This window comes from Staurois parvus, unplaced genomic scaffold (assembly GCF_062004578.1).
Source record: "Staurois parvus isolate SC_StPar_1 unplaced genomic scaffold, SC_StPar_1.0 ptg000090l, whole genome shotgun sequence".
Classification (NCBI taxonomy): domain Eukaryota; kingdom Metazoa; phylum Chordata; class Amphibia; order Anura; family Ranidae; genus Staurois; species Staurois parvus.
In genome coordinates this window covers 3,377,118-3,521,296 of record NW_028317886.1, presented here as the reverse complement: position 1 = coordinate 3,521,296, position 144,179 = coordinate 3,377,118, and the positions used below count along the sequence as shown (strand labels likewise).

Here is a 144,179-nt window from a genome sequence, read left to right as displayed (position 1 = left end):
TTTTTTCCAAACAAATTTTACATAGTAAAACATTGCTGTTTCAACCCATTTCACATACATTTTGTCCCTAGTGCTTTGTCCTGTGCCCTGCCTGCATTTTCTCTGTTCTTTCTGCCTGGAAACTGAGAAAAGTCCATGGCGTCCAAAAAGTGTCCCTTTAGGTCAAAAGCAGAACAGCGATAGTAAATGAGAACCATTTGCAGAATTGAGTGATGATTTGTGGGGAAATTCGTCATCAGACGCTGAAAACGATTTTGCAACTTCGCTCAGCAATGTGCGAACTTGGAGCTCTATTTCAAATTTCAGTGCAAAATCACGTGTATATATATGCCATTTGCGGCCGCGGGTGTCAATCACCAGGTCCCAGCCGGTGATTACCCACTGGCGCTTGGTGATTACCAGCAATCACCGACATGGTTTGATTATATTATTGAATTAAATTTTTTATTATTATTATTATTATATTATTATTTTTTTATGATTATTTATTAAATTATAATTTATGATTTTGTGTTTCAAATTTTATCATACCCGGGATGTTTAATAGACTCTTGTTCGGACAGATTTCAGTGAGTTATTCCTAAAAATTACAGCCTACAATAAAAAAACTACCTATTTCCATGCAAAATAATGTACCGCTTTAAGCACCAAAAATCTGAAATAATCATACCGCCAGGGAGGTTAATTGGTTTACATGAAAGTTCTAGTGTTTACAAATGGCGGAATATATACTGGGATTTTTTTTTTTTTTACTAGTATTATAGCGGGACTTTTTCTTCCCAAGATGTTTGGCCGCCTTTTGTTATAATGCAAAAAATTCTATTTGGGTACAGTGTTGCATGACCAAGCAATTGCCAGTTAAAATAGTTTAATGCTGAATGGTAAAAAATGCTCTGGTCATAAAGGCAATAAAACCTTCCAGTGCTCAAGATGTTAATGAATATTTTTTTTATATTTAAATTAAAGGGATTTACTTATTTTTGGTGCCATGGTCACCTTATCTTTTTGCTACATCTGTTGCAAACAGGTAGTTTGTAAACATGATCCTTATATTAAAGTGGATGTAAAGGCTCAGTGTTTTTTACCTTCATGTATTCTATGTATGAAGGTAAAAAACCTTCTGTGTGCAGCAGTGCCCCCAGCCCCCTCAATCCTTACCTGAGCCCCATCGAGATCCAGCAATGTGCACAACAGCCTTGGCTATCCCAGGTTTCTGCCTCCTCATTGGCTGAGACATTAGGTGGGAGCCATTGGCTGCCACTTACAGCCAGTCAGCCAATCACAGCCAGTCAGCCAATGAGAAGACTGAGGGGGCAGGGCCAAGCCACAGCTTTATGTGTGAATGGACATATAGAGCAGTGGCTTGTTAACACGCCTGCTCAGGTGCCCCCATAGCAAGCTGCTTGCTATGGGGGCACCCGACAAAAAGGTGGAGCCAGGAGCGCTGACGGGAGGATCCAGGCTGATCTGTGCAAAATCACTACACACAGCAGATGAGTATAACATGTTTGTTATTTTCAAAAAAAAAAAAAACGAACCTTTAGTATCGCTTTAAGCAGTGAGTGCATAGTGGGCCCCTGAGTCTTGGGACCCATGTGCAATGCACACACTCTACACAAAAAATTAAATCTAATGAAGCTACCACATCAACATACTGATTATCTGCAATATATTTTTGTTCCCGAGTTCAGTCACACTTTAACACACAGTGCTACAAAGAAGCTACAAGTCCTATTTATTTAATGTACTAACCTACAGTGAATAGCTGTAGGCTGGCCACACAAGATGCCTACAGCAGCTCCCCCCCCCCCGAAAAAAAACTATTGTAAAAGAGAGTGCTAGTTAAAACAAAACATGTGCCTCCAGGTGATGTTCAATTCTGCATTTGAAATGCGGGCTGTGTTTGGAGAAAGGAGTAAAGTTGGGAATGCCTTATGGATATCTCAGTGCAGTGTCTGAGTCCCTTCATGTAGGGTGGGGGGCAGCATCTATATATTACCAAGTTTATTTAATAAGGGACAGAACAATGCAGCATGCTGTGACCTGTGGCAACCAATCAGAAAATGTTTTCCCTAATAGGACAGTAAACTAAAATTTGATTACATTAACACACTTTACAGGTAATCAGGGCTTTATTACAGCATTATGTCTGATCCATTTATTTTAATTAACCGCTTAAGGACAGCCCTATAGTAGATTTACTGCAACAGGGTGGCCCCTCTGTGCAAAATCACGTGTATACATATGCCATTCGCGGCTGCGGGTGTCAATCACCGGGTCCCGGCCGGTGATTACCCACCGGTGCTTGGTGATTACCAGCAATCACCGACAGGGAGGAGGGCTGCTTTGTTTACCAACAGTCCTCCTCCCTATCAGTTTGGGCATACTGCTCTGGATGGCTGAGCACAGTCACCCAGAGCAGGGTGCTTACAGTGAAGAACACCCCCCCCCCTAGTAAAACACTCCCATCACACAGTTAACCCTTTGATTGCCCCTCATGTTAACCCATTACTGCCCAGTGCCATTAGTACAGTGTCAGTAATTTTTTTTTAGCATTGATCACTATATTGGTGTCACCGGGGATGTCAGTGACACCAAGTCAGTTTCCCCCCCAGTGTCCAAATGCCCGCAGCAGTCCTGCAGTCCCGCTATAAGTTGCTGATTGCTGCCATAAGTCGCTGATTGCCGCTGATCACCGACATTATTAGTATAAAAAAGAAATTCCAGTATCTATACCATCATTTGTAAGTGCTATAACTTTCACATAAACCAATTAATTTACACGTATTGGGATTTTTTTTAGGAAAGACATGTCGCAGAATATATTTTGGCCTAAATTTATGATGAAATTTGTTTTTTTAATTTTTTTTACTGGACATGTTTAATAGGAAAAAGTTCAAAATATTGTTTTTTTCCCTCAAAATTGTCGGGTTTTTTTTAATGCAAAAATAAAAACGCACAGGTGATCAAATACCACTGAAAGAAAGCTCAAATCAATGGAAAAAAAGGACGTAAATTTAATTTGGGTGCAGTGTTGCATGACCGCAGAATTTTTAGTTAAAGTAACGCAGCGCCGTAATGCAAACTGCTTCTTTAACCGCTTCCTGACCGCCCTATAGCAGAAATACTGCTACAGGGCAGCACGGGTGCGCAAAATCACGTATATACGTTATTCGCACTCCTGTGGTTTTCGTGCCCCTCCCAGAAATCGTTAGCTTGCCCGTCAGTACACCAGTAATCACATTTAACCCCTTGATTGCCAGGAGCACGCTCATACACAATAAACCTCCATTGCTAGTATAGTGTCTGAGCGGATTAATATCTTTGATCAGATATATACCACTATACCAGCGTTCACATTAGTATAGCGTCCCCAAAAATGCAATGTTAGCGGGATCAGCCCCAGCACCTGCGTTTTGCCCCTTTGCTTACCCCCCCCTTCTCCCCCAGCAAGTGCAGTGTCAGTAGTTCACTGTCACTTGATACATTGCACACAAAACCGGTGTTCATAGAAGCAGGCCTGATCTCAGTTAGCACTTGCCAGTAAATTTTGATACCTCTTATATGCAGCAGAGTGCCAGTACTAGTGCCATGCCCCCCCCGCGCACACGCGAGCGTTGACCCTGTGCCGGTATGTAAACAGTGGTTGTATCATGCATGTGAGGTATCGCCGCGAAGATCAGATCAAGGGCAGTAATTCTAGCACTAGACCTCCTCTGTAAATCTAATCTTGTAGCTTGTAAAGGCTTTTAAAGCATTTCCTATGGATATTAAAAATGTATGCAGTTTGTTGCCATTGAACAGGGTATGCGCAGATTTAAAGCATGTCATGTTTGGTATCTATTTACTCGGAATACTATCCTCTTTTATATTGTACCAAATAATTGGCCGATATATTGTGTTTTTGTGTATTTTTTTTTTAAATGTGCATTTGAAAATTATAAAATATATAATGTTTGGGGGTTCAAAGTAATTTCCTTGCAAAAAATACAGATTTTTTTCATGTGAACAAAAAGTGTCAGAAAAGGCTTGATCTTCAGGTGGTTAGAAGAGTGAATGATGTGTGGCATAAACTTCTAATGCTGGGCATAAAATGCCTCCACCCCCCAAAATGACCCCTTTTTGGAAAGTAGACACCCCAAACTATTTGCTGAGAGGCATGTTGAGTAAATGGAAGAATTTATTTTTATACCACAAGTTTTCGGGAAATTACGAAAAACTTTTTATACATAAAATTGTCACTTAAATGATTTATTGCTCACACATGCCATGGGTATATGTTGAATTACTCCCCAAAATACATTCTGCTACTTCTCCTGCGTATGGGGGTACCACATGTGAGACGTTTTGGCAGTCTAGCCACATACAGGACCCCAAAATCAAATAAGCACCTTCAGGCTTTTAAAGGGCTTTATTTTCTCATTACACTTCCTGACTACCTATCACAGTTTCGGAGGCCCTGAAATACCAGGATAGCCCCAACCCCACCCAAATGACCACTTTTTGGAAAGTATACGCCCCAAGGAATTTGATAAGAAGCATGGTGAGTATTTTGCAGATCTCGTTTGTTGTCACAGGTTTTTGGAAAATGAAGAAAACAAAAACATATTTTTTCCTTTTTTTTTATATTTGAAAACCTTGTGAGAAAAAACGAAATCTGCAAAATACTCACCATGCCTCTTTTTAAATTCCTTGGGGTGTCTACTTTCCAAAAAGGGGTCATTTGGGGGGGTCGTTGCTATCCTGGCATTTCAGGGCCTGCGAAACTCTGATAGGTATTGAGGAAATGTAATGAGGAAGTTACACTCCTTCAGGCTTTCAAAGTGGTCATTGGATTTCAGGCTCCTGTATGTGGCTAGGCTCCCATAAAATCTCACACATGTGGTATCCCCATCCCCAGTAGAAGTAGCAGAAGGTATTTTGGGGTGTAATTCCACATATACCCATGGCTACCACCTAAAGAAAGGTCTATTTGTAGGAAAAAAGGACATAAATTTTGTTTGGGTACAGCATTGCATGACTGCGCAATTATCAGTTGAAATAGTGCAGTGCTGAATAGCAAAAAGAGGCCTGGTCATTAAGGGGTAAATCCTCAGGAGAGAAGTGGTTAAAGATCAGAATAAGTGGACCAAAGATTTTTCAAGGAGACCAATCAACAACCTAGCACTCATATTCCCCAATACTTTTCTCTTCTAACAAATAACTTCATGATTTTTAATAATTACCATGCAGTCTGTGACAGAACTTGAATGTAACCAGGAAAATGTAGGATAAAATCCCCACAAAATGCTGGACATTACCAGCACATCATGAGACATAGAATTAAATAAGCATTCACACTTTTATTTAAAACACATCACATAAAAAACATTAAAGTGTGCATCCATAAAATGGCCAACAAAACAATGTCTCAAATATATCTCAATAGGATCAGGACAGAATAACCCAGGGCTTTTTTCTCAGAGAATAGATGCAGGTACTCCCCTCTTCCGAGTCAGCCCTTGTCTCTGTCCCCTACCCACCTTCGAGCACTGTCCCTTAGTTTCACCCCCTGCCCACCTCCCAGGACTGCCCCTTTGAGTGTATACAGAGCCAAGTATCATTTTGCTGTGCTAAGTAATTTGTATGGATCTTAATGATAACAAAATAGCAATGATAAGAAAATAGCAGTCAGCAAAAATCAACTCTGCACAATAAAGTACCTGCTCAGGAACAATAGATCCCCCCAGCAACAAGAGATCTCCAAGCAGCCAGCAACAAAAGGCAAACCTCAACAGTATATCCCTCCCAGTAACAATTGACCCCCCAGCAACAACAGATCCCCCACCAGCAACAACAGACCTCCCCAGCAACCACAAACCCCAACACAACAATAGATCCCCTCAGTGACAATAGATCCAGCAGTCAGCATTATTAAACCCCCCCAGCACACCCCACTACCCGTTGTCATTACATGCATTCAGTGCTACAGGTGCCAGAACTGCCTTCCCCGGCATTCCTGCTGTAAAAAAGCCCTGGAATAACATATAGATATATAATAATCCCAACCCAGGTAAATTAAGTATATACAGTAGTTCTAAATCCACACGTCAAAGCATTTTGCATAAAGTGTAGCTTCTTCAGAACCATATACTATGGAATATAATTAAAGAAAAATAAGACACATGACTAAATAATATTATACAAAAACATACATAGTATTTCAACATTTATGATGGATACACCAAGGGTATGCTTACAATAAAAATGGCTGTTCAGCATTATGTACAACAAGTCTAGGGGTCGGGGCCTACATTTTCTGTTTGTGTATTACTGGATGTGGCACTGTGGAAGACTTAAAATTTAATTAAAACTTCAATGTAATATTTTGAATCATGAGACTGACTCTATAATTGGCTTGATTCTAAAAAATTATAGGCTAATCAACGATCCATTCTGGGGCGAAATGATCACGCAGTGCACAGCTGCGCAGCAGTAAAGATTCAGAGCTTAGTGAAATTGTTGCCTCGAAAAATGTGTCCCAGTCATCCATATGGCCAAAATATAATTTCCTTCTTGAAGAACAGAATTTTTTGTTAAAGTTGGGTGCGAAATTTCAGCTTAGAAAACTGACACTGTTATTGGCTCAGTGAATCTGCCACTCATTCCAGGATAGGCTGGACCCAATGCTCATTCAGGCTCACAATGCTTGGGGATTAGACTTAACAGCCCATGGATATTCTTTCAACGAATGCTACTTTGCAGCAAGTTCAGTAAAAGATAAACCAACGGAGCAGCAAGTCCCTTCACAAAGCATATGAAGATTTTAAATATGTGCTTCAGGATTCATTCAAAGTAAGGACAAAAGAGGGACTTCCTGTCATTTCCATTGCTTTGCTGTATATGAGTTCAATATGGGAGATGCAAAGTCAAACAGTTGCAAATGTAAGAGCATCATGCCTTAGTTTGCATAGGTCTCCCAAGATAAGTATTTAAAGGGAAGAACCTTTTTTTTTGTTTTCTTATTCTTTATCCACCAGAAACCAGCTACTGTTTACCTTGTTTGTGGAACTACAATTTATCCAGGGAAACTAGGCAAGGACAGAGAAAGCAGGGACGACCCATACTCTGGGTGAGAGGGAAAGGCACAAAGTGGGAGGCTCTATACCTTGTCTCCTGTGATCATTAACCTTGCAGGGATATGCAGCAATCACTTCACTCTGAGTAGACTTAGTTGTAAGAAGCTTTGAAGGAGTTGATACATCAGGTCCAAATCTCACTGGGATATCCGCTTCAGAAGGAAAATGAATTTTCAGAAATTAATTTACATTTTATTGATCGCCCTGATTACTTTATTTCTTGCAAATGGACAGAGACAAGGTAAGATTGTAGTATCAGTTTGTAATCAATATTGATTCTTCTGAATATATAATCTTTTTAAAACTGTTTTAGTTTCATTTGTGCAAGATAGTATGTAATGTTTTGCTTTTAGATTTACATTTTTTTTTAATATTTAACTACAAATTTGAGCAAATTAAGGTGTTATATTTTTTTAATATGCTGACTACATTACACAAGTATTACTAAATGTGTTTTTACTATTTATTGTAAATTGGCAGAAATCTGAAGCAGGAACCTTTAATCTTACCTATATAGACAATCTTTAACCTTACAATTGTGCTTATAATTTCTTGTAACTGACTGTTAGTTTGCATCACATTACTTTTAATGAGAGCTGCTACACATGTAATTTGCAGTCACCCAGATGAGCGCTCAACCACTTATGATCAGCACTAGATAATCTTCTATCCTATTCTTCTAGACTTCAGTGGGAGTAGGAAAATAATCCTTTATCAATTTATCAGTTACGATTTGTGGCAATTTTAAATATACACTTTTTGTCTATATGATATAAGGGCTCATGTACACTGCAGCTCCTAAACTGACGTTCAGGAGCTGTTCAGCGTTTTTTTCAGCAGCCCCTGAACTCTCCCTAATGTTTTATGTGTCCATGTACACATTTACAGGCAGTTGAGTTTCCAGTCTTTTTTTAACGCACTTGCGTTCAGGAGTAGATTTTACCGGCATTTCAAATGCCACATGCTTGTAAATGCATGTAAACTCTTGTAAACGCGGTTAACCGCATTTATAAGAGTTTGCGTTTAGAAGCGTTTTTTTTAACTGTTCCATGTCCAGATGCTGTCCAGAGCCTTTTTTTCATCAGAAATGCATGCAAAGTATTTTCCATGTATTCAAATGGACCTAGTACACCAGCGCAGTCAGTTCCAGGTTTTGTGTGAAGGAAAAAATGGTAGAACGTGCTGCATTATGCTCATGATGGGATCCATGGTGAATACATCCATAAAAGACAGGTCATCTCAACACATACTGCTCTCTCTGCTTCTGCTCTGTCTATTCCTCTCAAAATGTCTGAAATAGTTAATTTTTTACTATTTTTCAGTGCATTATGGGCATTTGGGAAGGTCTTCTGAGGTTATCTTTTAAAACCGCTTCTGAACGCAAATGCATATAAAAGCGCATAAACGCAGTATGCAAACGCAGCTAAACTGACTTTTTTTAACCTTTGTTTTCCAGCAATCAGTTTCCATCTTTCAGAAGAGTTTTCCAAACACCCCTTGTACATGAGCCCTTATTTACAGTGTTTGTTATTTAAAAAAAACACATGAATTTGAAGTATTGATTTGAAGAAATTTGTGACTCTTAGTAGATCCTTTGTCTGCAAAAATGTAAAAATCTCTGCAACTGATCAGCATCATCAGCAAGCATTGATCTGTCTTCTGAGATGGAATTTTTTTTTTCATTCAGAGGGATCAAACTTTTGTATAACTCCTGTGTGACCAAGGAGAATCTGGCAAAACACATCTAACATCTATGGGCATCTATACATGATCTATTAGATAGTAATAGCAGAGTGTAGTACTATTAAAAAATCTGGGTACTGCAAGGATTGGTTAATTGTTTGCATTAATGCATTGGGTTGTATATATGATACAAAACTGCATTAATACTAGAATGATGTCTTAATTATTTTGGAAAAATGGAGCAAGTTGCTAGTGTTCAGCATATCATAACACCTCAGCTCATCCTGTACATGACTCAAGTCTGAGTAATTTCTTACTTATCTTTCAGTGTCATCTTGGTGTTTTCAATAGTTTTTTTGCATCTGGAAACAGTTTAGTGAATAATTGGTTAAGCTCAAGTGGAAGTAGTCAAAATAAATGGGTTACGATAAGCCACTTGTACTTAGCTTTTACTCCACCAGACTAAATGAAAAAAAAAATACAATTTTCAGAACTACAATGTTAATTAACTGACTGTGTTAATGAAACTCTCTGAACATCTCTGGAACTGCTATACTAAATTATTAGGGCATATAAGTGTATACAGTTTAAAGATTTGCACTTTTAAAACTGAAAAAATGTATGACTTACTAACTTGGATGCCTGCCAGATATTTAACTGGTAGCAAAGAGAGATTCAACAATCACGTTTCCTCAAGAAGTTAAAGTTACTTTTGGTACAGTTAACTACAATTCATGGTCAGTAAAAGTATTGTTTACTTGAAGTAGTTATAATTAATGTTTTTAATGAGTAATTTAATTTTAATTTAAGGTAATTAATGAGTAAAGTCTCCAGCTCTGCAACTAGACCTAATGTAGGCCATACATGGTTCAAATTCCAAACGATTTTGCGTCCAAAAATCGAAACGTCGTTTGTTCTGTAATCCAATGATGCCACCAATGATTTCGAAAATCGGTCATTTTTCACAAATTTTCCAGCATGCCCGATAAACTAAATGAGGAGGAACCACAAAAATCGGCCGATGCCATTGCCCCACTAACAGAGTGAAAATCGGCCGATTATTCTTAGGTCCAATTTTTGTACAAAAATTGTTCGGAATTTGAACCGTGTATGGCCTGCATTAGGCTGGTCATAGAAGGAGCATGTATTGTTGAAATTGAGAGGTGTGGAGACCTCTATCTAGCTTCACCCAAGCCCTACCTCTGTACTAGTACAATTTATCTGACAGATTGACATAGCATGCTTGTGGTTTATGAAAATCTTCTTCTCCTCAAAGAAAAGGGGAAAAGTCATCTGGGTTTCTCAGAAATGGAAAATCCATAGTGGGGAAAAACTATTTTTTACAATATCACATGCAAATATTTTTTACCCACAAACCAAATATTGGGGGTTGGATTAGGCCATCTATAGAAATCCTAACTTTGGTCTGCAGTTCATAACAATTATCATCACTTGTTAGTTATCCAAACATTACCATAATTTCACAAATAGCACCTAACTCTTGTTGTTCATTATATGAATGAAAATCTATAACATATATATTGTCTATATATAATATATAAATTGATTTTTACAGATTGTGTTACAAAAGCAATTGAGAATCAGGAAATTATTTTCTGTGTTCTCATCTAGTACTACTTAAACATTTATGAACATTTTTCCATCAGAAACACAAGATATAGCTTACAATGCTGTAAAGTGGTCATCAGTTTAATACAGTTGTTTACACAATCATCTGAGGTATTTTATAGAAACAAATTTCCATCACAATCTATTGCATATGTTGTATTAGTTAATGCTTGTACACAGGGACCATGTAAATGCAACACCAGTTTTATAGGTTTATTGTGTTCATAGGGGCTAACACCTGTGCTACAGGCACTGTGTTGTCAGTGATATTGCCCACAATGAATGGGTTAACACAAGGGATGCACTTTTGCATAACAAAATAGTGAGTGGGGAGGAAGAAGTTTAAAGAACAGGACTTCAACAATGTGTCCTAAGATGGGTGGAATACTGACTCCTGCCTAACAAAAGTTCAGTAGAACACTAAATGCATATCAAATGGAGATGGAAGACCAATACAATAGCAAGACATCAACATAGATTGAAATCAGTAGCTCAAAGGGGAGCTTGCATGTACAATGCTATCCACCTGGCCATTTAGGGTAGATTGCACCTTTATGCATGTGAAAAAAACTTAGGAGAGGCTTTTATGAATGTTTATAACCTATCTGAATGGTTGATGGCAACGGGACAAAAACACCAGCTATATCAGCCAGCTGTCTGTTGAGGTGGCTTCCATAAAATATATGCCTTGCACCTAGAGTTAGTATCATAGTATATCATACAGAATTCCTTCAGATAAAATATGCATTGACCATAGACGAGTCAAAAATCAAATGAAAATTCTTGGTTGTTCGTTTTTCGCATCACTAGTGTGCCAGCTGTGACACGTGATTTTCGTGTCACAATCAAAAGTGCCTAATCCAACATGCTGGATTTTGTTTAGGAAAATTAAACAAATAATGGAACAATCGTATGCACCATTTTCATTTTTTGATGTACAGAACATTTGTTTTTCTACTTGTCTATGGCTGGCCTTAACCTTTTTTTTTATAAAACATGAATATATAATAATAATTGTATCATATAAGGGTATTGTTAAGTGAAAATTAACTTTGAAAAGAAAAAAGAAAAACTTTGCTTCTTTAGTAAATCAACCACTAAAGAGTATTATATAACTTATCAGGGGACCATTTTTTTGGTTTGTAACCTTTGGAACATTAACTTGCACTTAAGGCCAAAGGCTATAAAAAGTATAGACTTGGTTTGCACACCAGCCACTCTTACACAGACTCATTGCTAGGAAAGAGTGTCAGCTGAAGGTACAAGCAACATCCAAGCTGCTTTTGGTTTATTATTCATGTTAATCACTCAAGGGTTAACCCACACTTCTATCAGAAAGTCTATTGAAGAGAACCTTTGTTAAGAGAACCAATCACTTTTGGGTTAATGCAAGAATGTGAACATTCTATGTTAATTTTAATTCTATAAAGACATATCTAGCTAAGTAATAACGTATGCTAGTAGGTGGGTAAGAAACTCTTATGGAAAACCTCTAGATACCAGAACTGGCAGATATGCGGGTACAAGAAAACTTAATTCTGTAAGATCTTCCATAAGTATACATTCCCTAAATGATGGAGCATACATGGGTGTGGAATGAAAGAAGGCATGTGGGAGTTGTAAGACATCCCTGCTTCCATCTTTTTCTCTTGGAAAACCAGTAACTAGCAAAAATGCATTGTCAGTTATTATTTCCCCTGAGATGTTTGGGGAGGTCTTTTGGTGCTCATAGACATGGGGACTATTAGTAGGCTAGATCGGTTGACAGTCATCTCTCACATATATCTTAGTTACTCAGAGACAGAAATCAGTTAAATCCCAAATCCAGCCAAAATAGTTTATTTCATTTTCGATAGAACAGAGAAGGTGTAGATCATCTATCAGATTTGTAGTGCTGTATGCCTCCTTTTTAGTGACATTTCTCTTAAGCTCTTGTTTGAACAGGAAGTGGTGGGAATCTGCCTTGTGGAGACCCAACACTGAAGACATTTTAGTTAGTCATAGATGGCCACATGTCTCCCTGCAAACAATGTGTGGGGAGACATCTGCCCATCACTTGAAGCAATGGAATGGAAACAGGGGTTTCTTGCTTGTCTAAAATGTTAAACTGGTAAGGTGCATGTACAGTTTACTCTGTGATAGACACTTATTATAGGTACCTCTAAGTAGTTTGATCTTTGTCTTGACTGTTGTATAAGGCCATGAATCTGAAGAAGATTGGGCGATACATAGCCAGCCTTCTAATGGCCTGGCATACTTATTTTGGAGAAACAGTATGCTATTGGCCTAAAATATCCTACATAGCCAATAGATTTTTCCTCAAAAGAGGTCTGTGGAGGGTGTCTGCTAAATCCTGTAATGTCATACACACATTCTCATCAGTGGATTTTGAAATTCAAAATAAAAGAAAATATTAACAAACATTTTTATCATAGTGAGGCAGAATTACAAATGCTGAAAATGTTTTTTAGTTGTGTGAAGCCTGCCTGTTCCAGTGACTTCACCTCCCAATTTATGTACAAAAAGTCATATGGACAAAAAGTATTCCGAATGTGATCACAAAAAGAAGTAAACACCCAAGAGATTTTTTAAAGTCTTCTCCAATCCGAAAAAACATTGACTGGTGTTAGACTTAAAGGGAGGGATTTACTAAAACTGGTGTACTCAGAATCTAGTGCAGCTGTGTATGATAGCCAATCAGCTTCTAACTTCAGCTTGTTCAATTAAGCTTTGCAATTAAAATATAGAAGTTGATTGGTTTCTATGCAGAGCTGCACCAGATTTTGCACTCTCCAATTTTAGTAAATTACCCCCAAAGTATCCATAATACATTCAACACTATTTATCAAGGTTTCAAGATGTACCTCACTTACTTACTTTTTGAATGGTTCATATGGAAGGCCAATTTCTATTTCATTTGTATATGAGGGTGGTGTAAATAGCTGTGAAAACAAACAAAAATGTTTACAGCAATCTTTATTTAAAAAGCCCTGACCATTAGTAATGTTTAGAGATAGAACAAATTGTAATGCATGAGATCTTCAATGGTGTTCCTCAGCATAGGTAAACATTGTAGCTCAGTTGCAATCAATGCAGGCACATGTGTCCATTTTCTTCTTCCCTGTACTACCTACTCCACAAAATGCACAGTGTTGGTGGCAATTGTAAAAGAAAAAGAACTTTTGTTTCTATGCAATCCCTCAACAATGTGTTAAACAACAGAATGCAAATGAGGGAAGCATTTGAAAGAGTTGCCACTGGATTATTTAACCCTTAAAGCTTGACTGCCAGCATGTAATAGACTTTATTGTGTTTTTTAATTTATACTATCTAATTGTACAGTCAGTAGTCTTAAACTGGTCATAGGCATGAAATGGCAGTTAATCAGATGCTCATCCTTAAACCCATTCAAATCTTAATTTTAGCTTGGATTGCTATAAACATTGCACTTATATCACTAATGCAAAAAAAAAAGTGAAGGATGGCACCTATCACTCCAACAAGATATTGTATACATTTCTATACACAGTGTACTTGCAACAGGCCTAAATGCTTGTTATTGCTTCCTTTAGTAATGAAGTGACCATACCACAGTCTATGGTTTGTTCCATAGAGCAACTAAACTTAAAGAAAACTTTTAACTTCTGAGATATATTGGCCAGGAGTCTCTGCTCAGTCTCGAAGGTGCCCATAAATATTGTATTCTATTATCTATCAATAAATGATCATGTTAAATCTAATTGGCACACACACACATTACAATTTTATTATAGTGCCCTGAAGATTTATCAACAACTATCTAGGACAAAAGTCCATCAGGTACAAATTGAATAGGTTGCATAGGTGGGACTTTGGACTACACAGCTGTTGGAAAATCTAAAGGAGATTGTGCAGAAATTGCACAATGAAATTGTAATGTGTGTTTGACCAGTTTAATGGTACCCTTGAATGTATCTAATAAAAACAAAAGGGGAAGGAAATAGCATTCTGTATATAATAATAGTAATGAAGAAAGGAGATTGAAGTTAGTGGCCTTAACTACCAACTAGGTGATTGCTTTTTCCTATCCTGCCCTACATTAGTAAAGAGGCAGGTGAAATCTAAATGTTTAGTACGGTAATATTTCTATTTTTCAAACCAAAAACTTTTAAACATGAGGCCCATTTTTTCAGTTTTCTACCTTTATAGTGAGAGCATTGTAATCTCAGTTTGTGAGTGTTCTTTTCATTGTAGAAGAAAAAAAGCCTAAGTCAAAGTACTTAGAATTCTAATTTTGTTTTTCATTTATAGCAGCAAACAACGGTCAACGTAGAAGGACACACAGACACAACTGTTTTCTGAAAAGATGCATGCCTCTTCATTCAAGGGTACCCTTTCCTTGAGGTACAGTTTCACTTATACTACTTACGAAGTCTCTCCATCTCCAAGTACATCAATGAAGATTTTTTTTCTAAAAGACGAATACTGTATATATGGCTGGGTTAAGGAGGAGACAGCAGTCTTAGGAATTTCAGCAGGGAAGGGCACAAAAAGGTTAGGACCTGCTAATGGGGAGGAGGGTGGTTTGTAGAGATGGCTATTTTGAGTATTTCAGCTGATGGAGGCATATTGGTTATCCTGCCTTGGGAGCTAAAGGAACTTGTCCCTGCAGTGACTGTATGCACATGTCATTATAGATCTGTGTATGCTAAATTGTATCTTTAAATACTCTCAGACTATTAGCGGAGTCATTTTCCTTCTGTATCTGTACTGCCTTTATTATTTCTTTGTGAATAAGTCACTGATAAATCCTGAAAGCAACCAAATGACTTGTTAAAGCCATCTAATCCCTGAGTGATTGGCTGCAATACTTTTCTTGTCATTGACCTTGAACAAGTATGCACATCAGTAAAGTCAGAGAAAAGTCCTTATCTGCATAGTGGTTTAGAGTCAGTGATTAATAGTATTGAAGCAAGCAAGTCAGCATGTGAGACAACTAGCATTTTCTGAAGGAGAGATCAGCAATGGTAACCTCTATATTTATCTTATGACTGTTTCCTTTATATCCTGTGACTCCTGTTTTTTATCCATTTATTTTTTTTTATCCATTTGTGTATGGCCATCATTTAAACAATAAAATAAAAGCAGAGCAAAGTGCAGCAATGATGGACAAAATCCACTGTTCCATTGCAACCAATCAGATTTCCCCTGACAGTTTACAGTACACAACAAATGATGATTGCTTTCTATTGTAAATTCTGATGAAACCTAAATGCTTTATAGCATTTTTTATCCCTGTGGTAACCCACATGACTAACTTGAAAACATTCCCAGCATAAAAGTCAATTGGTCTCAGGACGACAGAAAGCAAACTAGAGCTGCTTTGCTCTGATGCACAGAAATATTTCAAGTTAACATTATTTGTCAGCTTGAATAAAAAAGGCCAAAACCTTCATTTATTCAGGTTGTTTGATTAATTAGAGCTTTATTTAATGAGAGGCATATGGATTTTCTATGGCAGCCAGCAATGAATGTTAAGCTTCCTTTAGAACTAATACACTACAGTGACATACATTGTAGCTTTCTGCATGAGAATGTCAACTTGCTAACCCTCCTTTTTTCTGGAGACCTAACACCTTTAAGAAAATTGTAATTGCATAATTCATTTTATGTATAGGCTGTCATAAAGTAAGTGCCATGAACAACAAATTACATTGTTATGAATGGGGCATTCTTAAACTAAAAAAACATTATGGCAAGAAGCCGGCCCATCCTATATAAACTGAAAGCTGGACATTCAGTTACAGACACGACAGGTGCAGGGGTGGACGAACAACTCATGGGGCCCCCGGGCAATAGGGGATCATGAGGCCCCTGTGTCCTTGCCCAAACTCAAAAAAGCCCATGAAAAAGGTACCAGGGGCATCTCATGGGGCCCCCTACTGACCCCGGGCCCTAGGGCAGTGCCCAAGTTTCCAAATGGTCAGTCCGCCCCTGGACAGGTGGCATTCTATGAATTATACAGGATGTTGCTATTCTAAAGTGTATTTCCATGGAACAGATAACAGCAATGTTCTATGTTTTCGCGTTTCATATGGTCACAAAATCCATTGCTGACTTCTGATTTATTCATAAATATTATAATGTGTATAGTAGGAGAGTTTGCAATGCACCTGCCAAAAAATGTTACCTACAGGTACCAACATAGACATTTGCATTTAGCTAAAAGCAGTGTAAAAATGTATCTGAATGTCTTCATCCTAGCCACTGCCGAATAGTATTGAGCCCAAAAATTACGGCTGATCAGCATCCCATGATCCTCTATTGGTGTCTTCAGTAACCTGTTTGTAACTAATAGCCGACATTTGGTCATAAAGGTAGACATTTCCTTCCACAAGGTATGGTAAATAGGATTGCCAGAAAATAAGCTATATATCACCCATGACTTCAATCAACCACCAATATTTAATAAAAAGGATAATCATTTCCTGCCTATGAACACCTTTACACATGACATTATGCAGATTTAAAAAGGTTGCTCTTCTGTGAATGACAATTACAGCAAATCTTTTTAAACTTTGGTCTTTCACTTCTACACAATATTATTTTGAAGGTTTATCCCCATGGGATTGCTGAAATGTCCACTAAACCAGTTTAATAGCCAAAATTATTTGTGTATTATTTAGATGTTTCTAGCAACATGTGTGATTGCATTCTTCATACCCAGAGGTTAGAAATTTTGCAAATGATAGAAGCTTTTAAGTCTTAATAACATCTGCCAGGCAGACTTCAAACAAATGCATGGCCCTATCCCAGGAGGCAGAAAAACTCTGCATTGTTTGACTTTCCCCTACCAAAATCACTGCTATAGGAAAACATCTTACCTTTCTTTAAAGTACAAAGACATTACCATTTGAAAACAATTCTTTAAAAATGCAGTGGTTTTCTAACAGAATAGTTCTCTTACTACAGTTCTTTATGTGCATACTGCAGCATTGTTTTTTTTCTAATTGTGTTTACAATAAAATTCCTTGGCAATAATTTACTACATGCAGCACTATTACCTCTAAGAAAAATAAGCTACTGACATTAGATGGTAATGTGTTTTGCCTTCTTAAATTAATTACCATGGTGTAGTCCATTAAAACTTTCATTAAACTAAATCAGGATAGAATGTTTGATTGTCTAACTGACCAACAGTTTGGATTAACCAAAAAAAAAAATCTTCATTAGGTCCAGCACTGATAAAGCGCTGAAGATAACATTTAAAGAATGGTTGTTTGATTAAATAATAGATATGTAATTATTTAGGCCACTAGTTAACAAGATAATCAGAGCTTGGAGCAAAGTACAAGCTGCTGAGATTACAACATCACTGTATTAGTTTGTTAAACTTATAAAAAGTAAGAGTAAACATAATTTAAGAAAGAGAGAGCAAACATAAACACACACATGTAGCGAGTTATATCTATAAAGCACCAAGTCATCATTTTGTGATGATTCATTGGATTCTTTCTCTAGTATAATTGATGGCATTTACAAAACATATTACTTTATGCCCAAATTTGTCCACTTATTTGCTTGATCATGCAACAATCTTCAACATTCACCAGAATCTGGGTCTTTCCATTCTTCATCCAGTTTGTCGTAACATTCAACGTATTTATGACACAGTCAATATTATATTCCTCATCAGTGACTGTTAGCAAGTTCAAATAGGCATATAAATGTGACTGGATTCTACCATATTTTATAACTGATTGCCAGAATGCCAAAAGGATTTCACTTTGTTGTAATCTCTTAGAAAATACAAAAGGTGAACAGAACTTGTATGCTTGTGCTCACCCTATATGTGTTCATTGCTAAAATAATTTTATTTAAAAAGTTTTAACTTTTTAATTTTTTTTACCTGCCAAATCTTTGCCTAGGCAAAGATGATGTCATGGGCTCCCTACATTTGTGCACAACCACCACAAATTATTGCAGAGACTTTGCAGCCTGTGGTTGCATTTGTGAGTTCTAGCAAACTAGCAAGGGAGAATGTCACCAGCACACCGAGGATCACCAATATGGGTCCAAAAGATTTAATGAACGATCACATAGTTACAGGAAGGTAACGTTTCGGAGTCTCGAAGGACCCCTTCATCAGACATGTGACGTCACATGCCTGATGAAGGGGTCCTGCGAGACTCCGAAACATTGCCCTGCTGTATCTATGTGATTGTTCATTAAAACCTTTGGACCCATATTGGTGATCCTCGGTGTGCTGGTGAAATTCTCCCTTGCCGATTCTGTTCGGTTCCAGCCAACGGTCGCTGCATCATCCACATATACACACAGCCATTTTTAATATAGGAACATGTGCGTTGGGATTGTACACTTGCAGCTCTAGCAAACTGACTCCCGGGTTGTGTAACAGACATTTCAGGATACAGTTTGCTAGATCTCTCACATGTGCACACAGTCTGTTTGGCCTCTGCCAGACAACTGGAAAAGGCCCACAGTGGGTGTGTACATGTGTGGGGAATCTGGCACGTGTAAAAACAAGTTGTAGGGATTTCTGCCAGGTCCCCTAGACAAGGGCAGACACTCGCGGCTTGTCTGTGCATGCACTAGATGTCCATTAAAGATGTCAGCGCTAGAGAAGAGCAGCTAAGACAGAACTTCTGCTTCAAGTAACACAATGCTGGATTCCAGTATTTTTTATTTTATTTTAACACAGTGACAAGTTTTAGGGCCTTTTATTTTTGGGGAGATTAGGTAGGGTGAAGTTCTCATTAAAATGCAGTGTTAACCTAGAGGCAAAAGCAATGGCAGCTATCAGATAGAAAAAAAAGGGGCAGTTCAGAGAGACAAATGAGTTATTTTAACAGCATGTGGTATTTTATCTTAAAATGATTTACTCTTCAAAGTGATCGATTCAAAAACAAACCATTTGAGGAAAAATGGCTGTTTAACCACCCAAAGCCTTAATGTCTCATTATTCAATATTTTATCACCTCAAATGGCTTCTTTTCCTACTCATTAAAGCATACAGTTATCACCAGCCTGAAGTGAACAGTATTTTGTGGAGCGATAACTGGTGCTATAATACTTGTTAATTGACTTTTGCACAGGAATTAATGAAACAAATCAGTGAAATAATATAATTTTGAGGAACTCAGGTGATCTGTGCAATAAGGAAAATTGAAAACAAAAATTGCAGTGAACAAAAAATCTGTAAAAGGCATACTAACAAAAATACCCATTATGCCCTCATGGCAAAAAAACATTCTTACATCTTAAAATGGTTGTAAGGGCTGAAGTCTTTTAACCTTAATGCATTTTCTGCATTAAAGTAGGAGTAAATTCCCACTGGACACTTGTACCTACATCTATGTTTATAATAAAGCTTACCTGTTGGTACAAAGAATATATCTCCTAAACGTGCCCTGATGTCATTGGGGCATGAGCTCTGAAGGGACAGCATGCCCGTGTCATTCCTTTAGAGCTCTGTGCCACGGCCGAGCCTCCCGCATGCGTGGGAGTGACGTCATCGTGGCTCAGCCAATCAAGTAGCCAGAGCCAGCAAACCTGGAAGGAAAACTGGGTAAAGATGGAAGCCCTGTCAGCAGTTACAGCGCACCGCTGGAGGGCTGTGTTCTAAGGCAAGTCTTTGTATAAGTATAAATTGTTTTTATTAAAATATATATATATATATATATATATATATATATATATATATATATACTGTATATATTTTATGGTTTACAATCACTTTAAATGGCTTTCATCTAGATTTCTTTCCATTTTTATTGCCCCTTTATGAGCTAACACAGCATAAAAATTAGGTGAGGCATTATGAGAATAGACATGCAATGCTCAATTATCTGTGGCCTAAACAGTGTAAGAAATTACCTAATTTAAACCTGTATAGTTGGAGTGCAAGAATTCATAGCCACAAGTATTAACCACCCAAAGTCTTAATTTCTCATTCACTATATTACCACCACCTCAAATGGATTCCTCTCTTGCTCATTAAAACATATAGTTATCACCAGCTTGAAGCTAGCAGTATTTTAACTTTGTGCACAGGAATTTAGAAAAATCAGTAAAATAATATTATTGTGCTAAGTTCAGGTGATCTGTGCAATAAGAAAATTGCACTGATTAAAAAAATTGTAAAAAGCATGGTAACAAAAAGGCCTAATATGCTTTAGTAAATTGACCCTAATGGCAAAAAGCAATCTGAGGTCTTTAATGGTTTTCATTTGAATGTTTACATTTTTCATTGTCCCTATATGGGATAATACAGCATAACATAATGGTTTAAGGCATTATAAGAATAGACATGTAATGCTAAAAAGTGTCTGTGGGAAATTACCTAATTTAAATCTATAAAACCTGAATTCAATAATGCATAGCTACATGTATTAATTTGCCAAATATGTTTTCCAGCCAAATGTGCTATAGTACCATATGATGCATTACTGATTTACTTTCAATTCTAGCTATATCAACTGAAATGATCAACTCTAAGTATGACTTTAATTATGTTCATCCATTACTGGAATATTCAATAATACAATTACAGTAACTAATACTCATCATTCTTTTTCTTATATTGCTGTAATAGACCATTCCCTGATAATTATACAAGTCCATTGCTCTCACAGAATCATGGCCATCCAGATTCAATTCAGTATGCTTGCCCCATTGAAATGTATGTGGTGGCCTCATTGTAAATCCCTAATGGGAACGTGTTCACATGACAAAAGAACCACATGATTAAGTAAAATTGGACCCCTGGGAAGTGTAAGTTGAGGAAAAGGCTCAGAATGATGAATGTGGGCAGGTTGTGAACACAAATACAAGCACCTTGTCATAGGGTTTGTTAAGCTGTGGTATTGTCCAGGACATCTAATCCTGCAAGAGTTTTACACAGGCTTACAAACTGAGCATCATCTGCATATTTACCAGTTAAATGCACACACATAAATAGAGATGATTGAATCTCCTAAAATATGACTATAAAAATAAAATATTGCATATAAATCAACACCATGTAATTTATCTTTTTTTAAGGATTTTGAATTGTTTTAAATTGGATGCCATTGGGCATTAAGTAGTTCAATGGTGCAAAAATGAGCAGTTATATCATCCATCATATTTAATTTAGTGTAGTCAATGTGCATTTTGCAAATACTCTTTGCACTAGTTTACAAAATTGCAAGAAAATGTGCAAACATTCATTGTAAGCTCCAAGGAGCAGAGTCCTCAATTCCCTCTTGTATTGAACTGTTTTGTTACTGTATTGTCTCCCACTACAATGTAAAGTGCTGAGCAAACTTTTGGCGCTATATAAATCCTGTATAATAATAATATCAAGTTTAGACACCTAGAGGTACCTACACATACCTAGAGCAGGCTAAGATCATTTGTTTTTGTGGCCAAATCCTGGGCCCTTCTGACAAACAAATAATCAATAGTGGGTGTACTCTCATCTGTGCCACATTCCCAAGATATGACTATCCAACAACAATTTCCCCAATGGGACTTTCAAGGCACTATTACCATAAATATTTCTGACAGACAAAGCATTGACACTTCCAGGTAAGCTTGTGGCTACAGCCTATCCCCACACATCCCTATTGGTCCATCATTATGATCGCCTGCCTCACTGGTCAATAGGAATTTGCAGAAGACAGAAAGTACTGAGCAAGATTCAGCACCTTCAGAAAGTTTCAAAACTTTCTTAGAATTGCCTGGAAGTCAACTACAAAGGTAAAGCATATACATACTCATAGATGAGTCATTTTGTTTTTCCCCTATCCACACACTTGATGTGGATGGGGCAATCTTTGCATTCTGACAGCAGGAAGACTTTCCCGCTATCAGAATACACGGATAAACACTGCTGGCTATAGCCTGCTGTACAGATCAAGTGTGGAAAACCCGACAGGGGAGTTATACAGAAGTCGACTGGTAGTTTGACTTATGACTTATGTCTGGTCCTGCTAAACTGGCTGAATTTCAATCCATTTATAGCTGGCTAAAAGCATTACATTGTCTCTAAGTGCCTTCAATTATTACCACCAGCAATTTATATTTTGTGATTTTCATGACATACCCTCTTCATCATACAGTTTAGCCAGCTTTGGTCAGACTGATTGTTTAGGGGCAGCAAAGTTGATCAGTAAGGCTGCATTTTCCTATCTGTTTACTAACCTTTGGCTGGGAACTTTTTTTTCAGTCAGAGAGGTCCTGTCTGGTAGACTTGCTGCGATATGCAGGTGGGATTTACTGTGGGGACCTGGAGAGGTACTCATGCCCTTGCAGGCTACCAGAGGTACAGTGCATCCAGAAAGTATTCAGAACACTTCATTTTTACCACATTATGTTATGTTACATCCTTATTCCAAAATGGATTACATTCATTTTTTTCCTCAACATTCTACAAACAATATCACATAATGACAATGTGAAAGAAGTTTGTTTTGAAATCATTGAAATTTATTAAAAATAAAAAAAAACACATGTACATAAGTATTCACAGCCTTTGCCATGACACTCACAATTGATCTCTGGTGCATCCTGTTCCCACTGATCATCCTTGAGATGTTTCCACAACCTGACTGGAGTCCACCTGTGGGAAATTCAGTTGATTGGACATGATTAGGAATGTAATCCATTTTGGAATAAGGCTATAACATAACACCATGTGGCAAAAATTAAGTGCTGTGAATACTTTCTGGATGCACTGAACATGCCTAAACATGGGGTATGGTGTTAAGGCGGCACCCTCCATTAAGCAGAGATACTTATCCTTTGAACACCGTAGTGTGGCTCACTTCTTTCCTCACCTGAACATCTCAGATAGCACTTCATGAATACACTTCTCCCCTCAGTGCCACATAGCGTGCACCAGACTCCATCAACTACGCAACTTGTCACCTCATCCCAATGACACTGATGTGCATTTTAACTCTTCTTCTCTATTCTTAGATCATCATCATCCCAGGCAGATCTACACTGTTCTCTGTCTGGGTTTTAGTACCCTGAGATCTCACTCCATCTTCCAGGCTGGGTCATTAGGATGCCCGGTACAGCAATCCGACCGAGACTGGGTTACAGATTGCTAGGGAAGGAACCAAGCACACAGGCTCCTTTGCTACCAGGGACCTCCGTCCCCTATGCCAAGTCACCTCAGCTTACCAACTGGCTGGCTGCTATAAAGCACATAGACGCTTTTACTGTAGTCTCTAACAATGACAACACAACCCCTTAACTGCTTGTTAGGACACTGGTACTGCATCTTCCCTTTACACTGTCTTGGCCCTTGATATGCCCATGTTTTGTGATACACCATGCATGCAGCCCTTTTCCTAAGTATTGAAATAACTTCAGACCAGGCGTTTGTCAATGAAAATGGAACTTCTATTTACTTCCTAGCATTACAACTCACCATATTACACCACATACAGCATGGTTTACAGTCTTTTTCAAACTCAATAACTTCTCTAAACTTCTGATGCCTCCTGGTAGTCCTTGCCCCCCTAATTGCTCATACCTCAATAATGCAGAAAAAGTCCTTAAGTCCATAGGGTTCATGTCCTGGGAAACTCAACTGGGTTTCCGCCAAGATGAGAATGATTAGGCGAAGTTCAGTCGCATAGCGATATCACCCTCTATCTGGGTTCCATACACGGAACGACTCTCTCAGAACTCTGGAACTTGCCAAAATTTGCTCTTCACTTGTATTTATTTACCACCACTAGGGGGAGCACCATGAACACCCAGGAAACTGGGCAGCACACTTAACCACTTTGTGGAGGCACCAGTTAAGACACATACATTGTACAATGTAACAGTGCAGGAAACATAAGACATTGCAGTGCAACATAGACAAAAATTCATTTTAGGCTCCTGCCTTCAAGCAAGTCAAGCTGAGTACACATTATTTGTGAATTTTTTTAGGAACCAACTGAAATTCGCTATATGGGTAGCCCTGTCAGCCACCTCCAAAATCCTTGAAAAATTAAAGGAATCGGGAAGAAAATGATCAGCCAAACAGTGGCTGCATACAATCAGGTGCAGCCGTTGTTTAGGTGTTCTGCAAAGTTCCAGCTGAGACTGTTATAATACAATAGCCACAGCAGGAGGTTCCTCCATCAGCGCTGCATATTGTGAATGGAGAAATCTGTTATATTATTTTCATTCAGGTTGAACAAAAATAATTTATTCATGTGTACCCAGATTTACAATCACTGTTAAACACTATTAAACAGGAAGCACATCAGATATGGCTGTTCTCAAATATATAATTACAAACAATATATATATATATATATATATATATATATATATATATATATATATATACTAGGTTTGTAAAACATTAAAACACACCTACAAACGTATTTACATTACAGTAAACCTGGGTCAATTCTGATATTCACATTAAATAGGTGGCACCTCTGTCTGTCCCCTGCTCCAGGGCCCTGAACTAAGGTCACATTCAAATGCTTGCAGCAACCAGCTTCTTGGTCACTGGCTCTGGTCTGCTACTTTTTGCCTCCCATACATAACATTTGGCCCCTCACTAACAAAATATTAAGGCATGGAAACTTTACTACCTTAATTGCAAGATTTTTTATAAGGAAAACATTTTTTTCCTAAATATTGTTTCTGCAACCCCTCTCTGGTGATTTAAACACATAATAACGAAGTTTTTTTTTCTTTCTTTTAACCAAATAATGTCTGTTGCCTCGACCCCAACCAGATGTGAGAGTTTGTCTCCTGCAACCCCATTATTCATGTGGACTATGCTATATGGCCTGCAAGAAATGGAAAAATAATGTTGTGATATAAATCAGATGTTTATCGACAAATTATCCAAGATGAATGGTCACACTTAATTTTACTAGCTTGTACTCAGCTGTAAAAAAAGCAATTATACCACATTTGTTCCTTGCTAAAGCTTTAGGGCACATCAATCACAAGACTTGTTGAAAAGGAGGGGTAAGTATACTAGGACAGTGTTGTTTGAGTAAAAGGAGACAGAGTATAGGAAGTTACTGAGAAATGATCGGAGTGAATTAGAATGCAGTCCCAAGCTGGTCATCAGAGTACAGGCATCAGAAGACAATTGGAGGTGCATGGACTGTCTGACTGTCAGAAGATGTCTTTGGGACCAGCTTCAGTCATAAATTCTTTGGTCATGTTCACACTTTGGGCACTGTCTTACTTGAAAGTTTTACAAGCTACTAATAGGCATTAGATTTAAAAAATCTGGTTTAGGCAGCAATCGTATGTCTATTGGGAGCAACGGACCTTGTTCAGCTAGTTACTATCACATGGTTGTCAGGTAAGGTTACACCAGCTGGGTCTGCCAGCCTCACTTATTTCCCCTGCTGTACCCTCCCTATGAACATAGGCAAAGATAATCTGCTAAGAAAGACTTTGCAGTTTATGGAGGTATTGGCCTATTTTTGTATCTCTACACAACTTTACTATGCAAGCACATCTGGCCACCTTAAGGTCATTAAGCAGTTAAACGATGGCCAAAAATTTCTACTTCTATTTAATAGTCAGACACAACATTTGGACAAAGATTGGGCCATTTAGAAAGCTGGTGAAAGCATTCTGCAACTTCTGTTGAATGGTCTGTTGGTCTGGTTTGGAGAATCACAACACTAGCACCAGCAGATCTCATTACTACAGACAGTGGGCGATGTCTCTACCTTCACACTGGCCTATGTATAGCTTTATCTGTCCAGTTTTGAGATTAAATCTAAACTTTTGTTACAGCATGTCAGATGTCATATTGCAATAAAAGTTTAGAATCGACCAAAGATGGATGCTGGCATTTTTTGACTTCTAGTATTTGCACTTGGAAGGAAGTTGTTGCTCTGCGCCACTTGCTGGTTACTGATTTTATTTGTAAAGAAGATCAAAACCCAGTCGCTGACATGTCATAAAACTTTACCATGTTAGTTTGATTTTAAAACTTTTTTCAATTTTTTTAAATATGCAGCTTTTATTAAAATATGTGGCATTCCTGCCATGAAAATCTGTTCAGGCACTTCCTGGTACGAGGTGACAATTGTCACCCTGCCACGTAAGTGACCCTAGTGGTGACTACAAATGCCTATTCTGACACGCAATGTGCACCAGTGTCCCTATCAGGAAGTTGATCTTGAGCGATGACATTCAGCGGACAAGGCAGTGGTGCATGTAGACAGGAACTGGCAAAAAGAGGGTGGAGAATATCAGAAGAACTGAGATGCAAAAAAGGGTAAAAACAGTAATTAACGGTGAAAAAAAATAGCAAATATTCATGATGAATAGTGCTTTAGCAGAATAAATGTCACTTGCTTAGGGCATAGATCTATTTTAAAGCAACACTGTCAGTAAGTCCAATGATCATAAAGTAAAGCCAGCCTATACCAGAAGACGATGTATACTTTCCCACAATTTGTGTCTTAAAACTTTACTGTGATTCTTCCCACAGGCTCCTAAGTCATTATAGGATGTAAGGGCAGGCAAGAGGAACTACAGCACACAAAAAATCCCAAAACCCAAAAAGCTCTACACATGCATGTTCATTACAAGGTGCTCCTGCCAGATTTTCACAAGCAATAGCTTGTAAAATTCTTAAGTGCCTATGAGGTTCCTTGAACTATAAACTCTGGGTGGAAAAGCACAGATACCTGTTGCCAAAACATTACCCACTTCATTGATAGCATTAGGTCACACATTAAAATTAGCATCTTGAGTTTATCTTCTGCGTACACCACTCTAGGCACCAGATCAAATGATACATTATTGCAGTGGATTGGGAAGATAGGACTGTGTTTGTTAAATATCAGCACCACTAATTGACTGATACTGTGCCTATTAAAACATTACTATCTCAAGGGCTTCCGCAGTCCTATTGAAGCTCTCAAGCGGATGATGAATGACTAACCTGATAATTTAGCTGATTTCAACAGAACATATTTACTATAGGCCCTCATTGTAGTCAAGAGGGGGCAACATAGTATCAGTTGCATATAAGGGTATTCGACTTGGACTGTTAACGTCCCACCCCTCTAGGTCAAATTAAATAGCCTGCAGAAAGAAATCATTGTCTGATCTCAGCCTATTGTCTGCATTATCAGAGTACAATCCCTTAAAAGTATTTTAAGGAATGTGACAAAGAAAGACAAGTAAAAAAAAAAGAAGCCTCTGCATCTATATATAGTAATGTTTCTATTAATTTAAAAAAATATCAAAATTATCTAAAGTTTATCATGTAAAAATGGCCAGTAAAGTTACAAGAGGAATAATATAAAAGTACAGTTTTTAAATTTAACTTTGTGAACTTTAGTAGAATCTCTAGAGTTAAAAGATCAAAGATTTTTTAAATGGGAAACGGAATATACAAGACTAAGAAATGTATGATTTCCTCTCAAGAATAAAAGTTACTATTAATGGTTGAATTTACTTTAAACATATAACTTACTACTCTCACATTTTAAAAGCAAATCTGTCACTAGCAGATTGCTAAGTAATCAGAGATAGAAAATCAGCTTTTATGGGTCTTCTGCTAAGGGGTCATACAGATTTGCACCTTTGGATCCAGCTGTGATATTACCATATTTGAACCCCATTCTACCCATGCTTTTAACAGTTCTCCTCTGCCGGGAGCAGCAATGTAATTAATGTCTAAATATAGCTTGAACATTGCATGTACGGATTTGACTTGCAAAAGCCATGGACAGCATATTGTGAGCATGTCTATGTATTTGTATAGCACCACACACCCTCTGAGACCCAGTGTTGGGGAAGATGGGGACACGTTTGTGACTGTCTGCATGAGCTCTTAACATAGATGTCCACACTTTTTGTTTTAAAAGGATGGGTGAGCATTGTGGAAATTTTAACTCACTTCCTTTCCCCAGTGCCACCATTAACAGAAAGTTGGGGGAAATCAAGGCCGATGTTCTAACCCTTCTCTTCATCCATTCAAAATGGAAAAAAAAAATGTTGACTTCTACGTTAATCTCTGGTTATAGCAGAACAATGCAGATCAGGTAATTGCGAATACTCAAGAATGTTATTTTAAATAGATATACCAGTAGTAAATTAGTATTACAGTTACTTTAATTATTAAGCTATTACATGTCCAATTGCTTTTGAGGCAGAGTTAAAGGAAACCTGTAAAGAGAAAAGCATGGAAGTTCGCATTGTTGATCTTTTCTTCTGGAATACTAGTTTCCTGAATATCAAATTAATCCTTTAGCTTTAACAATTTGCATTACTGACATGGAAGGAGTATGGATATAACAACTTTTTACTTGTTCTAACTTTCCTTTTAAGCATACCGCTTGTGAGTCACTAACTCAGGATGTGTTAAAGCTACTGAATTGGCACAATATCCAGGAAACAAACATTTTCAGGAAAAGGTCAGCAGTGATAGCCACCATATTTCTCTCATGACAGGTTTCTTTTAATTTAGTAACACTCAGGCAGACTACTCAAGCACAGTAATAGGAGGTAATGACATATCTCTTTTTATTTTCTGACCTGCACTGAAACAATGGCAATGGGGATCTTATTGGCTGCTCTCAAAAATACTGTTTGCCTGTTTAAAAATCTCATTTGAAAAAAATAAAACATTTAAATAAGTAAGCTGTACAAGACTTGTAATGTCTAATGTAGAGAGCCTGATTATGTTTACTTTGTGTATCATTATAAAGATTCTAGATAGTTTACCTGCCATCAAGATGTTCAGCACTTGTGTCCTCGCATGACCTACATCTAAATTGTTTTTTTTTTTTTTTCTAGGTCATCTATAACAACCGAGGAAGATGGAAATGGAAAAATATTATTTATTAAAGGATGCTCTGCGCATATCGGATACACATCTCTGTGGACCTGGATCACTTGTCACTTGCCTTCAGGAAGATGAGCAGAGACCAAATTTAAGGGATTAAATCATTGGCTTGCAATAAAACTTGAAATACCACAATGACAGCCAGGTGCTGTGCATCCAGCTGTGTCCCAACAGACTAAAGAGAGCAAGCAATCCAATTTATAATGTGTATAAAAGACTGTGAAAAGCAACGTACCTGCTCCCCAGGAGTCTGTTCTTGAAGACAAGGCTGCTATGCATCCCACACTGCAAAGCTAAAGTCTCTATAGTTGTATGTATCAAACTACTTCACCAGAGCCACTACTGATCTCTTCATCTCACAACCCGTGTTATTTTATCTTATATAGAAGATTGGATTTCATACTCCAGCTAACTGGACTTTACATATATACATATATAGTTATACCTATTATTGACATGACTGCCACCAAGCTATGCAAATGAGTTGCAGAAAATAAGAGTTCTTACACAACCCCTAAGACTTGTGGTCACATACAAGGGCATCACTGTTATGAGTATAAGGACACATACTTTTCAGATCATCACCATGTTGCACAGTTAAAGCCTAAGTTTTGAATTTTTATTTTTTTAAATCAGCACAAGGGATGGTACTTACATTGAATGCAAAGTGTCCCTTGCGGTGGTGGCTACTGTCCTAGTTTAACTCTTCCATCAACTACCTTCCCACCCCATACCCCTGCAGTGGTAATATTCCAGCACTGCAGAGGTTAACATAAGATGCTGGACTGGTCATGGGCCATTGTAAAGAGAGCCTACAAGTTCCACCCCACCTTCATTCACAGAAGCTGTACTTTAGCTTCTGGCAATGAAAAGAGCCTTACGAATGAAAGATCTGCCTCCTCCATTCATAGAGCACTTTGGCTGTAAGCTATATCGTTCCTTGATCCAATTTAAAAAAAATATTTAACTTAGGCTATAAATGAATTATCTTGGAAATACTATGTGACATTTTTATTTTTTAGCTTATCAGATTTAATGTAAGAATGTAGTGATGCAAATATGGGTGCAGCGATTGCTGACTATTAGCTACTAGCCACCTGGCTGTCATGCGTATCTTATGGTTTTACTGTGTAATTAATCAATGACCCAAAATAAGCACAGAGCCAATGAAATTAGAAGTTCCACCAGTATGTTAGTTCTTGGCCAGTGAATCAAATAGTAATGATGGCACAGGAATAAGTATGAGAGACAGTGAAATAACTTCATAAAAGCTTGGCATCAGCAGCTCCCATATTCTTATCATTGCAGGTCTTCATTGCTGCTACCCAATGTTATCACAGAAAGGGCTTACTAAAATTACATTGGACTGACCCTGAAGTACCAGTTAAAGAAAGAGTTATTCATACTTAAAGTTGAACTATAGGTAAAATTTAATTTTGGATAGATAAGGGAGGGCTATAATCCCTGTTTGTTTATTTTTTGCCATCTGTGTACCATTGGGGAGATTTCCTTTCACTTCCTGTCCCATAGCCAAAACAGGAAGTGAGAAAACATCTGCAAATGAACAGAATTTCTTGGGGACCCCCAGGTCACCAGAACTAGTGCCCCCATTGGGAATTTCCTATTACTTTTCTGGAGACAACCCAAAATTTGGGGTTTCTTTTACTTTAACTTTCAATGATAATGGTATACAGGACAAACAAAGAGGGTGAATCTCCCTAATGGTGGCACAGACAGCAAAAAAAACGGACAGGTATTCTAATCCATCTCCACTCCAAAACTAAAAAAAAAACATTTAGCCTTTAGTTATACTTTAAACGTATTCTAACATTTAATATTATGTATATTGTTGTGGATATTGAATCAGTGTTTCAGGTGCTAAGTACAGTATGTATTTTGGCTTTATTTAAATAGGGTTTACATTTTTGTTATAAAAACTAAACTATATCTAAGTTTTTTTCCTCTCTCATTAAAGTCTATATTGTAAATATAGAAACACTGTACTTATTCCCCATCTAACTTCTGTGCGCCACCCTAGGTATAAAGCATCACTGCCACAGTGTCAGCTTAGATACTGTATATTAACTCATCTAAATTGGACATAGGTAAGGCCAGGCTGGGGGACATGTTCCTATATAGTAGGCCTGGTAAAATCTTTCCAAAACCTAGTATGACTTAAATCCTAACTTTACTTGCCCCTGTCTGTATACTCTATGTACTAATGCAGAGGTTTGGTAGGGTCCGTCTAGATGGTGACTGCTATTGCTCCACTACTGGAAGTGAAATAGATCAGATCATGTGTAGTACAGGTTGTAATGCTCCACTGCATGATTTAATCTCCAGTGGGTCCCCCTCAACTGTATAGCAAAAAGAGTTAGAGGGTGCTTGAGAGAAGCATGGGTGTCTATAGTCTCTTCACTCCTTGGACTCAATATTCCACACTGACCTAAGCCACCTCCAAACCAATGATAACCACATTTCTACAGATAGGTTGTAACTGAGTGTTGCAAGTGAAATTCCCCGGAAAAGGTCCTCCAGCACATAAGGAGACGATGCCAAAACATTCACATTATTTTTTACAGTAATACAGTATATGAGAACTTGTGCAATGCTTAAATTACAGCCGTGAATATATGAAAAAAAGGTTGCAAGGTAAATCATACCTCTGCACTCAGATGATCTCCAGATAAGAAACCCGTGCTCCCAATGTTGCCTCTATTTGGCCTAGCTGTAGCACTCCATTCCTGAATGTCAACACTGGAGCTGGAAGTTATGTCTAGGATGGATTAAATTTCCATGAATTAGGGTTAAAGGTGGACGGGAGTGGTTGCATGTTCTTGAAGCAAGATTTAGGGATGCAGAATACGCACAAGTCTTTATTTCAAAATTTTGGTCCCTTGTTTCAGTGTCCATGACCTCTTCATGAGCCAGACCTGGGCAGGACACTGTAAAGATCAGTGAACTATTTTTCACCATGGTAGCCAGGATTTCTCCAGCCCTGATCTGTTTTGATGTCAGATGGCTAAAACAACATTTTAACAGGTGCAATGCAAAAATGGTCAACAGCATATTGGTGTGGTGCACCATAAAGCAAGTTACGCTATGTATTTTTTGCGTATGGAAAATTTTATTGAGTGCTCCTATTTATCAATGGTGTTTTTAAAGAAGGCAGGAAACCCATTCAAATCTTGGTGTCCTGGTGGAATAATATGCATTTGTTTTGTACACACTAGCGTGCAGTGCGTGAAGGCAGTTTTTTCAAAATAATTGGTTGGCAATGCCGCAAAGAGGTCCAAACGTATAGTTTTTGACAATGCAGTGCGCCACAATGCATGGCAGTGTGGGACCATGCGTTGTGATCCCCTGCACGCATGGGCATTGAGTTACATTGCCTTAGCTTGTTGAAGTGCCATTCAAAATGAATGGCACTGCAATTCGTTAACACATGTAACGTACATCAGTGTGCATATCAGTAGCGAGAGCTTTAACACTCACATTACCTCAATATACCACAGTGAAAAGTCTGTTCCTTTATTTGCTCTTCTTTGGTCTGTAAAATACACAATTGAAAGCATTTTGTTATACTAGTTCAATATGTACAAAAAAATACCGATTGATCCTGCTAGAAACCCACTGAGCTGAACTTCCAATACGTTCTGTAATTCTTGCAACACAAAAAGCGGTCAAAAATTTTTTTTTTTTTACTACATATGCCAGACAGTAAAATATGTATATATCAATCTGTATAGTTTTTTTTGCATGCCAGTCTTCTAGTTGTGTATTTCAATTTATGATGTGTATAGTGAAAGTATGCAAGTATTCTAAAAATGTCTTTTGTAATAAACTATGTATTTTTTATGGCCGCTCAGCATTTGTCAGCTTTGTTTTAAATCTAAAATTGATATGACAGTAAACAATTAAAGTGGTTGCAAACCCTTACATATACCCAGTGAAGTGATTGGTCTCAGGTGATACACAGAGAAGAAACAAATCCTACACACTATAAAGTTTTACCTGTTTAGCTGCAGTCTTCTCTTCTCTACATCCATTCAAAGTCCAGAATTTATAAAGCATGTTTGAAATGTCAGGGGAAAAAAAAGGGCAGAGAGCTGAAATTACACACTACAGAGCTCAGTAAGGAGAGCTCTGAGAGCTGATTGGAGGGAAGAGACGCATCCCCTTCATACAGCACACAGGGACAGAGCTAATGCTGTCACCTTTTTTCTTTTGGGTGCAGGAAGACTTATCAAAAGTGACTCATACAGATAGCAGAAGAACTTGGCAGCAGACAGAAATCACACTTAGTGCTCTGGATTGAGACAAGTACACACTATAGAGGGATATGTTTTGTTCATATTTCATGTGTGATATTTACAACCACTTTAAAAGAAAAAACACTTTATGTGGACTTAAAAATGGAACACTTGTTAAACTAGTTTAGTTTTAAAACTAGTTCAGTTTGTGGAAAAATTAATATAACAAATAAATATTTCCTTTGTCCAGCAATCAGACGTTTGTAAGATATTTATTTAAAAGTTATATTTATTATCTATTTCTAAACCTGAACTCCAGGCAAAATTGCTAAGTACACAGTTGAAATAAATGTTCTACTTGCTAAATTATTTGTATTTTTGTTAAACCAGTCCTGCAATTTACACAACACTGCCAGCAAGCAGAGCCAGGCTAGTGACCTGACTTTTCTATACTGTAGTTAATTAATACAGCAAGGTTATCTTCTTGTCCAAAGCCTGTGATTGGACAGCAAAGGAGTAGCAGCTCAAAGATAAGATCATCACTTACTTTGCTTTCTCCTTCTGTCAACATGTTCATGCAGAGTACCCAATTGCAGGGCCAAAATGAGGGGGGTGGGCATGTGCCCCAGATGCTGTATTGAGAGGGATGCCAGCATCCAGGAGAAGGTCAGAAGGCAGAGAGAGAGATGGGACATTGCAGCCACATCTACAGTAGGGCCTGGGGGCCCGGCGACCAGTCGGAACCTTGAGAGAAGGGATGGCCAGGGCCTATTTTCCTCCTGCAACAGCTGAAAGCCCTCTTCTCCTACTTTCCATTGCGCTAGCTTTCAGCTGGTGCAGGAGGAAAATACAGATGATCAGTTTCACTAAATGCCGCCCCCACCGTCCCTCCTCTCCAGGTTCCCTTTCCTTTTGCTACCTAGCCCCCCTGTGTTGCCAGCACCCCTCCTTTCCTCTCCAGTCCCTTCCTTTTGTGAATGCACACTATAGTAATCAGTACCAATCACGCACTGTGTTCATTCACAACTGAAGCATAGTAAGCGGTGTTTTATATGCTTCAATTTGTGAAGGAACAGGTAGCCGCTCAAAACAGAGCACTTCCTATTCATTCACTGTCCAGGGCAGCTGAGCCTGAAGAGAAAGGGACTGTGGAATCTCTGTCCTCAGTCCCTTTCTCTGTCTCAAAAGTGAGACACAAGGGGGTTTATTTACTAAAGCTGGAGAGTCCAAAATCAGACTCCCTTCTGCATAGAAACCAATCATCTTCTAACCTCAGCTTGTTCAATGAAGCTTTGGCAATGAAACCTGGAAGCTGATTGGTTTCTATGCAGAAGGGAGTCTGATTTTGGACTCTGCAGCTTTAGTAAATAAACCCCAAGGGGTCTATATTGAACCAAAGCCCCCCAACATGGCTCCTAAAAAAATTTAAAAAAAAATTTATATTGTAGAAAGAAAAAAAAAACTACATTTAAATATTGTAAAAAAAAAAAAAAAATTATAAAATTGTCTAAAAGTTTTTGCCTGGTGAAAGATAGTCCAGCTTTGCCACTGCCCGGATGGACCCTACTGCTGCCTTCCTTCTTCCAGTATGAGTTATTCTGTTCAGAAAATAAGAGGCTCATTTCAAATAAAATTTGGATACTTACACAAATTACATCTTAAAATAAATTTAAGGATTTTTACTGAATACACTACTGTATATATTTTTTTTTAATTTCTGCCTGGAGCTAAATTTTTAAGTGCAGTCCTGGATACCTTCTAAAAAAATGTTAGTACTAAGATGTACAATACACAAGAAAGATGCCAATCTTTGTATACAAATATTGAGTAGTGGATGCTGGCATTCATATTAATGAAGTACAAAGAGAGAGCAATCCAATGTTAAATGAAATGTATAGTGTTCTATGTTACATGGTAAACAAGGTGAACTTATCCATTAAAAGCCCACCTCTGGGCAAATACAAACTGTACCTTTCAGTGGGGCTGTGCCTGCATGACAAGGGTTATTAGCTCTTTTTGTCTAGGGGAGAAGAGAAACACTTACCGGATCCTCTGCTCCCTCATGATCCAACACTTGACTGTCCCTCAGTGTTCTCATGACCACAGCAGGACTATGGACTCTGCTCTGATCTTGATAATTATAGGACCCTAGACTGGCAGGGGGGGTACAAAAACTGCAGGGACTGGTCTCGCTGCACAGAGGAGCAAACAATTGGTAAGAACACCTCCTTTTATTGTTCCCCTAGACATAAACAAGCAGTGCAGGTACAGCCCCACTACCAGGGATAATTTGTTATTCATCCAGAGTTAGGCCTTAAAGAAAATCTGTCACTTTTAGAGATGAGCGAATCGAAGTATCCGAAGTGGAATTCGAGTCGAATATCGGAAAAATTTCGATTCGTGCCGAATCCGAAAAACAGCCTAATTCGGACGCGCGAATCGAAATTTTTCCGAAAATGGCGGCTGACATGTGCGGCGACGGAGCGGGGATGTCGGGGAAGGCGCGCAGACAAGGCGCGCTGCCCCATAATGCATTCCTCAACGACATGTGATCGCATCAGCCAATCAGCAGCCAGCCAGCCAGCACTGTGTAATGGTCGAGGTATATATAGCGGCCATTTTGGAAATCTTCATTTGCCTGCAGTCATTGAACAGAGGCAGACCGCTCTGTACTAGGGACAGGGACAGAGTTAGGGCCACAGAAACGAGAATTGGGGACAGAGAGAAGTTACTTAGGGACAGAGAACCATTACTCAGGGACACAGACTTGTTAATGAGGGCCACAGAATCGTTATTTAGGGACAAAGAAACGCTAGTTAGGGCCACAGAATTCATACTCAGGGACAGACAGAATTTTCACTCAGTGCCAGAGAATTGTTACTTAGGGCCACAGAAACGTTATTAGGGCCACATAATTTTTACTCAGGGACAGACAGAATTGTTACTGAGTGCCAGAGAATTGTTACTCAGGGACAGACAGAATTGTTACTGAGTGCCAGAGAATTCTTACTCAGGGCCACAGAATTCATTCTCAGGGACAGACAGAATTGTTACTCAGGGACAGACAGAATTGTTACTGAGTGCCAGAGAATTGTTACTCAGGGACAGACAGAATTGTTACTGAGTGCCAGAGAATTGTTACTCAGGGACAGACAGAATTGTTACTGAGTGCCAGAGAATTCTTACTCAGGGCCACAGAATTCATTCTCAGGGACAGACAGAATTGTTACTCAGGGACAGACAGAATTGTTACTGAGTGCCAGAGAATTGTTACTCAGGGACAGACAGAATTGTTACTGAGTGCCAGAGAATTGTTACTCAGGGACAGACAGAATTGTTACTGAGTGCCAGAGAATTGTTACTCAGGGACAGACAGAATTGTTACTGAGTGCCAGAGAATTGTTACTCAGGGACAGACAGAATTGTTACTGAGTGCCAGAGAATTGTTACTCGCACAGACACAAAATTGTTACTTGCACAGACACAGAATTGTTACTCGCACAGACACAGAATTGTTACTCAGGGCCACAGAATTCATACTCAGGGACAGACAGAATTGTTACTGAGTGCCAGAGAATTGTTACTCAGGGACAGACAGAATTGTTACTGAGTGCCAGAGAATTGTTACTCAGGGACAGACAGAATTGTTACTGAGTGCCAGAGAATTGTTACTTGCACAGACACAAAATTGTTACTTGCACAGACACAGAATTGTTACTCGCACAGACACAGAATTGTTACTCAGGGCCACAGAATTCATACTCAGGGACAGACAGAATTGTTACTGAGTGCCAGAGAATTGTTACTCAGGGACAGACAGAATTGTTACTGAGTGCCAGAGAATTGTTACTCAGGGACAGACAGAATTGTTACTGAGTGCCAGAGAATTGTTACTCAGGGACAGACAGAATTGTTACTGAGTGCCAGAGAATTGTTACTCGCACAGACACAAAATTGTTACTTGCACAGACACAGAATTGTTACTCGCACAGACACAGAATTGTTACTCAGGGCCACAGAATTCATACTCAGGGACAGACAGAATTGTTACTGAGTGCCAGAGAATTGTTACTCAGGGACAGACAGAATTGTTACTGAGTGCCAGAGAATTGTTACTCAGGGACAGACAGAATTGTTACTGAGTGCCAGAGAATTGTTACTCAGGGACAGACAGAATTGTTACTGAGTGCCAGAGAATTGTTACTCGCACAGACACAAAATTGTTACTTGCACAGACACAGAATTGTTACTCGCACAGACACAGAATTGTTACTCAGGGCCACAGAATTCATACTCAGGGACAGACAGAATTGTTACTGAGTGCCAGAGAATTGTTACTCAGGGACAGACAGAATTGTTACTGAGTGCCAGAGAATTGTTACTCGCACAGACACAAAATTGTTACTTGCACAGACACAGAATTGTTACTCGCACAGACACAGAATTGTTACTCAGGGCCACAGAATTCATACTCAGGGACAGACAGAATTGTTACTGAGTGCCAGAGAATTGTTACTCAGGGACAGACAGAATTGTTACTGAGTGCCAGAGAATTGTTACTCAGGGACAGACAGAATTGTTACTGAGTGCCAGAGAATTGTTACTCAGGGACAGACAGAATTGTTACTGAGTGCCAGAGAATTGTTACTCAGGGACAGACAGAATTGTTACTGAGTGCCAGAGAATTGTTACTCGCACAGACACAAAATTGTTACTTGCACAGACACAGAATTGTTACTCGCACAGACACAGAATTGTTACTCAGGGCCACAGAATTCATACTCAGGGACAGACAGAATTGTTACTGAGTGCCAGAGAATTGTTACTCAGGGACAGACAGAATTGTTACTGAGTGCCAGAGAATTGTTACTCAGGGACAGACAGAATTGTTACTGAGTGCCAGAGAATTGTTACTCGCACAGACACAAAATTGTTACTTGCACAGACACAGAATTGTTACTCGCACAGACACAGAATTGTTACTCAGGGCCACAGAATTCATACTCAGGGACAGACAGAATTGTTACTGAGTGCCAGAGAATTGTTACTCAGGGACAGACAGAATTGTTACTGAGTGCCAGAGAATTGTTACTCAGGGACAGACAGAATTGTTACTGAGTGCCAGAGAATTGTTACTCGCACAGACACAAAATTGTTACTTGCACAGACACAGAATTGTTACTCGCACAGACACAGAATTGTTACTCAGGGCCACAGAATTCATACTCAGGGACAGACAGAATTGTTACTGAGTGCCAGAGAATTGTTACTTAGGGACAGACAGAATTGTTACTGAGTGCCAGAGAATTGTTACTCAGGGACAGACAGAATTGTTACTGAGTGCCAGAGAATTGTTACTCGCACAGACACAAAATTGTTACTTGCACAGACACAGAATTGTTACTCGCACAGACACAGAATTGTTACTCAGGGCCACAGAATTCATACTCAGGGACAGACAGAATTGTTACTGAGTGCCAGAGAATTGTTACTCAGGGACAGACAGAATTGTTACTGAGTGCCAGAGAATTGTTACTCAGGGACAGACAGAATTGTTACTGAGTGCCAGAGAATTGTTACTCAGGGACAGACAGAATTGTTACTGAGTGCCAGAGAATTGTTACTCGCACAGACACAAAATTGTTACTTGCACAGACACAGAATTGTTACTCGCACAGACACAGAATTGTTACTGAGTGCCAGAGAATTGTTACTCAGGGACAGACAGAATTGTTACTGAGTGCCAGAGAATTGTTACTCAGGGACAGACAGAATTGTTACTGAGTGCCAGAGAATTGTTACTCAGGGACAGACAGAATTGTTACTGAGTGCCAGAGAATTGTTACTCGCACAGACACAAAATTGTTACTTGCACAGACACAGAATTGTTACTCGCACAGACACAGAATTGTTACTCAGGGCCACAGAATTCATACTCAGGGACAGACAGAATTGTTACTGAGTGCCAGAGAATTGTTACTCAGGGACAGACAGAATTGTTACTGAGTGCCAGAGAATTGTTACTCGCACAGACACAAAATTGTTACTTGCACAGACACAGAATTGTTACTCGCACAGACACAGAATTGTTACTCAGGGCCACAGAATTCATACTCAGGGACAGACAGAATTGTTACTGAGTGCCAGAGAATTGTTACTCAGGGACAGACAGAATTGTTACTGAGTGCCAGAGAATTGTTACTCAGGGACAGACAGAATTGTTACTGAGTGCCAGAGAATTGTTACTCGCACAGACACAAAATTGTTACTTGCACAGACACAGAATTGTTACTCGCACAGACACAGAATTGTTACTCGCACAGACACAGAATTGTTACTCAGGGCCACAGAATTCATACTCAGGGACAGACAGAATTGTTACTGAGTGCCAGAGAATTGTTACTCAGGGACACCTAATCGTTGAATTAAATAGTATGTCAGACAACATGCAGAGGAGTGGCAGAGGAGGCAATGTTTTAGGAGCGAGCAGACGTGGCAGCAGAGGAAGGGGTCGAGGCAGCAGTATTCGCAGCCAGAGGCCAGTGCTCCCGGTGTCATCCAGCGGTCGTGTCTCCACCGACAACCCTGCCGTCATTGATTGGTTGGCTCGGTCGTCTTCCTCTTCCCAGGTCACCTCTGACACCTACAGCCAACGGTCGGTGGGTACGTCAGACACAACCGTTAGTTGGCATGGCCCGGGACCAAGCCCACTGAAATCACGTGTCCTCTACCTGCCCCTGTCCTTTGCTGTTCCCTCACCAAGCGAAGTATCGCATGCTGTGGGCTCAGCCCCACTGTACAGTGAGGAAGAGCTAACAGAGGGCGGTCAGGAACGGGGGGAGACATCGGCCTTTTCAGCAGCCAAGCGAACAAGTACTGGCGAGGAGAGTGGCTCGGTAGCCGGTCTAGAGACAGGTCTGTCTCCTGACCCAGACGCAGCCGAGGGGGCTAGTAGTGAGGCGGAGACCCTACTTGATGATGAGGAGGTTGATAGCACTTGGCAGCCTCGTCGTCATCAGGCAATTTCTTCCGCATCATCAGGAGAAGAGGGTGGCAGCTTGGCAGCGAGCAAAACAGTCGGTGGGTTGCCCAGGAGACAGCAGCAGGGTCGCATCAGTGTCAGTGGAGCCAAACGTCCACGGAGTAGAGCACCAGCTCCACTGCAGCCTACCACCACGGCCAGTAGTGGTGCCGGTGCGCACGGAGGAAGTAGCAGTCAGCCAGTGAAGAGTAGCGGGGGCAAAGTTTCCTACTCGGTGGTGTGGCAATTTTTCCTCAAGCCGCCCGAGGAAGTAAACGTAGCCGTATGTCGACTATGTGGCCAGAAATGCAAGCGTGGCCAGGGGGCCCATGTTGGGACTACAGCGTTGCGTCAGCATATGCAGCGTCACCATTCGGTGGCCTGGGAAAACCGTGATAAACATACGGCGGTTCTGCCTGCCCCAGCCCCCGCTCCATCACCCGCTCCGTTACTTGCTCCGTCACCCGACGTCGTCAATCGCCCTCTATCAGCCAGTCAAGGCTCCAACACCTCTGCTGAGGGGAGTTGTCGCTCATTGGCATCTTCCGCTCGTTCAGATGCTCCTTCTCCTGCTACTCCTCTTCTCGGATTCCGTCAACAGTCTTTCTTGGAATCCGTATCCAAGAGACAACAGTTTGCGAGCACGCACCCGACGGTGCAAAAGCTGAACGTCCTCCTGTCCAAGTTGCTGGTGCTGCAGTCCCTCCCTTTCCAACTGGTGGACTCAGCACCTTTCCGAGAAATGATGGCTTGTGCCGCGCCGCGGTGGAGAGTGCCAAGCCGTCATTTCTTTGCCCAAAAGGCAGTGCCAGCCCTGCATTCACATGTAGAAGAGATGGTGGGCCAGTCTTTGAGCATGTCGGTCTCTGCCAAAGTGCACGGCAGCGCCGACGTGTGGAGCTGTAACTATGGTCAGGGACAGTACATGTCATTTACGGCCCACTGGGTGAACGTGGTGCCGGCACAGCCGCACCAGCAACTTGGACAGGTCACGACGCTTTTGCCTCCACGTTTGCACGTCCTTGGTCCAGCAAGCATGTCCGCCTCTACCACCTCTTTTTCCGCCGTGTCCTCAGCCGCCACCCCCGTGCCAAGTCCCATTACCCGACCGGCATATCACATGTGCAGGGCGCAACGGTGTCACGCTGTGCTGCACCTGGTATGCCTTGGCGAACGTAGTCACACAGGGGAGGAACTGCTGAGTGTAATGAACAGAGAAATCGACAGATGGCTGTCTCCGCGCAAACTAAAAATCGGAACCATGTTGACTGACAACGGAAAGAACATGGTGTCTGCTCTGCGTCAAGGAAGGTTGTGCCATGCGCCATGCATGGCTCACGTGTTCAATCTGGTTGTCAAGCGGTTCCTAAAATCCACCATCCCACTGCAAGACATCCTTAAAATGTCACGTAAACTGTGCATGCATTTCAGCCATTCCTACACCGCAAAGAACACCCTCATTGAGCTGCAGCGGCAGAACGGAATTCCACAGCATCGCCTGATCTGCGACGTTGCAACAAGGTGGAATTCAACCCTACACATGTTAGACCGCCTTTACGAGCAGCGAAAGGCCATCACCGATTTCCTGATGTTACAAGCGGATAAAGGTACTCCCCTGTGTAACTTAGATGTCAGCCATTGGCAGCTCATGCGTGACACCTGCCGCTTGCTCAGGCCCTTTGAGGAGGCCACGCTATTCGTGAGTCGGCAGGACTATGGGATGAACGACGTCATTCCTCTGTTGCACGTCCTGGAACAAATGCTGTTAACAATGGCTGGTCAGGGTGCGGTAGACGTGGCGCACAGATCTCAACGCCACATGACCCCTGTGGGGGCAGGACAGGAAGAAGAGGAGGAGGTAGAGGAGGACATTTGTGCTCAGGAATTATTGAGTGAAATGGGTGGTTTTTCCACTCAGCGGACAGGAGTGGAGGAGCAGGAGCATCTGGTAGAGGAGGAGGAGGAGGAGACAGAGGACCCAGACGCACCGTGGCAGTATGCTGTGGAGATGGAGGCAGGGAGTCCCTCGCATTCCTTGGCACAAATGGCCCATAGCATGCTCGGTTTCTTGCGTAGCGACAGCCGAATAATAACCATCAGACAGAGGGATGACTTTTGGCTGTCCACCTTGTTGGACCCTCGCTACCGGTCCAAAATGGTGGCCTTTTTCACACCTGCTGAGAGGGAGGCCAAAATTACGTACTATAAAAACCACCTATGTAGTCAGTTGGTCTCTGCCTTTGTGCGCCAACGTCCATCCTCAGACACTGTGGGCCCTGTGCGCTCGCGTTCCGCTGGCATGGCAGCAGGGGAGGGGTGGGGTGGTAGGAGCAGTGGCAGCTCCACCAGCAGTGGCTGCCTCAGTCTGCAGTCGATGATGAGTAGCTTTCTTCACCAGCGCAGTGAGGAAACTACTAACCAGCCGCAGCAGCAGCAGCAGCATCAGGTGGACCTGGAGCAGGAGCTCAAACAACAGGCTTGGGCCTACTTGGACAGCACCCTGCCAACCGAGGTAGACAATCCCCTTGACTACTGGGCAACGAAACTTGACCTTTGGCCCCAACTAGCTGAATTTGCCCTTGAAAGGCTGTCATGCCCGGCCAGTAGCGTGGCATCGGAGCGCGTGTTTAGTGCGGCAGGAGGTATTGTAACTCCGCGGAGGACACGACTGTCCACCCAAAGTGTGGAGAGACTCACGTTTGTGAAAATGAATCAGGCGTGGATTAGTCTGGATTTCAAACCACCAGTTCCTGACACAACTGACTAAATCCGCCATGAATCATGCCTCAAACATGTGCCACTTTCAGGTCTCCTCACACTGCTGGTGTGTTAAATTTTTTGACATAGGGTGCAGGCAGATTACGGGCCTCACATAGCTGCTGCCAGGCCCCTAATCTGCCATGGGCCCCTATATACCGCCTCCTCATGCTGCTGCCAAGTCCAGAGTCTCTCATGGGTCCCTGTACGGCCTCCCATTGCTGCTGTCTCCATCGCCACACTCTGCTGCCATGTGCCACTTTCAGGTCTCTTCACACTGCTGGTGTGTTAAATTTTTTGACATAGGGTGCAGGCAGATTACGGGCCTCACATAGCTGCTGCCAGGCCCCTAATCTGCCATGGGCCCCTATATACCGCCTCCTCATGCTGCTGCCAAGTCCAGAGTCTCTCATGGGTCCCTGTACGGCCTCCCATTGCTGCTGTCTCCATCGCCACACTCTGCTGCCATGTGCCACTTTCAGGTCTCTTCACACTGCTGGTGTGTTAAATTTTTTGACATAGGGTGCAGGCAGATTACGGGCCTCACATAGCTGCTGCCAGGCCCCTAATCTGCCATGGGCCCCTATATACCGCCTCCTCATGCTGCTGCCAAGTCTAGAGTCTCTCATGGGTCCCTGTACGGCCTCCCATTGCTGCTGTCTCCATCGCCACACTCTGCTGCCATGTGCCACTTTCAGGTCTCTTCACACTGCTGGTGTGTTAAATTTTTTGACATAGGGTGCAGGCAGATTACGGGCCTCACATAGCTGCTGCCAGGCCCCTAATCTGCCATGGGCCCCTATATACCGCCTCCTCATGCTGCTGCCAAGTCTAGAGTCTGTCATGGGTCCCTGTACGGCCTCCCATTGCTGCTGTCTCCATCGCCACACTCTGCCATGTGCCACTTTCAGGTCTCTTCACACTGCTGGTGTGTTTAATTTTTTGACATAGGGTGCAGGCAGATTACGGGCCTCACATAGCTGCTGCCAGGCCCCTAATCTGCCATGGGCCCCTATATACCGCCTCCTCATGCTGCTGCCAAGTCTAGAGTCTGTCATGGGTCCCTGTACGGCCTCCCATTGCTGCTGTCTCCATCGCCACACTCTGCTGCCATGTGCCACTTTCAGGTCTCTTCACACTGCTGGTGTGTTAAATTTTTTGACATAGGGTGCAGGCAGATTACGGGCCTCACATAGCTGCTGCCAGGCCCCTAATCTGCCATGGGCCCCTATATACCGCCTCCTCATGCTGCTGCCAAGTCTAGAGTCTCTCATGGGTCCCTGTACGGCCTCCCATTGCTGCTGTCTCCATCGCCACACTCTGCTGCCATGTGCCACTTTCAGGTCTCTTCACACTGCTGGTGTGTTAAATTTTTTGACATAGGGTGCAGGCAGATTACGGGCCTCACATAGCTGCTGCCAGGCCCCTAATCTGCCATGGGCCCCTATATACCGCCTCCTCATGCTGCTGCCAAGTCTAGAGTCTCTCATGGGTCCCTGTACGGCCTCCCATTGCTGCTGTCTCCATCGCCACACTCTGCTGCCATGTGCCACTTTCAGGTCTCTTCACACTGCTGGTGTGTTAAATTTTTTGACATAGGGTGCAGGCAGATTACGGGCCTCACATAGCTGCTGCCAGGCCCCTAATCTGCCATGGGCCCCTATATACCGCCTCCTCATGCTGCTGCCAAGTCTAGAGTCTGTCATGGGTCCCTGTACGGCCTCCCATTGCTGCTGTCTCCATCGCCACACTCTGCCATGTGCCACTTTCAGGTCTCTTCACACTGCTGGTGTGTTTAATTTTTTGACATAGGGTGCAGGCAGATTACGGGCCTCACATAGCTGCTGCCAGGCCCCTAATCTGCCATGGGCCCCTATATACCGCCTCCTCATGCTGCTGCCAAGTCTAGAGTCTGTCATGGGTCCCTGTACGGCCTCCCATTGCTGCTGTCTCCATCGCCACACTCTGCTGCCATGTGCCACTTTCAGGTCTCTTCACACTGCTGGTGTGTTAAATTTTTTGACATAGGGTGCAGGCAGATTACGGGCCTCACATAGCTGCTGCCAGGCCCCTAATCTGCCATGGGCCCCTATATACCGCCTCCTCATGCTGCTGCCAAGTCTAGAGTCTCTCATGGGTCCCTGTACGGCCTCCCATTGCTGCTGTCTCCATCGCCACACTCTGCTGCCATGTGCCACTTTCAGGTCTCTTCACACTGCTGGTGTGTTAAATTTTTTGACATAGGGTGCAGGCAGATTACGGGCCTCACATAGCTGCTGCCAGGCCCCTAATCTGCCATGGGCCCCTATATACCGCCTCCTCATGCTGCTGCCAAGTCTAGAGTCTCTCATGGGTCCCTGTACGGCCTCCCATTGCTGCTGTCTCCATCGCCACACTCTGCTGCCATGTGCCACTTTCAGGTCTCTTCACACTGCTGGTGTGTTAAATTTTTTGACATAGGGTGCAGGCAGATTACGGGCCTCACATAGCTGCTGCCAGGCCCCTAATCTGCCATGGGCCCCTATATACCGCCTCCTCATGCTGCTGCCAAGTCTAGAGTCTCTCATGGGTCCCTGTACGGCCTCCCATTGCTGCTGTCTCCATCGCCACACTCTGCTGCCATGTGCCACTTTCAGGTCTCTTCACACTGCTGGTGTGTTAAATTTTTTGACATAGGGTGCAGGCAGATTACGGGCCTCACATAGCTGCTGCCAGGCCCCTAATCTGCCATGGGCCCCTATATACCGCCTCCTCATGCTGCTGCCAAGTCCAGAGTCTCTCATGGGTCCCTGTACGGCCTCCCATTGCTGCTGTCTCCATCGCCACACTCTGCTGCCATGTGCCACTTTCAGGTCTCTTCACACTGCTGGTGTGTTAAATTTTTTGACATAGGGTGCAGGCAGATTACAGGCCTCACATAGCTGCTGCCAGGCCCCTAATCTGCCATGGGCCCCTATATACCGCCTCCTCATGCTGCTGCCAAGTCTAGAGTCTCTCATGGGTCCCTGTACGGCCTCCCATTGCTGCTGTCTCCATCGCCACACTCTGCTGCCATGTGCCACTTTCAGGTCTCTTCACACTGCTGGTGTGTTAAATTTTTTGACATAGGGTGCAGGCAGATTACGGGCCTCACATAGCTGCTGCCAGGCCCCTAATCTGCCATGGGCCCCTATATACCGCCTCCTCATGCTGCTGCCAAGTCTAGAGTCTGTCATGGGTCCCTGTACGGCCTCCCATTGCTGCTGTCTCCATCGCCACACTCTGCCATGTGCCACTTTCAGGTCTCTTCACACTGCTGGTGTGTTTAATTTTTTGACATAGGGTGCAGGCAGATTACGGGCCTCACATAGCTGCTGCCAGGCCCCTAATCTGCCATGGGCCCCTATATACCGCCTCCTCATGCTGCTGCCAAGTCTAGAGTCTGTCATGGGTCCCTGTACGGCCTCCCATTGCTGCTGTCTCCATCGCCACACTCTGCCATGTGCCACTTTCAGGTCTCTTCACACTGCTGGTGTGTTTAATTTTTTGACATAGGGTGCAGGCAGATTACGGGCCTCACATAGCTGCTGCCAGGCCCCTAATCTGCCATGGGCCCCTATATACCGCCTCCTCATGCTGCTGCCAAGTCTAGAGTCTCTCATGGGTCCCTGTACGGCCTCCCATTGCTGCTGTCTCCATCGCCACACTCTGCTGCCATGTGCCACTTTCAGGTCTCTTCACACTGCTGGTGTGTTAAATTTTTTGACATAGGGTGCAGGCAGATTACGGGCCTCACATAGCTGCTGCCAGGCCCCTAATCTGCCATGGGCCCCTATATACCGCCTCCTCATGCTGCTGCCAAGTCTAGAGTCTCTCATGGGTCCCTGTACGGCCTCCCATTGCTGCTGTCTCCATCGCCACACTCTGCTGCCATGTGCCACTTTCAGGTCTCTTCACACTGCTGGTGTGTTAAATTTTTTGACATAGGGTGCAGGCAGATTACGGGCCTCACATAGCTGCTGCCAGGCCCCTAATCTGCCATGGGCCCCTATATACCGCCTCCTCATGCTGCTGCCAAGTCCAGAGTCTCTCATGGGTCCCTGTACGGCCTCCCATTGCTGCTGTCTCCATCGCCACACTCTGCTGCCATGTGCCACTTTCAGGTCTCTTCACACTGCTGGTGTGTTAAATTTTTTGACATAGGGTGCAGGCAGATTACAGGCCTCACATAGCTGCTGCCAGGCCCCTAATCTGCCATGGGCCCCTATATACCGCCTCCTCATGCTGCTGCCAAGTCTAGAGTCTCTCATGGGTCCCTGTACGGCCTCCCATTGCTGCTGTCTCCATCGCCACACTCTGCTGCCATGTGCCACTTTCAGGTCTCTTCACACTGCTGGTGTGTTAAATTTTTTGACATAGGGTGCAGGCAGATTACGGGCCTCACATAGCTGCTGCCAGGCCCCTAATCTGCCATGGGCCCCTATATACCGCCTCCTCATGCTGCTGCCAAGTCTAGAGTCTGTCATGGGTCCCTGTACGGCCTCCCATTGCTGCTGTCTCCATCGCCACACTCTGCCATGTGCCACTTTCAGGTCTCTTCACACTGCTGGTGTGTTTAATTTTTTGACATAGGGTGCAGGCAGATTACGGGCCTCACATAGCTGCTGCCAGGCCCCTAATCTGCCATGGGCCCCTATATACCGCCTCCTCATGCTGCTGCCAAGTCTAGAGTCTGTCATGGGTCCCTGTACGGCCTCCCATTGCTGCTGTCTCCATCGCCACACTCTGCCATGTGCCACTTTCAGGTCTCTTCACACTGCTGGTGTGTTTAATTTTTTGACATAGGGTGCAGGCAGATTACGGGCCTCACATAGCTGCTGCCAGGCCCCTAATCTGCCATGGGCCCCTATATACCGCCTCCTCATGCTGCTGCCAAGTCCAGAGTCTCTCATGGGTCCCTGTACGGCCTCCCATTGCTGCTGTCTCCATCGCCACACTCTGCTGCCATGTGCCACTTTCAGGTCTCTTCACACTGCTGGTGTGTTAAATTTTTTGACATAGGGTGCAGGCAGATTACGGGCCTCACATAGCTGCTGCCAGGCCCCTAATCTGCCATGGGCCCCTATATACCGCCTCCTCATGCTGCTGCCAAGTCTAGAGTCTGTCATGGGTCCCTGTACGGCCTCCCATTGCTGCTGTCTCCATCGCCACACTCTGCCATGTGCCACTTTCAGGTCTCTTCACACTGCTGGTGTGTTTAATTTTTTGACATAGGGTGCAGGCAGATTACGGGCCTCACATAGCTGCTGCCAGGCCCCTAATCTGCCATGGGCCCCTATATACCGCCTCCTCATGCTGCTGCCAAGTCTAGAGTCTGTCATGGGTCCCTGTACGGCCTCCCATTGCTGCTGTCTCCATCGCCACACTCTGCTGCCATGTGCCACTTTCAGGTCTCTTCACACTGCTGGTGTGTTTAATTTTTTGACATAGGGTGCAGGCAGATTACGGGCCTCACATAGCTGCTGCCAGGCCCCTAATCTGCCATGGGCCCCTATATACCGCCTCCTCATGCTGCTGCCAAGTCTAGAGTCTCTCATGGGTCCCTGTACGGCCTCCCATTGCTGCTGTCTCCATCGCCACACTCTGCTGCCATGTGCCACTTTCAGGTCTCTTCACACTGCTGGTGTGTTAAATTTTTTGACATAGGGTGCAGGCAGATTACGGGCCTCACATAGCTGCTGCCAGGCCCCTAATCTGCCATGGGCCCCTATATACCGCCTCCTCATGCTGCTGCCAAGTCTAGAGTCTGTCATGGGTCCCTGTACGGCCTCCCATTGCTGCTGTCTCCATCGCCACACTCTGCCATGTGCCACTTTCAGGTCTCTTCACACTGCTGGTGTGTTTAATTTTTTGACATAGGGTGCAGGCAGATTACGGGCCTCACATAGCTGCTGCCAGGCCCCTAATCTGCCATGGGCCCCTATATACCGCCTCCTCATGCTGCTGCCAAGTCTAGAGTCTGTCATGGGTCCCTGTACGGCCTCCCATTGCTGCTGTCTCCATCGCCACACTCTGCCATGTGCCACTTTCAGGTCTCTTCACACTGCTGGTGTGTTTAATTTTTTGACATAGGGTGCAGGCAGATTACGGGCCTCACATAGCTGCTGCCAGGCCCCTAATCTGCCATGGGCCCCTATATACCGCCTCCTCATGCTGCTGCCAAGTCCAGAGTCTCTCATGGGTCCCTGTACGGCCTCCCATTGCTGCTGTCTCCATCGCCACACTCTGCTGCCATGTGCCACTTTCAGGTCTCTTCACACTGCTGGTGTGTTAAATTTTTTGACATAGGGTGCAGGCAGATTACGGGCCTCACATAGCTGCTGCCAGGCCCCTAATCTGCCATGGGCCCCTATATACCGCCTCCTCATGCTGCTGCCAAGTCCAGAGTCTCTCATGGGTCCCTGTACGGCCTCCCATTGCTGCTGTCTCCATCGCCACACTCTGCTGCCATGTGCCACTTTCAGGTCTCTTCACACTGCTGGTGTGTTAAATTTTTTGACATAGGGTGCTGGCAGATTACGGGCCTCCCATTGCTGCTGCCAGACATGTAATCTGCCATGGGCCCCCGTACCGACTCCTCATGCTGTGACGTTGCAACAAGGTGTAATTCAACCCTACATATGTTAGACCGCCTTTACGAACAGCTAAAGTCCATCACAGATTTCCTGATGTTAAAAGCGGATAAAGGTACTCCCTGTGTAACTTAGATGTCAGCCATTGTCAGCTCATGTGTGACACCTGCGCTTGCTCAGGCCCTTTGAGGAGGCCACGCTATTCGTGAGTCGGCAGGACTATGGGATGAATGAGGTCAAATCGGCCATGGGCCCCCGTACCGCCTGTTCACGCTGATGCTGGTCCCACAGTGTGACCTGGGTCCCTGTACGGCCTCCCATTGCTTCCACTCTGCCATGTGCCACTTTGAAATCTCCTCACACTCCTGCGGTTGTCCATTTTGTCATAGGTTGCTGGCAGATTACAGGCCTTCCATAGGTGCCACCAAGCCCCATATCGGCCATGGGCCCCCGTACCGCCTGGTCACGCTGCTGCTGGGCCCACAGTGTGACCTGGGTCCCTGTACCGCCTCCCATTGCTCCCACTCTGCCATGTGCCACTTTCAGGTCTCCTCACGCTCCTGCTGGTTTCCATTTTGTCATAGGTTGCTGTATGGCCTCCCATTGCTGCTGCCTCCACCGCCACACTGTGGCTCCAAACACTGGTTTTGGCCCCGTGACTGGCCAAAGGAGTGAAGTGTGCAGTGATTCTAAGATCGACGGCACTCATCTGCATGTCATACTGACAGACAGTATTATTTCTCTTCCCCAGCAGACTCCAAGGGCATTTAAATTAAAGGTACAGTGTTCTGCACTAATATTAAGTCTCTCTGAAGCCTAGAAACACCCTTTTTTAAGTTAAATTCACAGCGAATTTATTCGACTCGAATCGAATATTGTCCACGAATTCGCCGAATCAGTCGAATCGAATTTTTCATTTCTTCGCTCATCTCTAGTCACTTTATTATGAATTTAAAGCAAAACTCACAGGCAAGAATACAAACATAAAAAAAAAACACATTAAAGATATAAATGAGACCAGCTTTTCAATAGGGAAATCTTCAATCCAGAGATTTCCCAACAGCATTTTTTTTCCATTAACGGTATGAAGTCTGATGGCCAGTATATTTCAGCCCACTTGCGCTGAGACCAGGTTGTCCTGGACCCACCCCATCCTAATATTGGACAGTGAAATGGGGGGGAGCAAAATCTCTCTGTCACTCTGCTCTCTTCCGGTCAGCATGCTTCTGGTTCGCACATGAACTGGTTAGCTCCATATGCCGATTCTTCCTCACACACAAGAGCAATGCAAATGCACAATGACCCTCCTCAATGAGTGATGACACTTGATGACATGTCTTTTTAAAGAGGCGTATCACCCAAAAATGGAAGCTCCGCTTATCTGCCCCCTCCACAGCCACATTTGGGGGGGGGGGGGAAACCAGGTACCTGGCTGTGACAGGTACCCACTCCCGGCTCAGTTCAGCCCCCCCACAGCCCTCTGGGACACTTCACAGGTCCTAGAGGACTGCTGCCCATTCAAAAAGTGCAGCACGCTTAGGGCCAGTTCACAGTACATGCGTTTCAGTTGCTTTTTTTCTGTATCCAAAATGCAAAGAAAGTAGGTTATATGGTTGTCAATGTCATAGTTCACATCAGTGCTTTCTGTTCCAGTGCATTTCAGTTGCAGGAAAAAAAAACAAAACACAAAAAAACAAAGTAGATCATGCTGCATTTTTTTCTGCACAGAACTCTACTGGAACATAGTAAAACGCATCAAAACACACTGGAATGCACATCTCCCTATTTAAATTGGAGAAAGATGGGAAAAAAACGAATGCATAAAAAAAAAAAAAAAACTTACTGAAACGCATCAAAAATGCATTGGAACGCACCAAAAAGAACATACATGCAAAAACACATCCAGTGTGAACTGGCCCTCAGGCTAGGTTCACACCTATGCAGTTTGAGTTTGACCAGTTTCTGCATTGCATTTTTGCACCTGCGTTTTTTACGCATTTTTGACACATTTTTGTTGCTTTTTTTTTTTTATTTTTCTTGTTGCTAGGCAGATTTAAAATGCAAAATGCATCAAAAACGCACTACATGCTTTTCTGCAGCATTTCCATGGAAGTCTATAGAACCAAAAATGCTGCGTTAAAAAAAGTCCCTGACCCTTTCCAAATGACGCACCATGTGAATACGCAAAGATGTGAACATGTCCCATAGGAAATCATGTTAAATGGACTGTGGAAACCGCTTAGGTGTGAATCTAAGGTCAGTTAAGATGGCGGCACCAGCACCCACTAGCCACTTGAAGAAGAGGCCAGAGCTGGATCCCTGGACAGGTAAGTGCATTAATATTAAAAGTCAGCATCTACAGTATTTGTTTTTTTTGGTGAGGAGGGCGGGGGACTCCGCTGTAAGTATTTTCATTGACTTAAGGGGGAAACACATATAGGCCTCTAATACCTTTGCCCACATGCCAATCTTTTCTCTATTGAAGAGCTAAGAAACCTGCAGCAAATGACTTACTAAATGATGTGTCAGATTACAACCCCCCCAGCCGTGTTTAGTTCTTTTCGCTACCCCCCTGTTCTAAAGTGATATAGGGCTGATGGAACCATTATAAGATTTGTAATTCACTCCTACATAGGATCAAAAGGGTGATGCCACACCTCAAAAAACCCAGCTCAGTGTGTCCCCCACCCTGCTCATTTGCCTATAGCAGGGGTACTGAATTAAAATTCACGGAGGACCGGTTGGTAACATTTTCTTTCTGCAGAGGTCCCAAACTAATTTTTCTTCTATTACTCAGGTCTTTCACATTACAGCCCCTTTGCAATAATGTCCTCAGTCCCCACTTTCCCATCACAGCCTCCCGTATATCACAACTCCCTTTCACATTAGAGCCCCCCAACATTGTAGCCCCGGTTCCTTCACAGCCTCCCCCTTTACATCAGTCTTTCCTTGACATCACAGTCCCCCTTGCAATCACAATCCCCACATCCTCCCCCTCTCCTGACATCACAGACCCTTCATATCACAGCTCCCTCCTCTCCCCTTTCCCGCACCCTTGTTGACCTGCAGTGTTTTCCGCCCTCGACTTCCGCGGGACTGTGGCGGGCATTCTGACACTGGGGGAAACTGACTTGGTGTCACTGATATCCCCAGTACTAATAAAAAGCACTGACACTGTATTAATGGCACTGGGCAGGAAGGGGTTAACATCTAGCCAATTAAAAGGTTAACTGGGTGCTGTGTTTTATTGTGAGGCTGTGTCTGCTTTCCACTGTAAGAACACTGCTTTGTAGGGCTCTGCTATGCAGGGGAGAGAACAGTATTGTTTACATACAGTTCTCTCCCCCATCAGTATTACTTGGTTATCACTGGGTGCCGGTGAGTAATCACCGGCTGGGGCTCAGTGATTGACAGCCAAGGCCACAAATGGTGGCACGGGTAGGGCACATACCCCCTACCTGCAAATGCAAAATCACCTGTACACACACACACACACACGTGATTTTGGGCACCCCTGCCATCCTGTAGTGTTTCTGCTATAGGGTAGCGGGAAAGCGGTTAAAGAAATCCTGTACAGAGGAAGCATGAGGACTACTTTAAAACACAGGACATTGAGACCAATTTTCACATGTTAATGCATGATCTTTGGTATGTTGCATAAAAAGAGTCTCCCTAGGACTGTTGCACCCCCCCCCCCAGCACATTATGGAAGCCACACTGTAGTGTACATTCTATGTGGTGCGGGTTGCTGTGTAAGTAAACAACTTGATTTTATGGCCATGCGTCAGCATCCCATTCATAATGAATGAGCTTCTTTAACAGAATAAATGTTAATTCACCACAGCAGACTAGAGAAATGTGAAGGGGCCAGAATCAAATAACTGGTAACAATGAAAATAAGATACCACTAATTTATTTTAGCCCTTATAAAATAACCTGCAGTAGACATTTATAACATGCCAGATGAATTAGGTTCATAGGCGCTTTTCAGATTATATTAAACTGCAGCGTGCATATGACGATCTCTCAAATGTTGTATACACCTGGCTAGAAAATATGATTAATGCTAAACCCCAGAATAAACATTTATATATTGCTACTTACCAGTCCTTAGATTACTTAGAACCCTTTCACACTGGTGGACTCCACCAAGCAGATCTGCCTGCTCAGTGGGGGGATCTGTCTGGCTTGCTGTTCTCTATTTGTCTCTATGGACCGCTTGACCATTTACATCCGACTGTCATCCAATCTGCTAAATGCACTGGGAACAGATCCCTATCCACCTGTTTTTAGCAGATAGGCTCAGATCAAATGTCAGCGGTCGTAAAACGGACACATGTCCGTTTACATCTGCCTCCCCAGAGAGAACAATGAGTGTTCCGATCGAGTCCACCTGAAAAACGGATAGGCAGACCCGAACAGTCCACCCATGTGAAAGGTCCTTTAGATGACTCAGTTATTTTTTACTTTTCAGACTAAGAACATTTTCAGCGACTATAGAAAATATTGGTTAATCATACCAGAAATTGGGTGTCCTTATCTCCTCAAATTATAAAAATAAATAAATAAATAAAAAAAGGACAACAAAAACAATACTATTTTTATTTTGTAAACTATATCCCCTCAACTACCATGTATGTGAGATGGAAAAAAAAGACAGATACAGGTATGTTTGAAATCTAGCCTGTGTGATAACCATGCCTGTCTCCATATGTACAGTGGAGAAGGAAGTAGAGCCATGAAAATACAGAACTTAACTGCTTATCTTTGAATTTAAAGTAGAACTGCAAGCCCCCCCCCCCCCCCATTTTTGGATAGCACAAGGGATAATTATAAACCTGATATTTTTTTTTGTACCATCTCTGTACCATTGTGGAGATTTCCCTTTACTTCACTTCCTATCCCAAAGCCAAAAAAGGAAGCGAGAGGAAATCTGAGGCTGAAGTAAGAGGCTTTACCTTTAGTTATACTTTTAATATACAGTGGGGATCGAAAGTTTGGGCACCCCAGATAAAAATTTGTATTAATGTGCATAAAGAAGCCAAGGAAAGATGGAAAAATCTCCAAAAGGCATCAAATTACAGATTAGACATTCTTATAATATGTCAACAAAAGTTAGATTTTATTTCCATCATTTACACTTTCAAAATAACAGAAAACAAAACAATGGCGTCTGCAAAAGTTTGGGCACCCTGAAGAATTTATAGCATGCACTGCCCCCTTTGCCAAGCTGAGACCTGACAGTGTCATGGATTGTTCTCAATCATCGTCTGGGAAGACCAGGTGATGTCAAGCTCAAAGGTTTTAAATGCCCAGACTCATCTGACGTTCCCCCAACAATCAGCACCATGGGTTCTTCTAAACAGTGGTCTAGAAAACTGAACATAGTTGACGCTCACAAAGCTGGAGAAGGCCATAAGAAGATAGCAAAGCGTTTTCAGATGTCAATATCCTCTGTTCGGAATGTAATTAAGAAATGGCAGTCATCAGGAACAGTGGAAGTTAAAGCAAGATCTGGAAGACCAAGAAAAATATCAGACAGAACAGCTCGCAGGATTGTGAGAAAAACAATTCAAAACCCACGTTTGACTGCATGATCCCTCCAGAAAGATCTGGCAGACACTGGAGTTGTGGTACGCTATTCCACTATAAAGAGATACTTGTACAAATATGGTCTTCATGGAAGAGTCATCAGAAGAAAACCTCTTCTACGTCCTCACCACAAAAATCATCGTTTGAACTTTGCAAATGAATATATAGACAAGCCTGATGCATTTTGGAAGTTCTGTGGACCGATGAGGTTAAAATTGAACTTTTTGGCCGGAATGAGCAAAGGTACGTTTGGAGAAGAAGGGGCACAGAATTTAATGAAAAGAACCTCTGTCCAACTGTTAAGCATGGGGTTGGATCAATCATGCTTTGGGGTTGTGTTGCAGCCAGTGGCACAGGGAACATCTCACGAGTAGAAGGAAAAATGGATTCAATAAAATTTCAGCAAATTTTGGATGGTAACTTGATGCCATCTGTGAAAAAGCTGAAGTTAAAGAGAGGATGGCTTCTACAAATGGATAATGATCCTAAACACACCTCAAAATCCACGGGGGATTACATCAAGAGGCGTAAACTGAAGGTTTTGCCATGGCCTTCACAATCTCCATACCTCAACATAATTGAAAATCTATGGATAGACCTTAAAAGAGCAGTGCGTGACAGACAGCCCAGAAATCTCAAAGAACTGGAAGACTTTTGTAAGGAAGAATGGGCAAAGATACCTCAAACAAGAACTGAAAGACTCTTGGCTGGCTACAAAAAGCGTTTACAAGCTGTGATACTTGCCAAAGGGGGCAGTACAAGATATTAACTCTGCAGGGTGCCCAAACTTTTGCAGACGCCATTGTTTTGTTTTCTGTTATTTTGAAAGTGTAAATGATGGAAATAAAATCTAACTTTTGTTGACATATTATAATAATGTCTAATCTGTAATTTGATGCCTTTTGGAGATTTTTCCATCTTTCCTTGGCTTCTTTATGCACATTAATACAAATTTTTATCTGGGGTGCCCAAACTTTCGATCCCCACTGTACCTTAAAGGGGGAATTGCGCTACCATGCAAAACTGAAAGCCCTTTAGCTACATACTTTACCAGATCAGTACCTCAGTAGTATTGAAAAACACAACATCCAGACACCTGGGTTTTTCAGCAGAATATATGAAAATCTTGTAACATTTACATAGCAATAACAGCATATACTGTACGTTGTATAACAAAATCTTTTCAATTGTATATTTAGCAGACCAAAAGGGAAAATACGAGAACTTCATTGTTAGGGATTACATACACTTTAAGGCCCCTGTGCAGTAACAGTAAAATTCACACTCAGGGACATTTTTAATCAATTTATTTATGTTTGTACATTTACATACTCTATAAAGGATAAACCAGATGTACAAAATGTGCAACTAATGCATTTTATTAATCATCTTATTTCAACAATTTACTCTGGAATAGAACTGTAGAAGACTATAGGTTTGCTCATCCATAGTAGTAAAAACAAACACTTCACATCAAACCAGCAGCAATAACGTTGCTTATTTAGGAATCGGCTTTATTATTATTTTTTAGTTTTTTTTTTTTTTGTTTTGTTTTTTTTTTTAAGAAGAGCAGACTGCTAGTGCCGTGTCTCCCTGACATCAGGTTTAAACATGCAGTGTGATTAGCTGTTCACACTCTGTTTATAGCCAAAGATGACAACTAGATAGATACAAGGAGGTTATCAGCAGGCACAGGCATTTGGACAGGATAGCCAAAATTTTGGAAGGCTAAAAAATCAAAATCCATGATTCTATACCCTTTTACAATTCTCATTTGAAACCTAAATGTCTTTGCAAGAATGTTCAAAAGATACCCTTAAAACATTACTGGCATATATATATATATATAGACACTTGAAATACTACTGGTGTGGGTGGCATCTTGTGTGTAAATAAAATGGAATATTGAAGTGAAGTTGTTGCCAGGGGAAACAGGTTTGTGTTGAATTTTTCAGCAAAGATAAGAAAGTTAAAATCCAAACTAACTCTAAACCTACTCTCATTCACATTCTAAGCAAAGAAGAAAAAAGGGGAAAAAAAATCTTTATACTTGTCCTGTAGTCCAGTCCCACACTGAGCTGTCAGCGACAGCTTCAGCATGTAGAAGTGTGCAAGAGAGGCAGCTGACAACAGAAGCTCCATATGAGTGATGTCACTTCCCAGCTGTTGTCAGCTGTTTCAGCGCACAAGACTGTGCCACTGGAGATCGGACCAGAGTAGCTGTAGAACAGGCAAGTATAGCGATTTTTTTTCTTTACAGGGCTAGATAGAATAGGCTTAAGCCTTGTACACACAATGAGAATGTGACAGAATTCAACTTTGGAAGTAATGTAATGTATTGTGTTGTATTGTAATGTATTATTTCGTTTCCGAGCATGCACGGTCTTAGTCACACAATTTTTTTTGGACGAATACTGTACTGATCAAATAAAAATTATTCGTTCTGGTGTTGTATGCGAAAAACCTTTTTGCTTGTCCCTTAGGATAATTTAGCATGAACTGTGTACCAACAATCAGGGGTGTATTTACCACAAGGCAAACAAGGCATTTGCCTAGGGCAGCACTTTTCAGGGGGGCAGCACTGTTCCCTGGAAGAAAAGACAGAAGGGACACACGCAGCATGGGGACTGGGTGGGATCCAAGAGAGGCTGGCTCCTTGACGGTGAATGCAGATCCTGACTCTTATTCCAGGGGATGTCTGGAGCTGTGAAGGTGAATGTCTTTCTCTCCCTCGCTGGGGGATGGGGGTTGGGTTGGCTGGTGTAGGGATGGTGGTGATAGTGGGAGGCTCTCTTGGGTGGGGGGGTGTTGGGTGGTGTCAGGCTCTCTCTCTCTGTGGGGGGGGGGGGGGCGTCCAATTTTTGTGTTGCCTAGGCTAGCACGAAACCTAAATACACCACTGCCAACAATCAGATTATTGGACAATCGGTCCGAATGCTGTATTTTTCGGCCAATTTTCTCATTGTGTGTACTAGGCTTTAGAAAGTGGCTGAGAGTAGGTTTAGCGTTAGTTAGGATTTGTCTTTACTTCCACTTTAAGGCTGCAATATGAAGACTGGTATAGGCAAGGGACATTATCAAAACAAATTCAGACTGTGCCTTTAGTTTTGCAATAGAAGATTAGAAGTCAACACTTGAATGGTTAGCATGTCAGAACAGCCCAACCATTCTATCTCAGTCACTATACAAAGATTTTCTGCAGCTGATAAAGTCCCTGGCAATACTGATATGTAGACATTTCTATAGCTATAGATTTCTAATCTGAGGTATCTGGATTTGGACTCAAGATTTGTCAAACAGATGTAAAGTCTTTTTATTTTTGAAAGACTGCCCAACCTGGCTGCTGTCACCACTCTTGATAGAGGGCATGTTGTCTACAATGATTGGTATGTTTGCTGTAGTATAGTCACAAGTGAATTTCCAATATCCTGGAAATGCTCTTGTTTTGTTCCTATTGCATGTCATTCACTCATTAGTAACAAGTGCACTACTCATGAACTTTGTGACCAGCCTTAGCATTCTTAATTCACTCAATGTGGCACATGCTCAGTATAGCAGGAATAGATCAGTTACAGTGATAGAAAAAAAAATAAAAATATAAACAAGAACGCCTGTATTCATTTATTGAGGATGATTACGAACCTCAAATAGTCTAAGCACACAAAGAACACATATAACTCTAAAAACATAATAAACAAAAAATTAAGGAAAGAATATGTTCACAGTTTTGGAAATGCAAGTATAGAACTATAAAAATGGTTACATTAAACACAATAAAAGAACTACTTTAGAACATAAAACGGTCCGTGTCTTGGCACAGTTCTATTACAATTCACACCTGATATAGCCTGGACTAATTAGAACATTCACAAAAAAACTCTTTCAAAAGGTTTAAAGTGCATGTATAGCCCAACATGTTTTTTTTTTGTGATAGCGCAGGAAATGGTTAAACACCAGTTGGTATACTTTTTGTTGTTCCTTTGGGGAGATTTCCCACTTACTTCCTGTAATGAAGACTTAGATTTTGCCTAGTTATAATGGTACAACTTGGACCATTAAAAAGTATGCATATTCCATGCATTCCCATGAAAGCAAAGAATCACTTTAGTAGCTGCTGTTATTACTACTACTACTACTACTACTACTACTACTACTACTACTACGATCTTCGCTGTCTTCTTGGTCCAGTGCCAAGTGGCTGTCCTGCTGAAGAGTAACCAGCCTGCTTGGCATGGCTGCCATTCACAGAACACCTTACATTTTTCTCAATGAATTAAGGCATTCTCTTATTGGAAAAAGTGGAGATCATGACCTCAGGTCCCACTTCTCCACCTCATCCAATCAGAGAACCCTTTGCATGCATTGAGAAAAATGAAAAGCTCTCTCTGAATGATCGCTGTTCCAAGTGACCAATCCCCTGTGGTTATGCAGCAGGCAGCTGAAGCCAAAATTCAACAAGGATCACTGTAGAAGCAGCTATAGCGATTCTCTGCTTCCTCAGGACAGGTATGACATTTGCATACTTAATGGATCCAAGCTGAACCAATATAACTATGCAAAAAAACCTTGAAATCAGCTTTAACAGGAAATGAATGGGAAACCTCTTCTTAGATATCAGTCTCAAGTGTCTTTATATGATTTACCCAGATTTCCAAATCCAGTAATAGTTTCAACATTTTGTATTTGATCACTAAACCAAAAAGGGTGACTCTACCCAGTGAAGAAAAAGACAGCAATAAAAACCTTTCAAGGTTTCCAACCCATCTCTACTGTATACAAAACGTTTGGCTTACATACAATTTAAGGGCCCATTCACATTATCTGGTGGAGCAGCATTGCCTAGTGCAGTCCCAGTGCAAGAACAAGGCAATTTAATTTATTTCATGGTATTCGGTCACATCAACGGGCTGAAAAGAAAAAATGGGACATGTTGCACTTTTGCACAGCAAAGCGCATTCGAACATGCTGGAACCTATAACAACACACTGCAACTCATAGCAATAACATTGGAAGTGAAAAAAATGCATTATGAAATAACTCGGTTGCTAAAATAAATTGTTCTCTGCAAAGAAGATGATTTATAGTTACCTCTCCTTCAGCCAATTACTGCTGGATGAAAAAAACTACCGCCTAAAGTCGGAAATCAACCAACATTTCTGAGAGTGCTGGTCCACCAGTATGCTTAAAGCTTCCACTCACCTGTATTATCTAGTGATGTAGGAGTCAGTGGCAGGAACCACTGGGCTCAGTGAGAACCAGGCATCTGCCAAATATTCTCTCATTGTTTGTTTCTTAGCAGTCTTCAGGCAACTTTTTTTTTCCAATTGACAGTGTGAGTGGTAGGAGAGGTTAGTAAAAATTCACCTTTGCTGGAAAACATTTTTTGGGACATTCTGTTTTGGGGAGAGAGGTTATAAGCTGTCCATACCTTTGTAGATAAAGCAGCCCCTTAGTACCTATTTCCAGCTGAGGACATCATGTTTGGCCATGCATTGATATGAGCAAATCTGAGCACTATGGACAAACCACACACACAAATATAGTCATATCCAACTTCCCCAGCCATTCAACACTGCAGCAAGTTAGTGCTGGTACTGAAATCAGTGAAGAAAATCCAAGTTTCCTTATTTCCCCAGTCACATTTTTGTACTTAGCTTTTTTTACCTATACAGTAAGTGTGTCTCCATATTCACAGTGTACAGAGCAGTATTGGATGCTCTAGAAGTAGAAAATACTGATTAGTTCGGTAATGACTAAAAATACTGTAAACTATTTTTGACACCCACCAGTAAAAATTAATTTCAGTAAGTTTACAGGATTACATGCCATGCACATAAGCATGTGATATGTTCACCAGCAAGAAAGTCACTAAGCTGTAAAGCCCAGAGCAGAAGAAAATAATTCCATCATTTGCGATCTTGAATATCAACGTCATGAGACTCAGTAGTACACTGAACTGTAAAAATGAAAAAAATCCTCAGTCTGACTCATTGCTCTGATGCCCGTATCTGTTCATTACGTAGCTGTGCCTTTGCCGCGAGTAGCAGTTTACAAACATCTTCATTATGGCGTTTGAGAGCCTCTATTGTGAGACCCTGTTTTTCAACTACTTCTTCTAAATCTGATTGGCACCTAAAATAAAAAATATATAAAATAAAAATTCTGCTGTGTTAGGGGTTTTAGGACATATACATGAATACACGATGTGTAAATAAATTTTATTACACACACACACACACACACACACACACACATGCATATACATACACACACACACACACACAAATACATACATATACACACACAAATATATATATTACACACATACAGAATATATTTACACACTCATATTGTATACACACAAACGTGCATCTCAATAAATTAGATCAAAAAGTAAACTCATATTACATAGATTAATTACACGAAATATTTAAAGCATTTATTTCATTTATTTCTTTTAATTTTGATTATTATGGCTTACAGCTCGTAAAAACCCAAAATTCAGTTTCTCAGAAAATTACAATACTAAGACCAAGAAAAAAAACAAAAGAATTTTTATTACAGAAATGTTGGCTTACTGAAAAGATGTCCATGTACAGTATAGTATGCACTCAGTACTTGGTCAGGGTTCCTTTTGCATGAATTACTGCATCAATGCAGAGTGGCATTGAGGCGATCGACCTGTGACACTGCTGAGGTGTTATGGAAGCCCAGGTTGCTTTTATAGCGGCCTTCAGCTCAGCTGCATTGTTGGATCTGGTGTCTCATCTTTCTCTTGACAATACCCCACAGATTCTCTATGGGGTTTAGGTCAGGCGAGTTTGCTGGCCAATCAAGCTCAGCGATACCATGATCATTAAATCAAGTATTAGTACTTTTGGCAGTGTGGTCAGGTACCAAGTCCTGCTGGAAAATGAAATAAGCATCTCCATAAAGCTGGTCCACAGAGGGAAGCATGAAGTGCTCTAGAATTTCCTGGTAGAGGTCTGTGCTGACTTTGGACATGATAAAACAGAGTGGACCAACACAGCAGATGACATTGCTCCCCAAATCATCACGGAGTGGAAACGTCACACTGGACATCATGCAACTTGGATTATGTGCCTCTCCACTCTTTCTCCAGACTCTGGGACCTTGATTTTACTTTCATACAAAAAGAGGACTTTGGACCACTGAGCAACTGTCCAGTCCTTTTGCTTCTTAGCCCAGGTAAAACGCGCCTGATGTTGTCTCTGGCTCAGGAGTGGCTTGACACAAGGAATGCGACAGTTGTAGACCATTCTCTGGATATAGGTCTGTGTGTGGTGGCTCTTGAAGTCCTTCCACTCAACTTTCCATTAATATGCTTGGATACAGCACTCTGACCAGCCAACTGTTTAGCACTGACCTTTTGTGACTTACCTTCCTCCTTGTGGAGGGTGTCGATGACTGTGTTCTGGACAACTGTCAAGTCACCAGTCTTCCCCATGATTGTGTAACCTACTGAACCAAACTAAGAGGCCATTGAAAGGTTTAGGAAACCTTTACAGGTGTTTTGTGTTAATTAGTTGATTAGAGTGTGACACTGAGTTTACAATATTGAACTTTCACAATATTCTAATCTTCTGAGATACTGAATTTTGGGTTTTTCACTAGCTGTAAGCTATAATTATCAAAATTAAAGAAAGAAATGCTTGAATAGATCACTCTGTGTGTAATGAAGGATCACACAAGTTAGAACCAAATAGCAGAATAATACAAAACAGATCATGAAAGCCGAACTAACATGGACTCTTCACAGCAATGCCTCTATAGCTCAGTCAGGGTAATATGTGGCTGCATATGTGAGTCCTCCCCACAGTAGATATATCTTCTGGAGCAGCTGGGTACTATTAGGCTGCGGCCTCACTGCCCACATGCTCGTTCTGAGAGTAGATGGCCTCTCACCTGGGTGCAGATGACTTGTGCAGACCTCTCTGAGCTGAGGGAACCTATCTTCCTGAGCATGTTCAGGAACCAGAGAGTTGTGGGAAAGGGCAGTACTTCATGGACTCTGCGCTACAATGCTTTCAAGTTCCTTTCACTTTCTCACCCAGAGATACAACAGAAAGCAAAAAGGAATCTCCCAAAGTGAGGCGTAATCTACTCTTCGACAGTTGTCACCAGAACAGGTGCCCCCATTGAAAGATTGCCTATTAGCTCTTGCTCCAGTGTCAGCTGTAAAATTCTGGATTTCGCATCCCTCTCTCATGGCGACAGTGGTGATAACTACAGATAGAGAGGGTAAAAATCTCCCCAGTGGAGACATCAATGAAAACCTGATAGTAGTTCAACAATAACCCACATTACAAAACAAAAAACAGTTTGGCTTTAGAAATAAGTTGACATATTAAAATCAATTAAAAATTGATATTGTAGCAGATGCCAATAGATCAAATTCGCCCACTAGGTTGATATATTTTTTGTGTCTTTGTTAAGGGTTTTGTTAAAACAGAGCAACATTTGCCAGCACACCATGGATTATCAAAGTCATCCTTAGAAGTTTTTATTTTTTAGAATGATCACATCACAAAGAGAAAGGTGCACAGTTTCAGAGCTGTGGGGGAACCCTTCACCAGGCATGTGATGTTAAAACAGAGTTCCTAGATCCACCTAACTTGCTGTTAATGTTATTATAACTTTCCACTAAACATATTTCATTTGTTCCTCTTAAAAATCTAAGGCACTGTGGGACAGAGCTTTGAAAGTAAGATCTTATTAGAGTTCCAGAGAGTTTTAAGAAAAAAAAAAAAAAAAAGGACTTAGTTAATCCACCAGTATCCACATATACCTGAAAAATCTCTGAGAGCAAAGACTTGTTTCCAATGTTGGATGGAATTATTTTTGGGCCAGTCCTAACTGAAACATTATATAAGAGCATCAGTGTTTTGTCATAGGGTGCTGGATATGGAACCCTCCTTTATATCTATAGGTAAAAATTACTGAAGTCAGACTAGCAGTCTACCATAAACACAAAAAAAAAATGGAAGAAAAATCCCTCTAATGCAGGCCATAGATGGGGAGAAAAACGGCAGATTTTTCTTTTAAAAAACGAAAATTCGGTCGTTCAAGCGGCCGACGTTGCCATCAATGGTAAAAAAAAAATCGGCCGATTTTCATCCCTTCTACAGCCAGCAAAAAGTGTCCCTGAAGAGAGCTCCGCTATTTCTGACAGTTCTCTGACAGTTCCTTGACATTTACAGCGGTTGAAACATTGTATCTATTTATTTCCATTTAGGATACAGATGTTTTTATTCGGAAACAAATAGATACAATGTTTCAACCGCTGTAAATGTGAAGGAACTGTCAGAGAACTGTCAGAAATAGCGGAGCTCTCTGCAGATACACTTTTTGCTGGACTGGAATTATTCTTATTTTCATCCTACTTCTTCTTTTTCATCCTCCTTCTTCTTCTTCTTCTTCTTCATCCTCATCCTCCTCTTCTTCTTCATCATCCTCATCCTCATCCTCATCATCCTCATCATCCTCATCATCCTCATCATCCTCATCATCCTCATCATCATCCTCTTCTTCTTCATCCTCATCCTCTTCTTCTTCATCCTCTTCTTCATCCTGTTCTTTTTCTTCTTTTTGTCTTCCTCTTGCAGGTCACTGCTCATGCGCAGTTTTTTTATCGGTAAAAAAATCGGCCGATTCGCCCACTAATTGCCGCGAAAATCGTCCGATCGGCAAAATCGGCCGATTTTTTTCCAACTTTACCGAAAAAAAAAAACGGCCAAAATACCGAAAATCGGCCGACCAAATCGCCCACTAACGATCCGAAAATCGGCCGATTTTATTTTCGGCCGAAAAATCGGCCGATTTTCGACCCATCTATGGCCTGCATTAGGCTAAGCATTTACATAAGATATTATAAGACAGACTGGGAAAAGCATAATTGCATGATGCAGAAGTGCAGTGCAACCTGTACAGATCCCTGGCCAACCAATTATATTCCCAGGTGATTGTGTTTGTTTCCCCAAGATAAGGCTGCTGCCAGGTATGTCTAAATTTGTTAGGATGACTAAAAGCTGAATGTTTGTTTACAGAAACATTTTTCACATGCAAGATTATACATAGGTCAGATTTTTTATTCAAAATTTCATGTCCATGGCAAGTCCAAGCCATTAAAAAAAAATAAAAAAAAAAAAGGTTTTTGAAACTGGTTACCTGAATCCAATCCCTGGTTTGGGGTCAGGTAAACATGAACGTTTCCTTTCTTCTTCGATAATGTCTGCATCAGGTTTGCGTCTATTAAACTTGCATATATTCACTACAAAAAAAAAAAGTCAAAATATAAACCCAACAATTATATATATACACACACACACACGTTTATTAACAGTAGATGCCAGAATATGTATATTTTGACATAGGAACATTAGATTTGAATACAATGAATCCTGGATTGGAATGTAACTGTGAAAACAAGGGGTTAAGTTTACATTAGGAAAGGTTAAGGTGGCCATACATGGCTCAGTTTTTTTGGCTCATCCAGAGAAATGAGAGAAAAAAATAACATAACAGATTTCTCCATGCACACATTTAAGGTCGATGTGAGAATACTCCCCGCGTGTCATTGCATTCTGACAGCAGTACTCCTTTGCCGCTGGAAAACACTGATCAGCGCTGCAGCCGACTAGCTGCATGTGCTTATCGAAGTAAACATTTTCCAACAAGCCCATTCATGAGAAGTCAATCTTTAGATCAACTTCTCATGAATGGCAGTAGATGAATTAAAATTCAGCAGGTCCCTGCTGAAAGGGCATTTCAATCCATCTGTGGCCCCGCTTTAGTGTTAATCTGTTACTAAACCCGCAACAGTAAAATCAGTCTGTATATGCATTAAAGCATTCTTGTTATACTCACTGTGGAACCTAAGGAGTTAATCCTCTGCATTGTGTAAAAATGCTGTTTGATCCTGTCTTCTTTGATCCTCTCCTTCCAGTGCCCCCCCCCCCTCTTATTTCCTGATAACACATATTGTGTGGAGACACTCCACATATGCCCAGTTTCGTGTGTATTGCTAGAGGTTTTTTTTTTCCTTGGGAGAATGCATGTGATCAGCATAGGGCCAATCAGCACTGTCCAGACAGAGGTCAGGGGTTCTGCATCCTCCTAGAGCAGAAAAAAACTCCTCCTACAGGCTTTAACCAGTCCTCTGCTGGACACTGATAGAAGTCACAAAACTGCTGATGAGAAAAGGTATTTAGCAGTTTATTTTTACTAAAATAATTGCATTTCCATGTTGTATGTACTGTGGGAGACCAGATATAGTGAATGCATGGTCCTGGGTTTAGTAACACTTTAAGGCTTGTGTTACATGAGGATTACAGAGATGATTATTATAAAGGGACACAGGAAAGGTTATTGTGAGGGATACAGGCAAGGTCAGAGTAGGGGATACAGAAAAGATTAGTGTTAGAGACACAAGTAGGGTTAGTGTAAGGGATAGTGTTAAGATCACATGGAAGGTTAGTATTACTAGGGCTAAAGGGAGGCTTTACTATGAGCTGTATAGTAGCTTAGTGTCTAAAACTTCTGAGGTCCTCAAATCTAATCCTGTCCAGGATGCTATCTGCATAGCATTTAACCTAGTACACATGAGAAAATCAGATCAAAATTAACGCTTTTGGAGCGATCGCCCGAGAGAGAGAGAGTGTGTGTGTGTGTGTGTGTGTCACACCTCCGTATCATTAGATTCAGGTGTTCCATTCACCTCCATGGCCACAAGTGTATAAAATCAAGCACCTAGGCATGCAGACTGCTTCTACAAACATTTGTGAAAGAATGGGTCGCTCTCAGGATCTCAGTGAATTCACGCTTGGTACCGTGATAGGTTGCCACCTGTGCAAAAAGCCCTTGGGTGAAATTTCCTTGCTACTAAATATTCCACAGACAACTGTTAGTGGTATTATAACAAAGTGGAAGCAACTGGGAACAACAGCAACTCAGCATCAAAGTGGTAGGCCCCATGAAATGACAGAGCGGGTCACTGCATGCTAAAGCGCACAGTGCACACAAGTTGCCAACTGTCTGCAGAGTTAATAGCTAAAGACCTCCTAACTTCATGTGACCTTCAGATTAGCACAACAACAGTGCGTAGAGATCTTCATGGAATGGGTTTCCATGGCCGAGCAGCTGCATCCAAGCCTTACATCACCAAGTGCAATGCAAAGTGTCAGATGCAGCAGTGTAAAGCACGACGCCACTGGGCTCTAGAGTAGTAGAGATGTGTTCTCTGGAGTGACAAATCACACTTGACTGGATTGTGCCAAGTGCAAATTAAGGTGGAGGTTGGATTATGATGTGGGGTTGTTTTTCAGGGGCTGGCCTTGGCCCCTTAGTTCCAGTGAAGGGAACTCTTAATGCAGGGGTGTCAAACTGGTGGCCTTCCAGCTGTTGTGAAACTACAAGTCCCATCATGCATCTGCCTTTGGGAGTCATGCTTGTAAGTCAATCTTGCAATGCATCATGGGACTTGTAGTTTGGCAACAGCTGGAGGGCCGCCAGTTTGACACCCATGTCTTTAGGTGTCAACATACCAAGACATTTTGGATAATTTAATGCTCCCAACTTTGTGGGAACAGTTTGGGGACAAAAGAGTTGAAGCGGTTATAGCTGAAAAGGGTGGGCCAGCTCAATATTGAACCCTACAGACTAAGACTAGGATGCCATTAAAGTTCACGGGTGTGTAAAGGCAGGCGTCCCAATACTTTTGGCAATATAGTGTGCACACAGTATATGAATTGGGGACTGTAGATTATAAGTTTCAAGCAGGCAGAGACTGATTTTGTAAAGCGCTGTGTAAACTGTTGTGCTCTTTAATTACCCAATAGAAATAATAATGATAAATACTGTTAGGGTTACAGGAAGCCTAGTGTTATGGTTACAGAGGGTTAGTATCAGGAATGGACTTGCCAGTAATGGTGGGACTCACCTGCCTTGTGGGCTGCAGTACCAGGGCTGGCCAGCGGGTGCTCCCAGCAATCAGAGACTCAACCCTGCAGCCAGCCAAACACCTGAAACTGCTTATGCAGGTGTATTTAAGTGATGGCCAGACCTGCAGTCTTTGCCTTGGTGTGTGTGTTTTTCCTGGGCCCTGTATCTTGTAAACCTGCGTTCCTGTTCCTGTCTTGTTGCTGACCCTGCTTGATCCTGACCTCTGCTGACTTCTCCTGTTCTGATCCCTGGCTTGTGACCCTGACCATTCTCTCCGCCTGCTCCTCCTGTACCTACCTGCCCGATAGTTATCGACCCGGCCTGCCTGATCACGTTGTGCTCTATATGTGTATGTACCTGTGTATCTGTATCAGTTTAGGTTTGTGTTTGTTTCACCTTGTATGTATTTGTGTTAGCTTGGGGTTTGGTGCACTGCGTTTATGTTTGTATTGTTAGTCTTTAATAAATTATATTGTTTATAACATATCTGAAGTCTGCGTTTCCCTGCGTCAGTCACATACCTCTGGTCATACCCTGGAGCCCTGACAGTTAGTGTTGAAAGGGTTGGTGTGAGGGCTACAAGGAGGGATAGTGTTACGATGAGGATTAGTAGGTTTATGCTGAGAGCAAAGGCTGCCATACATGGCTTGAATTTCGTATGATTCCAATTCAAGCCATAGGTGCCTATTTCATCACCACAGGCTTGAAGGAGGCTGCCATATAGTACAATGACGGGCGCAAAGTGGTTCTCTCGTTCTGGGAGGATGTCATATGACTTCCTCCCATTCTAACAGTGCATGCGCGGCTCCGGGAGATCGGTGATGCGCTGGCTGTGTCCCTGAGACACAGTGGATCATTGATCGACGGAAAGAGCCGAAGATGTCGGCTCGGTCATGTGATCAGCTGTGTCCAATCACAGCTGATCGCATGTAAATAGGGAAATGCTGGTCATCGGCATTTCTCTCCTCACGAGCTGTCTGACAGCTCGAGAGGAGAGGAGTGCCGGTAATCGACATTCCTCAGAGGGGACATCTACACTGATCAGGGCACTGATGATCAGTATGCCCTGATGATCTGTGTAGCCCCAGCAGTGCCACCTGTCAGTGTCCATCAGTGCCAGCTGTCAGTGCTCATCCATGCCACCTGCCAGTGCCCATCAGTGCCACATATCAGTGCCTACCAGTGCACATCAATGCCACATACCAGTGCCCATCTGAGCTGCCAGTCAGTACCTATCAGTGCTGCCTACAGTGCCAGTCAGTGCCGCCTAACAGTGCCAGTCAGTGCCGCCTAACAGTGCCATATATGAGTGCTGCCTAACAGTGCCCATCAGTGATGCCTTTCAATGCCCATCAGTGCCACCTATCAGTGTCCATCAGTGCAGCCTATCAGTACAGTGCACATCACTGTAGCCTCATTAGTGCACATCAGTGAAGGAGAAAAATCACTTATTTATAAAATTTTATAACAAAAACTTTTTTCAAAATTTTCAGTGGTTTTTGGTTTAAGAAAAAAATAAAAAACCCAGAGGTGATTAAATACCACCAAAATAAAGCTCTGTCACAAAAAAATGCTAAAAATGTTATATGGGTACAGTGTTGCATGACCGCGCAATTGTCATTCAAAGTGCGACAGCGCTGAAAGCTGGAAATTGGCCTGGGCAGGAAGGGGGTATAAGTGCCCTGTAGGCTAGTGGTTAAAATGACCTAATCTGTAGTAAATTAGTACATGTATGAGCAAGGCCTATACAAAGTGGACTGCAGCAGTCACATGTGCCACACACATTCATCACACACACACACACACACACACACACACACACACACACACACACACGTGCTTATTGAAAAAGCAAAGTTTGAAGTAAACCTGCTGCTCTAAGTGACCGATAATATAATACTTTTTAGGACACATGCAAAAGAAAAACAAAATGGCACCGACATTATATGGTCCACAATTTTAAAATAATTCTAGAAATGGATGGGTCAGTATATAATCATATACCATATATACACTGTTGAAAGCAGACATGCACATATTTTAACTCATTTATCACACTGGCCTATCTATAGGCAAGAGGACATCAGTCTTAACACAGCACTACCCCACATATGGTGCTCATATAAGATGTCCCATTAAGTCCTTTCTGTTCTCCTTTGTGAAGAACATACAGCTCTCAACCATTGTTCTTACAGACCACCTGCTTGTTTGGGAATGGAGTATATGACTCAAACCATGCAGCTGACAATGACTCTCCCACAGAAGCACACAAATATCAAACAGCAGGTTGTAAAGTAATTAGACAGGCCAATGTCAGAAGAGTTGCTGGTGGTCCTTTCCACCTCCTCCATTGTAAGCTACATTTTAGAGCAGAAGTGTTTGCTTCTTTAAATGCATCCATGAAAACAATATGAGCAGCAGCCATAAAGATGACTCACGCAGACCGCATCCAAAGCAAAATGAAAAATATGATTATCTTGTCTAATTAGGAAATGTTTTCTGCTAAGTAAATGTGTCTTCAAGACAGATGTGATGATTAGAAGGCACTGATTTTTTAAAATCGCAAAATGTGTAGACCTTCAAAAACAATATTTATCCAATAACAAGGGCAACAAAGGAGGAGAACTTTAAAAAATTGTAGTTGCTAACAGAACTTTTTGCCAATTAGAAATGCAAAAATAATTCATGTTTTGTTTGTCAACCTAATCATCTTATATTTAAAAAGAAAAGAACCTCAAGTTGTAGTTGTAAGTTATCAACTTAAAATATTCTGTTATTACCTCTCATTCACCTAAAGTAGTATACAGTATGCTCATGTCCATCATTGTACCTTATCAGCATCTGTTAAGACATACAAAAAATTCTTGTGCTTTTTGTACACTTCTTGAGTTAAAGTGTTATGTCAGGTTAAACATTTTTCAGTTTCAACCCCGTGGCTGTTGAAAAAAAAAAAGATCCAGTTTAGGAAGTAAGGGGAGATCTTTCTAATGGAGTCCTGGACAGCAGTAAACACCTTACAAAGTTTAATAATTTTCCACTACATCCAAATTTAAGAAAAAAAATTTTTTTTGCCTAAACATACACTTTAACATACTGTCCGTTATTTTCAAACCACACTGCCATTCTAAAGACAGCATGATTACAAGTTTCCTCATTCTTCATAACCAACCTCCAACATGAAAAAGTGTTTACTTCTGCAGTCCAATTCCTTCTAAAGGATCACATCTGTTCAAACATTCTATTCAAAAGAATTTCAAATTTATTGGCAATTAACAAAAACAAAAAAAAAACAAAAAAAAATTATCCAAGTCCTTAAAGCAAATCTATCACAAGAAAAAGTAAAATGTAGTATCTGCTTGTGTAGCACTAATACTACATACATAACCTAGTAAAAACCTTCAAAAAAAGACTGGTGAACCAGTGGCTCTGCCAAGAAAATGATCACTTGAGTGGAGTCGCGATAATTCAGAGATTGGTTTCTTCCATGCAAGAGTTAGGCAGCGTCTGACTTGCTAAGGCAATGTTGCCACCCCATCTCTTTAAAACCAAACACATATTAATTACACAGCTTCTGAGGCTGATTAAGGTGGTAATTAAACTCACTTAGTGCCTTATGCGAGTTACATTAGCCTAAGAACCTGTGTCATTAATATGTGTTGAGTTTTAAAGGGATGAGGTGGCAACCGTATGTGATGGGTGAACGTTGTCACTAAACCTATAACCAGGAAGAGAAAAAACACAGAGCTACAGAGTGCAAGTCAAAGTTATGCTGTTAGGTACTATATTTGCAGACACACACAATATCCCATAAACAGAACCAAACTGGTGGATGATTGGTAAGTTCATTATATACAGTCATGTGAAAAGTAAGAACACCCCAGGGAATATTTATTTTTCAACATAGTTTCATACCTTGTTTTTTTTCCAACATATTTGAACAAGCAGACATTACATTTTAGCTTTTGATTCCAAGGGTGTACATTTTTTTCTTGTGTTCTTAGTTAAATACAGTATATTACCATTATCTGTAGGCACTATTTGAATAGAAATCTAATGCTTGCCCCAACACATTGCCTTCAAAACACATTGTGAAAAGAAAAAAAAAGTCCTCCAACAATTTCCATGGAGCGTACTTAATTTTTCACAGGACTGTAGGTATCTTTAGAGTCACGTATGTTAATTATTATTTGAAGGTAGTAAAATCCACAGTTTTTAAAAGAGAAAAAACGACAGCCTCTTTAAATGTAGTTTAGAAGTACATGCCAAGATAAACTTTGTGTAAATAATTTTATAATGTCATGGAAATTTTGTATTGTTGGTCGAACTTTAAATGTGTCATATATTCGTGTTATTCATATGTCTCTCGTGTGGCTTAATTAAAGCTCTGAAGGCTGCAATTGGGCCATGCGCATGTACAATGTATGTATTACAGTACTCAGCTCGGTAATGGATGAGATGGCAGATCTGCGCTTATAGACCGGCGTATATACCACCACGGCATTCGATGCGAATGCCGCTGGCAGTAGACCGCGGGCCTGTATCCACATATCAGCAGCATAGTACCACATGGACTCCGTGCCGCAAGGCGCCAAGCGGTACGAACTCCGCGTGTAGGCTTATGCATATCTTACAACCCATTACCAATCTGAACTGTATCCGGATGGATGTGTTTTAATAAAGATCGTATCGGGCCCATCCAGGTACAGACTGATATTTCTAGGGAATGCTTGTACAGAGAATGAACATACTGCTAGGAGCTGGAACAAGAGATATGCTCTCCATAGAGGGCTCATGGGGGGAAGGGGAGGAAGTCTGCTGACCTCAGAAGGCTCATGGGGGAGGACCAGTGACAGATAATAGAAAAGGCTATGCTCCAATCGGAATGTACATCCTGTGTATAGGCACGCCCCATTGCATTGTTCTGTGGGAGGGGTTTGACCTTATTCATGTGGGGGGCGTGTGTGTATTTGTAATAAAACCAAAGGGGAGAATGAAAATTGCCCTTATGTGAATTCAACCATCAACCTGAAGGTGTCGTGTGATCATTTCCAGGTATAGGGAGCTCCAATCACCCACATTTCAACAGAAGCTAAAGTAGTTGGATGGGCAGGAATCGTGTAGTTTAGCTGCAGTCGTGGTAAGCGAGATTCGCACAGCTTTATGGGGGATTGCTGCGCATCCAACTGCGAGTACTCACGGTAAGGAGAAATGCGTTAAAGCGAATTTCCAAGACAATAATTATATGGACCCAATTACCAAAATCTCATAAGCTTCAAGTTAGTGTAAATTCAATACCTGCTCCCCTTTGCAGAACATTGCGTTTCCTCTCACGTCTTGCGGTAGCTTGCGGGAGGAACCACAGTTTTCAGTGGGAGAGCAAGCATTTGACAAACTCTGACATATCAAATACCTTCATGCACAGAGATCAGCAAAACTGTGGCAGTTTAACACATGAGCTAAAACAAAGATTAAATAATTTATCATCTTCTTTTACAGGACAGTCCTACTTTAAACTAGAGAAGTTACAGACAGGGCTCCTCTACTGCTCCAGGTAGCTTGTGACCATGTAATTCAAGTTATCTAGGCTTTACATCACATATTGGAGAATTTATTAAATTACAGGTATTTATAAAGCACCGACAATTTCCACACCACTTTACATACTGTACTTTAACATTACACTCGAAGGTTCCTATCTCACATGCATACACACTCATACTAGGTTCAATTTCCTCACTTCCTCCTGTACCACTATCCCCTCCCTCCTAGATTGTAAGCTCGAAAGAGCAGGGCCCTCGAACCCCTCGTGTATTGTATTGTACTGTATTGTCTCATGTTCTGTTCCCCTCGCTAATGTACAGCGCTGAGCAAACCCTTTGGCGCTATATACTGTATAATAATAATAATAATTTGGAGAGCACCCAATTAATCTACCAGCAGGTCTTTGGAGTGGGGGGAACCCATAGTAACAGAGGAAACTCATGCAAGCACAGGAAGAATAAGCAACCTTCATGCGCATAGTGTACTGAACCAGGGACCCCAGTGCTGCAAGCTAGAAGTGATAACTACTAAGCCACTGTGCTTTCCTAGTAGGAAAGGGGTATTTTTGTTTACTCTAAGGGATAATGTGATTTGGTTATGATATGTGACCTATTGATTTATGTGAAGCATGACATTTATGAAGTCCACTTCATCGGCAATGAAATCCAACAATATATGGCAGGTATACTTTTTTGCATGTTGCTTTTAGGCTGCAAGTGTTTTCTATAAACACAGCTCCTTTATTTTTAGCACACGCCACCTGCATGTTTAATTAAAATGTGTGTCAATGTGAAGGGTCCTGCAATGCATTGCAAATACAGCACATGCATTTCAGATATATTGGAAATGTGTTCATGATTCCTATTCAAATGTCATTGACAATTACCTTTTTTATAAGAAAAAAAACAAACAAAATTTTTTTACAAAAGATGATGCTTACAAAAGATTTTAAAAGCATTTTAAATGCAGCCAGTTCATGTCTTGTTCAACTAAAACACATTTCGGATTTCACAGAGGGAAGCTTTTGTCTTCATCAGCTTGCAATGTCTGTGGGCACAAGGGCTTATCATGTAAAGAATAAAGATATCTGGCAAATACTGAGCCCCATCTATCATGCTGATATTCACATTAAGGCTTTCTTGGGACCCCTTGTTTTGAATACCATTTAAGTCCAAATGTAGCTTTTCAATAGCTTCCTAAGAGCTTTTGTATTATTCTTTTGATGTGATGGTAGTAACAGAGTTATCAGAGGCTGTCCACTGACAAGCACATGTACATGCATAGTGATCTGGTTGCCACAACCCCCCTCCCTTGACTTGGTGAGTTCCAGATACAGTGCATTACCTACAATGAGATTATTGCCCTCAAGAATGATCCCATGCATAGGTTGTATACACAATTATTATTGTATGTGTGTTCACTCCTACATGATCTTCTAGATCAGTGGTGGGCAACCTTTTTTTTCAACTGAGCCAAATCTCGCCAAAACCATGATTGAAATTTATTTTGAGAGCCACATTTTTAAAACTGAAAATACATCTCCCATATAGTAATTCATCCCCCATAGTAATTCATCCCCCATATAGTAATTCATCCCCCATATAGTAATTCACCCCCCATAGTGTAATTCATCCCCCATAGTAATTCATCCCCCATATAGTAATTCATCCCCCATAGTAATTCATCCCCCATATAGTAATTCATCCTCCATATAGTAATTCATCCCCCATAGTAATTCATCCCCCATATAGTAATTCATCCCCCATATAGTAATTCATCCCCCATATAGTAATTCATCCCCCATAGTAATTCATCCCCCATATAGTAATTCATCCCCCATAGTAATTCATCCCCCATATAGTAATTCATCCCCCATAGCAATTCATCCCCCGTATAGTATTTCATCCCTCGTATAGTATTTCATCCCCCGTATAGTATTTCATCCCTCATATAGTATTTCATCCCTCATATAGTATTTCATCCCCCATATAGTAATTCATCCCTCATATAGTATTTCATCCCTCATATAGTATTTCATCCCTCATATAGTATTTCATCCCCCCATATAGTATTTCATCCCCCCATATAGTATTTCATCCCTCATATAGTAATTCATCCCTCATATAGTATTTCATCCCTCATATAGTATTTCATCCCCCCATATAGTATTTCATCCCTCATATAGTATTTCATCCCTCATATAGTAATTCATCCCTCGTATAGTATTTCATCCCTCGTATAGTAATTCATCCCTCATATAGTATTTCATCCCTCATATAGTATTTCATCCCTCATATAGTAATTCATCCCTCATATAGTATTTCATCCCTCATATAGTATTTCATCCCCCATATAGTAATTCATCCCTCATATAGTAATTCATCCCTCATATAGTATTTCATCCCTCATATAGTAATTCATCCCTCATATAGTAATTCATCCCCCATATAGTAATTCATCCCTCATATAGTAATTCATCCCTCATATAGTAATTCATCCCTCATATAGTATTTCATCCCCCCATATAGTATTTCATCCCCCCATATAGTATTTCATCCCCCATATAGTAATTCATCCCTCATAAAGTAATTCATCCCTCATATAGTATTTCATCCCCCCATATAGTATTTCATCCCTCATATAGTATTTCATCCCTCATATAGTAATTCATCCCTCATATAGTATTTCATCCCTCATATAGTATTTCATCCCCCCATATAGTAATTCATCCCTCATAAAGTAATTCATCCCTCATATAGTATTTCATCCCCCACAGTACTATCCCCCCCCCCCTTCTAGTAAGCCAAGTCCCCCGTGTCAATTCACTTACCTTTTGCGTTCCTCTCGCTGTCTTCCCGCGCCGTTCGGGTCTTCAGGGCGGACTGTGAGAGGAGCCTAGCTCCCCTCCCCTCACGTTCGGCACGCTGCCCCGCCTACACACATCCTGACAGCCACATCCGCGGGCCGGATTAAAAGGTCCGCGCGGACTTTTGGGGCTGCCAACAGAGAGGAGGCAGGGGAGCGGCCGACCGAGAGGAGGGAGGGGAGCAGGCGCCCGGCACACAGAAGAGCCGCATTAGAGTGGGTAAAGAGCCGCATGTGGCTCGCGAGCCGCGGCTTGCCGACCACTGTTCTAGATTATCAGAAGATATACTCAGGTTGCCCACACTCCCAGAAAATATTGGCCATTTAAGGAAGCTAGTGCAAAAAAATTATACTGCATTGAATAAAAAAATATTATGACAATGTATGTCCAATCTGGACAGTTACAAAGTGGGCAAAATTATTGAGCAATTTACGCACAACCTCGGTGTCTCTGCACTATGACTAGGTAAAATCAAGGAATTAAAGAATAGCTTTGGTTGGATGTTTTTGGGCAATTGTTATTGTTTCCTATTAAGATGCCCCCCCCCCCCCCTTTGTCCCCACCTATAGTCCAAAACAAGCAAGTAATCCCAAAGTAGATGTGTATGAACAAAAATCCTTTGAAAGAAACTGGCTGTCACCTACTATACATAGGTACCGCAAGGCAACAGATCTTCCAACTACCATTCAGATACCAGACTGATGACCTGAACAATATTTTGTTCTCATAACTCTTAGAATCTAAGCTAGGTTTTAAAGATCACTTTATTAAAGCAAATTAAATGTTCACTGGGAATAACTTTTTTGAAGAATTGCCTTGAGTAACCCTGCATCTCAGATAAACTGAAATGAGACATTGGCAAACAAATTAATTAACAGACAAGCCAAATGTAAAGAAGCAGAAAGGTATGCACAGGAGATATCTATGGATATAGCATTGGCATGCAAGTCTAATGGTAACCAGAGACATTAACCACTTGCCCTCCTGAGGATTTACCCCCCTTAATGACCAGGCCTCTTTTTGCTACTCGGTGCTGCACTAATTCAACTGATAATTGCGCGGTCATGCAATGCTGCACCCAAACGAAATTGACGTCTTTTTTTCACACAAATAGAGCTTTCTTTCGGTGGTATTTGATCACCTGTGTGCTTTTTATTTTTCACGCTATAAACAAAAAAAGACCAAAAATTTTGAAGAAAAAAGATATTTTTTACTTTCAGCTATAAAAAATATATAGTAAACTCAAATTTAGTTATAAATTTAGGCCAAAATGTATTCTGCTACATGTTTTTGGTAAAAAAAAATCCCAATAAGTGTATATTGATTGCTTTGTGTTAAAGTTATAGCGTCTACAAACTATAGTATAGATACTGCAATGTACGCCATTTTTTTTGCTATACAGCGCTGCGCTAGTTTAATGGACAATTGTGTGGTCATGCAATATGGTACATAAATGAAATGTATGTCCTTTTTTTTTCACACAAATAGAGCTTTCTTTTGGTGGTATTTGATCGCATGTGCGTTTTTCATTTTTTGCGCTATAAAAAAAAAAAGGCTGACAATTTTAATAAAAAACAACATTTTGGACTTTTTGCTATAAAACATGTCCAGTAAAAAAAAATGTAAAAATCAAATTTCGTCATAAATTTCGGCCAAAATGTATTCTGCGACATGTCTTTGATGAAAAAAAAACCCAATAAGTGTAAATTAATTGGTTTACGTGAAAGTTATAGCATTTACAAATGGTGGTAAAGATACTGGGATTTAAAATTTTTTTTTTATACCAATAATGGCGGCGATCAGCAACTTATGGCGGCGATCAGTGACTTATGGCGGCGATCAGCGACTTATGGCGGCGATCAGCGACTTATGGCGGGACTGCGGCGGACATTCTGACACTGGGGGGGGGGGACTTGGGGTCACTGACATCCCCAGTGACACCAATACAGTGATCAGTGCAAAAAAAAAAAAAAACACTGACACTGTACTAATGGCACTTAGGAGGAAGGGGTTAACTTTATTATTCAGTGAAAGGATTAACTGTGTGAGGGGAGTGTTTTACTAGGGGGCGGGGGTGTGTACTGCACAGGCACAGCTGATCGGGAGAGATAAACTCTTCACTCTGGCTCAGCATGTCAGGAGCTGACAGGGAACTGACAGAAAGCAGAGCTACTGCAGCACTGCTCTCTGTCAGTGATTGCCGCTAATCAGCGGGACACAGCCGGTAACGAACAGCTGTGACCCGGCAACTGACATCCGCGGCCGTGATCGGTGGGACAGGTAGGGCGGTGGCGGTGTAAGGCCTGTGTAAAATTGACGGCGCTATATAGGTACCTGTAATAAATAAATCATAATGTTGATCTGGTCAACGTTTCCACTTACTTTCATCTTCTTTCACAAAATATGATCATAATTCTTGTTGTTCAGTTGTTCCCAATGTATAAAAGGAGAACTCAAACCACATCACCCATCATTGCAATTGTTAATAAGATGAGTAGAAGGATCCATTATTAATAACAAAATAATTTACATTTTGCCACATTTTCCTACCCTGTATCTTTTTACTGTTTATTACAGTTCACTTCAATATTGCAACTTCCATGCCAGCTTTTATAAACTGGAGGAAAACCAGGCAAGATTTGCAGGTGGAATGGAGCAAAGGGGTTCCAAAGGAAGGTTCTTCTTAACAGGCAATTTGCCATCTTGAATCTACTGTTTAATTCTTAGTATGCTGTATAGCTCAGTGCAAATAAGCTTGATCTGGGCTACTTATCTTGAAGTAGCTGCGAAAACCCTAATTCTAAAAGCCCATTTCACTCAAGCACAGCAAGTACTGGGGAAGGAGACTCAACTTCAAACACAATATATAACAAAAGCCAACTACTTAGTAAGATGTTTGTCCTTTTAAATAGAGAAGGACATGGATTGGCCATGGAAATAAAGGAAGATCACTTCTCCTTTTAAACACTAGGGATGTATAAAGAGGGAAAAGTAAATGAGCCTTTGATGTCAGGCAGCCCATAGAATTCAAAACCTGGCTTTGCCTCTGTTGGTTTTCACTTGCAAAACAACAAAATACAACCTTCAAAGTTCAAAAACCACAATCAACTAAAACACATCAAAGTAAACCAAAAGAGAATTTAAAACAAACAAATAAACAAAACTGATTAAAACAATGAGGGTCATGAACACAACAAAGATAACCTGCTATTTAAACTGGATGTGGGAAAAGATCTTAAGGAAGTCTCATCATTTTAGAAATGAACACTTTGCTAGAGGATCCTGCTGTTCCACCTGAAGGTAAAGTCTTAAGATCGTAACCATATGGGTTGGAAAATGATTCTCTTATGTCTGTAGGACTTCCTCAAACTCCCTTTAGTAAAACCCACTAGAGGTTTTTAAAAAAAAAAAAAAAAACCTAGGGGGAAGATTTACTAAAACTGGTGAACACAGAATATAGTGCAGCTGTGCATAGCAACAAATCAGCTTCAAAGCTTAAATGAATAAGCTGAAAGGTTACAACCTTTTGAAACATGTTACATGCTTCACCCATTTGTAGGGTGGAACATGTTCAAGCATCTGCAGCCTCTACCCACTCCCCCATCCCCCCCTTCCTGTGACAGCGGCTGGGGGATCTTCGTGCTACACTCGTGGTCACAATTTGAAGACAGTGCGATCCTGCGGGGCTTCCCCTACAATGAAGTTTCCTGTGATTGGAAAGACTGCAAGTACTGTCAATCAATGCAGCTGACAACTTGTAGTTCTCAATGAACTACGAGGACGCTGGTGAGCTCTCTTGTAGTTCTTTGATCTTCCTGCTCTCAAATTTTTTTTACCTGCAAAAGTAGGTGAACTTCCCAGCTGCTTGCTACCATTTTATTTGACAGCTTCCCGACCGCCCTATAGCAGAAGTACTACTACAGGGAGGCAGGGATGCGCAAAATCACGTATATATACACGCGATTTTGCATTTCTGGGTAGGGGGAGCATGCGGTCCCTACCTGCTCCGCTATTGGCTCCTCAGTATGTCAATCACCAGGTCCCATCTGTCGATTCTTGGCTGGCACTTAGTGATCGTCAGTAGAGATGACAGGAGAGAGGTCTGTAAGTAAACCATACAGATCTCTCCCCTGTCAGCACAAACAGGCTTTGTATTGCTCTGCAGAGAAATACAAAAGTAGCTTGTCTACATAGTAAAACACACACAGCACACTATGTAAAAAACACAATACAGCACACCTTTAACCCTTGGATTGCCGCAGATGTTAACCCCTTCCTGCCCAGTGTCATTGCTTTATATTAGCACTGACCACTGTATTAGTGTCACTGGAGATGTCGGCAGTTAGTCAGTTCCCCCCCAGTGTCAGAATTCCCACCGCAATCCCGCAATAAGTCGCTGATCGTCGCCATTACTAGTAAAAAGAAAATTAAAAATTCTAGTATATATTCTTTTATTTGTAAATGCTATACCTTTCATGTAAACCAAATAATTTACAAGTATTGGGATTTTTTTGTAGCAAAGACATATACAAAATACTTTTTTGGCCTAAATTTATGAAGAAATTTTTATTTTTAAAGGTTTTTTTACTGAATATGTAAAAATAGTTTTTGTTTTTTTGTTTTTCAAAATAGTCGGTCTTTTTTTATTTATAGTGCAAAAGAAAAAAATGCAGAGGTGATCAAATACCACCAAAAGAAAGGTGTTTGTGGGGGGAAAAAAAAAGGAGATAAATCTCATTTATGTACAACGTTGCATGACTGCGCAAATGTCAGTAGCGCAGGGCCGTCGTTTCGCAAAAAATGGAATGATGGGGGGGGGGGGGGGGTAAATCCTCTGGAGGGCAAGAGGTTAATAAAAAAACCTGAATGTAATAAAAAACCTGAGTGTATTCTTTTTCATACACCTAGATAACTCGAACAGTTTTAGAGATCATTTTTAACAGTTGCATGCGCGGCCTGTCACCACCTAATAGTCATTGGCATATTAGTTGTTTGCTTATAAATAAACTGAAAAAATCCATATGTGATGCTTTAGATAAACTGCCATTTTTACCTATGAATGAGGGGGGGGGGGGTGCACTGCACATACTGGTTGCTCCTGGGAAAACAATAGCAATTGTCTGAGTAAATCCATTCAGACCAATTGGCTTATCCACCAAACAGCATCAGCCAGGCTCTGGGAGTTATCTGTATACATTCCCTACTCTGATGGTACACTACCCAATTTAATCCTGGATGTTTCACATAATACCGGGTATTAACCTTTTCCCGCCAATGTGGCAAATACATACAGCCTCTCGGCCGGGTTGGCTTTAACACAGAGTGGATGCATATGTGCGTAAACAATTTACTATGCTAGCTCACAGCACAGCAACCAACATGTTTGGAATGCATACTTGCAATCAGATGCTTTCTGATCACGTGACTGCTGTGACAGCCAATCACAATGGTCATATGATCAGAATGCCTGCCTCCTGGTATATCAATCTAGTTAAAGGGTCGGGAGACAGCAGTGGGGTTAATAAAATTTGGGTGGTCACTGCATTTCTAAATGAGATCTGGAATAGCATAAAAAATGCCAATATTTGACAACATATAGGGGTTGACTTACTAAAGGCAAAAAGACTGTTCACTTTGCAAGGAAATTTGCCCCAGAATGTAGTGGATGAGGGGAAGCTCTTCTGTCTTCCATCCTTTATTTGTGCAAGCAAAAATGCTGTTTTTTTACCATTCCACTTGACTAGTTATTCTTTGCAAAGCGAAATTTCACTACATTCACAAAGCTCTGGGGCAAATTCCCTGGCAAAAGTGTACAGCCCATTTGCCTTTAGCAAATCAACACCATCCAAAAAAAAACAAACCCAGCGCTCAAATCTTCATGCTGACTAGGAGTACTGTAACTGTCACTCATCGAGGTGCAGCCCTTAGAAGATCTTGCTACTGGTAAAGAAAAGCAAAAACAGGGCGCACTCTTCGTGCATTACCGTGGTGAAACACGAGTTTATTTAAAAGCATAAAATTGCATACTCACAAACCAAAGGGGATTAAAACAGAGATAAAGAGAGCTGCTTGAGCAGGCCTACATTTTAGCTCTGGGAGTACGTCTCCCAAAACACGTCAGCCTACCTCAATGAAGGGTATCCCGTTACTTTGGACCATCACCACTGACTAACTCTGTTTTAATCCCCTTTGGTTTGTGAGTATGCACTTTTATGCTTTTAAATAAACTTGTGTTTCACCACGGTAATGCACGAAGAGAGTGCACCCGGTTTTTGCTTTTCTTTATCTACATCAACACCATGGTGCAATTCTAAACATAAATACAAAGTACTGGTATGTGAGCTTTCCAAAAATAAATGCATTTTAGAAATAACTGCAGTACTCAACATAGCCTAAAATGTAAAAAATTAAACATTCTATCCTCTATTGCCTATAGGCCACTAGATAACTATGGTGATTTGTGACGCTAGAAAAACTATAAAATATATATTTATTATACACACACGTGCCATTCATGTAACTGAATATTTTTGCAGCAGTATTTTCCAGTATTAAAGAATAAAATATGTCCGTGTATATCACAGCATGTTTACAGAGATCTGCAAGCGTCAATCACAATCCAAGACCACAAAGATATTTTAAAATCGTCAGGGATTAAGTTAAAATGGAAAGTATTTGAAAGATCACATGAAACATATATACAATGAAGCATTCACCAGTTGCTGCAACATATTGTTCAGTTGACAAGAGTTGGCTTTTCCTCTCCTTATGTACAAATCACATAGCTGCCTTTTCCTCTCCTTATGTACAAAGCAAACAGTTATATAACCCGTAGGCTAGGACAGCACAAAGCTGCTTACTTCCACAGCAACACACAGTCAATTTCAGATAAGAAGATTCCAACACATTTGGATTTCCGATCTAGGATATAAAAGGAAGATTAAGCAATGTTTTTCAAACAGTGAAAAAAATGAAATGCACAAAAGCCACATGGAGGTACTGTGTAATGAATTCACACAGGGAAACTACGCTGTAGGATAAATATTGCAGCTGCAGTGGCTGAATCTGTGTAGGCTGAAGACCAAACACTAGCAACCTACAACAGGGCCATTCTAAACTGCTTCAAGTTACAAAATTTTTATGGCCCTTCATTTACCATTAGATAATCATATAGGAAGAAAGTACTGGAATTTACTGCCCTGCAATAAATTAAAGGCCACCAATTCCTTCCAAATCAGTGAAGAATCTTAACATATATTTATGGTACTCAGATGACCTAAATAAACCGTTTTTTTTTTTTTTTAGTTATTTGAAACCTGTTCACAAGTTCTCAGAACAATTTACAAATAGTGTTAGTGGTCCATATGGTAATGGGTTAAATGATTGAGGCAGACTACATACAAAGCAATTTTTCAACCTCCTTTCCATCTAAAAATTAAGGAAGGAATCAAGGCAGCCTAGCAACAACAGTTTTGATCATTTCTTGACTGCAAAAGACACTCATACAGAGGTGTATTTGATCTGTCCAGGTTTTCTTGCAGTTAAATGCACACACTTGCAGAGAGTCTGTAGCTAACCTCTTTCCTGAGAGACACATTAGGATCATTGGGAAGCCAATTAACCCCTTTCTGAAAATGTTGGTTGTACAGTGACCATTCCGATTCTGTAAAGTTGGAGGCACTGACCTGGACAAGTATGCATAGCTGTAAAGTGAGAGCAAAGTCAGACATCCTTATTTGCACGTTTGGTCCTAGTAAGGTGATGGATATGTTCCCATCACACTCTTTCCTGGTTAAAGCCTTAAGCCAGCCATACATGGATGAAAATTTGGCCAGTTCAGCAGGGACCGGTCGAATTTTAATCAATGTATAGGCATGGTGGTTGTACAGAAGACAATCTACCAATCAACTTCTGTACAACAGCCATGCTGGATTTTCCCTGCTCGAGCAGCACTGTGGGCTATACTGTGCAATGCTGATCAGTGCATTCTGATGGACGAGTCCCCACCGTCAGAATACAATGTCGCAGCAGGATGGACTCCTCTATCCACCTCAAGGGTGGATTCAGGTCCAAAAGATTAATCCAAGAGTTGCCTTGGGTATGAGCATACTGCAGCAACCACCAGCTAGTTAACCAGTGATCAACACAGAAGGAAGTATATGTCGCCCGCACACCACGGATCAAGTTTATAAGTCAAAAGGTTTAATAAAGTAACCGCATCAAGTGTAACAACAATGTTTCGGAGTAGTGCAAGACCCTTTGACAGACATGTAATAAGTGAACCAGCACTTACTGAAGTTGCCAATTTATTTGCCCTGTCGCAAGGTACAATATCAAAGGGTTTGATGGCATACTCAGTTTCCAGGAAAACGTCGTCTGATTAGCATAAGTGTGGTCAACTGACTGAAGGAGACAGAAGGACACTGCACAGGATTGTGACACGGGATAACAAAAAAAAAAAAACTGCTGCAAAAGTGACTGCAGAGCTCAGATTTAGTCTTCCAAAGCCTGTGTCCACAAAAATTGTGCGGAGGGAACTCCATAAGCAAAACAATCATGGGCGAGCTGCACTTGCCAAACCACTAGTGACCGATATTAATGCTCAGAAGAGGAGAAAGTGGTGCAACAACCATAAATCGTGGACCATCGATCAATGGAAAACTGTAATATGGTCTGATGAATCGAGCTTCATGTTGTTCCCAAACACCGGCGGTGTTGGTGTGTGGGAAACACCACCCCAAGCTTATGACCAGGACTGTCTTGTGTAAACCATAGAGCATGGTGGCGGCACAATCATGGTAAGGGCAGCCATATCTTGGTATTCTGCAGGCCCTATTATCACCCTGAAAGGTACTGCCAGTGACTATGTACAAATTTTGGCTGACCATGTGCCCCACATGGTGCAGACATTGCTTCCCAAAGACCACACCATTTCCCAAGACGATATCTCTGATTCACACAGTTGGTGTTGTCAAATCTTGGTTTGATGGGCAGTTGTCACCTTTGGTTCCCACCCCCTCGCCCTTTTAGGAAGCCTCCCCTGGTTTGAACCTGGAGAACATTTCTCCATCTTCAAGTCGTATGATGTAGAAGTATGATGTGGTAGGTTGGTGCAGGAACAAGGTTTACTTTCCCTGGACATGTGACGAGAGCAATATGGGCGCTTCCCAACGGATATCTGGCGATATAGACAGCTCCATGATTTTGTTCACAGTCCTATCACCCAAAATCCACCCACCTTCTACCTTGATGCAGTTTGGGAAAGTTTGCATGAGGAATGCCCCAGTTCTACATTCACTTTTGGTGTTGTACAAACTGCTTCAGTCCGAGGAACTGGCTGGGAAACCATTGTATGTGTGGGAATGGGAGAGAGACTTGGAGTATCACTTTTCAGAAACTCAACTTGACCACCTGTACCACTTAACCCATACGAGTTCAGTTGCTACAAAGATGTAAGAAAACAGCTTTATACTGCTCATTCGCTGGTATTGCGTCCCCTCCAAACTTGCTAAGATATACCCCTTCCTATCAGGCATGTGCTGGAGAGATTGTGGCCATAGTACCTTTCTCCATATTTGGTGGGAGTGCCCAAAGCTAAATCCCTTTTGGTAAGATATAGATTATTATTATTATACAGTATTTATAAAGCGCCAATAGTTCGCTCAAAACTCAAATTAAACTGATCCTTGACATGGATGTTCCTGACTCTCCCATACAGGTTTCTACTTCTTGTGCACTACATTCCTCTTAGCCATTATAGGAAAAGTATTCTCTCAAATCTATTGAACGCAGCAAGCCATGTGAGCCCACTGTATTGGAAAAAGCCTCAGGTTCCTGTCTGAGCCGAGTGGATTAAGCTGGTGAATAATGTGATGGAGGAATGGAATGCCACCTGCAAGGACCGATACAGCAAGTTTTATTCCATCTAGGCCACATGGATCTATTACACTTCAGGGGCCCCAGAGAGCTTTGCAACCTGCTTCTCCAGGGCCTTCCCGACCTTGAATGGTTGGGGTGTTGTGACCCCACCTAACCTATTACACCCAGGCCATTTTTTTCATGCACTCCTATGTACTTGAATCTATATGGTATCTGAAATCATATCAAATCTGGTACCTATTGCAGCATATGCCATATAATGGCAGAGGGATTTCTGCCTTGTATCATGGTCAGACGCCCTTTCTGAACCGCCTTGGTGGTATTAACCACAAAGGGCAGACCACAATGCTCTGAGTAGGTGCCATACACTCCTGGCCCATCTCAGCCTGTGAGTCGGGTGGCCTCTGCGTATAAATTGGGGGACCCAGATTCCCCCAATTCACCTCGGACTTGCACCTGCCATAGTCTGGTCCCAGGCCAAGTCTGGTCCCAGCTGATATCTACGTTATCCTCTGTAGAGGTTTTCACACTGATGCCTGTATCTAGCTTATTGCTTGCCATCAGCCATGATAACTTTGTTATGTAACCTTATGTCTGGCATTGTTTTTCTGTTTTCGTACATGACAATTTTTGTCTGAAAATAATGACTTTAAAAAAAAAAAAAAAAAATCATGTCTTGATGAGCATGTAGACAAAGTCTCGCACCTTCCCTGGGCACCGCAGTCGCTGGACCTCAATATAGTGCTGCTTTGGTCAATTTTGGGGAATTTTGGTTTGTTTTACACCTCCGGTATCTCTGCAAGAACTGGAATAATTTTTGCATTAAGTGTGGTATCAGATTCCATTATCCACCATCCAAGACTTATATTTGTCATTTCCTAGGATAATTTTGGCCAGCTTGAATGCCAAAAGGCAGTCCAACACCCAACACCATATTAGGTGATGCGCATTAATAACAAGAGGGTAGCACAAGAGGTTGTATGACCTACTGTTTTCCTTGTTCTAGCAGGCTCCCTCCAGGAGGTGCAACAGATTCCCCTCTCCCCTCCTCTTCAAGCTACTCTTGGTGTTAATAGCTCTTCAAAGAAAATAAGAGCATTATGGAGCCAGCCAGAGAAATATGTAAGTAATGCAACCTTTTCCTGTACCCCCTAGACTCGATGATCATTTAATCTTTAGAGTGGGGGGTTACTACAAGGGTATACTACAAGGGAATTGTTTAAGTATTCTTGTGTGAGGGTCATCAGAGCGGTTGCAGCCTGGCCAAATTTTATTTTAAACAAGATGCTGGTATCATGGATCAGAGAATCACAAATTATCAAAGACCAAAATTACTACAGAAACTAAATTTTAGGCCAGCTAGGCCCACAAAATCCAATAATGTGAACCTAGATTATATTTAAATGTTATAGTAAAGCTATGTGATTAGTTCTTCTGGGACTGATAAGAGAGAATTCTTAAAGGGTTATAAAAAAAAATATATATATATATATATATATATATATATATATACACACACACACACACACACACACACACACACACATATGCTCCTGGTTGCTACTAGTGCTGGTAACATAGCCAATACCTAGGCTTTTGGACACATGATTTCTGTGAAAAGAGATGTTCACACAATCTGGACACTAGACTTTGGATTCCAGTCTTATTACCATTGCTTCTGTATAAACTGAATAACTGGTAAACTACATATAGTGAAAGCAGCAACATTTCAACTCCATTAAACAGCATGATGTAGCATATTTACAGGAAGACTTATGGTTCATGCCACCTAACTGTATTAGGATAATATTCCAGCTTGGATAACATAGCCCAGAAAACATACAAAAGTCAACTGGTACTAGGCAAACACATGAAAAAAAATGTTTCTCAAACATCCCCTTTTCATCTCCTCTAGATATTACATAGCCTGACTAAAGTGTTTGATCTAGGCTCTGAAAATATCCTTTGATCTTCCTAATTGCTGAAATGGCTGGAAAAATAATTAGCAAATATTGCAAGAAGACAGTCATTGAATATGATTGTGGAGAATATTGAACTCTTTTTTGCTTTCAAAGAGATAAACAAGCTTTTTTTCTGCTAATATATGTGTGGAAAATTCTCAATGAGAAAAATATAAAATGAAATACACCAAATACATGGTCACATTGATAAATGCATACAGTCTCACAACTACTGCAGGTAAAATGGTGTACAGCTACGCAGCAATATGTTGTTAGGTTGAACAGTGTAAATCCTGGCATTGTAAAGGGAATTAAAGGCTTCCAAGAGTCTGGATGATGTTCATGCTGATTCCTGTTACATTGTGAAAGGAATTAAATGTTTTCCATGCATTTTTTTTTCTATGCTTAACAGGTTTCTAGTAACTCCCACAAGGTTTTTAAGAGCTCTCCCCCATACAAACATGTAAGAATTTTCCCTTTTACATTCACACAATTATGACTCCATCTTGCTAGGTACACAATCATTCTTCTTACCAAATGAAGGCACAATCCAACATTCAGAATCAATGCTAAAAATGTAATTAGGTAAGCAATCACTATATACTTTTTGCGATAAGACAGCATTTTTTTTGTTTTTCTGATGGCCAATATTTGTCTTTTGTCTGTGGACAATACTTGCCCTCAGTTCTAAAGACTTCTGAACGCAGACAGTTTTGGGCCCACTTGAAGGCAAGTGTAGGTTGAATTTCTGACATTGGTGCCACTGTCCACAACTACCATGCTGTAAAAAAGAGAAAAACAGGGAGGCACTCGTGCTTCTCTTAGGCCTCCATGTGTGTGAGCAGCTGTCCACTGGACGCTGCTGCCCCAGATGACTTCCATGACCATTTTTACTGAGAATAGTGCTTATAAAAAGCACTGGATCACTAAAGTTGATGTGCATTTTGCATGTGGTTAGCATAGGGACAGGAACCTGCTGGATAGGGAGAGTTCTAGGTTCTAGAGGAGGGGGGACAGTATAGGGGCTGTTTGTTATTGTGGCTGTAGGGAACTTTTCCGCTTCTAGGGTCTTGTTGCATATTGCCCACCAGTGACCTCCTGTGACAGGTGCTGTCAGTTCTCGAGCATTGTTCCCCAAGTACTACATTAATCATCAGTGAGAGTCGAAACCTATCCATAGACTTCTGTTACAGTGGGATTTACTAAAGCTGGAGAGTGCAAAGTCAGGCTCACTTCTGCATAGAAACCAATCATCTTCCAGGTTTTGTTGCCAAAGCTTAATTTAACAAGCGAAGGTTAGAAGCGGATTGGTTTCTATGCGGAAGTGAGCCTGATTTTGCACTCTCCAGCTTTAGTAATAAATCCGTGTTTGGAATGTTCTTGAGAATATACTCCCTTGAAATATCATACCACTGTGTGCCATTCCCTCTTGGGTGCCTACTACCCGGCTTTATTGCCACCTACACACTGACAAAAGGTCCATAAATTATTAGATTTGTGCACCTGACACCATAGATATTAACATTTTTTTTATTCTACAATGCAATTATACAAAAAGGTGTAAATAAACGGCAACAAGTAAAAAAGATAAAACATAAGAAATTCACGATTTTTAAATGTTTGTCCAAAATTCGCTGTTCTAAACACGGAGCAAATGATATCCCTTGCTCTATGAAAATGTAAAAATGCACTATTTTTTTGCCAATTAGTGTACAAGTACCTCCTGAGCAGACAAAAGGATCTGACGATGATGGGATTATTCCTGATTACCAGCCAATAAAAAAAACAAAAAAAACAAATGGAAATTCTTTCATATACAGCAGTTAAATCACAACACTATATAGGGCGTTTTCTTTTAATGTATCATACATAGCAAGGTTTTAAAGGTCTGGCATTGTCTGAACACACAAAAAAAAAAAAAAAAAAACTAAACGAATCGTCAACTAAGGGTAGAATAGAATAGAGGGATTTTATTAAATGGACATTACGGCATTGCACTAGATCTGTCATCATATGCAGCAATCTTGCTTTTGGGCCTTTGAAATAAGCCTGAGGGACACATAGTTAGAAAGTAATAGAAGAAATCTATATCTTTACAGATAACACGCCTAAGAGGGCCAAAAACTACATCAAAGAGAACCTGCAGTCAAAAGGGAGGAAACACTTTTCATTCCTGGGATAGTAAAGAATGCTGAGGCCTATTGGAAGAGATAAAGCCTCCAGAACAGAAGCCAAAACGTTGGAGCTGAAAGGTGGAATGTGTCTAAAGTAAAAAAAATAGAGCATCATGTATATACTGGCCAGCTCTACCAATTGTATCCATACTTTGGTAGATTCTTTAAATTGTGTAATGCTATCTTACTGAAAGTACAATGACTTGGATGGTTTCTAAAGGTCTCCAATGGATATACATTCCACCAGCATTCTTCCCTGGCATGCTCCTGGATATTTTGAGTTCTGAGCAAACAGACACTTTAATGATCTACTTTCAATTGTTAACACTTCCTATCCCCCTCCCCCACCAACTTTCTGAACACAAACAGGTAGTCTCAGTAGCATAAAGGGCGGATATTACAAAGCTAGTTTGCTTTTGTAACAGTCTAGAAACATCATCTGGGCTAGGGGTACCCACAAAACATTATGATCCAGAAGTATTGGCTTCAGAACAGAAATGTAGTCTGTGTGATGTTGCATAAGAGATGGTACAAGCTTAACTGTATCACAGTAAACTCACATTGCTATTTGAAAATTGTGGAAAAAAAAAATGTGACCAGACATACAAAGTTGTGTCTACATAGAGTTGTAGGTACACTTTCAACAAGTGCCAACCTATATAAGTAACTTTATCATGGGTAGTGCCCTCAAGCAACATTTCTACAATCCACCATGCCAACTAATCATTCTAAGAAAAAAAAACAATTGTTATTGGTTACCTCTGTGAGTGGATCATATGAATTTATCTTCTAAAAACCAACACATTAGAAAACATTTCCATTGCATACATTGAGCATGTGTATAAGCAGGTCGTGTGGTTGAGCATCCCCCCCCCCCCACCCCCCCTTCTCACCTGTATACATTATCAGGAATATCACAGTTAGGATCAGCTCCAGGATCAGCACACTCCAGATAAGGTAGAGATAGAGGTTGTTGTCATTAAAGAAATCCTTGGCAGAGATAATCAGGAGGACAGCCGCATTGCCTAACAGAAAGGAACAAAGGTAAAATAGATGACTGTACAATTACGGCTTCTGGGGAAATACTGTACATAGACAATCAGCAGAACACCTCATTTAAAAAAAGAAATTGGGTCTCCAAATTCACAGCTATGCAATGTGTCACCATTATCATGCATTCGGTTTTCTAGGGGTCCTAATAGAAAGCAATATTGTCTATTTTGTAAGGGTCTAATTTGAATCTTATGTTATCTAAAATACATTTTCAAAGAGACGTTCACATTTACTCTCGACATTCTATATTTTCTTACATACACAAATGCACACAATCTCTGTCAACTGTTCAGGCTGCATGTCCAACAATGTAGTGAGCATCCCAGCTAAACAAGGGCTTGACTTCAAACAATTACATGACAAGAAGAGAGAAACTGCTTTTACTTCATCCACAGAAACAGACATACACAAAAGAGGACAACAGTAAAGCATGAGCCAAAGTAAAAGTGGCCATACACGGTTTGAATTTTGGCCAAATCCTGCTGGCTTGGCAGAAACTCATGCAGTATATGGCCCTGTCCACACCGCTTGTTCAATCATCTTTTGCTGAAGCAGTCTGCTGGGAAACTGTCAGGCAAACAGCACCTGCATCCAATCAGATGAAGGCACTGTATGCATATTAAATATATAAAAGACAGTGCAGCGCTGTAAAAACTCGGTAACATCAATAAATCAAAGTGCAAATATGAATAACTTACAGTATATATGCCACACGTGCTCTTAGTATATGCAAAAACAATATAATTAGGTGACCTATATTTGTGTTCATACACGGAATAAATCACAGTACATGTGGCCCCCTTCACTCCCACTCTAACACGATAAGTGAAAAATTGATGGGAAATAACCAAGGTGGATACAAAAAGTTAATAGATAGTAGATGATGGTGCTCAACTCTGAACAAATTCATGCAATGCAAGTGATCACACAAGTAACTTCTAGTGACTGTGTGTGACTCTCCACCTGTGGCTAAATTGCCCCCTCACCTCCACTCTGCGGCCCAATGGGCCTACACGCTTTTAAGATCGCTGCAGGATCTTATTCCAACACCGGCAGGTAACCTCAGCAAGCCTCCCGTGGACCTCTCATCCGATTAGGTAGGTATTCAAGGTGCACTGGTTCCTGGTCTCAGCTAGGTATACCACTCATCCAGATGATATAAGCACAGGAAGAATCTCTCATAGTGTAATATGCCAAAAGTAAGGTGCTTTATTCAAAGATATAAGGTATACACTCACATAATAAATCCACAGTCCTCCATTCAAAACCACATGCATGGGTGTACTGCATGGGTTTCTGGCTGTTCAGGGTGTGCCAAGATGGCGGCCGTACCGGAAGTACGTCACCGCAGACCGGATGCTGCGTCACCGCGTATCTACGAGTTGCGTCACCGTACACGTGACTTCGTCAGGAACTGTATGCATATTCTGACAGCTGGAGGTGCCAACTGTAAGAATACAATAGCTCAGCAAGTAAAATTTGTCCATCTGTGTGGTTAAGCCTGGTACACACGGGTCAAATATTGGCCGGTTCAACAGAAACCAGCCAATGTTCAGCCATTGTGTACAGCAGCCTGTCCGATAGAAGCCAGCCTAACATTCGGCTTCTGTGAAAACGGGCATGCTGGAAAACAAGCAGCTGATTGGCATCGATCATTCCTTGCAGCCAATGGCTGCGAGTGCTGATCAGTGTGTTCTGGTGTGTGTGTGGGAAGGGGGGGGTAAGTGGTTCCCCTGTCACAACACAGTAGCTAAGCAGGAAGATCGCTGTACTAACATCGCATAGTTAGTACAGCATGCGCCTCAGTTTTTTTCTGTTCAGCCAAAAAAACTGTGTGCACTAGGCAGAGTGGATGAAGGCAAAGTAGATGGAGGAATTTGCTGGACGATTTTCATTCAATCTGTATGTAGGCATGGCCTAGGGCCAAGGTACCCAATCAAGGAGACACATACACAGTTTTTGATGTTTTTCGTACCTTGCGGCAGTATGAATAATGGCCATAATTAAAAAACCTGGAGTGAAATCAGAAACACACAAACACACACACATTGTTTGCACAGTGTCACCAGGCTTGGGTCTTATTACCTTAGGACAGGCAGTTGCAGTGAATAAATGATCTTTACTGAGGTCTTCAAAGCATAAAAAAATGCAAACAAAAAAAGACAGTTAACGCATTTCATGCAGAATGTGCTTATTCATAACTCATTAGCAAGCACATTCCGTGTGAAACACGTTAACTGTTCTCTGTCCTTTGTTTTGCAGCTGTGATATTTGAATTTTTTTATGCTTTCGAGACCTCAGTAAACTTAATTTATCCATTACATCATTGGTGTGCGATCAGCCTTTCATCCTTGTCTTCCTATGGCTGCAATCACGGATTGAACCGACATCTGCTGGTGTATGGAGAGCTGTGTGCTCACCTGGAGCGGTGATCTTATTGGTGCACAGAGATGACAACTGTGCTGCCAGGAAGCTACCCACATTCCTGATCCAGACACCAGAATGTTGCCTGTAGGCCAAGATTCCAGCATTGTCCCTGGACTGACCCCATTTGCCAGAAACTTTTCCCTGGAGTATTTGCTTTCCCCAACAAGCCGGGTCTCTGTCCCTGACCTATCGCTCACTCCAGGTGTGCCCAAATGATGAAGATACCCTTATTTATAAGGTCCCATACTGCCAAAAGTATTGGGACATGCCGCCAAATCATTGGATTCAGGTGTTCCAATCACCTCCATGGCCACAAATCAAGCATCTAGAATGAGTCGCTGTCAGGAGCTCAGTAAATTCGAGTGTGGTACCATGATAGGTTCCAACCTGTGCAAAAATTCCAATCCTGACTAAAATGACATAGCGGGGTCAGTGTATGCTGAAGCGCACAGTACACAGAAGTTGCCAACTGTCTGCAGAGTCAAAAGCTAAAGACCTCCAAACTTCCTGTGGCCTTCAGATTAGCACAACAGTGTGCAGAGAGCTTCATGGAATGGGTGTCCATGGCCGAGTAGCTGCATCCAAGCCATATATCACTAAGTGCAATGCAAAGTGCCGGATGCAGTGGTGTAAAGCATTCCACCACTGGACTCTAGACCACTGGACACGTGTACTCTGAAGTGACAAATCATGCTTCTCTGTCTGTCAATCCGATGGGATGTGTCTGGGTTTGGCGGTTGCCAGGAGGGCGGTACTTACCTGACTGCATTGTGTCAAGTGTAAAGTTTGTTGGGGGGGGGGGGGGGGGATTATGGTGTGGGGTTGTTTTTCAGGGTTAGGCTTGGCCCCTTAGTTCCAGTGAAGGGAACTCTTAGGGTGTTAGCATACCAAAACACATTTTGTACAATTTCCTACTCCCAATTTTGTGGAAACAATTTGGAGATGACCCCTTCCTGTTCCTGCACCAGCACACAAAGCAAGGACCATAAAGACATGAACAAGTGAATTTGGGGTGAATTCAACCCGATAGAACACCTTTGAGTGGAGATTACAAGCCAGGCCTTCTCGTCCGACATCAGTTCCTGACATCACAAATGCGTTTCTGGAAGGATGGTCAAACATTCCCATAGACACACTTCTAGACCTTGTGGACAGCCTTCGCAAAAGAGTTGAAGCTATTATAGCTGTAAAGCGTGGGCCAGCTCCATATTGAATCCTACAGACTAAGACTGGGATGCCATTAAGGTTCATGGGCATGTAAAAGGCAAGTGTCCCAATACTTTTGGCAATATAATGTATCTACAGGACACCAGTTAACCTGCACCTGCCTACATGTAGGCTGAACAAAATATATACATGGCCTCCTTAAACAGAAGAGAAGCAAGTCTGTGTGTATTATTGAGCCTAAATGGGGAGCACTCAGCAGCTTTTCAATACCGTATGTTTAAAAAAGAAAATCTAGATAAAATTTAAAAAGTATCTGTCAACCTACATTTTTTTTTTTTTTTAGAGACTTAAGTTGATCATCAGATCCAAAAAAAAACAAAAAAAAAAAAACACACACAACGAAAGAAACTGATCTCTAGGAGGAGTGAATGGGGTTGCATGCTCATCGCTGATTGAATATCCCAGTTAGTTAGCTAAAATGTACCTTATGTGCAGTTTTTTTATTCATATATAAAAAAATGAAAAATTTCACAATGAACCTATGAGATGCTTAGACACAATATCTGGCAATTTGGAAAGCCTCACCAAGTTATAGGACATGTTGAGCATATTAAGACTGGAGATTGATGACTTTCCAGTTAGCTACCACGTGATAGTCACTCACATTTTTTTGGCAGACAGAATTACCATAACTAAGCATTGGAAACAAGGACAACAACAGGCACCTAATCCATCCAAAACTATTACCTAGTCAAGTTTCATCACTTGCAAGAAAAAAATGCAGGCACTCAGATCAGATACCTTTCCAGCTTTTGAAAACCCTGGACCGACTGAATTGCTAAAATGACTAACCTCACCTTGCATCCATTTTGCCATCTAGAAGTGTATTGCATTCTGTTCCTGTTTCTGTGTTTTTCTAGCCACAGTGCTGTTATTTCTTTACTGTTGTAATGCTGTATCTTTATACTGCTGTGGGTGGTAATTTTTGTAATTTTTTTTATAAACGCAAATAACAAACAATGAAAAAAAAAAAAAGTGAAGGCCTGTGTTATAGAGCATTGCAAAAGTTGCATGATAGTCACTTCCAACAACTATTAGATTTATAAGTGGATCAGGAGTAGAACCTCTCTCACGTTTGAATCGCTATCTGTTGCATCCCTAGGGAAATTATCTCAAAATTTTCACCTAGACAAGAAGCGAGGTAAACCACTTCAACAGGGACTCAGACTGCAAGAAGGTGTTCTGAAGGTACAATCCTTCCCCTACTCTTAAAAAAAAGAAATCACGCTTTTAATGCGGTTTGTGTCCCGCCTTGAAATTTGCCATCCCACTGCTTGTCCTGGTGACATGTCACGGAGATTGGAAGAGAGGAGAAATCTCCCCAAAAAGGGACCAAAAATAGAGATGTAAAAACTGACAGCTTTGAATACATTTTTCAAACTGAAAAAAAAAAACCCCCCAAAAAACAAAAAAAAACAACACACATTTTGCCTGGGAATATACCCTAATTCAATACATATGCAAATTCTCTACAGAGAATATAAATTTGGGATGTGTGTGTTGACAATCACCACTGTAGATTGGGTAGCTCACAGCAAAGACAAAATTGTTGGATAGCCCATGTTTGGCCAGTATTTGGATTCAAGATTTGGATCCAGATGTCGCATACACTCTTTTTTTCCTAATTAAAAACCGGTTCCAACTGTGCAGAGGTAGCCTGCATCCTCCACAGATTTGCATTGGCTGGCTCCTGTACAACCTCACTGCATTCCACCATAATAACAAGGGATTGTTATGTTAATATATGCATCAGTAAAAAACAAAAGAAGACATTTTAGGACTGTAGGCAAGATTGTTTTTCTAGGTTTTACATTTGTTAAGCTGAAAATGCATGAACAAAATATCCATGAAGTAGTGTTACCTTGGTACACACTGGACACTCTTATGGTAATCAGGCGACCTAATTGAAAAAGTACTTCTGTACACTGACAAGGATAGTGGACATCTGGAAACACAGGAGATGCAGAGTCCAATTTTAAGGTGGAGGGCAATGATTACATGTAAATCTTGCTATGAGTTAACTGTATATTATTAGGTTCCAATAACAATGTAACTTTCCAATGAGCATTCACAATGTAAGCCTCGACTCTTCAGCCTAATATTTTCTGATACAAGTGTAGCACTGTATCATGTCAATACGTTATACCTCATTGTTAGGAAAAAGGTCATCCTTGCAGCTGGATTTTCATCTGCTTTTATTTGGCCTTCAGTGGATCCTCTCAGATTGTCCTAGGTAGTGCCCACGTGGTATGCTGAGCCAACACTAATTCAAGGAACTGAAATCCAATTAATGAAAAGGGCAGGCCAGGGACAATAAGAAGACATGTGCACATGGAAAATTTTCGTTTTGGTAGCAGTCGTTCATTGAAGAATTTAGATTCATTATACTTTTTAAACTGAACTTGTGGAATTTGTTTTGTGTCGTCGGAATTAGTTTCATTTATTTGTTGGTCTGGGTGGATTAAAAAAAATTGAGCAGTTTTTCCCAGAAGATTCCTATACACATTTGATAGATTATCAAATCAGACAGATTCCAATTGGAAGGATTTGATCTATTTGGACGCTAGTCCAACCCACCAAGAGAAATCGCATGAGCTGATTGGAACAAAATTCGAAACCATTTGTTAATCAAATTAGCGAACAAATTTGTTAATTCAATTCATTTTGTCATGGGTTTGAACTACTATTGCATCAGGTGACATCATCTGAATGAAACAACTACATTTATTAATTTTGTTATAACTTTTTTCAGATTCATTGACATTCATTACTAATGTCCATTGGGAGATTCGTATACATCCGCATCTCCAAGAATGAAATTTTTGTCCAAGAAAACTAATCAAAATAAAAAAACGCACATGTCTAACGGTAAGATTAGGCAGGAAAGAGCTGGATGATGCTAGCTGTCCTTCAAACAGGAAATAAGGTTGACTCTAACAAACTTACTGCAGCTTCGTATGCACACTGTTAAAAGCTCAGTGTGCAATGAAATCAGAGTAAGCAATTTCATTACAGGAAAGTAGCATGTACAACTGTGCAGAAGGTAAGGTAAGGCTGGAGAACAGTTTAATGTTTGACCTGTAAATCTGAAAACTTGATTGCCTCGTCAATCAGGGCAAAGCAACCAAGTCTCTTGAGAGCCCAACCCATGACTCACTTATATCCTTTGCTGAAGTATGTAATCTTCACTGAGGATGTGGTGCTGAGCCTTGAGTGGCTAATCACCAGGCTCAAACACTGTCACGTAAGGGAAAGGGGTGATGTCACCAACCTTTTGTAAACCCTGACACCATCCTATATGGAGCTTACAGAATTTGATTCCCTGCACAGGCAGGGAAATGGAGCAGCAAGAGTGCATAGGAAAGAAAAGTATAAGTGGGTCGTTGAGGACTTTTCTGAACACCAGCAAAGGTAAAAGGAGCCTTGAAATGTTACAGAAACATATATACCATGCAAACACTCTTCAAAGAATATGGAACCTTTAACATCTTTCCTACCACCTCCTGTCTGCTCATTGTAACTGACTTATTAGCCACCTATTTGGATGATCAAGGAAATGTGAACAAGGAAGTAGATGCCTTCATGGATGTCAGGGTTACCTGAAAACTGAGCTGTTCCAAAAACAGTGCCAAAGGTTTTGAGACTACAAGCTTGAAAATTCCATGCTCCACAGTAGGTTCTGGGGTGCTAGGTAGGTCATAACCTGTGGGTAGCTTGGGTGAGGACAGCCTACTGGCGATTTATTATACTAAAATATATATATTCAACTACCACCTCTATGCCGACGACACACAAATCTATCTCTCAACCCCCCACCTCACCCCCTCGGTCTCCGCCCGAATCACACACCTGTTGAGCGACATATCAGACTGGATGTCGCTCCACTTCCTTAAACTGAACCTCTCCAAAACCGAGTTTCTTGTCTTCCCTCCAGCCCGGACACCACCCCCCATTGACTTCTCCATCATGTCCAACAACGCCACCATCAAACCCGCCCCGCAGGCCAGAGTACTTGGTGTCATTTTGGACTCCAACCTATCCTTCCAGCCCCAAGTCCACTCTTTAACAAACTCGTGCAGACTCCACCTCCGCAACATCGCCAAAATCCGCACGTTCCTAACTCCAGAAACCACTAAACAGCTCATCCACTCCCTCATCATATCACGACTCGACTACTGCAACTCCCTCCTCACTGGCCTGCCTCGCCGCTGGCTATCCCCGCTTCAGTCCATCCTGAATACGGCTGCCAGACTCATTCACCTTTCCAACCGCTCCGTTTCCGCCACCCCCCTCTGCCAATCCCTCCACTGGCTTCCGATTGCGCAACGGATCAAATTCAAAATCCTAACGCTGACGTACAAAGCTGTCCACCATACTGCCCCGAACTACATCACTAACCTAATATCCAAGTACCGCCCAGCACGCACACTCCGCTCCTCACAAGACCTCCTTCTCTCTAGTTCCCTGGTCTCCTCCTCCCATGCCCGCCTCCAGGACTTCTCCAGGGTGTCACTCATCCTCTGGAACTCCCTGCCCCAACCCATCAGATTATCACCTACTCTCCTCTCCTTTAGGCGCACCCTGAAAACCCATCTCTTCAGGGAAGCCTACCCCACCCCCTGCTAACTTGCCGACCTCCTCCACTCTTCCTACCACTCCATCCCCCACAGCTATCTCCTCCTGTGCCACCATCCCCTCCCTCCTAGATTGTAAGCTTGAAAGAGCAGGGCCCTCGATCCCCTCATGTTTTGCATTGTATTGGTATTGTTCTGTCACATGTTCTGTCCCCCTTTGTAATGTACAGCGCTGAGCGAACTATTGGCGCTTTATAAATACTGTATAATAATTATATATATATATATATATATATATATATATATATAAAATTATTTTTATTTATTCTTAACATTTGAAAAAAAAAAAAAACCCACAGAAAACCTATGGGTTCAACTGTGTATTTACAGGTTCACCTTTGGAAACATGTTACATGTTCCACCCATAGCTACAGCTGTGCCTGCCTTCCCCCCCTCCCCTCTGACAGATAGTGAGGGAAGAAGTTTCCATGCACTGTCAGATTTGAAAACAGCGCCCACAAGGCCGCATCATTCATTCATGGACTCCCATGAATGAATGAACTGCAAGTCCCGACAGCCTTAGCGGCTGTGGGCTTGTAGTTTTCAATGTACTACCACAGCGCTGTGGAGCGCCACGGTAGTTCATTGAAGCTTCCTGTCAGACTATCCACTTGACCATACATCCTGTACAGCAAGCAGATATTCTGACAGGTCTGTAGGAGATGTGCATGGCATCAGCAATCTACTGATGCTAGTTGATGCAATGCTTTACAGGCTGCTTTGGACAAAAATAATAAATGCACATTTTTTTACCAGCAAAAAAATGCATTTAATATTTTTGTCAAAAAGGTGAACTTATCCTTTAGGCCATCTACCTAAAGCTAAACTCCAGAAAAATAAAAATCCTCCCTTGCAGTGGGGCTACCTCTGCATTGCAAAGGATAATTGCTTGTTTAGGTCTAGGGCAGGGGTCTCCAAACTTCCTTAATAAAGGGCCAGTTTACTGTCTTTCAGACTTTAGGAGAGCCTGACTGTGGCTATTGGTAGTAGAAAATGCCCCAGTATCAATGGAAGTAGACAGCATCTCAGCCTTGATGTTCAGTGGAAGTAAAAAAACAAATTACATGGCGCCTGTGGTCAGTAGGAGGAGGAATAGCGCCCCCACATTGAGGTCAGCGGGAGGAATAGCGCCCCCTCATAGGTGTCAGCGGGAGGAATAGCGCCCCCTCATAGGTGTCAGCGGGAGGAATAGCGCCCCCTCATAGGTGTCAGCGGGAGGAATAGCGCCCCCTCATAGGTGTCAGCGGGAGGAATAGCGCCCCCTCATAGGTGTCAGCGGGAGGAATAGCGCCCCCTCATAGGTGTCAGCGGGAGGAATAGCGCCCCCTCATAGGTGTCAGCGGGAGGAATAGCGCCCCCTCATAGGTGTCAGCGGGAGGAATAGCGCCCCCTCATAGGTGTCAGCGGGAGGAATAGCGCCCCCTCATTGGTGTCAGTGGGAGAATGAGCACCCCCTCATTGGTGTCAGCGGGAGGATGAATGTCCCACTGTTAACAGCAAAAGGATTGGTGCCTAATTTTTTGTGTCAGTGGGAGGAATAATGCTTTGTATCAACGGAAGAAGAGTGGCCCAGGGGCCAGATAAAATTAAACAAAGGGCCACATTCTGCCCATGGGCTGCAGTTTGGAGACCACTGGTCTAGGCTAATGAAAAAAGCTATTTTTCTAACTCTAAACCCAGAGGCTTCCACCATGCTACTAAACTGGTCCCCTTCTTCTGCTCCAGCTGTTACAGGTCCTCTGATGTCAACAAGTACAATGCAGGACCCATAGCCTTGCATTAGCTGTGGAGATGCGGAGGAGCAGTTCACAAGCCGGAACTTAGGAAAGTAGAGGAGAGCATCAACTGCTGGAGGAGTGAGGATCAGGTATGTGAAAGTGTTGTTCCTAGGCCTAAACAAGCATTTAACCCTTGCAGTGTGGGGGCACCCCAACTGTAAGGGAGCATTTCTCCTTTCTCAGGAGATAGGAATAAAAAAAAAAAAAAAAAGCTGTACAAATACAAGAAAGAGGTGAAATCCCAATGTTTGGACTTGTCTTAAAACAAAAAGGTGAAACCCCAGAGTAATTACCATCTCTTATTAGAAAGATTGTACCAGATTGGATCCTGGGACCTCACTGACAGATAAGAGTAATAGAAAAAAAACTTCTGATTCAAAGTGCACTGAGGGTAGATAGAAGAGTAACATTCCAGAGCATCAGACAGACATCCAACGGTAAAGAAAAACATTCCTGGCAATGAAAGCACCCACATATGCTCACAGTCATAATAAGAAAGCAGGATTAATTACAGGCCAGCTCTGGATTTCCTCTACAGCCTCATTTTCTGCATGACACTTTTTCCACACAGAAATCTAGGTAATAAACAAAAAGACGGGAGCCACTAAATTAGCAAGAAGGAAAATTTTGCAGAACCTGATTCTGAAAGATTGCACCTCTCATTGTAAGTGAAATTTACAATTTTTGTTATTTGCCTGTAGAAGCAATTCATCATTCATAAGAGAAAAAAAAAATCACTGCAACTGCAGTGGAAAAACAGGGCATGGATATTACGGCATTCTGAAAAAAACATGTAGTTTTAGAATAGGATGCAGTCACCCATCCAGAACAAATATCCCCCCTGTTCATTATAATGTTTTAGGTTAGATTGGACAGTGTCCTGAATTCACCTACATTACTTGACTTAAAGTGCACCTGTCACAAGAAAAGTTGTAGTATGCTATTACGAGCCACTCTTTTTTAGAATGCAATTTACTAAAGGGAATATAGTCTTCAGCAATGTTTATTTAGATACATTTTTAATAGAGATTGGTACATTGTAAAGAATCTTATTAGTGTTCCTAAATATATAAAAAAATTGTTTCTATTTATAAAATTGTATTTGGGAACATACCCAGATTCTGTTTCCTAGATTGTAGTGGTTAAGGTTTAGCACTCTTTTTCCAAATACAAGTCTATGACCTAACCACCTCACTGAAAACAATGCACTCCATGTGCGGTTGATTTCTGATCTTAACAAATGTTAAAGTTTAACTCCAGGATAGAGAAAACAAATCTTGCAGTGGGCTTGCAATGGGCCTCTGGGCCTCCTGGCTCCCGCTTCCCCCCACCACTGCAAGGGTGAGAAGCTCACTAGGTCTAGGGGGAGTTGAAGAGTATGTGTAACTTACCTTACACCTCACTCCATTAGGTCCTTGTGCTCTCCTCTACTCTTAGCTGTAGGTGGTCGCTCAGGGTAATCACATACAATGCATGGCTATTAAACCTACATTGTATGTGGAGGAGGTAGGCGGTCAACTGTGGCCAGGAACGTCTCAGAGAGTAGGCTTCGGAGAAGCAGCTTCAGGAATAGAGTGAGCCTTCAGGAGGGATCAGTAAGGCAAGTTAACCCTTGCAGTGTGGGAAGGGGCACTGCAAGGGTAATTTTCTCTTGTGCCCAGAGCTGGGCTTTACCCGCTTGCCAACTGCCTCAAGTACAGTGGCAAAAGCGGCCTCTCTACACAGAATCACACATCTGATACGTGATCCAGCTCTTCCGGGTAGGGAGTGCCTGCCGCCCTGGCTGTGCTGTGATTAGTTACAGCATAAGCAGATCAGCATGTTTCGCCAATCGGTCAAGTGGATGACAGGACAGAGCTCTGTGATTGTAAACACAGAGCTCTATCCTGACAGTGGGGACATATCGTTTTTTTATCTCCCTACAAAAAAAAAAAAAAAAAAAAAAAAAAAAAAGCAGTAACATCATCAACACATAGTGACACACCAAGCATTGTTGGGCACACAGTTAACCCGTTGATTGACCCTAGATGTTAACCTCTGCCAAGCCAGTGTCATTAGTACAGTATCAGCGTATAATATTAGCACTGATCACTGTATTAGTGTCAGTGGAGAGGTCATTGATAATTCCCACAAAGTGTCAGATTGCCCACCGCACTGCTAATAGTTGTTACTACTATAAAAACACACACGTGTGTGGCATGGCATCACCGCTTTTGATAACGTATTGGCATACGAAACACGTCAAGGAGAAGCCTAGCCAGGCCGTGACGTCCCGCCGCCAGATCACGGAGGTCCGGCGGCCATCTTTCTTTTCTGACTGGTCAGTGTATTAAGCAGCTTTTAAGCTGCATTCTTTTATCTGGAAATCGTGCATGGTTATTTTTTACTTGGAAACTCTGCAATACCATACATGTGTGTATTTATGATGACATTAGTTTGGATAAACTTCCCAAAAAAAAACAACAACTTTAACTTGCTACACTATGAGTATCTATATCTTTTGCTCCACAATGAGCACTTAAAACCCCCAGGACCCCAGGTGTGTCTCTGCAGCCCAGAGAAAGGATCTTATTGGTGACCAGACCCATACGCAGCAGACCCCTATTGGAGGGACCTCCGATTGACATCATAAGTGCCCAGACCGACAGAGGAAGTGAATTGACACCAGGCTGTACCTTTGTAGATGGGAGAACCTCTGGCTGATCGATACGATTAATGCGCAATAAGATTGCGCTTCTGGTGAGTTTGCAATCTTACCATCGCACGCCGCCGATTATTTCCCACACTGGGGCCACACATATTTATTAAAATTGAAGAACTGTTTACATAATTTATTTACTCCCATTTTTATTGTATTATTACTTACTCTGCACTTTCTATGGGACGAATATTATGCTAATCACCTATTAAGAAAATCCTATGCAGACCAATAGTCAATTTAACATCTTATAATTTATTTATATCACAGTGTATATTGCTTTCTATCGTGTTTACGCATTGCACCTTGTTTTAGCGCGGCACTATCTTGATTGCTACTTATTATAATTGCACATTGTACTTTATTTTAGTGCTGCACTATTTTTATTTCTTGCGACACACACACACACACACACACACACACACACACAAGCTTTTTAGTCAATGTTTTGTTTTTATTGCAGAAACTAAAAAAAATTTTTCTCCCTAAATTTTCAGTCTTTTTCTTTTATAAAATAAAAAACCCAGCGGTGATCAATTACCACAAAATGAAAGTATTTGTGTGAAAAAAATTATAAAATTTAGTTTGCGCACAGTGTTGCAATTTTCTAGCGCAGTGCTAGACAAAAAAAAAAAAAAAAAAAAGGCCTGGTCAGGAAGGGGTAAGTGGTTAAGCAATAAGCAGAGTGATGACCCTATCTAGTGGCCACACTACAAAAGACTACCTAAAATGGGTGAAAACTCATAATGTCCTAAATGGGCAACTGCAATCATTATTGTTATACAAACTTGAAATGAAAACAAAAAGTATAAACTCAGTGTATACTAAGTACTACAACAAAAATGAAAATGTGTTCACGAACAATTTGTTTAGTACTACCCCCTTAGGAGTCGCTGAGTTTTCGAACTCCCTGACACACTTTACCCACTCTGAAAGCCCAACCCCTGCTGACACCACAATACACTTCTGGCCAGAGTAAACTCTCTCAATATTACCAGAAAATGGACTCACAAACAAATTAGAGTGAACTAATATTTTGTTTATATTAGCGTTGAATGTGATCTTGGTAAAAGCAGCACAAAATAATAATAGGCACGCATATAATAACAGTTTTCACTCTCTGAAATGTTTGCTGTATGTGTTGACTTTTGCTTAAAGTTACTATCAGTTCTGAACTTCCTTAATAACCAATGACCTCAACTCGGAGATGTTTCTGTCACCAGTGAGCAAAGGAAAAACTACCAAAGAGTAAGGCTAGCTCACTTTGGGTCCTCAGAAGCTGATGACAAGGTTCAAGTCTTAGGTAAGAAAAGAGATCTTTAATTAGGAAGGCTAATTCTCCTTTAACATCAGTGGAAGATCTTCTGTTGGTGCACTACAAGAATTCAGATCTCCTTGGTTGCAATAGGTGGAAGTCCCTCAAAAGGATTTATACAAGTGCAGGCATTACCCCTTCAAGTGGTATTTAACTTGGGCAATACCCTTTAATACACAAGATGAGATGCAGGTTTTAAGCAAGAAGTTTAAGGGCTGGGCAGAAGCACTTATTGGTAAGAGTTAATTCCTCTATAGGCTGCAGTAGCAAATGACAACAATGACAAGAGTCCCTTGATGAATGTGAGGCTCTGATGACTAGATTATGCTGGAGATGTGCTTGCTAATCGGCCGGATGAACTAGGCCTCAACTTTTGAACAATGTCAGTAACTAGATAGAGAATGTCTGATTAAAGAGAACGTCAGTGACAGCTTAATTGGCTGGAGAATGGGACTCACACCCGATCTATAGCATCATCCCAGTCACTGGTTGTCTCTCTGTAGATGGGGGCCCCGAGCGGTTCCTCCTGCAGTGTTCATTTGTGACTACAGTATTCCAGGTCATATGCTGACAGGGTAGTTCTCCAGATTGTTAGGTGATGTCAGCAGTCAGCTATTCCTCCCCTTATTTTTCACTCTCTCACTATGCAGCCTGGTCCAGTCCTCCGGCGTTCCGCACAGCCGTCTCCTTACACCTTCCTTCCAGTTTTCTCCCCAGTTCCCTTCCTGCCTCTTTTCCCAGGCTTCTACCTTTACATACCTCCAACCACATGCCAGCCCCTCTGGGAAATGTATTCCCCTAATTTGCTGCCTTCCAACAAAGCCCTGGATTCATACAACATTCATACAAAAAAAAAAAAAAAACACACCAAACAAAGTCCTACAACAGACTTGCAAAACAAGTGGGCTCATATGCCAACATGGTTCAACTAACAAAAGGCTTACTTCTCAGGGCCATTGGGATGCAGGGCTCGTGCCAGCCTAAGTCGGCTCATACAGCCGCCTCAGGGCACCAGGATGGGGAGGGGGGGGCAGCATCAAAATTTGGAATCCCCAGCCAGTGGCATTTTTAAAATAACAGATTAATAAATGCACAGTCACCTGTGTAGACAAAATCCTTGCACCGGCCCTGTTGGGATGTGCACAACAATGGCTACTAGCTACCATAGGCAAACTAGTGATTTTATGACCTTGGTTGCCTTAGGCAATTGATAAATAGGACATATGCATTTCCACCAAATATGATCATGCACAACATTGTTATTTTTGGAGAGACATGAATAAAATATGTAGCAATAAATCAAATAGGTGCCTTTTGTGCACAAAAGGCACCTGTTTAGTATTACAGAAAGATGTTCTGGGCTTAGTTGTATGAGATATTGCACACCTTTAGCACGCCAATTTTCTGGAGTCTCTAACAGGAACATAATGCGTCCCAAATAGGGAGACCGATATCTTTTGGTGTCAACAAAACAGGAAGTGAGGGGAAAAGCTCAACAGGGAGACAGAAAGCACTAAAAATCTAACAAAAGATCTAACCCCTTCTCCATTTTATCCAAAATACAAGGTGATGGTTCAGGTTATTACACCACCAACTGCCAATGACATGAGAAAACCAAGGCTGGGTGCTGAAAATAGTCATCCCTCTGAGAGTACTATGCTCCCACCGCCATTGATTTTGTTGAAGCTGCAGAAAATCTTTCCAGGTTCTTATGATAAAAGCTGTGCTCCAAGTACCCAGGATCTGCATAAAATGTGATCACTCAACTAACGGCTAAGTACATAGCTTTTGCCATTAGGATCAAGAATGTAAAATTATTAAAATTGTATTTACTTTTTTTTTTATTACTCCTTTTACATGTCATCAGAGCTTTGGAACGATAATAAATATTAATTATTGTATTACACCCCAGCAATCTACATTAATCTGAATATAATACATTATTTCAATAAAGAGGATAAACAACAACCTGGAGGTGAACCTCTTCAGCATTGGATCACATAACATGAAAGGCTCACATTGTGTACCACCAGTGCCTCCTTGTGGTAATGTTTGAATTTTAATCACCTAAAAAAAACAATCCTTATTGCAGCTCTACAGCTACACATATTTTACTTATATTATTTACATATGTTATTATTATAATACAGGATTTATATAGTGCCAACAGTTTGCACAGTGCTTTACAACGTTAGGGCAAACAGTAGATTGACAATACAATTCAATACAGGAGTCAGAGAGCCCTGCTAGTTAGAGCTTACAATCTAAAAAAAAAAAAAATTTCACAGGAAAGGATTTAATTGCTGGAAATTTAAAAAAATAAAATGACAAAAACGTCTCTTCTATACAAAAGGCTTTAAGTAGCATTAACACAAGTTTTTAAAATAAATGCATTCTAACAAAAAAACACACTCTCCAGTGCTTTACTGTGTGTTTTATGTGTGCAGTGACACTGCAATCCTTACTGGTCACCACCACCTAATCCTAGTCTTGCAACTCCGCTTCCCTGAACTTCCGGATGTAAACAGGTGCAAGTTACCTTTAAAAGGAGAAACACAGTCAAAGCTTGTTTGGCTGTACTTCTTGTGTGGATTACAGGAATGCATTTCATTCTGCACTTCTGTGACCTGTTTTCAGCTGACAGTGGGCTGAAGCCCGCTGTCAGCTGAAGTCACTCAGCCTGTCCAGACTGGAGAAAGATCTCAACTTTCAAGTCGAATCCACCCCAGAGTCTGAAGTGGCACCTGGCTCAGCCTTTCTGCAAGCCGCTAAGAGCCTGGGTCAGCCACACCCTCCGCCTCCACAGTCCAGCGCTGCAGACAATGGTGACTGACAGTCACCGCACTCATCTCAGAGTGATGGTGAGAACTCCGTGATCATGCAATCCTGGAGTTCTCAAACATAGAGCTGGCGGGGGACAGATGCAGCATTTACTCTTCCCTGCAGGTGGTTACTTGGCCTATTTAAAGTGGAGCTCCACCCAAAAGGGAAAGTTCCGCTTTAAAGACTGGTCCCCCGCTCCCCATTAAGAATTGGCACCTTTGGGGAGCGGGTACCCGAAATTGACAGGTACTTGCTCCCATTTCGATCGCCTAGGCAATCTGAAGTGGAAGTTGTCCCCCTACACTCCCTCCCTGTAGTCTTCTGGGACATGTGACAAGTCCCAGAAGACTACGGGGCCCATTCAGGAAGTGCAGTGCTACTCATGCATGCGCAGTGGGCACCTGGCTGTGACAGCTGCAAGCTGTCACAGCCAGGTGCCCACACTGAAGATGCCGGCCCCTGGAACACCAGACAGCTGGTGAAATGGGCTGCGGAGAGGACACCGCGGGATCATGGGACAGGTTAGTGGTTGTTTTTGAAAGTCAGCAGCTACAGTTTTTGTAGCTGCTGACTTATTTTTTTTACAGTGTGAGTGGAACTCTGCTTTAAGGTGTTGGTGGAGTCTAGGTTGGAGTCAGACAGCCAGAGAGGAGAGAGCAGCATTGAAGGGGGTTTCTGCTCTCCCCTTCTGGAGAGTGGATGGAGAAGGGCTCTGTCTAGTAGGCATCAGAATGAAATAGGGAGGTAAAAATAACCTAGAAGTCTTACAGGAATAACTGGACGGTGTGAGTATTTACATGCATAAAAGTGGCCACCCGCCCAAGTCTATAACTGGCTTATGAAGCAAGGACACATAAACAGGCATCACATAGTGAATAAAGGGGAGAGAACAATGTTCTTGGACAACTTGCCAGCCAGCTTGCTAACAACCGAATTAACCTGTCTAACAGTATGCGTTTAACAGGGGTTTAGTTAGCACACAGGACCTGGTTGCCATTGTGCTACATGCTGGGGTCCAGTGCACTCCTTTGCCTTTAAGAGGGGTGGCTCCCTCAGGTCCACCTGCCCATGATCTATCCATTAAATGCATGTGCCTCTACTATGGGGACTCACAAATTTTAGAGTTAGGACCACAGATTACCAGGGTGCCGTGTCGTGGCTCTGTGGCTTACGTATGTATTTGCAAATGTGTGCTAACTAAACCCCTGTTATAAACGCATACTGTTAGACAGGTTAATGCGGTTGTTAGCAAGCTGGCTGGCAAGTTGTCCAAGAACATTGTTCTCTCCCCTTTATTCACGGTGTGAGTATTTACACCCTTACTACTCCATGTTTGGTCAGCAAACTGACTGTTGGCAACAAAGTTCCATTCACCATTATTTGGAAATGATTTTACCAGTAATATGGATGGTTTGCTTCATTGAAATAAGTAAAACGGAGTTTACTGCAATAAAAAGCCTCTGTGCTATGACCTAATAGGAGTAAAATGTCAAGTAGAGCCAATGCCTGGGGTGAAGAGAGTTACGTGCTTTACTGGTGCAAGCCTGGTCAACTCTGGAGTGAGTGGTGGAAAGAAGTCCTCTGCCTAGCATCTGGAGCTTCTGTCTGGACCAAAGGCCTAGGTATGCAAGTACTCCAGGCAGCAAATGGTTAAAAGGTAAAGTGACCAGGAGTTGTGACCAAAGTGTTTTTACATACCCGCAAGCCACTTGTGTAAAATGTAAACCATTAGATTTTTTTTTTTTTAAATAGGGTTTAATAACACTTTAAAATGCAGGTAGGGTGGTGACAGTCAGAATATACCTTCATTTGGTACACTGACACAGACAAGCAGGACATGCAAACTCCATGCAGCTGTGTTTCTTGTGGAGTTCAAACAAAATTCCATTCAAAACTGTGTGCTAAATACTTATCTGTGCTTTGCGAATTATAATGTGAAATTCCCGTGTATTATATTTTAAGGTCATATTCAGCCTTGCACCCTACTTTTTTTAGGCATTTTAACCTAAACATCTGTTGTAATAAAGATAATGCTGTACAATACCTGTAGAGTGTATCATTAGTGGAATAGTCGTGAGATGGCTTGTGGATTGGTATAGTTTAAGATATCCCCGGCCTTTTGCTTTGGAGTGATGGTAGTGGAGAAATCGCTCATGGACCACGTACAACAACCACAGTATGACTTTACACATGATGATAATTGTATTCAGTTCAAAGGGGTTTGTGTATTGCATGCATTTACCATCTTCACTGTGAAGTATGCAAAAATAACCAGAGACAAGAGCCAAAGCTACGAAGGCTACCTGTTGGAAAACAGAAGAAATGAGGATGTTAAAAGAACAAACATAATATTTCTGTCTTTCCAGTGGTACAGCATATAATCCATTTACAAATCTGCTCTCCTAAAACAGTCATCCAGAAAAAGCTGTCTGAATGCTGCAGTGCAAGGTGCAAAGGCTCCTAGGAAAATTTAGCTTTGCTTCCTTGTAATCAGAGGAGTGCGGGAATTGACTGGTTGGGGCTGCTCAGTGTTTCACAGGCTGCTGCACTGTTATTTACTCCAGTCTTCAAGAACAGTGGTCTCCAAACTGCAATTGGAGGGGCTGGATGGTGAACTCTGCTTACTTTTATCTGTCCCTTGGTGCACAATTTCACCAACTGAAACTGATGATGGGGCACCATTCCTCCCACTGACACCAGTGATGGCACTATTCTTCCCAATGGTTTATGCCAACATGGTTTATGGGAATTTTCTATTCCCACTGGCCATGGTCTGGCCCCCAATAAAACTTGAAGGATAGTAAAGTGGCCCCTTGCTTAGAAAGTTTGATTCCAGAAACATAGTGGGAGGAAGAAAAATGTGGGTAGCCTCAATATTTATGGGACTCTAGCTAATGCTTGTGGAGGTTTGCACAGAAGGTGAAGAGAAAGCCCATAAAATAGTCAGACACTGGCAGCAGGGGCAGTACTTCTGGGCCCGGTCCTGCAGGAGGAGACCCCTGTTCAGCGGCTCTGCCCCTTGGGACATTGATGTCTTCACACAGGTTTCTCTAACACCAAGGTCTCAGCTAGGATTAGCTGGGGGGCCTGTTTACAAGTTCAAGAGAAAGCCAAGAGGAAGTTAGTGGGAAAGTCCAACTGTCCACGGTGGCGAGAGTCTATATCTCCCTCACTAGAAAGAGCCTGGTGGATATTGGTGGGAAGCATCTGATGATCCTGTGGCTAAGTGAGTAGTTGACCTTCAGTGTTGGAGGAAAAAGTGAGCATGTGCAATATATAGTTCTGGAAGCAGTACAGGCCACCTACAGCTTAAGAGATCTTGTGGGACATTTAAGAATTTTGTGAAGCGCAGCCAGAAAATTGAGGAGTCCTCAAGTTATCCAGTTTTACAGTTTTGAGGTATCCCATACTCCCTTCACCCTATCCCAGTTCACCATTCGCAAAAAAAAAAAAAAAAAAGGAAGGACAGCTAGCTTTTTCCTGAGTTCACACTTTATAATCCTTTACAGCAAACAGGTTTTACATGAATAAATAAAAGCTGATCATTGTACGCACCCCTGCCAGTGGTTAATGGATTGTCTTAGCTCTGTAAACTGATACATCTGATAGAAAGCTTGTTCTTTTGAAAAATAACAGTTCCTGGCCAGATGAAAATAGAAAAAAAAGCAAATCTAAAAGAAGACTAATGCGGGCATCATATCTAAGAATTTGCAAGCTGCAATATAATAAAAATGTTTTTGGGATTAATACTGCTTTAAAAGATGAACATAAAGTGCATTTTCCCTTTTACGGTCGAATTTGAGAAAAACCCACAACATGTTTGTTATGCGCTCCTATTCACACAGCTTACCTAAAAATAAAGCAAATTAGATTTCTTACCTTTCCAGGTGTTTGGAGAAGACTGCAGGCTACTCCAGGCTGAACATTGTGAAACAAGTGGAAACTTCAACTGTCTCCACTGACAAAAGAAGACAAACTGAGTTTACCCTTATTAACATACAATGCAGGCCAACTTCTAGAAATTAAAACTTTTTTTGGTTAAGCCGGCCATAGATGGTTCGAATGTCGAGCGGTTCAGCAGGGACTGGCCAAGAAGCGATGGGCAGGCTGATTGTACCCAATTAGATTGTTGTACGACTTGGTTATAACCAGCCTGTAGGTCTTTTCATGTGATTATTGCCAGCGGCTATAGCTGCTAGCAGTAAATCACTGTTCTCTTGGCAGGGACAGCTCCCCCTGCGCCCTCCTACACCTCCCCACTGGAAGAACACAATAGCTCTGTAGGAGGGATTCTCCCATCAACACTGGTTGTATTGATGGAGGAAATCAAGCGATTTTCTTACAAATGATGATGACGAGTACTGTCAGCACAGTAAATATGGTAAACATCAACTATGTAAGAAACGTTTTGGGTTTTAATTTTTTTTTCTACTTTCTACTATGTGAACAGAACATGTAACAAATGTAGGTGTTATCCCAATAAGGCTGCAAAAGTGAAAATACACTTTATTAAAAAAAAAAAAAAAAGGGGGAGCGGATATCTCTTTTCTGCAAGAAGCCTACCTGCCTGTCTGCAATCTTCTACTGAAGGCATAAGGAGCTGCACATGCACAGCTTGGTATACATTCTCAGCACACTTTGGGGCTTGAATCAATGAACTGCCACGGGTCTGTGCTGGAGTTAGGTCTTTTTGACCTGACCTGTTGAGATGACTAAAAGAACCCATATGATATAGTTTGTTAGATAATGTTTGTTGTGTAATTTATTTATTCTTTTAACATAGAATCCGGTTTTCACTTTTCTTTTTTCCTTACTTAGTTAAGCTCGAAAATGTTAACGTACAAAAATACAACAAGCTTGTGGTGCCATGTTTTCTTAATGGCATCCCAAACATGGTGCAATGCCAAACGGCTCAGTGCCAGAATTTAGTACACACGTTTCTTTGACTCTTTTTGTGCGACAGGCAGCCCTGTCGCATAAAAGCTTGTGGTGCAAATCACATCGCTCAGGTGTGGATGCAGCCTAAATCTTTTGCAGAGAGAACGCATTGGTAAATTTGTCCAGTGCTCCACATGCTTCAAAATCTCAACTTAAGTAGATCACAATGCACTTTTCTTTTTTTTTTAAATTAAAGCATTTTTCCAATTTAGAAAAATAAAAGGCGCGCTGACGCAGTAATTGCATGACTGGCTTCCCTAGTTGGTACCATTGACGATCACCAGTTAAAGTCTGAGGCAACATAGAAAAGAAATGTTTTGATTTTTGTGTAATAGAATGATGTATGTACAACATGTATTTTTTATTCCTTGTTACTCAGTTTATTAATAAACCCTTGTCTCATATTCACTTAGTAAATCCTACTAGGTAATTTCATGTAGGAGTGATATAAATTAAAATCAGACCAAAATGAGGAACACCGCCCACAGAAACCAATCATAATCTACATTTATTTTCCCACAGCAAAAGCATAATGCTACAGACAATAGTTTTCTCACAAAGATCCACCTTCCCTAGTTAAAGAAGGATTTTAAGCTAGCCCTGTTAAGTACTTTCACCTACAACCTGCACACATTGGGGGAGATTTACTAAAACTGGAGTACAAGGAATCTGGTGCAGCTGTGCATAGTAACCAATCAGCTTCTAAGTTTAGCTTGTTCAATTAGGCTTTGACAATAAAACCTGGAAGCCGATTGGTTACCATGCAGAGCTGTACCAGATTCTGTGTAGACCAGTTTTAGTAGGGCTTCCTCATTGAGACCAATCATTTGGAATGTGGTAGGCCCCAACCTGTCAAGCAACTCTTTTTAACCACAGTAAATATGAGCTCTTTAAATGATCGTATTCATAATATTGGTGTATTAATAGTTAAAATCATTTGTAGATTTTTTTTTTTTCATAAGTGCAAACTGTCAAGTGTTCCCGGCTCGCTCCCTCCCCCCTCGCCGCACACAGCCTTGAAGCAGGCTGTGCAGGATGAGGGGAGGGGACCACTGTGACCCCCCCCCCTCACCAGGAGACCCCGGCGGGGGCTGCTGGGAGGTCTCTGTGCGCCCCCGGTGGGCGCAGGGCTTCCCACCAGTGACAAAGGCCGCGGTTACAAGAGCACGGTCCGAGTCAAGGGGGCATGCCTCGTTGCCCCAGCAACAAGGCGCTGGCCTGGCCGCTGCAACCCGGAAGTGCCCTGCACGGCTTTAAAAAGGCTGGCGCGGGACCAGGCCGGTCTCTTTTTTCCTGTGCCGCTACTGGAGCCACAAGCCGCTGGGAGGTCCAGGTGAGGGGACTGGGCCCCAGCAGCCATCCCCGCTGAGCACTCTGCATGACCCCAAAGGTCACGACTGTTATCCACTGCCGCTCTGCAATACCGCAGGGTTGGGAGTACCCGCTGTCCCCCCTGCTAAATACCCCAGGGTGGGGGTATCCACTGCAATCTCCCTAATACTCTGGGGCCCGGATTACCCCCCCCCCCCTCCCGTGCTGTGTACTGGAACTGCTTTGCTGGGGGCCCCATGATACCCTGCCTAATACTCTGGGGCCCAGATTACCCTCTGTGCCGTGTGCTAGACTGTTTTGCTGTGGGCCCCATGATACCCTAATACTCTGGGGCCTGGGTTATCTGCTCTGCTGTGTGCTGAGGAGGTTCGCCCCCCCTTTTTGTGTTCCTGTCGCCTGCTGTGAGCCAGGACCTACCTGCCGGAGCCGTGAGTGTCCGCATGCCACCTACCTCTCGGAAGCCGCCTGCTGCTAAACGTCCGCAAGTCGCCTACCATGAGTGTCCCTAGAAGCCATGCACTGTCCCTATTGTGCGCGCAGACCACCCTTGTCATGATCTATCCCTAGTGTGCGCACAGACCACCCTTGTCATGAACTGTCCCTATTGTGCGCTCAGACCACCCTTGTCATGAACTGTCCCTAGTGTGCGCACAGACCACCCTTGTCATGAACTGTCCCTACTATGCGCTCAGACCACCCTTGTCATGAGCTGCCCCTATTGTGTGCTCAGACTACCCTTATTTGAACCTCCCCATGGCGTGCCCAGGGTATAGATACCCGGACTGCCCCCTTGAATGCGTGAGCCATCACTACCCGCTGAGTCCCCGTGAGCTTGATGTTGTCCCTAGCAAGCTGTGTGGGAGCTGTGTTGAGACCAGGCCCCACAGCCAGAGTCCCATTGAATCCCCGTGAGGCTGCTGTTGTCCCTAGGAAGCGGTGTGGGAGCTGTCCTGAGGTCAGACGCCAAGGTCCCATTGAATCACCGCTTACCGTGAGTGTCCTTACCCGCCGCATGTTGCGGAGTGCCAAGAGCTGCCCCGATTGAGTGCCTTCCATAGTTCAATAAAGCTTTGTGTGTTTACCATCTTCTTTGTGTGTTCTGTCCTACCTACGCTTCCGTCACACAAACATTTGTGAATTTTGTTTAATCTGAAATCCTAGCAAGACGACTTTCTTTTAAATATACACTATATTGCCAAAAGTATTGGGATGCCTGCCTTTATCAGGTTGAGGTCAGGACTCTGTGCAGGTCAGTCAAGTTCCTCCGCCCCAAACTCGCTCATCCAAGTCTTTAAGGACCTTGCTTTGTGCACTAGTGTGCAATCATGTTGGAACAGGAAGGGGCCATCCCCAAACTGTTCCCACAAAGCTGGGAGCATGAAATTGTCCAAAATGTCTTGGTATGCTGACACCCTAAGAGTTCCCTTCTCTGGAAATAAGGGGCCAAGCCCAAACCCTGAAAAATAACCCCACACCATAATCCCTTCTCCACCAAACTTTACACTTGGCACAATGCAGTCAGGCAAGTACCGTTCTCCTGGCATCCGCCAAACCCAGACACGTCCATCAGATTGCCAGACAGAGAAGCAAGATTCGTCACTTCAGAGAACACATCTCCACTGCTCTAGAGTCCAGTGGTGGCCTGATTTACACCACTGCATTCGACGCTTTGCATTGCACTTAGTGATGTAAGGCTTGGATGCAGCTGCTCGGCTATAGAAACCCATTCCATGAAGTTAAACAACCAAACGAGAAAAAGCCACCTAATATGACACGTAAAGATAATATGTCATATTAATATCTCCGTCTCACTCATAATTAGTGTGGATTTATGAACCCAATATATACCTAACAAAAAATAGCAGTGTGACAGATGCAGTACTGCTCAAAGTGGTTACTTGAAAATCCAAGCGGAGTAATATTGTCCATACAAAGTCAGCATAGGGAGATCATTCTTCAAAAACCAATTTTGGTAATAATCACAATAAGTAGAATGACTTCCTGAAATGGAAAAACCAAAAAAGAAAGATCATAGTAGGTGGAACTGAAATAGGGTAAATGCACTGGGCAAATATATTAGCCCAGTAGACACATAACTAGTGTATATTTTAATCATTACCTTCTCAAAGGCTTGACCATCATTGAAGGATAGATATATGGCCTTCCTGGGTAACCATCGCAGATGAAAGTGTATCCACAGTAATAGATGATTCCATCCACCATCTTAAGCAGCCCGCACATGGCGATTCTGAGTCACAGCATACTTCCACCGGTGGCAAGTTATTAGCCGTGTAGCCTATTAAGGCTTGAGCCCTAATTTGTATATGAGGTATATCCTTACACCTCTGAAAAATCTGTGCTTATTTTACCTCAGAGTTGGGGGAATTTTTTGAACTCCTACTGGAGTAATACGTATTTAATACGATATATATGTGCTGTGGCATGTGAAAATAGTCTCATATATCTACAAGGAACTACATTACTTCCTCATAATTGAGCAATGTTTGGAAACCCAGTTTTGGGCATATATATCATAATATATTTAGACTGAGCTACATCAGTCTGGACTTTATACATTTACTACCTGGCTTTCCACCCCTGCATTCACTTTTTTCATCAAGACCTGATCATACTTCAAGTGGGATTGAGTCCTCTTGATCTTCTATATGGTAATATTTAGATTTTTTTTTTACCTCTATTCAGGTATATGTTTTTTGTCATTGATGTTTCACGTCTATACACTTTTTTAGAATCATCCATTACTGTGGATACACTTTCATCTGGGATGGTTACCCAGGAAGGCCATATATCTATCCTTCAATGATGGTCAAGCCTTTGAGAAGGTAATGATTAAAACATACACTAGTTATGTGTCTACTGGGCTAATATATTTGCCCAGTGCATTTACCCTATTTCAGTTCCACCTACTATGATCTTTCTTTTTTGGTTTTTCCATTTCAGGAAGTCATTCTACTTATTGTGATTATTACCAAATTGGTTTTTGAAGAATGATCTCCCTATGCTGACTTTGTATGGAAAATTCTCTGATCTAGAAGTTAGGAACTCCATTGCCTTATGCGGATCCTTAATTGCCGAACAACCACTTAATCTGGAGACGCCGAATGTTTTTAAGTGATTTTATTATTATCTGTTTACCATATCTATGTCTAACCTCTATATGATCCATGTGATCAAATAAAGTTTTTTGTATGACAATATTACTCCGCTTGGATTTTCAAGTAACCACTTTGTTTGAGCAGTACTGCATCTGTCACACTGCTATTTTTTGTTACATTCCATGAAGTTCCCTATGCAGACAAAGTTTGGAGGTCTTTAGCTATTGACTCTGCAGAGAGTTGGCGACTTCTGCGCACTTCAGCATGCTCTGACCCCACTCTGTCATTTTATGTGGCTTACCACTTCGTGGCGGAGTTTCTGTTGTTCCCACTTGCTTCCACTTTGTTATAGTACCACTAACAGTTGACCATGGAAATTTTCTAATAAAAAGGAAATTTCATGGATGGACTTATTGCACAGGAGGCAACCTATCATGGTACCATGCTTGAATTCACTGAGCTCCTGAGAGCGACCCATTCTTTCACAAATGTTTGTAGTTGCAGTCTGCATGCCTAGGTGCTTGATTTTATATACCTGTGGCCATTGAGGTGATTGGATCACCTGAATCCAAAGATTTGGAGGGGCATCCCAATACTTTTGGCAATATAATGTTTATTTACATACAAATAGGTACACACACTTTTCACTGATCAAAGAACCAAAAAGACAGGCCTACACTGTAAAATAAATCATCTTACTGCACATTATAGTATTCATAATGTTTGTAGCTGTTGAAGATCACACTAAATCAGCCCAGAGATCGTTAATTTTCGTTTAACCACACACTCTACCCTCCCTGCTGAGTTATTGTATTCTGACAGCCAGTAGCACTGATAAAGTGGGGAAAATCCAACAGGGTGGCTGTACACAAGTTGAAAAGCAGATCGACTTCTGTACAACCTCCCTTCCCATACATGGATCGAAACTCATTCGGTCCCTGCTGAACTGGCCAAATTTCAATCCATGTATGGCTCGCGTAAAACTAGCAATATGTTTAGACTTTTTTTGTGGCAATGTCTTACCTGCACCAGTAACAGAACAATGCTCACACAAACAGTACGAACTGGGATAAATCTGCGTCGGATGTCAGCCTCAAGTTTCATATTAGGTAAAAGAGGGACATTCAGAAGGTAATCAAGGTCTGAACTCTGTGTAAGCTCTCCAGAACTCTGCAAAAGAACAAGCACATAGTTATATTATTATTATTATTTCATTCATTTAATACACGTTTATATGTAGTGCTGACAAGTTGCACAGCACTTTGCATCTTGTACATTCATATCAATCCCTTCCTCAAGAAGCTTACATTGTAAGATCACCATCTCCTATAGTTACACATGTACGGTAAAGCCAGACTGTAGTTTACTGACAGGCCACTAGGAGCTCTCGAAGTCTAACCCAGAGCCCTGCAACCAAGGGAGGAGAATAGAACAAACTCCTGTTCTGTCCATGAGGATAGACTATATAACAATGTGGGAGGATATTAGATCCCAGGTTTTCGGAAGTGCAGTAAAGATCTTCCTTCTTTTCCCCCTACTTGCAAGAACTAAAATGATTATGTAGTGGACCACTGTCTCCCCTCCTTAGGGGAGGGGGGTGTTCGTTCTTTCCCCATGGAAAGAGGGTTAAGATATTTTTGGCCCCATAATGGGAGATACTTGGATTTTGTATTTATAGCTGGGCACAGGTCTGGGATCTTTCCTGTTAACACAACACTTGGGCTGTTACCATGCATGTACCACCAGTATAAGAATTATTATTATACAGGATTTATATAGCGCTAACAGTTTGCTCAGCGCTTTACAAAATAAAGGGAGACAATACAGCAACAATACAGTTCAATACAAGAGGATTAGGAGGGCCCTGCTCCTTGGAGCTTACAATCTAAGAGGTGTACAAATGCATTGCAACAAGGCCCATTGTAACTGAAATGTGGAGGTTTATTAATGCACTGTCATAATTAACATTCTTGCAAGAAGTTGGAGCTTTGTGGACTGTCATTCATCTTTAGCTAGAACACTGCATGATGGGAAATGCAGAACCAGCAGTTCCAGCAAGGGAAGTGCTACAGAGTGATTCTCCATTTACATAAACTGTTTAAGCATCAAGAGCCAATGTGTGGATATTAATTTGTTCCTATCTAACTGGAGGCATCTCTTGGAATGAAACCTTTTGTGGGGCTGTGACAAAGTACAGATGGTTGCAGGAACTGCTAAAGGGATTTTGATTAGATCAGGGCAGCGAGAGTGAGGAAGAACCCCTCTGTTCCAGTGGGGATTGGAAGTGCAACTAAACCTTATGGGCAGAGGTCTTGGCGCTCCAGTAAGTTATCACCCTCAGCAGACTCCTTGTTTTCTTTCACATACAAATAGCCTGACATACAGTACATACAGTGTAAAAAAGTCAGACCTAAGATAATACTTCTGGAAGTTTTAGGTCATGTTGATACTAGTGTGAAGTCTCCTGCATCTGTTGTCAAGCTGAAATGCACAACAATGGAAATCACATTTTTCTCTATGGTGCCAGTTCACATTAATTATTTTAAATGGTACAGCATAGGTTTATGCAGCATAGTACATTGGTAAGTGTCTGCATCAACAAGGGGAGACAGAAAACCACTGGAGACCATACAGAGTGCAGGGTCAATGGAGACCATTGCAGCAGCTCATATTCTCTTTGAGATGGGGTGCCATAAAAAAGGTAGCATGCCATGTTTAATGTCACACAAAATAGTTTTTTGGGCCAAGCTGGCCTAAACAAACTATTTCTATCAAATACCAATGCAACCATTGTCTGTATTGTAATGGACTTTAGTAGCAATCTCTACATACAATAAGTGTTCTGTGCTCTGGGAGCAGGCAAATTCCAATGTTAAAAGATTTCCGCTGAGTACTTCCCCACAGTTCAGAAGATGTCTTTTTATTAAGGCTCTGATTGGCCTAGGTGGAGAGGTAGGTGAAGTCACAATTTCCACCTTGACCAATCAAAGGAAGCCTTGTGTTCATTGATAAAAAGACAAGGCTTCCCCTGAATTGTGGAGCAGCAATCAGCCCAACTCTCTTTAGGTAGCAGATGAGGAGTCACCCCTACTGCTTCTGGCACACAGCACCAGTTCCTGAACGTAGCGAATACTACTACAGTCCATTTCAGCACATCCAGCAGTTACATCGTTCTGTAATGGAATTGTTCATTTGGGACAGCTTGGCCCAAACTATTTAAAGTGAAATTAAATGCAATGTACACACTTTATATTAGCTGACAACCAGGGCTGGTGCTTCCACTAAGCACACTAGGCAGTTGCCTAGAGTGCACTGCCACCTAGGGGAGCCCGGGTGCAGCACAGGCCGGCACTCTCTCTGTGTGGCCTATGGACCTCTTGTATGAATTCTCCATTTCTCTGCAGAGTCCCCCTCTCCTCATACAGGGAATGATGGTATCTTTACTCTGCACAATTGTCTCACAGCTCCTCCACACACATGACCATTTAGTAACATATACATACATACATGTGACAGTATTCCATATAGCTGAGAAGTATCGGCTCCCCCTAAGATGGTAAGTGATGACATTAGCCCAGGACCCTGATTAGAGACTGCGGTCAGCAGTCTCTAATCAGAGGATCAGTCTGCACATCTCCAGTACACACACGATCCTCCAGCTGTAACAGGGAGCTGGCTAATGACTGAATGGGGCATGTCCAGAGCTGGCTCTGCCTTCTTCTACACAGCTGGAGCCAATTAATAGGTGGGGGTGTGCTCTGGTTGCAGGGTTAACCCTATGGAAGTAGGATCACCGGGGACAGATGTGTAGGAGAGCGAAGCGGTGTAGTGCTGGCAGGCCACACTGAGAGCTGCATCCTGGACTCCACATCCCAGCAGGAGCCATCAAGGGTGAGCCGAGCCTAGGAGGAATGCAGGTCAGGGAGGTGACAGGGGCGGACAATGGTAGGGGCAAGGAGAGCGCATTGCTGAACAATCGTGTGGGACGCCGCCATATCATGAATGATCCTTCAGCTGAGAGAAAGGGCAGCAGAGGGGAGGAAGAAAAGACAGGAGGAAGATGCCAGTGTCTGGGGCCAGTGTAGCACCTGAGCTGCTGCACCTTCCAGTGTTCCTCTCAAACTCAGTCCCTTACTGCAAGCCAGCTGCTGATCACTGGAGTTCTGTAACTGTCTTTTTTTTTTTTCTGGTTTCTTCTGTCTGATTGGTTCATTCAGTTAATTTATATTTGGCCAATTTATATTTCGTTTTTAATATTGTTGCTGGTGGCATCTTATTTTTGCAAATTAAAAGAAATTTAGCAGTTTCAGGTTTTGTTGATTTAATATTTTCTACAGATTTTAAAATTTGTATTTATTTCTTTTTGTGGGGGGGGGGGGGGCACAAGTAGCTAGTCTTGCCTAGGGCGCAAGAAAGTCCAGCACCAGCCCTGTTGACAACACAATTTAATCAGCCAGTGATAATAACTACGGCTCTGCATTTACACCTTCGAGTCTCAGGAATGCATGCAGAAATGAGCAATTTGGGGCGCATTTTGGAAACACGTGAAAAAACGTGTGTTGCACTTGCGGTTCCATTAATTGTTCATTGCACCTGAAGCATGGTTAGTAGACGTGTTCTGCCACACATTTAACTCGCTACAATTGTGCCTTGACAAAACATGTGACGATCCATGTTCAACAAGGTTCTGGAGCTTCTTTGGCTCGTTTGCTGCACATACGGAATTCAATGTGCTTGCCCTAAGCGTGACAATCAAAAAACAAATGGGGGGGAAAAAAAAAAAAAAAAAAGGAAGGAAGGACACAGGAATGTGGGTTCCCACTATGATAGGTGTGATTTGTTCCTAAAAGATGCAAAGTTCCTGTTTCACTTAAAATTTACAAGCATATGCAAACACACACACACACACACACACACACACACACACACACACACACACACACACACACACACACACACACACACACACACACACACACACACACACACACACACACACACACACACACACCTAAATAATAATGCTTCCTTCTGCCAAAAATTCTTTTGACAAATCTGAAAAAAGTTCCTAGCTGGTCTACATTCTTACCACTAGAGGTCAGCATTACACCATGTTATTCCTATATAGAAAAGGGCAAAAACCTGCCAATACAGCCTAACAGAGGTCTGTTTTTGGATGTCAGTGTGCTTTAGAACACATTTGTAACACACGTCGCCATGTGTTTTGATTTCAGTGGAAAGCTCAGCAACCATAAAACATGTGGTAACCAATAATCTGTGATTGTCTACACTACTCTGAACCAAATATTTAAAATTTCAAAAAAAAAAACAGAACTCAGCCTCCAGAAATGAATTGATTACATGCACCTGCTTGTAAATATCATCGATATGCACATCTGAACAAAACCTTAATAGGATACCGTTTGTAAATATACGTACAGATTTTAAAAATATTTAAAGTATTATAGTTTGCTGCCCCATATTTGCATTTCCCTTTCCATTAAAAATCGGCCTCTTGTACAAACTTCTGCTCCGATCACCTAAGCAGTCAAGGAGGAAGTGGGAACCCATCAAAATCGGGTACTTGCTCCCCCCCCCCCCCCAAAAAAAGCCAATTGTGGTGGGGGGGGGGGTGAGGAAGAATAGCAGAACTTCCCCTTTTGGGTGAACATCTGCTTCAAAGTAGATGTAAACTTCGAGGGGGGGGGGCCATTTAGTTTTCTAAGCTGCCATTTTTTATATATTACTTTTTTCAGCTTTTCTCCTCTTTTTTTTTGCATCTCCTCCAGCCACTTCCTGTCTACGTGAACACAATCAAATGTCAGCTGCACATCATTGCTCTGGCCTAGATTCCTAATGGTGACTATGATGGACCATGCCTGGCCAATATGTGTTTGCATGGCCAGGCAGGGTGAAAATGTAGAAACAAGTGGTTGAAAATAATCACCCCCAGCAAGAAAATACTTGAAGACCTTCATAGCAGAATCCCCAGGCAATATTTTATTGAAAGCTATACACTGAATACAACTTTTGAAACTACTTTAACATGAGAACGTCAATGAGAGATTTTGGCGATTGGCTATAGATCTACACTTACAAGGGTAGTGGATGCAGAATATCATCCAATGGCTGTGTTTTTTCAGCTTTTGTTGGCATGCTATCACTCTTCCAACTGACCCTTCCCAGAAAACAATGGCTTTGTGTGGCCTACATATCACCTGCAATGTTTGTGTAGGTGCAATACTGATAGGAGAATATGGAAGCCTGCACTGAGCTGTTCATTTTACAACACCTCTTCAGAAATGGGAGTTTTCAATGCTTTCACAGCGTTCCTTTTTAGCATCTCTTTGGGTTTTAATATCACTTTAAATTAACAAACAAAAAACGCCGATCGTTAGAACGGGACCCGGGCTCTCAGTGACACCGCGGTCTTTGTGCTGGGAGCGTGTAGTGCGGCACACTCCCAGCACAAAGACAGGTACGCAAATTTTCCCCCCTGAAAAACGCCACCCAAGGCAAATGCCTTGTTTGCCTGGTGGTAAATACGCCCCTGACTACTACTACTGGTACTTATATAGCGTCGTCAATTTACGCAGCGCTTTACATATATATTGTACATTCACATCAGTCCCCGTCCCCAAGAAGCATACAATCTAAGGTCCCTAACTCACATTCATACATACTAGGGACAATTTAGAACGGAGCCAATTAACTTACCAGCATGTCTTTGGAGTGTGGGAGGAAGCCGGAGTACCTGGAGGAAACCCACGCAGGCACAGGGAGAACATGCAGACTCTAGGCAGGAGGTGCCGTGGTTGGGATTTGAACCAACAACCCTAGTATTGCTAACCACCTAGCCACTGTACTGCCCATAAGGGGTGGAGACTGGAATAAAATGCTACTTTAGTGCAAAATGCGCTGGATTAGGCACCTTAATGCCACCACTCCACCAGGCCTCAATGAATCAGAAAGCTTAGGCCTTTTTTTTTTTTTTTAAATACCCAAGCTCTTTAATTCTCTACCTGTCTTTTTTGGGCACTTCCAAAGCTCAGTTGCTTTTTGAGAACAAAGTACAGCCTGCTCTGGATCCCCTGGCCCCAATAAGGCCTCATGCACACTGGACATCATAAAAACGCCAGTAGCGTTAGCTGTAGAATGTTGCGTTAAAAACGTTTTTTGCATTTTGTAGCGTTTTTGAACGCTCATACACATCGGATAGCCACATTTTTAAGCGTTAGAGTGTTTTTACAGCTAAAAAAACTTCTCTTGAAACCTACTAGTTCGGGTTTGTTTTTCCGGCCAGAAAACGCCCCTGCCAAAAAACACTGTTTAAAGCCTATGTGTGCATGGACACATAGGATAACATGCTGGGGAGTTTACTGGCTGTAGAAAAAAAAAAAAAAAAAACAGAAGCCAAAAACAGCAGCTGTAAAATCGAGCAGTGTGCAAGAGGCCTTATTCTACAACTGCTTTACTTTAGCTACTCATTGAACAGACTACAATCTAGAATGTTATCTCTGACCTGTGGAGAGCTTTGCATGATCTTGTTACAACTGAAAAATCCAGGACTGACCGCCTAAACTAGTTTTCAAGAGCACACAATTTGTGATGAAGTACCCAAGCGGGAAATATGCCAGGCTGCAAAGATCAGATTTTTTTGCTATTAAAATGTTAGCTGTAAAAACACACAGCACTGCGTATCTACTTCGTCTCATTTTTGTATACTAAATCTATACCAACAGATACAGATTACCACGCAAGGTGGCACATAAGACTTCCATAAGAACACAAGGCAAAATAAAAAATGTTTGGCTCCTTTCACACTAGCTTAACCCCTTCACACCTTAGGGGTAAAACAAATCTAAATGCCTAAGCACAATTTTGCAACGTTGACATGTGTTCGTAAAACCGTACATATCATCACTATTCTGTACATCCAGGTGAATTATACCGTGTTTTTTTTCAGGACAAAACTGGGCTTTCATTTGGCGGTAAATGGTAATGGATATCTCCTGATTTTGTTTTTATTTATTATGAAAGGAAAACTGGCCCAAACTAGTAAAAAAAAAAAACCTTTTTTTTTTTATTTAGCTGTGTGTCTTTTGTTACTACCATAACCTACCACCAAAGAACAACCCAAAATAAATTCTCCAGCTCTTGACGATCGCAGTGATATCATATATGTGTATGTTATTTGTTGTTTGTACCCGTACCACAGCCCAGAAACAATAGTGTGCATTTTGTTTTTGTCTTTTTTTTTTTTTTTTACCTAAAACACACTGACACCATTTTTTTTTTTTTAAATCCTGATCTTTGACTCTGACCTTGACCGAACCGATATCCCTGGCGCTGAACTAGATCAAACCTTGATTTGGGTATTTTTTCATTTTAAATTTTTTTTTTAGCAAACTTTTTTTTTTCCTCTATGCCAGGAGTTAGAGATACAATGTATACTCTTTTCTCCATTCATAGAGAGAGAAAAAAACAAGGGAGCCGGGCTGCACAGTGACTGATCACTGTGATAGCCAATCAGAGGCTATCACAGGGATCATGTGAACCGAAATCGGGAGACCCGGGTCCCGATCGTTAGAACAGGACCCAGGGCTCTCAGTGACACTGCGGTCTTTATGCTGGGAGCGTGCAGTGCGGCACGCTCCCAGCACAAAGACAGGTACGCAAATATGCGGCCCCACGGAAAAAAACCCAGTTCCGTGAGGCCGCATATTTGTGTGACATTGGCGTCAAGGGGTTAAAAATAAGCTCCTAGCAGCTTTGAGGATTTTTTATTCTGCCTCTAGAATAAAGTAGTGTTATCCTGTGTGTCCATGCACACGGTTTTAGTTTAGAAGAGTTTTTGAATCTACAGCTTCTAGAAGCATTGTTCAAGCAGAAAAAAAACACTCCTAAAATGCCAGCTTCCAGTGTTTTTTCTCACCTTTCTTGGCCTGGTAGGCTGCATGCTCTGATAAGGGTTTGGTATGGATTTTGAGGGAGACCCCCCACACCAATTTTTTTTCTCCAATTCTGGTGTGGGGTTCCCCTCAAAATCTGTACCAGAACTAAAATGGTCCCACAAACTTCCTAGCCGTGCTGGAGATGCAGGAAAGCAGACGGGACCTATGTGCACCTATGCTGGTCCTGTGTTAAGCTGCAAGGTAACTAAAAAGAGACCGTGAAATTAAAGTGTTTCCTGTGGGGGGAGGAGATACAATCTTTCAGGTGCTGTCCTCAGACATTTTGGGAAACATCATTGACCAAATATGACCATGGCCATGTTGTCAGTGATAGCAGGCAGTATTCCCAGTAGGTTTGTGACATTCAGCTGCTGGCTGAAGAAGCAGAGGGAGTAGCAATGGAAGAAGATTGTTATGGCACAGAGGAATCATTCGTTGTGATTGGAGCTGGATCTACATCAACATCATTCAACAGTGTCTAGTATGAGGGTATGTGGCCTGGTATGGCTCAGGGGGTGGGAGGGGGCATGCTTACTGGCTTGCTAGTAACAGGTTTGGCTTTAAAAAGGTAAGCATGGCAAAAGCTCCTTTGATCAAACTTCTATGGGTCACAGGAGTGCACTCCTGTAATCCAGATATAGCAGACAGTGGGCTAAAGTCTACTGTCGATTGATGTCACTGAGCTAGCCCAAGCACTGCAGGATCACAACAATTTTAAGATCCACCCAGATACCCGATCAGCAGCTGGCTCAGCCTCTTAGTGTGCTGCCGAAAGCCTGAGCCAGCCGCTTCCGCCTCCTTTACAGTCCAGCTCTCCAGTGAGTGCTGGAGAGGCAGAGCAGAGGTAGTGACTTATAATCACTGCTCTGAGCTCAGCATGGACCTGAGAACTGAGCAATCAGCGGTCTTTATACACAGAGAACTGAGCAATCAGCTGGAGAGGAACTGGTGCAGCATCGGATCAATGCTGCAGCCATCTAGGCGAGTATGTAAGTTTGTTGTTTGAAAGTCCCACACTTCTCTCTTAGCCCTGGTTCACACTGAATACGACTTGGAATCGTGCAACTTCCCTTGAATTCCCCACCAAGCTCACCATCAAACGGCAGGGTAGAGTGTACACTATCAGGAGCCTAGAGACAGGACTTGATCTCCTAAAAGACTGGAACATCATAGCGGTAGATGAAAACACTCTCAATTCTAATCAACCGCAACAAATGGAAGTGGAGTGGACCTGAGGGACAGCCCATTAATCTCGTCAACACTAATTTTATCCCGCTTAATCAAACCCAGTATCGATAGCTGGACCTTCGGTCTTATTTGAAAACCTGAAACGTCAAGTGCATTACCAGCACGACAATTCTCTTATGCCATGCTTGCTCAACCTCCGTAATTCAACAGTAGCTAACTATGCTACCCAATCTGCTTGTATTTTCTACAAGATTTTTTTATGTACTCTTTGTTCATGTTCTACTCATTTGTTTTACCAGTCTCTAATACTCCAATACTTCCTACAACATTTTTGGAAAAACCCTCCACAACTATCCTCGCTGCATGACCATAACTCTCCTAAGGAAACTCTGCACATAGGCCTCAATTCCCCATTTAAAAGATCGTTACTCACCAAAGAAGCACAAAACTTACAAGCGGACATCCTCTTTATTCAAGAAACACACTTTGCTGCATCCAAAATAACCTACTTTGCCATGAAACAATTTTCTTCAATATACCTGGCATTGAGTAAAAAAACCAAAAAAAACAAAAAACAAAAATGGAGTCCTCACTGCGATACGAAGCACGCTGAACTTCCAGTTAATTTCTGAACATACAGACCCTCAAGGCCGTTTTCATATTCTCAATTGCAAGCTTAACGACGCTCTCTACACTTTGGTCAATGTGTATGGCCCTAATTCTAAAAAACTCTGATTCTGCAAAAGACTCTATACACTACTTTCCTCCCACAGGAAGGGACATTTAAATTATTGGAAGAGACTTCAATACTGTAGGAAATGCTCAACTCGACTCTTCATCACACAAACGTTCTTCTAACCAATCTCTGAACCATTTTTTATTTATCAACAACCTTTACGACATATGGAGATGCCAACATGGATCAGAAAGACTACTCTTACTACTCAACTTCCCAACTATCATTCTCCAGAATAGACCTTTTTGCCACAGACAAATGGACTTTACAACACATTAAATCTTCAAAAATTGGAACTATAACATGGTTGGATCATACTCCAATCATTATTACCACTGATAATCCACATCAAGCACCCATTTATCGCCTTTGGAGACTTAACTCAAGGCTTTTAATGGACCCTAAACACCATAAACACATCCTAGAAGCACATAGATTGTTCTTCGAAACAAATGACACACCCGACATTTCCATAACCACACTCTGGGCCATCTACAAAGCATTCATATGAGGAGTTCTCATAAAATTACATTTTCAGGTTAATACTCAGAGGAAGCGCAAAATCGACAAGCTCCTTACCTCAATTAAATTAAAAGAATACCTAAATAAAAGCTCCCCAAGCCCTACCAACTTCGCGTCCTTAACCGTAGATAGGAACAAACTCCGTGACCTACTCCTTTATAATTACGATCTCAACTTAAAAAAATTAAAAGCAAAATATTACTCATTAGGGAACAAATCTGGCTCACTACTAGCTAAAACAGTTAAACAACAACGCCTTAAATCCAAAATCAAGTCGGTCCACCATTCAATCTCTAACTCTCTCAAAACAAACCCACAAGACATATCAAATGCATTTGTTGACTTTTACCAATCCCTATATAACCTCAGAGATGACATAGAAACTATCCAACCATCACACAACTCAATACAAATATTCCTACAATCAGTAAATCTCCCCAGCCTCTCTCAATCCTAACTCCAAAATATACCTGAACCATTTTCGACTAAAGAAATCGAAATGTCCATCAAATCTCTTCCACTCAATAAGTCCCTTGATGGAGATGGTTTCACAAATCAGTACTACAAAAAGTTTGGCCCCAACCTATCTCCGAACATGACGAGACTCTTTAACCATGCCGCAACCTATGGATCCTTACCTTCTGAGATGCTACAATCCATCATTAAGATAACTAAACCTGGTAAAGAACCCCAGTATGCACAGAACTACAGACCCATATCTCTCCTAAACACAGATGTGAAAATACTTGCAAAAACATTAGCACGCAGACTGATCCCCCTTCTCCCAACACTGATTCATCCGGATCACGTAGGATTTATACCTGGCCATCAGGCCCCAGATGCCACCAGGAGAATGCTATCCCTGATATTATATCATAACATTGAGTCCGCCAAACCACCTTCTCTGCTCCTTTCTCTGGATGCAGAGAAAGCGTTTGACCGTATACACTGGGGCTTCACTCGTGTAATTACTATATCACCTATTTATTTGGAGGATACTGCACTATTATTACAAAAAACATTTTTGGAGGTATTTTTCACAGCTATTACGGAATGATCTTGGAGGAATTTTTGGAGATTGCGTATTGGGAAAATTATCCTAAAGGCTTTTGTTTATCTTATTTAGGGTAAGAGTATTCACTCTAGCCACTTAGAAGTGCTCGCGGGGTGTTTCACATTGTCACGTGATTCACAATTTTTCACATATTGGCAATTTATTTAGATTTGTATATGTTCGATCATTTGAATATTGAGGATAATACACTATCTAGTTTTTTGTACATATTTTTTGGAGGTATACGGTGGAAGTCGCCAATACACTTGGATTATTACATCGAAGGAATAAGGAACTGAGAAGATTCACTGACATTAAGAGGGTTTATATTTTATTAATGTACAAATGTTAGCAAAGTAAATTGGGGTGCCATTGAGAATGAAAGCACATGCGTTCCTGCAGAACACACAAAAAAAACACAAAACAAAAAAAAAAGGCTTTGCGATTTCACATGGCTTTTCCGCCCAGTGCACACATGTGAAGGAGGCTAAGTCACATTCAAATAAGAAACCATAATACTGCCTCGCCAACCAAACTGGTGCAGTATTTTTGTTTGTTCCTAATCTGAAAACTGTTTTTGTCAGTGTCCTGTAGATCGACTAGATGCACTCTGTGGTCACCAGGACACAAAGTAAAAAGGAATTGCACCAATGGAGACCCAAAAAAAAAAAAAAAAAAGACAAAAGGGTCTAGGCCATCCCCGCTCTACTCAGTACTTGAAAGGAAAGTTTGGGTTTGATAGGGAGAGGAGATACAGCACAGGAGAAGGACCAAGTGACAAGACCTCCCCCTTCTCCCTATCTCTATTAGCATTCAGGATTACAAAGAAGAATGTGCTGGGGAGGGTAGGGGAGGTCAAACAAAACACACCCTGCATACACTTTGATAGTTAACTATATCTGCTTAGTTTTTGGCACCCTGCCTAGTGCAGTTGTTCAATTTTGGTGGTGAATGTCACTTGACAAACTGGTAATGTGGTGCCACAAAATATGGAGAATGATGGTTAATAAATAAAAGTGGAGCTTAGTACCTATATAAAATGGGTGCAGTGCTAAAATCCTGAAATTGTCAAGTGTAAAAATTCCATATCCACATATGTAATAAATATCGAATATATATAAAAAAGGAGAACATTCAGTAAAGTGACCAGTGATAAGGTGCTCATATAACAACAAAATAAAGTGACTTAGTGATAATGTACAACTCTGTCACTATGTAGTGACCAACAGTGCTTGATAAAGTGCTGAAAAACTGATTATAATGTCAAAAGATGAATGTGGGGAAGATCTGATAGTGATCCTCAATTGTTGGTGATCTATCTGGTAATATGGTGATGTGACCAATGGTACAAAAGACTGCGCACTCACCAGATGTGCAATCAATTAGCGCATTTAGAAATAACACTCTCAGTAGATCAACTGGAGGCCCCTTTAAAGGTGAGTATGGTCTGGTCTGATGTTCCCTCACTGCTTCCTCTGCTGTCAGCAATGGCTCTACCACTCCTCATGCAGTTCTGTGGGTTGTTAGAAGCTCACAAGGAGCTCAAAAATAGGAGACCAATAGCGTGATACCGTTTTAAGAGGTATATGTTTATTCCAACACAAATGCAGATGTATAGGAAACAGAACAGAAATCACTGACCATATACAGAGATCCAAGATGGCCACCGGGACCCATGTGGTGCCGGCGGCGTGACGTCACGACGCTTAGCACCTACCTTTGAAAAGTAAGCCAGAAATACATGGATCGAAATTTGGCAGGTTCAGCAGAGACCATCTGATTTTCGATCCATGTAAGGTCAGGGAGGTTGTAGAGAAGTCGATCTACCAATCGATTTCTATATAATCACCTTGTCAAATTTTCCTCACTTGATCAGCACTGCAAGCTATAGCCTGCAACACTGATCAGTGTATTCTGATGGTGGGGAGGTCTCCCAGCTGACAGAATACAGTAACACGGTGGGGAGGATTCCACCATTCACATCCAGTGTGTGGATGGGGAAAATGAGTCAACCCGCCGGTTGAAGGAAACAAAAAACTGACTCATCTATGGGATGACTCAATTCCATTCTGCGTATGCTACAACTGGTGATCCTGTGAAGACTGTTTTACCCTCCCCCACTCCTTGCAAACTAAAGCCATACTCAAAGAACTGATATAGTTGGAGAGTCTTGAACCTTGGCCGCTTTATAACTCAATGATTGTGTCCATGTTGTGCATGAATGGGAAAGGAAGGGAGGGGTGAAATAACCCCAATGGGAAAACAAATTAAAAAAGTAGCTAAAGTTGCATGTTAATCCGTATAATGCCGGAGCTAAACCAGCATTGCTTAGTCACATAGATTAGGCTGCCAGAGAGCCAACCAGGTATACAACTTGTGATCTGTGGCAAGTTTATGGTGCATAAAGCAGCCTATAGATTATGTAATTTTCAATCCTTCCACCATGGTTTGAAGGAAAGAAGTTTGCCTTATTTCCACATCAACATGAACACAACGATCACTGCTGGCAGCCATAACCGCCGGCAGTGATTGAATGAAAAAGGCTGGTTGTACTTAAGTTGATCAATGGATTGACTTCAATACAACCAGTCTGTTCATAGATGAATTAACTGTCAGTCAGTCCCTGCTGGACCAGACAAGATTTATCCATCTATTGCTGGTTTATGTATATTATTTATTACAGGTACTTATATAGTGCCGTCAATTTACGCAGCGCTTTACATATATATTGTACATTCACATCAGTCTCTAACCCTCAAGGGGCGTACAATCTAAGGTCCTTAACTCACATTCATACATACTAGGGCCAATTTAGACAGGAGCCAATTAACCTTAGATTGTACGCCCCTTGAGGGTTAGGGACTGATGTGAATGTACAATATATATGTAAAAGCACTGTGTAAATTGACGGTGCTATATAAGTACCTGAAATAAATAAAATAAATAAACCTACCAGCATGTCTTTGGAGTTTGTGGGAGGAAACCGGAGTACCCGAAGGAAACCCACACAGGCACAGGGAGAATATGCAAACTCCAGGCAGGTGGTACTGTGGCTGGGATTCAAACCAATGACCCTAATACTGCCAGGCGGAAATCCTAACCATATCAATATTAAATCACGCTGCTACAGATATCAAGTGAGTGAGGGTTTCCTTCGGGTTCCTTCGGGCGTACAATCTAAGGTTAATTGGCTCCTGTCTAAATTAACCTTAGATTGTACGCCCCTTGAGGGTTAGGGACTGATGTGAATGTACAATATATATGTAAAAGCGCTGTGTAAATTGACGGTGCTATATAAGTACCTGAAATAAATAAAATAAATAAACCTACCAGCATGTCTTTAGAGTTTGTGGGAGGAAACCGGAGTACCCGAAGGAAACCCACACAGGCACAGGGAGAATATGCAAACTTCAGGCAGGTGGTACTGTGGCTGGGATTCAAACCAATGACCCTAATACTGCCAGGCGGAAATCCTAACCATATCAATATTAAATCACGCTGCTACAGATATCAAGTGAGTGAGGGTTTCCTTCGGGTACTCCAAAGACATGCTGGGAGGTCAATTGTCTCCTCCCTGAATTGACCCTAGTATGTGTATGTATGAATGTGAGTTAGGGACCTTAGGTTGTGAGGTCTTTGAAGGCAGGGACTGATGTGAATGTACACCATAAATCTGCATAAAGTGCTGTGTAAATTCACAGCTGTATGCAGGGGGCAGACTGACAACTCATGGGGCCTCCTGGCAATAGGGGATCATGGGGCCCCTGTGTCCTTGCCCAAACTCAAAACAGCCTATGAAAAAGGTACTATAATGTAAAGCGCTCTATAATGTAAAGCGCTGAGCACACCGTTGGCGCTATATAAATCCTGTATAATAATAATAATACCAGGGGCATATCATGGGGCCCCCTACTGACCCCGGGCAGTGCCCGAGTTTCCAAATAGTCATTCCGCCCCTGGCTGTATGCAAGTACCTGTAATAAACACTCAAAACTTTGCTCATTCAGGGCTGGTTCACACTACATGCGTTACAGTGCATTTTTCTGCATCCACAACGAACAGAAAGTAGGTTACATGGTTGTCAATGGCATGGTTCACACCAGTGCTTGCAGTTCCAGTGTGTTTGGGTTCCAGAAAAAGAAATAAAGTAGAACAGGCTGCATTTTTCCTGCACATAACTGTACTGGAACAGAGTAAAACGCATCAAAAATGCATCAAAAACACATTGGACACGAAATGACCCAAAAAGGAGGGGGAAAAAAAAAGCAAAAAAAAAAAAAAAAAAGTATCTGGAATGCATCAAAAATGTTCATGGAGAAACGCATCCGGACTGCTTCTACGGTGTAAACCAGCCCTCACACCATGTGCAGTGACGTGTTTTTCCAAGTCAGATCCCGACAGAGTTTTTCTATTTGCACCGCAATATACATGTGTTGCATTAAAATTTTAAAACACACAAGCGCAAGGACAACAATTGAAAATAGATAAAAAATAAATTGTGGCTAACAATTTGCTCCTTTCAGGGACATGACATCCTTCACAACAACATGAAAACACACAGCAACATGCAAAAACAACGCACATGAAAGTGCATATCGCCACACATGCATTTTATGAAGCTTTGCTTGTCCGTTAACCGGATTTATTTATATATATATAAAAATAAATAAATCCGGTGAATTAACAGACAAGTACCGCTTTGCCATGTGTGTTTATGTACAGTATGGTGTGACAGGACTCTTTGTAGCAATGGGTCACAATCCACACGTGTTTATGTACAGTATGGTAAGGACTCTGTAGCAATGGGTCACAATCCACGTGTCTTTATGTACAGTATGGTGTGTAAGGACTCTTTTGTAGCAATGGGTCACAATCCACACGTGTGTTTATGTACAGTATGGTGTGTAAGGACTCTGTGTAGCAATGGGTCACAATCCACACGTGTTTTTATGTACAGTATGGCGTGTAAGGACTCTGTGTAGCAATGGGTCACAATCCACACGTGTGTTTATGTACAGTATGGTGTGTAAGGACTCTGTGTAGCAATGGGTCACAATCCACACGTGTTTTTATGTACAGTATGGCGTGTAAGGACTCTGTGTAGCAATGGGTCACAATCCACACGTGTTTATGTACAGTATGGCGTGTAAGGACTCTGTATGAATGGGTCACAATCCACACGTGTTTATGTACAGTATGGCGTGTAAGGACTCTGTATGAATGGGTCACAATCCACACGTGTTTATGTACAGTATGGTGTGTAAGGACTCTGTATGAATGGGTCACAATCCACACGTGTTTATGTACAGTATGGTGTGTAAGGACTCTGTATGAATGGGTCACAATCCACACGTGTTTATGTACAGTATGGTGTGTAAGGACTCTGTATGAATGGGTCACAATCCACACGTGTTTATGTACAGTATGGTGTGACAGAACTCTGTGTAGCAATGGGTCACAATTCACAAAATAAATCCGTTTCATTTGTTACATTACGGCTACATACAACCCAGCCTGCCCCTCTCTCCTCACACAGCCATCATGTGACAAGCAGTCACATGATCACAACAATAGCCTCTGGTACAGACAGACACACTGTGCTAAGAAGCAAGCTGTGTCCGGCATTACCACACACCCCCATACAGGATACAGCTGAAATGTGCACTGCCCAGGGGGTCATGGCAACAAAAAGAAAACTGGACACAAGTTCACATAATAAACCGATTGCAGCCTACGTGCCATACAGCACTCGTAGAAGAGAGGGCTCTGCAGGCAGTAATACATGAGCAGGGCGCTGAACACAGCACCTCCATATCACTCCATAACCCCAATTACTTACCTCAAGCAACTGCCTGCGGCTGGTCTCCATCCTTGTGCTGAGCTCACAATGACTCTCATTAGGCTGGCTGAGCGTTACAAGTACTTGCAGCCCTCCCCTTCCTTGTAGTGTGTGTATTTCCTGTCCCCTAGCAGCTTTTCCCTCACAGCAGATGATCAGACAGGCTGTGGAGGAAAGCTGAAGTCCTTTCAGTCCATGAAGCCATTGTGTAACACCCTGAGCTTTGCTGAACCCCCCACCACAGTTTACTTGTAGAACCGCAATTTAGATAAGGAAGGAATTTCCCTATGAGAGTGCAATAGCAACCGAGCTAATGTATGTTCAGACAAAGTAGGCACACGGGCAGCCGCAAACTAGGCACGCGGGCAGCCGCAAACTAGGCACGCGGGCAGCCGCAAACTAGGCACGCGTGCAGCGCAAACTAAGCACGCGTGCAGCGCAAACTAGGTACGCCTGCAGCGCAAACTAGGTACGCCTGCAGCGCAAACTAGGCACGCGGGCAGCCGCAAACTAGGCACGCGTGCAGCCGCAAACTAGGTACGCGGGCAGCCGCAAACTAGGTACGCGGGCAGCGCAAACTAGGTACGCGTGCAGCCGCAAACTAAGTACGAGTGCAGCGCAAACTAGGTACGCGTGCAGCGCAAACTAAGTACGCGTGCAGCCGCAAACAAGGTACGCGTGCAGCGCAAACTAGATACGCGTGCAGCCGCAAACTAGATACGCGTGCAGCCGCAAACTAGGTACGCGTGCAGCGCAAACTAGGTACGCGTGCAGCCGCAAACTAGATACGCGTGCAGCCGCAAACTAGGTACGCGTGCAGCCGCAAACTAGGTACGCGTGCAGCCGCAAACTAGGTACGCGTGCAGGGCAAACTAGGTACACAGGCAGCCGCAAACTAGGTACGCATGCAGCCGCAAACTAGATACGCCTGCAGCGCAAACTAGTTACACATGCAGCGCAAACTAGGTACGTGTGCAGCCGCCAACTAGGTACGCGTGCAGAGCAAACTAGGTACGCGGGCAGCCGCAAACTAGGTGCGCGTGCAGCCTCAAACTAGGTACGCGTGCAGCCTCAAACTAGCTACGCGTGCAGCGCAAACTAGGTACGCGTGCAGCCGCAAACAAGGTACGCGTGCAGCCGCAAACTAGGTACGCGTGCAGCCGCAAACTAGGTACGCGTGCAGCCGCAAACTAGGTACGCGTGCAGCCGCAAACTAGGTACGCGTGCAGCCGCAAACTAGGTACGCAAACTAGGTACGCATGCAGCCGCAAACTAGATACGCCTGCAAACTAGTTACACATGCAGCGCAAACTAGGTACGTGTGCAGCCGCCAACTAGGTACGCGTGCAGAGCAAACTAGGTACGCGGGCAGCCGCAAACTAGGTGCGCGTGCAGCCGCAAACTAGGTACGCCTGCAGCCGCAAACTAGGTACGCCTGCAGCCGCAAACTAGTTACACGTGCAGCGCAAACTAGGTACACGTGCAGCCGCAAACTAGGTACGCGTGCAGCGCAAACTAGGTACGCGTGTAGCCGCATACTAGGTACTCCTGCAGCGCAAACGAGGTACACGTGCAGCGCAAACTAGTTAGACGTGCAGCGCAAACTAGGTACACGGGCAGCGCAAATTAGGTACATGTGCACACAGTATGAGAGCTAATTCACACTAGTTTATTTTATTTTTATTTATTACCAGTACTTATGTAGCGCCATTAATTTATGCAGTGATTTACATATATACACTGCTCAAAAAATGAAAGGAACACTTTGAAAACACATGAGATCTCAATGGGGAAAAGTCTCCTGCTGGATATCTATACTGACATGGACTGGGTAATGTGTTAGGAACGTAAGGATGCTCCATCGTTTGATGGAAATTATTATTATTATTATTATACAGGATTTATATAGCGCCGACAGTTTGCTCAGTGCTTATGAAATGAAAATGATTAGGGTCCTTTCACACGAGCATTCCGTTTTTTTTTTTTCTTCTGTTCAGTCACGTTTTTTCAAAGAAAAAATGGATGAGTTTACATTCGGTTTTTTTCAGCCGTTTTTAGTCATCACCTGTCAGCGGGGTTTCCCACTGACAGTTGAATGACAAAAAAAAAATTTCCAGCAATTAAAAAATAATTTAATAAATGGCACAGGGTCCCCCCCTCCATCCATACCAAGCCCCTCGGATCTGGTTTGGATATTGAGGGGAAGCCCCCCCCCCCTTCTGAACCATATCAGGCCACATGCCCTCAACATGGAGAGGGAGGGGCATGTTGATCGGGACAAGGGCCTCTTCCCCACAACCCTGGGCTGTGGTTGTGGGGGTCTGCGGGCAGGGGGCTTATTGGAATCTGACGGGTGGCGGCGGCAGTGGGCATCGTGATTGACGTTGGATCTACTTTGAGGGACATTCTTTTATTTTCTTATTTTAATAAAGGAGTTGTTAAAGACCGTGTCCTGTCTTTTTTCACACTACACTTTTTTTTGTGATAGTAGTACCATGTACCCCATATTCACATAGCGGGTGGGGTGGGATCTGGGGGCCCTCTTGCTAAAGGGGGCTTCCAGATTCTGATAAGCCCCCTGCCCGCAGACCCACACAACCACAGCCCAGGGTTGTGGGGAAGAGGCCCTTGTCCCCATCAACATGGGGACAAGGTGCTTAAGGGGGGAAGCCCCTCACCCCAAAGCACACCCCCATGTTGACGGCATATGGCCTGGTATGGTTCAGAAGGGGGTGGGTGCTCCCGCTCACTCGCCCCCCCCCTTCCTGACCTGCCGGGCTGCATACTTGGATAAGGGTCTGATATGGATCTTGAGGGGGACCCCATGCCATTATTTTAAAATTTTGACGTAGGGGTTCCCCTCAATATCCAAACTAGATCCGAAGGGCTTGGTATGGAGGGGGGAACCCTGCGCCGTTTTTTAAATTATTTTTTATTTGCCGGCAATTTTTTTTTTTACATTCAGCTGTGAATGGGGAACCCCGCTGACAGCTGATAACTAAAAACTCATCCCCCCCCCATGTTGAGGGCATGTGGCCTGGTATGGTTCAGGGGGGCACTCACTCACCCCCCCCCCTTTCTTGATGTGCCAAGCTGCATACAATCCGTTGACATCTGTTTTTCATCCGTTCCAGGTTTTTTTTGCGGAAGAACAATTCAATGGTATAATTTCCTTCATCCTCTAGGAACTACCTGCATACTCTCACCACATGAAGCCGGGCATTGTCGTGCACCAGGAGGAACCCAGGACCCACTGCACCAGTGTAGGGTCTGACAATGAGTCCAAGGATTTCATACAGATACCTAATGGCAGTCAGGGGTCCATTGTCTAGCCTGTAGAGGTCTGTGTGTCCCTCCATGGATATGCCTCCCCAGACCATCACTGACCCACCACCAAAACGGTCATGCTGAATGATGTTACAGGCAGCATAATGTTCTCCATGGCTTCTCCAGACCCTTTCACGTCTGTCACATGTGCTCAGGGTGAACCTGCTCTCATCTGTGAAAAGCAAAGGGTGCCAGTGGCGGACCTGCTAATTCTGGTGTTCAATGGCAAATGACAATCGAGCTCTATGGTGCTGGGCAGTGAGAACAAGGCCCACTAAAGGACGTCAGGCCCTCAGGCCACCCTCATCAAGTCTGTTTCTGATTGTTTGGTCAGAGTCATTCACACCAGTGGCCTGCTGGAGGCCATTTTGTAGGGCTCTGACAGTGCTCATCCTGTTCCTCCTTGCACAAAGGAGCAGATACTGGTCCTGATGATAGGTTAAGGAGCTTCTACGGCCCTGTCTCCTGTAATCTCCTCCATGCTCTTGAGACTGTGCTGGGAGGCACAGTAAATCTTCTGGCAATGGCACGTATTGATGTGCCATACTGAAGGAGTTGGACTGCCTGTGCAACCTCTGTAGGGTCCAGGTATCGCCTCATGCTACCAGTAGTGACACTGACCCTAGCCTAGCCAAATGCAAAACTAGTGAAAAACGATCTGTCAAGGTCCTACCTTTTCCCTGAGGTTATGTTACTCCATGTGCTGGCGTCCATCTTGGTTTTCTGCTGTGCATGGTGGGAATCCTTTTATGTCTTCAGGTCTCTGAGGTCCATCCCCCAGAGGGGTGTGGCTGATGACATTTAAGCCTGTGGTCCGCACATGCTCTTTGCACTTGTGTCTTGTGTCTTAGTGTTGCTATTACTCTGTTCTGACTCTCGTGACTCTCCTGGTATCTGATTCGGCTTGTGACTCGACTATTCTTTGTATTCTCCTTTGATCTGACCCTCTGTTGCTGAACCCGGCTCGTGACCTGTGATTCTCGTCTGCTGTCCTGTACTGTTTTGTCCTGTTGTTGTTGACCCGGCCTGTCTGACTACTCTTTTGTCTCTTCCACCAGCTACATGCCATTGGCGGCGGTCTTTACCGCAGCTGAGGTGTCTCGGGGGCCACGACCTGGTTCCTGGCTGCGTCAAGTCCATCCCCACCATCAGGGGCCCTGGTGAAGGGCAGCCTGGGACTTAGACTCCGCGCCCTGAGGGACTTCGGTCTGTGGGTGGTGGTTGTCGTCAACCAGTGCGTTACATTGTTAGACCTGCCTGTCCGTTCATCGGCCCCTGCCCTGACACGATCAGAAAGGATGAGTAGGGAAAAAAATGTCAGTGGCCTCCATCTGTAAAACCATTCCTGTTTTGGGGGTCATCTCATTAGTGCACCTGTTGTTAATTTCATTAACACCAAAGCAGCTGAAACTGATTAACAAACCCCTCTGCTACTTAACTGACCAGATCAATATCCCAGGAGTTTAACCACCTCCCATGCGGCCGTTGTATATAAACGGCCGGACACTGGCAGTGCAGGGTTGGGTGGCCATTTATAAACAGCCTCCCCACCCCTTGCTTGTGCACGCTCCCTGGGAGCGCGCAGCACCGCGATCTGGTGCCCACTGTGTCCTTCAGACACAGTGGAACACCGATCATCGTACGGGACCTCTGTGCGAGGTCCTGATCATGTGATCACTGATTAGCCAATCAGTGATCACATGCAGAGTAGTAAGCAAGATGTCACTTCTGACATCATTGCTTACTACGTGTGACATCTGTGAATGATCAAAGAGGTCACATGGTACAAGGCTATTCACAGCAAGAATGCAGCCAGAGAGAAGGAGAAATTATTGCACGTACAGCCTTTATGGGTGTAAAAGCAATCAGTGTAAAAAAAAAAAAATCTTCATCTCCCCCCACAAGTAGTACCATGGTGACACTGTACTACTAGGGTGACAGTATGTAAAAAAAAAAAAAAATAATAAATAAATAAATAATAATATAAAAAAATAAAATAAAAATGTAAAACAAATGTTTAAAAATTATCATTTTTGGTTATAAACTAATTTGGGTTAGTTTATTTTTACTAAAAAGAAAACAGAATACATTTTGGCCAAGATTTATGATGAAATATTATTTATTTGCAAAATTTTCTAAGAAAAACACTTTTTTTCAACATTTTTGGACGTTTTCATTTAAATAGCAAAAAAAATAAAAATCCAAGTGGTGAATAAATACCACCAAAATAAAGCTTTATCTGTCTCAAAAAAATACAAAAAAATTCATATGGGTACAGTGTTGCATGACCGCGCAATTGTCATTCAATGCGTGATAGCACTGAAAACTGAAAATTGGCCTGGACAGGAAGGGGGTAAAAGTGTCCGGACTGGAAGTGGTTAATTGACTTGATGCTATACTCTGATTAACAAGTGTTCCTTTAATTTTTTTGAGCAGTGTTTCAAAAGTGCATATACATTGTAGAATACTGCAAAAGTTGTTTTGTTGAATCAATTATAATGTTTCGGAAATTAAATTTATTTGGGTCGCGACTTAATGACCAAGGACAAATGTGGGTCCTGAGGTTCCACAGATTGAGAACCACTGCTCTAAAGCATTGATCAGCAGACCGCAGACCTGTCAATATATATATGTGCCCATACATTCCATATGGGCAAGCAGATACACACTGACAGGAGGACTCAATGAACTACCATGGCACTCCACAACACCGTGGTTGTTCATTGAGAACTACAAGCCGACAGCCGCAAAGGCTGTCAGAACTTGTAGTGTTCTCATTCACAGAATAATGTGAATGAGCGACACAGCCAAATGAGCCGTAGCCTGCATGGCCATGTTTTTTTTAAATTGTGACAGCTAGTGGGGGGAAAAGATCCCCTGCTAGCTGTCACAACAGGGATTGGGGTGGTGCCGGTGCTGGTCAATCCCTGAATATGGCTGTAACATGTAACATGTTATGAAAGGTGAACCTATCCTTTAATTTTTTACCCTTACAAGCCCCAATACATGTCATGGATTGCCTTTCACTGCACTGTGCTGAGAAAAAGTGCATGCATTATGTTTTCTCAGTGCAGTGTGCCTGTGCACCACCACAACACAGTGGTGTGAACAGTGGCATCCCTAGGCGGGTGCAGGGGTGTGCGCCGCACAAGGTGACAGCTATCACACGGGGTGACACCGGACCCTCTCCATGAGCTCCACGAAAAGGAAAGTTTTAATGCAAGCCGACGATCCCGGAAGATGGATCGGATCTGTGGATTGAGCATAATGGATTGGAGTCCAATCCATTATGCTCTCCAATCCATTGCGGGGATAGTCGGCTTGCAATGTATACAGGCTTAACTGATCTAGGTAAAGCTGTGTAAGATCCAGGTCTTGTCTGTCACCAGGAAATGTGGCCGCAATAGCAGGAACCTCCTCCATCTGACATCACTTCTCGAGCAGACCGGACCGGTGTTGAAAGATCATTTAACCCGTATAGGTTGCAAGCCGACGATTCCTGCAAGATGGATTGGATCTGCGGATTGGGGAGCATAATGGATTAGACTCCGATCCATTATGCTCAATCAGCAGATCCGATCCATCCTGCGGGGATCGTCGGAAGGGGTGACACCAAGTGTTACCTCACCAGGTGACACCAACCCTAGGGACATCCCTGGGTGTGAACTAGGCACATAGGAGACAAGGCATTTTGCCTTGTCCAAGTAATGGTACTGTGCTAGAATAGTCACCCAACGGTACCCCTTGGCATCTGGTTGTGTTAAAGACCCTAAATCCTACATACAGTTTGATAATGAAACCAAAACTCCAAAACCTATAAAACAAAGCTTTTACTCATAACAGATATTAAAAAGTGATTTCCAGATTAAAAAGGTATAAAATCCAAAGAACAATGAAGAGTACACTTTCATATGGTTAGTAATGTAGCCAATCTATTTTTACATGTTTTGGTAGACAAATGGCTTCTTTAGGATATTGTTGTATATTACAAAGTAATCGTCTAGGATGAAGAAACATAAATAACAATATAGGTACATATATATACATAAATATAGTCACAATAATTTACAACATATGTGCAATTGTAATTTGATGAAGGGCATCTCACCAAAACCAAAGAAATTGCATCAGTAGGGAAGATCTCATCCTTCCAGCATGCACCAGACTACAATCCAGGAAAGTACTTAATGGGCCACAGGAGTGGTATTAAGGTCACAGAGAGTACTCACAGTACTGTATATGCAAGAAGTTGTGTTTATGTGAATATAAAGTACCCTCATGTCAAAATTTAACAGCTATGCAGGAGTGGCTGCGCGGACCTGAGTGCACGCTGGC

The 144,179-nt window shown here is 42.1% G+C and overlaps 2 protein-coding genes across 3 annotated transcripts; one reads left to right on the top strand and one right to left on the bottom strand.

The window, feature by feature from the left end:
• The first annotated feature begins 7,283 nt into the window (after positions 1 to 7,283).
• APELA (apelin receptor early endogenous ligand) lies at positions 7,284 to 14,812 on the top strand. The gene is made up of 2 exons (XM_089670511.1): positions 7,284 to 7,359; positions 14,724 to 14,812. The coding sequence occupies exons 1-2, from the start codon at positions 7,284 to 7,286 to the stop codon at positions 14,810 to 14,812; spliced, it is 165 nt and encodes a 54-aa protein (XP_089526637.1).
• A 41,980-nt stretch (positions 14,813 to 56,792) lies between these two features.
• Positions 56,793 to 136,613, bottom strand: TMEM192 (transmembrane protein 192). 2 transcript variants are annotated; one of them, XM_089670362.1, is made up of 6 exons: positions 136,518 to 136,613; positions 119,248 to 119,394; positions 110,883 to 111,141; positions 91,777 to 91,908; positions 65,691 to 65,793; positions 56,793 to 61,634 (listed from the first exon to the last, which is right to left on the bottom strand). In XM_089670362.1, exons 1-6 carry the CDS (start codon positions 136,545 to 136,547, stop codon positions 61,490 to 61,492), a joined length of 816 nt encoding a protein of 271 aa, XP_089526488.1. In that variant the 5' UTR covers positions 136,548 to 136,613; the 3' UTR covers positions 56,793 to 61,489. The 2 variants fall into 2 exon arrangements, with proteins under 2 accessions (XP_089526488.1, XP_089526489.1); XM_089670363.1 differs by having other exon boundaries at positions 111,081 to 111,141.
• Positions 136,614 to 144,179: the final 7,566 nt, after the last annotated feature.

What these genes read in the sequence shown, in the direction of transcription:
- APELA (XM_089670511.1), top strand. Translation starts at nt 7,284, where the DNA reads ATGAATTTTCAGAAATTAATTTACATTTTATTGATCGCCCTGATTACT. An exon ending in TGCAAATGGACAGAGACAAG is followed by an intron (nt 7,360 to 14,723) that starts GTAAGATTGTAG and finishes CATTTATAGCAG; the next exon opens with CAAACAACGGTCAACGTAGA.
- TMEM192 (XM_089670362.1), bottom strand. Translation starts at nt 136,547, where the DNA reads ATGGAGACCAGCCGCAGGCAGTTGCTTGAG. An exon ending in TTGTTCTGTTACTGGTGCAG is followed by an intron (nt 111,142 to 119,247) that starts GTAAGACATTGC and finishes GTTTTCCAACAG; the next exon opens with GTAGCCTTCGTAGCTTTGGC. An exon ending in ATTCCTGATAATGTATACAG is followed by an intron (nt 65,794 to 91,776) that starts GTGAGAAGGGGG and finishes TTTTTTTTGTAG; the next exon opens with TGAATATATGCAAGTTTAAT.